This window comes from Quercus lobata, chromosome 6 (assembly GCF_001633185.2).
Source record: "Quercus lobata isolate SW786 chromosome 6, ValleyOak3.0 Primary Assembly, whole genome shotgun sequence".
NCBI lineage: Eukaryota > Viridiplantae > Streptophyta > Magnoliopsida > Fagales > Fagaceae > Quercus > Quercus lobata.
In genome coordinates this window covers 15618229-15732929 of record NC_044909.1, presented here as the reverse complement: position 1 = coordinate 15732929, position 114701 = coordinate 15618229, and the positions used below count along the sequence as shown (strand labels likewise).

Sequence of the window (114701 nt, the reverse complement as noted above, 5' to 3'; positions counted from 1 at the left end):
TGTGTTTTACAGGAATTTCCACCAACTGTTTCAATGTTTCCTTCTGACTTTCAGGTTAGTGAAGGCAATATTCAGTGTTCCCACCCCCACCCCTGAACTTTGTAGTCTATATATTTGCAAATTTGGGGAAATGAAGTTTTCTCACTCAAGTTAGTGCTCAGCCTCAATTTTTCTCTGTTGTCATTATATATATATATATATATATATGCAAATTTGGGGATTTTTTTTTCCTTTTTATTTTTCTGATAGGTGTAAATTACAGTTCATATTATCAAATTGGGAGAAATGGTGAATAGCATACAGAATTCTTTGGAGACTGCAGCTAACTAGAATTATTTGATAATACGAACTGTAATTTACACCTATAAGGTCCTGCTATTTTTTTTTTTGTAAATCCACATTCCTCATTGCTAGACTGAACAGTTCTTTCTCAAAAAAAAAAAAAAGAAAAAAAAAAAGGAAAAGAACAGTTAAGTGTTGTGGGTACATTATGTGTTTGGGTTTGGGTTTGGGATTGGGTTTGTCAGTGTTAGTGAAGAATAGTGTGGCCCAAACTATCTCAGCCCAACGCACTGACACCATAAAAGTAGACTGCATGGGATCAGCTAAGACCAACCCACTGGTGCAGTTGGGGAATTGACCATAGTGACCCATGAGGTTCGGTGCAAAACTGGCCAGTTCTACTGATCACACCAAACTGTGTACACATCTACACAAACTGATTGGAGTTTTGTCGTTTAGCAGTATTTTTTGGTGCCACTTTTCCTGGGCAAATATGAGTTGTTGCAAGTTATATGTGAAATGCCAATTGCACATATAGATTAAGAAAAATGCAGAATTTGTGTCATACGTTGTTGTCAACTTCAATATTTCTTGTTTTTATTTTTTTTATTCTAGCCAATAAAACCTACAAGTAATTGACCCCAACTACAAAAACTAGTTGCCGAGTACTCCAGAGACATTTACTCCTAACGGGCTAAGCAATTTATGCTTATGTCCAATCAATTTCAATTGTGTTGAGTAACAATGGCTTTTCTTCCCATAGATTCTAACACAGTTTTTATGCCTCATTAGCTACTTCAGCTTAACCTCAACTATCAAGTATGATTCATATGTGCTAAAGCAATTTAAATCGTGCCTATTTTTTTTATTTGGTACACGATAGAATTTATCAGGGTTGTCCCTAGACCATAGATCGTACATACATTGATCAGCACGTACATTGATCACCACATGTCTTCGGTCATGCTCCATAACATGAAGTAAATGAGTAAATATTGTGGGTCCAATTCCTCCATCTACTATAGCTAATTTTAGACATAATTTTTTTTTTTTTTTTTTTTTTTTTTTTTTTTTTTGAGAAGCACTAATTTTAATTTTGATGAATGTAAGCACTATGCCTTAATTTTTTGGGTAATACATGCTATTGGAACTTAAGTTTCACATGCAATAATAAAAGCAAATTAATTTAAGGGAAATGTTAACTAGTATCCTTAGGGTATTGGTTTAATTAGGAGCTATTTTTAGAAATATTTTATTGGGAGAATAATAAATATTGTTGATAGCTTTTTATATTTCTCATGAAAGTGGTATTAAAACTTTCCTATTATGATTTATTAACAATTGCTCTAAAAGCATCTGTTAACATGACTCTTATTTTAATTGGAAAGTGGACTTGTATATGAGATTAATTTATGGTGTTATTGAGAATTAATATTTTGTAATTACATTATGATTGTGCACCCCAAAGCATTATGTGATTATCTTGTCACGTGTATTTACCTTGAAATGCATGATGATTGTATGCTAATAGCACTAACATCAGGTGTGTTAAATGTTAAATTTTTAGTATTTAACACAAAACACTAAAAAAATCACGTCAAATGCCAAAATAATTTGGCACAAGCTACAGTACAATTCTATACTAGCACGGTACGATGAGAAATGGTATAAATATTTGAATATTTTTTTATTCCAACTTTCTTACTCTTCATGATTGTTGGAATTAATTTATATTATTTTATCTATTTCTTACTCTTCATGATTATCTTGTCACGTGTGTTTACTTTGAAGTGCTTGATGATTGTACGCTAATGGCACTAGTATCAGGTGTGTTAAATTTTTAGTATTTAACACACCAAACACTAAAAAATCACCTACATGAGATGTGTCAAATGCCAGAATAATTTGGCACAAGCTACCGTGCAATTCTATACTAGCACGGTATGGTGAGAAATTGTATAAATATTTGGATATTTTTTTATTCCAACTTTCTTACTCTTCTTGATTGTTGCAATTAATTTTTTTTATTCCTTTGAAGGCGTAAAATTAAATTATTTCTTTGTGACTATAGAACACTAGAATGGTACTACTTAAATATGAGACTCCCTCTAGACTATCGTAATGTGATAACAATATTTCATATCTAAGAGCATTGGCACACCAAATTCCAAAATCTTTGCATCATGAGCTGTTTCAGATTGTAAAATTTTTTCCAACATGCTACAGTGTAAAATCTCAAAAGTTTTATTACTTTTTTATTCACTTTGATGGGCCCAGACAGATGTGGTAGAATTTTTTTAATGTTAATTTAATTATTGTATATATTATTTTAATGTATAGAACTAAAAAATATAAAATGTGATGTACGGTGAATTGTAAAATAATGTGTTAAGATGACATATTTTTAGAACATCTGATATTGATGCTCTAATAAATATTCCACCAAGTATTGCATAATGTAGTAGGTTTTATAAGAACAAAGTTTAACTACAAAATTAATTATAGTTTAAGGTTACAACCTTACTCAATAAAATAAATATTACTGTATATTTTGAAAATCTAACTCTTTTTTTTTAGATAGAAAATCTAATCATTGAATTGTATGTTCTTTATGCATTTAATACACATGTCAAATTTTGTATCAATTAGATATTATTTACTATATTATCTATAAGCTTATATCTTATACATGATTTTAAACTACAAAAACTTGCAATTTAAACAATTTATTAATAATATAGTTATTGATTTTTAATTTTTTAGAAATTTTGCAAGCATGGAGGATATATGAAGAAAATGTAATCCAATAATAGATTTTTCAAAATTTATCTCTAATAAAAATATATTGAGTAAGATTATACCCTTAGTTTACAACTAATTTTGTAACTAAATTTTATCCGTTTAATAATTACTTTTGGTTTGCATACCTGAGTGTAAATTGGTAGCTACGAAATTTGCTCCCAAATTGGTTTGGTTGAGCATTTAAGTAATGCGTCAGGGTCAGTAGTAGCTACATCTAGGAATACTTACTTGGTAGGAGCTTGTTAGGTTTATCATGATATGCACGTAATTGTTACATTATTTTGAGCCTATGCTAAGTGCTTGGTAGCCCCAACAGTGATTGTTCATTTTTAGTATACATGGGACATTATTTGGTCCAATCATGGGAACCAGTTTTGAACACTCCAATTAGCATCCATGATAATATGATATAGTGTGCTAAATTACACAAAAGCATATTGGAATATGATATATATGATTTCTCGCTAGAAATAAGTTCCCTTCTTGAGTTTAGGACTTGTATGGAGTTCTTTGTGATGCACTAGTTGAACATTCACACATTTGATAATTTTATGCATTATCTTAAATTAGTGTGTAACCTCATGCATAAACACGGGTACATTTAAAAATAATCACAATTATATATATATATATATATGTATGTGTGTGTGTGTGTGTGTGTGTGTGTGTATGTGTGTGATTTAGAATCTAATTGGATCTAGGCTCTTCGGTTTTTGTATCCAATAATTCACTTGCCACAAAAATTAAAAAATTATATAGGACATATGACGCAAAATTAAACTCCAATTTAGAATTTAATTGGAATTTCTCTCAGTTTTGGTTATATATATATATATATATATATAGCGGGGATGAGGATCCAAATCAGTTAATAAAATAGGTAAGGGCATTTCCGAGGAGGGGAGCTTCGCTAAGTATTCTTAGAAAGAACTTATTTACTTAATAAGGAGTTCGGAATGTTGCAATTGATAGGGGCGCTGAGGGCTCTTACTTCACCTCCAAAGGCCAAGAATCGGGAATGAAGGGAGCATGGTGCAATCCTAGGAGGGACAAAAGATAACTTGGTATTGAACAAGGAAGAGAAGAAAAAGGAAGGACAAGGCAGTCATCCCCTCCATATTAAATGCACTGCAACCACTTAGTTGGCCGCATTAATGAGAAAATGATCATGAACAGTGTTCCCATAGCTAATATTCTGGTGTAAAAACCTTTTAGTAAGGTCTTGATAGGACAAGTATCAAGAAAGTCTGATCATGACCCTCTAAATGTAAGATCCAGATGCATCTTTACTAAGTTATATACAGTGAAGAATCACCTGGATCAAGAGAGGGTGGAGTTTTGAGAGAGAAAGAAATCATCCAGTTGTAATACCATCCCCGGATTAAACCCGAGGACGAACACTTAACCATATCAAAGCTATTTTCAGTTGAATATTAATCACTATACATGTAGTTTTGGTCTAACTTTCATCTTTTGTCTTATAACGAGTACCTAAACATCGACCTTGCATTCCATCTTTATAAATTCATTATGTGAGCGAATAGTAGCTGGATTACAATACAATCATAAATCCTCTGTTTGCCCGCCCACAATATATATATATATATATATATATTTGAGATAAAGTGTCCTTGAGGAGGCATGTAGCACTATGTTCCTCAGAGGAAAGCATAGTGATTTTAGGATAAATTTTGGAGAACTAAATAGATGTAGTTAGTAGTCTTAAGTGGTTCGATATCCTTAAACCTCAAGGGAGTGTTTGGTACATACACTTAAACAACAGTTTTCTGTTTTTAAACAACATTATACATATTTCTACACATTTTTTCACCCACATGTATTTTCAAAAAATACAAACAATATTACTAGGACAACATTACCAAACGGGCCCTAAATCTAGTGCCATTTGGGGGTTGGATTGGTGGAAAAGTCACCATCTTTTTTTACTTTTTAGTATTTATTTCTTAAATCAATAAATCATGAGATGACTTTTGATATATCATACAACAATAATGAAGAAAGTCAAGAAAACGTGAATACAAAGTGAACTAATTAGTTAATGGTGGGGGCAATAGATTTGGACGTTGGAAGATGTTTTTCATAAATTTAGCTTTAGACATGTAAAAAGGGAGTGCAGCCAGCTTGCTCATTTTCTTGCTAGAATGGTAGTTTTATTTGTAGATCTTGATATATGGGTAGAAGACTTACCGTCTAAGTTGGATGTTGTATTCCAAACCGATTTAATTCATTTATAAAATCTTTCTTATCGGTTCCTTAAAAGAAAAAAAAAAAAAAGGTTAATGGTGGGGGCACCACCTGACATCATTTGATTATTATAATTCCACTCAATGTTTATCATTTGTTTTGTTGCAAACTAGGAAGAATGCTATTAGTAAAGTTCCAATAAGTTTATCCATAATATATTTAATTTAATTTATATTATTTGATTTCACTGATATCTATAATATTTTCTTTATCTTTATCTATGATTTGCATGAGTATACTGTTGGTGGAAAATTAATTTTCACAAATTGTAAGACCTCAAGGTGTGTATACTGCTACCCCCTGCAGCAGTGGAGAACAATGAAGGAACAATTTATCATGCTTGGAGTTGCAAACTACCAACAAGTTCTCCTACGTTGAAGCCTGTAGTCATTTTCTTCCTTTATAACATCGTAGACTCGTGTCATAGCAATTGTGAAAGTCAACTAGTCCGAGGGGTTAAAAAGAAAAAAAGAAAAAAAGAAGAAGTAGTGGGATCCCATTACTCTTGCAAAATGGGCCTTGAATCTTGTTATGCCACTACTAGCCCATACATAAACTTCAAAGTCAAAGTCCAAATGATAGCAATACATAATGATGAGTAACTTGTATCCTTTCAGCTGGCAAGTGCATGAACCCCAACTCTTATGCTATGTTTGGATGTTGGGGGAAGGAGGGAGAGTAGAGTAGAGGGAGGGAGAGTAATTTATTTACCTTGTTTGGATATTTTTTAAGGGATGAGGGGAAGGGATTTGGAGGGGTTTGAACTACTTCTAACATTTCATTTTTAATTCCCTCAAATTAGAGAGATTTGGAGGGAGAGTGAAGCATAAAAATGCTTGAACAAATGAATTATCAAATTTACCCTTACTATATTAACAAAATTACAAATGAAAGGACAAATTATTCCCCTTCTCCTTATTTAATTTTAAAAACATTCAAATAAGGTAGAGGATAACCATTCTTCTCTATTCTTCTCTCCACTACTCTCTTTCCCTTTACTCCCCTCTACTCGCCTCTCTCTTAAAACTTCCAAACATAGCATTATAGTCTGGCTTCACCACTGTCTGCAAGGATTGTGATTTTCCCAAATCCCAAAGATAGCCTTAAAACGTGTATAGTGTCTCAAGAAAGGATCCATGGGTAGGTGAGATTAGAGGGAGAGGGAGAGAGTAGGGTGATTGAACTGTGGGTTTGTAAGATTCACGGTATTTTTCATGAGCTTTTTGGGTTATGGTTGTGTTGATCCTTGTTGAGTAATTGGGCCTCCTTTCATAGCCAAAAATTAAGGACTGTTTCCCCCTAATACACACTTGCTCGAGAAAGTATATAGTATTTCAAAAACTCCAACTCAGCACACATGTGGTGTTTCTAAGGCCAATAAGAAATTGACATCTAGCCTAAAAAAAGACATATAGTGTATTGAGGTATTTAAAATAGAATGACTAAATTGGCCCTGAAAAATTTCAAACACCCGCCATTTACAATCTTTGCAAAACCAAAAACCAATTACTTTTCCTCTTTTCAAAATCAAATCTCTCTCTCTTCCCAGTCCCCACGCCACCATAGCCCCTGCTCTCTATCAACCCCAAACCTTGATAGCCACTCCCCAGTTGCAGTGTCTCCGGTGGCACAACACTGCTGAACATTGCAAGTTCCAACGAGACCGGCCTTTGTCACGTCAAAAAACCTCCAAAACTTCTTTTTCTAGCAAAACCATCTTATGCTGGAAGCTTTCTTGCTCCCCTCACGTATAATATTTTGTTCCTCTCCTTCTCTCGCTTACTCTGTCCTAGATAGTTTCTAGCCTCAGTCCCAGAGCTAGTCCCAAAAAACCCTAAGACTAAAATTACCCCAAATTGAAAACATTGAATTCGGTCTCTCCCTCAATTCCAGATTGTGTGGAGAAAGGATTTTGTGTTTTCTCAGGTAATTTTCTTCCTAAATTTTTTCACAGGTTTCTCTCTTCACATCCCTTAGTCTTCACTGATAAGCAACCACATGAGCTCCAACCTCTCCGTCTCTCTTTATTTTTCTTATCTTATTTTCTTCTCTCTCTTTTTCTGCTCAAAGGTCCCTCCTCTTTTTATTTTTTTTATTATTATTATTATTATTATTATTTTTTTTTTTTATATGTGGGTTTGGAGATTGAAAAATGGGATTTCATATTTGGGTCCAAGTGTGGAGATTTGAAAATAAGGGATTTTTGGGATTGGTATTTTGGCCGTGGGTTCGGTGTTTGGTTGTTTCTGTGGGGATTTTCTGATGTGGGTTTGGTGTTTGTTATGGCTATGTGTTGTGTATTGTGCTGATGTTGGTGTATGCATGTGAATCTCTATTCATGTGATGGTTTTGCTATGGATGCGTGTGCTTGTTTAATGTAATGCTTGTGAACTCACAAAAAAAATGGTAGCTTGTGTGCTGTCTTGTGAACATGTACAGAGAGATATGAAAATGCACTATGTATGTAAAGCTTAAGCAGAACTAGCAACACTTTTTTTTTTTTTTTTTGATACTGAAAAGGGAGAAAGCAACCCAATAGATTACACAACAGCTGGATTAAACCAGCTATAGTTCAGAGGCATTTGACATGCCAAGTTAGCAACTGACCAAACAGAATTAACAACAAGCTTAGGCAGTAAGTACACATCACAGCAAAGTCCATTTTGGTTCCAAAAATCTAAATCAGCTAGTCTGATCTGTTGCAGCTAGTTTGTGGTCTTCCTATGCTGAAATAGATGGACTAAATGCCTGCTAGTACCTAGAAACAAAATATACTGGAAACCATGATTTTTAGCTTTAAAAGCAGCTTCTACCACAGCATCCAACAACGCCCCACATGTTGTATCTACTACACTACTATTTACACCATAAAACAAGCTATCTCCCTGCCTAGTAATAGCTTTATAAGTAGAAGCCCATTGGTTGGCTTCCTACTCCTAGCTCCAGCAAGTTTAACAATCAGTTGCCACTGCCCTGAGGATGAGTGGTGGTCTGGTTGAGGTCTGCTTGGCTGACTGGTGTGGCTTGGTTGAGGCACAAACAGTGACCTGACCATATTTCAAATATTTTTACTTTTAATTCCTTACCAGATTTGCTAGATAATTATACTTTCTTACATATTAGTTTGCTATTTTTATGGTTCTTAGCACATTGCCTGCTTTGTCTTTTTCTTGGTACTTTTTCATCATAATTGCAGTGGAGTTTTATTTACCTACCCCCAAAAAAAAAAAAAAAATCTAGTATTGTTGTTGGCTATACTAATTATTAAATTTTTGTTTCTTGTTGGATTATTGTAGGGGTCGTCAACTATGTAAGATTTTTCATTAAAGCGATGAAGATGTCAAATATGAAGCAGTGTGATAAATTAAAGCTCTGAAGTATCAATCAATGATGGATAAATACAAAATAGTTGTGAAGAAGTTGAAGTAGGCATCAATACGGTCATAGCTATTTTTTGTAGTTTGTTTTGGTGTGTTTATGTATGATGGCAAAACAAAAGCAGCTTATGTGTTACCTTGATGTAACTTTTTGAATAATGATGCCAATAATAGTGATGTATCAAAAAAATTTATCTTTATGTTAGCTTTTGGTTTAGTAGACAATTGTAGACTAATGTTACCTTTTGTTGAATTTATGAAGTTCAATGAAATTTAGCTTTATGTTAACTTTGATAATCATTGGGTGCCAAAGACAAACAACACCACTGATTACAGCAAGTAAACAACACTGTTGTATTTTATATAATCTAAATTATAGGTATTTTGTATTTTATATAATCTAGATTATAGGTATTACAACAAACAACAACGACACAATATATATAATCTAAATTCCAGAACTGTGTCCAAAGAAAAAAAAATCATACTCACAGAATAGGTATTTCATTTTGCAATGACATATTTTCAAGTTTGACAAAATAGGTATTCCCATAATAGTTTCCATGCTATTGATGTAACAACATAGTCATGTATATCACCTAAACATGCAATTTGTAAAAATGCAACTTTATTCAAGATAATAGATGAGAATTATCACCTAAAGTTATAGAATTATATTAAGAACAAAAAAGAATTCCAGAATTATTTGTGGGTACATAATTTATATCACCTAAAGCTCCAAAATCATCACCACCAATTGTATGTGGATTACATAAAATAGATTATTGTTAATGCCTAGTTATATGTTCTCAAATCCTCCAAGGTTTGTTCTTCTTCTTGGCCTGCATCCTTTGAATTTGAATCTTTAGCACTTGCAACAGCAGCTATTGAATCTCTAGCACTTGTAGCAGCAACCCTTGCTTCTCCAGCCCTTGTAATAGTTTCAGTTACAAAAAAAAGCACTTGTAGTAGCAACAATTCCATCTCCAACACTTGCTATACTTGTAGGTGTCTTCTAACCATTGGTAGACAATGTATCCTACATTATAAGTTTATAACATACAAAAAAATATATAAATAACCATCAAAATATTAATCCCCCTAAAAATAACATAGAGCACAAAGCTAACCTAGCCTCATTAAGATTCCTGAACCTTCCCCCATGGTGAATCTCAAAATTTAAATCAGTAAACTCAACAAAAGCAATACAAAGTATGGGATTGGTGTCAACAACCTTCACACACAAAGTGAACTTGCCATGCTTCTAAAAGTCTTCTTATAAACACACTTGTACAATTCTCCTCTGGAAAAACAAAAAAACAAATCCCCTTCCCCCCACCTATAAGCAAACTTAAAAAATAAAAATAAAAAATAAAAAAATAAAAAATAAAAAACAAATAAACAAACAAACAAACAAAACAAAAAACAAGAATGTCCAGCACCTGCTGGTCCTCAGCCATAAACACATACACACTCATGTAGGCTTTATACCAATTATCAAAATGTCATAATTTACCATAATAAATCAACCAAAGACTTAAAACTAATAAAATGACAAAAAGATAGATTGAATACTCATGGAGACTCTTAAGAAGACACTATTTATTAAAATCAATTCCTTTAGCAAAAACAATGGAACAAAAGCATCACATCCATCCCTGCACCATGAAAAAAAAAAGTATTACAAGGAATGAAACAAATTGTGAAAATTCCAAGTAAGCCAACACATAATGCAAACTTAAATGTATCTAAAAGAAACCATCTTTAACATGAATAGCTGAAAAAGAAAGAAAAAATCTAACAAATAAATAATACTTGAAAATCAAGCACAACCATCAAATACATTAAATCATCAAATACAACATGTGGGGCGCTGTTGGATGCTATGGTAGAAGCTACTCTTAAAGCTAAAAATCATGGTTTCCGGTATATTTTGTTTTTAGGTACTAGGAGGCATTTAGTCCGTCTATTTCAGCACAGGAAGACCACAAACTGGCTGCAACAGATCAGACTAGCTGATTTAGATTTTTTGAACCAAAATGGACTCTGCTGTGATGTGTACTTAGTGCCTAAGCTTGTTGTTAATTCTGTTTGGTCAGTTGCTAACTTGGCATGTCAAATACCTCTGAATTGTAGCTGGTTTAATCCAGCTATTGTGTAATCTGTTGGGTTGCTTTCTCCCTTTTTGGTATCAAAAAAAAAAAAAAAAGTGTTGCTATGATGTGTACTTAAGCTTTACATACCTAGTGCATTTTCATATCTCTCTGTACATGTTCACAAGACAGCACACAAGCTACCATTTTTTTTGTGAGTTCACAAGCATTACATTAAACAAGCACATGCATCCATAGCAAAACCATCACATGAACAGAGATTCACATGCATACACCAACATCAGCACAATACACAACACACAGCCATAACAAACACCAAACCCACATCAGAAAATCCCCACAGAAACAACCAAACACCAAACCCACGGCCAAAATACCAATCCCAAAAATCCCTTATTTTCAAATCTCCACACTTGGACCCAAATATAAAATCCCATTTTTCAATCTCCAAACCCACAGATAAAAAAAAAAAAAATAAAAACGAGGGACCTTTGAGTAGAAAAAAAGAGAGAAGAAAATAAGATAAGAAAAATAAAGAGAGACGGAGAGGTTGGAGCTCGTGTGGCGACTTATCAATGAAGACTAAGGGATGTGAAGAGACAAACTTGAGAAAAAATTTAGGAAGAAAATTACCTGAGAAAACACAAAATCCTTTCTCCACACTATCTGGAATTGAGGGAGAGACCGAATTCAATGTTTTCAATTTGGGGTAATTTTAGTCTTGGGGTTTTTTGGGACTAGCTTTGGGACTAAGGCTAGAAACTAATCTAGGATAAAGTAAGCGAGAGAAGGAGAGGAACAAAATATTATACGTGAGGGGAGTAAGAAAGCTTCCAGTAGCTTCTAGCATAAGATGGTTTTGCTAGAAAAAGAAGATTTAGAGGTTTTCTGACAATACAAAGGCCAGTCTTGTTGGAACTTGCAATGTTCGGCAGTGTTGTGCCGCCAGAGACACTGCAGCTGGGAAGTGGCTATCAGGGTTTGGGGTTGAGAGAGAGCAAGGGCTATGGTGGCGTGGGGACTGGGAAGAGAGAGAGAGATTTGATTTTGAAAAGAGGAAAAGTACTTGGTTTTTGGTTTTGCAAAGAGAGTAAATGACGGGTGTTTGAAATTTTTTCAGGGCCAATTTAGTCATTCTATTTTAAATACCTCAATACACTATGTGTCTTTTTTTAGGCTAGGTGTCAATTTCTTATTGGCCTTAGAAACACCACATGTGTGCTGAGTTGGAGTTTCTAAAACACTATATACTTTCTCCACTTGCTCGTGATGAAATCAAAATCCTTTGGATAATGAGCTTCTAATTAGTCTTTGTAGGTGTAGGCTTTATTATCGAAGTTGGTCATTAACAAAGGGAAAGTGTTTAAAGGGAAAGTGTTTATGTTATTTTTACTTCAAATAAAAGATTCTTTTACTAGAAACAATGGAAGGCAAATTATGGCAAAACTCACAAGTGGGTTGACTTTAACAAGGACAATAGGAGTTGTTGAGGACAATAAATTTCAATAAAGGTCAACTCAATGTGCAAACGGTTCAAGGATGTGTAAATGGACTTGACATGCGCAATGTGGTTGACTTGCTCTTATCCCTTTTGATGTATCATTGTCTTTATTATTGGGGTCTTGCTATCAAATATTTTGATATGAGCTTCATCCTACTCAGGGGCCCACATGATTCGGCCTTCTCTTTTATTTGGGCTTCTTGTAACCCACAAAAAATGGGGTCAAAACAAAACCTAAGTTGATTTTTTTTTTGCTATCTCTCTAAAAGACTAGAACCAAAAAGCTTAGTTACAAGTATCAAGTATGTAAGGTTTGAAGGTGGCTCTTGCCTTGTCACTGTCACAATTCTAAAGCAAGACTCTTCTACTAGTTGGGAAATTGTAAATTCTTGTTAGTGATATTAAATCCTTGCTAAGATTTTTTGTTTGTGAGAAGTACTACGTTTACAATATTTTAACAACAAATCATATATGGTAAATTATTATTGATTTTAATTTGAATCCACAAATTAAATTATTTTTTTGTCCATCTATTACAACCAATAACAACACACTACTTAAAATTTTTTGTAAAAATATCGTAAATATAGCATTTCTCTTTTTTTTTATAGGAAGACAAAATCTTTTATTAAGCATGGGAAAAAGATACAATATCATGAGCACACACGTGCTCAATAAGACTAGGACACTCATTATGCCATGCAATGTAGCCCTCTACACTTCTTGCTTGTTGGGCCAACAGGTGTATAGGGATATTTCCCTACCTCTTGGTATGGGAAAAAGCATAGGTTCTAAAAGCTTTTACACGATGGGACATTCCAACTACAATATTTTGCACAGACGTAGACATAACACCCACTCTTCTAAGTACATTGCATATACTCAGAGCATCACCCTCGAAAGTTACGTCTCTAACCCCCACATCCAAGGCAAACTGGATCCCCACCTCCATTGCTTTAGCTTCAGTCTCCAACGCACCTAAGGGTTGAGCAAGCTTCTGGCTTAGAGCAGTAATCACTTTCCCTACCGAGTTGCATATTACCACTCCAATACCAAGCTACTTCTATCTGGTGAAAACTGCGCCAACTACATTGACTTTGTAGCTACCCAGTGTTGGAGGACACTAGTTAATCTCCTTTGTGGTTGACTCTCTCGTGGTCTGTGGCTTCTCATTTGCTACTTGAAACTCGTCCAAAATCCTTAGAAAGCTTCTCACAATAGTTAAGCCATCTCGGCGCACTCCACCATGTCAGACTTCATTTCGTTGTTTCCATATTCCCCAGCATACCATAATAGTATGCTTCGCCAACCCAAGGCACTCATCCGACCACTCCTGTAATTTCCACATCACATCGATGAATTTCCACGATGGGTTGATCTCAAAAGGAAAAATCAATTTACTTGACAACCACACCTCCTTTGCTCTATCACAGAACCAAAAGATATGACATGCAAATTCCGGAGCTTTCCCACGTGACTCACAAAGATTATCCTTTGTGATGTTCCTCTTCCGTAAATTCTCCTTTGTGGCTAAAATGTCTCGGCATGCTTTCCATGCAAAGTGCTTGATCTTATTCAGCACCTGCATATTCCAACGGTCCCTCCACACCTTTTTCAGGGCAACATGGTTTGAACTCTCAAGCGAATATCCCTCAATGTACACTTCTTGGGCTAGCCTATAAGCACCCCGCACCATAAACTTCCCATTTTTACTTGCCACCTATATCAGACGATCCCTAGCATCATGTGTACTTAAGGGAATGCTTAAGATTGCATCCACATCTTCAGGGAGGAAACATTGGCGTATCAGTTGCTCCTTCCATTCCATCTGGTCACCATCAAGTAAGTCACAAACTTGTGTCACTTACAGACTAGGCCTCTCAGGTGTGACTACCCTATATGTGCTCGGGTTATGAAGCCATTTGTCCTTCCATATCTGAATCTGTTCCCCATCACCTACTTGCCATCTTACTCCTCGTTTGACCACTGCCTAAGCTGACAATATACTTCTCCAAGCAAAAGGTGGCTAGCTGCCCAACGTGGCCTCTAGGAAGTCACACCTTGGGAAATACTTTGCTTTGTAAACTCTGTAGAACAGTAATGATGAGTTTGTTTGCAAATGCCATCCCTGTTTCGCCAACAGAGCCATGTTGAAAAGCTTTAGGTCCTTAAAACCCATTCCCTTTTTTTCTTTTGGCAAACACATTTTCTCCCAGCTCATCCATGCTAGCTTCTTCTCCTCTCTCACTTGTCCCCACCAAAATTGTCTAACCATCCTAGTCAACTCATCACATAGGGTATTAGGGAGCTTAAAGCAGCTCATTGTGTATGATGGTATTGTTTGGGCAACTGCCTTTATCAGAATCTCCTTTCCAGCACTCGAAAGTAATTTTTTCTTCCACCTCGCTAGTTTATTTGATGCCCTCTGCTTCAACTGGGCAAATGTATTCCTCTTTGACATGCCTACCAAGGAAGGGAGGCCCAGGTAAGATTCATGTGGTTTTATGACCTGCACATCAAACATCATCTTGATCGTCTCTCTTACTCGGTTGGTTGTATTATGGCTGAAGAATAACGATGTCTTATTCCTATTCAATTGTTGCCCCGAGGATGCTTCATACACCTGCAGTACCCGTTGGATTTCCTCACATTCCTTTACTGTGGCCCTCCTAAATATAAGGTTGTCATCGCCGAAAAAGAGGTGTGAAATTCTAGCTCCCTTACCAAAGCCATTACGCCTTTTAACTCCTTTCTTTGGAAAGCCTTGTGTAGTAGTGAAGATAAAACTTCGGCACAGATAAGGAATAGGTAAGGCGACAATGGGTCCCCCTGACACAAACCTCGTGTTCGAATAATTTGACCACAAGGCTTCCCATTGATGCGGATCGCATGAGTAACAAATGAAACACACCTCATGATTAGAGTCCAGTTCTTATGGAATCCCAGTTTGGCCATTATTTGTTGTAGACAGCCCCATTCCACCCAATCATAGACCTTGCTTATATCTAGCTTCAACGCCTTCTTTGCACACTTACCCTTCTTCTTCCTGTTGATGTGGTGCATTAACTCATGGGCCACTAACACATTATCAGTGATGAGCCTTTTTGATACAAAGGCACTTTGGTTCTCACACACTATATTCGGCAGAACCATCTTCAACCTGTTCGCCATTGCTTTAAATGCTAGCTTGTAGGCCACATTGCACAGACTAATTGGTCAGTAGTTCGTCACTCTTTCAGGGTTCTTAGTTTTTGGAATAAGAACAATGTGGGTTTTATGAAACTTAGGGGGAGCTGCACCATGGTTAAGAAAATCCAAAACAGTCTGTATATCAATAGAGTGTACAGTAGGACAAAAATGCTGGTAAAATAAGGGGGGCATACCATCAGGTCCTGGTGCCTTCATGGGGTGCATTTGCTTCAAAGCTTGCTCTACCTTAGAAGCTTGGAATTCTTGTAGGAGTCTGGAGTTCATCTTGTTAGTCACTTTGGACTTAATGGCATAAATAAGTTCGGCATTAACATTCAGTTGAGAGGTTGTAAAGAGTTGCTTGAAATACTCCACAAAAGTCCTACCAATCACCTTTTCCTCTTCCTGCCAAGTATCTTCAGAATCCCTAATCCGGTGGATGGTATTTCGTTGGCATCTGTTGGAAGCCTTGGCATGAAAGAAGGAAGTATTACGATCCCCAGACCTTAACCAGCAATTCCTCGATCTTTGATGCCAAATATCTTCTTCCTTCACCATCAATCGGTTCAGCTCCATCTTCGTGGCATGAATCTCCTCCATCTGTGCAATACCATCCTGTCTCCCTTCCAATGCTTGAAGTTTTTTCTGTAATGCTGCGATCTTCTAACCTAAATGACCAAAAGTAGTTTTGTTCCAGGTGGAAAGTGACCTTCTGCATTCATCCAGGCACTGTGTGAACTGGTGTTGAGTACCTATACTCCTTCCCCTCTCCCATGCTTCATTTACCACATCCTTGCATTGTTCATCTCTTAGCCACATAGCTTCGAACCTGAACACTTTTTGTCTTCGAGCCTCTCTCTGTCCAGTCTGGGGTGTTTTGAGGACCAACATACTATGATCTGACATCAAGGTAGTGACGTGATATAACCGAACATTTGGGAATAAGGTCAACCAATCCAAGCATACCAGAGTCCTGTCCAGATGTTCCCTGACCTAACCTCGTACCCCCATTTTTCTACTCCAAGTATAATCCACTCCAATATAACCCAGGTCTCAGAGTTTGCAACGATTTATCGTTGCCTTGAAATTGTTCATCTACCATTCCGGTCGTAACTTCTCCCCTAGGTGTAGTATTTCATTGAAGTCCCCCATGCAAATCCATAAGAGAGTATATCTTCTCTCCAACTCCTCCAACAGTTGCCATGATACCTCCCTTTTACTCGTTTCTGAGTGACCATAAAAACCGGTAAACCTCCACTTCCTGTTATCATGATCGTCAGTAACTATAACATCAATATGGTGAGGAGAAAAAGTTTGAACGTCCACCTTCGTTGAATTTCTCCATAGCAAAGCCAAACCCCCTCCCCGCCTCACACTAGGCACTACTAGACCCTGTTGCCGATCCAATTTGCTCTTTATTCCTTCTATTTCTGATACTACAAGCTTGGTTTCAATAAGAAAGACCAAAATGGGATCTTCCTCCAAAACCACTTTCTGGAGAGCTTTCACTGTGCAGGGGTTCTCAAGCCCCTGATAGTTCTAGCATACGACACTCATTGCTCCTGGCGGGGCTATCCTGTAGCCACCATCAATCCCAGTTGTTGAGCCATGAGTTTACTAAGCAACAAAACCTCCCCTTCTACCTTCTGTTTCTTCCCCATGTCTTCTTCCATAGCTATTTCTGTTAATGGTGAACGTAGTTTTCTCTTTGGCCCTACCTAATTTTCTTCTGTCACCTTCCTTATATCATGAATTTCCTTCACCTCATTTACGTGACCACGTTCTTCTTGCATGAAATTTTCCTTCCTCGCTCCTTTACGTCCTTGTTTATTCTTTTTATGAATAGTGCTTGTCACCTCTCTTTTCCTGGTCCCACTTGATGACTTCATGGTATATGACCCTATAGAAAAAAGGCTATTAGTTGGACTTAATTCTTGGCCCACGGTATTGCAATGAGAAAAGGATGGCTCGAAGGCCAAGCTCGTACTACCAAAGCCCATTTCGGATGTGAACCCAACAGTTGAGCCCATTACCTTGTCCTCCTCTGCACCATATCTTTTTTAATTTAAAAAGTCCACCATCTTCGTCATATTATACATAAAATCTAAGACTGAATCTATTGATGGAAGGACTACTAGATTCGGAATACCAGCTGAGATAGTGGCGTCAATCTCCCTTAAATGTTCCTTGAAATTCACGGGATTCAAATTGTGAGAGATTTTCGCTCCCACACGTGGACGTTGCTGCTTTGTGCTTGCAATGTCAGGCTTGGTGGATTCCACGTCATCAGGCACGTGCTTCTGTCCTTGTGCATTCCCTCTCATCTTTGACCCGCAGTTCGTCGAACCCACCCCTTGCCAGCTTCACCCAGCCGTTATGGACAAATGGTGCTTCTGTTTGACACAAGGACTAGTTGCAGCTTTTAGAGACGATCTTAAGTAGCATGCAGCCACGGCTTGTATTGTTTTTCCTCCGGTCTAATCGTTTCCTTGCTGTGCATCCACTGTAGGCAGTTGCGCTCGTCATGATCCACCTTCCCACACCAGTAGTAGAATATGGGTAATCTTTCATATTTGAAATCAACCCACGTCGCCGCCGATTCTCCAATGCGAACCCGTCGCCCACGACATAGCGACTAAGTTATGTCCATTGCCACATGTATTCTAAGATATCCCCCCAGGCAATATCCATGCTCATCCACGTCGACCTTCACCACTTCCCCCAATATTCCCCCAATCCGTAAACCGGCTTCCTTTGTTTGGTTCATAGTGGGAAGCCCGTGGGTTTGCACCCAGAATAAACCCCTGTTAAACTTCAGCTTATTTACTGCTTCCCCCACCCCCAGTTTATGGAGAATCACCAAGTATTTATCAAATGACCAGGGGCTGAGGCATAGGACTTTATCGAGATCTTACGCCTCCTCAAACTAGAACAAAACCTTGTTATCGTACATGTCGCTGACCTCAAAATTCTTCTCGGTTTACCATACAGACTTCAACACCCTTGCCACCGACTCTAGACTCACCCTTCTTTTCGTGTAAAATTTCCCAGCCAACACGTGCCCTATTTCTGTCATTGGTGTTGTCAGATCCACCTCACTTTCTTCCATATCCGATAATTGTAGCCCAGCACACCAGTTTGCAATGTCATCCATGGTAACAGCGTTGTATATAGACTAGATCCACTCTTTTCTACCATCGAAACAGAGAGATATGTTTGCCTTGTGGCAAGCTTTGCTTTTCACCTCTAGGGTCTAAGATGACCTAGAGAGAAAACTTCACCCTAACTATGCATTTCTCTTTGGTTTATGGTCTTTTTCTTTCACTCCTAGACCAATTAATGCACTAGCCCATAACTTGGCCTCTTTGAGTCTTGGCTTGTTTTTGAATTATGTTATAGTGATCTGCCCCCACGTGTGTGTGTGCACGCTGGTCATTTAATATATCATTAGTATTTTTTTTATACATATCCTAATTATAATTTTATTTTTTATACATATTCCATAACCATCTTCTAAACACACTTTTCCCTCAAAAAAAAAAAAAAAAAAAAAAAAATCTTCTAAACACACTTACGTTTTTCTCTCTGCACTCTTTCTCATTTTTTATACCATCACTATTTAATTAGTGACACAGCCACCTAATTGAAGATGACAAAATGCATTCATCTTGCACCTCCTAACTCACTCTTATCCTATGTAGGTTTTCCCCATAGATGGTACACCCATGATTTGATCCTACCCTAACTCATTCACATATCTACGTGTGGGGAATCATGAGGAGTTATTTGATACACTCAATGCATTATATATACCTTTTTCTCACATAGATATAGACATCATAAGACTTATACATTTTTTTAATTTTTTTGCATAAGAGTTATATTGTATACATAGGGTGGGATCTGTCTGGTGGTGGAGTTAGGATTTTAGTTCAGGGGGGGCAAAATTGAAAGACTAGATTGAAAGAAAAATTAATCTAAATATTACTAATCAATATAAATAACAAAATAGATAAACAATTATATATGAATGCAATTGTCATACAAGATCAAATATGATATAAACTTTAATTTATATTTGCATAGCTAGTTTAACTTACTCAATTGGAAGATTTGCAAAATATACCTCGATACAAGTTCATTTAGAATTTGATTTGAAAATCATTATTGTGATTAGGCTTCGTCATAGTCTCAATTGCTTACAAGTACACATTTTATATAATTAAAATAAATAAAATCGCTTCATAGTTAATAGCAATCGAATTAAGAGATTAATTTAAAGACATAGAAGTTAAACATTTGATTTGATTCCTAAAATCAATCAATGTAAAAGTGTTAAGAATATAGAAATACACTTGCAAAGTTGTACTTTCTTGGCCTTGAATACTCTTAAAAAGTTATATAGAATTCAACATTTCTTTCTCCATTATTTTAAGTGGTAAGAACTAAGAAGTTAAAATTTTGGTGTATGGCAAAAATAAAGTCTTTGAAACTGTGAAAAAGTTAAGATAAAAGAGAAAACAATCAGGAGGATAGGGTTTTAGTTTGATACAAAAGGTCTTAAATATTATTTTTTATTATTATGATGATGTGGATACCCTAATTCAAAGGAAATAATTGTGTAACAAAGGCACCACCAAAAAAAAAAAATGCCAGTCGCCTAACAACATGCAGTAGGAAAAAAAAGGAATATGGTTTTTAAGTGGAACCCAAAAAACATTGTTTTGTTTAAAAAGACAAATAAACTTATGGAACGTTTGTGTTATTTCTTATGGAACCTATATATGGAAAAAGACAAAACAGTGTTATTTGTTCTCTAAGTATGGAACTCAAAATGGCAGGTATTATAAATTGCAATACTGTATAGGATTTTTTTTGTTGGGAGGTCAGGAGGGAGGGGCAACTGCCCCCGGATCCCCCCCTGTCTCCGCCCCTAGATCTATCTACATATGAGGGAGAGAGATCGAGGAACGTGTAAATTGTAATATACTACTATACTAGTGCACTCAATAATTTAACTTTGAACCAGGGATTTCATTTCCAGTAGTTTATACTTTATATAGATATTATTATTATTTTTCTTTAAAATATTGACATGATTGGAGATGGCTTAGGCAAATAGTAAATTAATAATGCAAAAGAAAGTCAAGAAGACGTGACTACTTTATTAGTTTATGGCGGCGTGCCTACCAACCACCCCCCATATCCTTCTCAAAAAAAAAAACCATATGAGATTGGGACTCTGATCTAAATCCCATACGTTGGATTATATATTCATTTTTGATGAACGTTGGATTATATATTCATATCATATGGCTTTGGATCCTTCTTTATTAAAATCTTCACTGGTTTATCCCAACAAAAAATAAAATCACCTAAATTGGACTTCGGTGCAGATTACGAAGTGTGCTCATTAACGAGATAATTGTGAAATTTGTTACTATATTATTAGATAATTAAATTTGGTTAATTATAGGTTTACATTGTACTAATAATATAAATTAATAATTTTTCATTAAATAAGCAATCATAACCATATTTGTATAATTTATTAATTTCAAGACCAAAAAAAAAGAGGATTTATTTTACGGCCAAAAAACTATGTTCTTATATCTTACTGACGTTTTATAATGAAATGATGAGTCAGTAAATTTTTTTAATAATGTAAGAGAAATATACCTTATAATTTATAATATTTAAAAAGATCTATTTTATAGATTCATTTAAAGTGGAAATGATCATTTTAAAAGAGAAAGAGGTAGTTGCTCTCACTCAATCCAACATTCTTGAGGAAAATTTAATTGGAAATTCCCTACTCATATATTCTTTTCTTGACCTGTTTAATCCACTAGACCTTATGATCATTAAGATAGTCAAACGACCCTGAAAGCTATGAACTTGAATTAGCTCGAGAGTTAGAAGGAAGAGAAAATAATAATAATAATCTATATATATATAAAACCGAAACCTTTGCTGGCACCATAATTTTCCACGTCAGCATAACACAATATTTAAAAAATAAAAAATAAAATTAAAAACACTATACTTATCTTCTTTTTTTATTTTTCTTTTTTTGGATAAAATCTGATATTTTAAGCTAAGTTTAATCTAAAGATTTTTTTTTTTTTTTTTTTTTTTTAAATCTGCTATAAAAGGATAAGTATCTGCCCTATATTAGAATTTACAACCCTAATCCCCCTTCAGCCTTCACGTCACCTCCTTCTTCTTCTTCTTCTTCTTTTTTTTTTAATGATTTATTATTAAATTCTAATGATTTATTATATTAGAATTTATTAATTTAGAACCCCACCCCAATCAACTCCCCTTCAACCTTCACGTTACCTTCTTCTTCTTTTTTTTCTTTTTTTCTTTTTTTAATTCTTTAATTTTAATTTATTATTATATTAGAATTTATTAATTTGCAACCCTAATACAAGTATACAACTCCCTTCAGTCTTCACGTCTAAAACAACCTCTCTGTTTCCTGTCAGCCTTCACGTCTAAAACAACCTCTCTGTTTTCTAATATACGCTGGCACCCCAAAACTCAGATCCTCCCATTGCCGCCGCCACCATGGATCACCGCCACTACATTGATTTCTTTTTGCCTCTCCATCGCCGCTCAATCCAGCCCATCATATTCTAGGTCGGCAAATTATTTTGAGGTAATTAAAACATGTTTTTTACTTTGTATAATTTCTATATATTGCTCTCTCTCTCTATCCGCTTCAATTGTTCATGGAATTTTGTTAGTTTGTGGCTGTGGGTTGCTTTGGATTTAAGTTTTTTTTTTTTTTTGGTTTGTTTTTGTTTTTCATGGAATTTTGTTGGTTTGTGGCTGTGGGTTGCTTTGGATTTAAGTTTTTTTGTTTTTGTTTTTTTTTTCTTTGCAGATTTCCACGTTTTCTTCTTCTTCCTTTGTTGTCAAATCTATGGCAAAGAAGAATCATGAAATTTTTGTTATTAGATTTTTTTTTTCCTTTTTTTTTTTGTATGCGATTTTTATTGGATTTTTGGTTTTTTGGGATTCTTCTATTTGGTTTTAATTCTGGGTTTGTTTTAGTTGATATATAGTGTTTTTCTCATCTTCATTTTACATTGGTTTGGATTTTCTTTTTCTCTTTTTTTTTTGGTCATGCAATTTTTATTGGATTTTTGGTTTCCTAGGATTCTTCTATTTGATTTCAATTTTGGGTTTGTTTTGGTTTGATATATAGTGTTATTGTCATCTTCATTTACATTGGTTTTGCCTTTTTATAAATTATTATAATCTTTGGGTCTTCATATATGATAGCCTGTGGAATGTTATGTTGGGGTTGCCGCTATTTTGGATTCCATGGGAATTTTTTTTAAAGGTTGTGGTTGGTTAGTATAAGTGCTTGAGATTGCTGAACATGTGTTTGATAGAATGCTCAGGTGTTTGTTCTCAGATTCATTTGTAATATGCCTTTTGTTCTCTGTTTAAAAGAATTCAACTACAAGAAATTACAAAAAGGTTATGGTTTGATATATAGAGTTATTGTCGTCTTCAATCTAATAAGACCGTGCCAATTGCATGCTATTACCCCGGTCCATTAAAAATCACTACTCATGTTTTAGTTTTAAAGTTGTAATATCTATTGGACAATATAGTATTTTGTGTTTCAATGTATTAATATTGTTCTTTTTTTAAAACAACAAAAAAAATTGTTATATTTGAATGATATCTTGAATAATCACTAAATATATATAGTATATTATTAATGTCAACTCTTATTCATAAGCATTTCATTTAATTATATATGTTATTCCAACTAAAATAAAATGAAATGAAGATTTGAAATAATATTTTAAACTACCATAAATAAATATTCAATATAAACTAAAATTAATAAAGTTTTCTTTTTTAAAATCTAATTTTCAATAGTTTCCCGTGCATCGCACGGGTTAGCGACTAGTAATAATAATAATAAAAGACTAGTAAATTCTAGGTTGAGTCTTCTTATAGACTTATAAGTTATACATACACTCAGCAGCACTAATGAATACTTACATTTACAAAGGAATTTTTCTGTCACTCTACACTGAACGCTAACTCACCAACTTGGAGTGATAAACCCCTTAGGTAAGTTAGGTTTGGTAGCTCGATTGGTCTGATCACATAAAAGTTGGAGGGCTGAACTCTCACCTAGTCAATATACATGCATGGATCGGTTGGGTTGGGTTGTGGGGTTGGGGTCATTTTCTTAGGTTTAATACAAAATTATATTTTTATTCAATTATTTAAGTTTCAAATTAACAAACTTAAATAAATCAAAATCCAAAATAATTCAAACTAAATTTAAAATAAATAAAAATTTATAAGTATTAATAATATGGGTTAGGTTGTGTTGGTTTAGCAAAAATTTCAACCTAAAGTAACCCAAATCAACTCAAGATATATATATATATATATATATATATATATAAAAGAACCCAACAGTTTTGTGTAATCATTAATGATTTCTTAGTTAGTAGTTACATGTAACATACGTATAGTAATATTTAACAAAACCTGATGGAGAGATCATAATTGAAAAAACTTAAAATTTAGAAAATTAAAATGAATGATAACAAAATTAAAAAACTAAAATAAATTTTAATGAAACTTAAAAGAATATATTTTGCATTTTAGCCAAAAACAAAACAAACAAACAACATCAAAAGAACGGGTGTGCCGTGCGGTACAACACATTGAAAGAACGGATGTGGTACAAGTGTACAACTTTTTCTGGGTAAGGATGATATCGTGAGTTTTAAACTTTAATTGCCTTTTGTCTCTTTTTTTTGGCTGAATAAAGGGGGACGGAGGCGACCATTTGTGACTAACTCCCTAGGGCGTGACCTAATAGGGGCACCCTCGCTAGGGAATGTTGGATTGAGCCATAGTTACTGTGACCGGCACACCACAGACCTTACCCTAGCACCTCAAAGAGAGCCAGCAGGAGAGGCACAATACAAGTTAGGAAACCCTCCTCCCACACGGTACCCGCCACGACTCGAACAAGGGACCTTGTGCTTGCATGTGGGATCTCTCCCAACTGGGCCACCCCTCCTGGGCACCTTTTGTCCATGACAACATATGTCAGCCATGCATTTCAACTTTGTAATTAGAATCTATTTCTGCTGTTGCCAAAGCCGTGGCTATATGTACTTTATTAGTCCTTTTTCTTTGATATACTTTATTACAGTATTGAGGTAGTATAACATCAAGGACCACCTTTTAGAATGACTTAATTCTTATTCAAATAAAAAATCTTATGATCAAAACTTTTTCACATGCTTTGTTATAACTTCCTTATATGATTGTGAATAGTGGAAAAAGAGAGTGAATTTATGTGAAAGTAATATATATATATATATATATAAATATTTTGAAAACAAAGAATTCATTCATTTATTAATATGTAAATAATCCTGGTACAAAACATCTACAGTATGTAGTGGTGAATCTTCTAATCAATACATTTCATCAATAATATTTCTAGCATATCAAACTAGAGTATGTGCTACCATATTCCCCCCCTCTTTTTAATGCAGCTGATTGATGCAAATTGCAGCCCACGGAGATATCAGTGGACATCCTCAAAGATGTGTCCCAGAAAGGAGTGATTAACTGATGAACAAGAGATTGTCATCATCACATTAACGTTGTCTCCTTCTATGACTAACTCTGAGAAACCAGCTTCAATGGAAAACTCTATAGCTTTTTTACAAGCTAAAACTTCTGCTTCTGCATAGTTATTAACATAGGGTCCTTTGATAGACATTACAATCATCACCTCTTCTTTTGCATTGTGTGAAAGTAACAAATAGTTAATTATAATCTGCGGCATTGAACAATTATAGCAAAGCGTTAAAAATATGTTTGTGGTTTAAAATTATTGTCTACCTTAAGTTTTACCCAAACTTTTGGAGGCATCTCTCACCAAAGCACTGTACTTAGCGGATTTTCAAAAGGCGTTTTATTTTATATTTTGAATATTCTACTCACACGAAGGCATCTTGCACTGAACCAGAGACTTCCGTAGGTTCAACTTTTGCTTTAATTAATGGTGGACTGGTTGTTACAAACCCATTAATTAATTCATCTGAAGGGTCCACAACTAATTTGATTTTCCCCAAGATTGGAGACCATCACTCTATAGACCCCAATGTATCCCAGACATGACCCAGAACTTTGTGAAAAGATATAAGAAAAACGTGAACTTCTGGATAAGCATTGCAAAATGAAAAATGTGTTACATGGTATATTGTAAAAGAAGTTACATCAAACAAACAGTCAAACACAAAAAATAATTTTTTTTTAGTGATTCAACTAAAGACTCTTTGCAGAACTGGATGGGAACACTCTCAAGTTCTCAGCTCATATCTACCAACTTGTGTTTAAGGAGATAATAATTAAAAAAAATTAAGAAAAATTAATATTTTAATAAAATGTAGTTTAAAAATAAATAAAAATATCACACATAATAACCACTATTCATACAACTGTGTAAAATTAAAATTAATAACTGTCATTCACTCTTTTTTGTGCCAATATAAATTTACATGGTTACTGTATCAACCAAGTATTTTTATACAATTTTACACATGAACTGATGTAGGTGAATTTTGAATTTTTTAATAAATATGTGAATTTTGGATTTAATTGACTAAAATGTGATACTTTTTCTGTTATAGAAGAACGGATACGAGTGCTCTTAAAGCATTCCTATATACTTTTGTGTCTGCATTCATAATAATACTTTAAAAATTTTCCTCAATAACCAAATGAAGAGCCCATACAATAGCAGTTGCTTCTGTTGTCAAAGGATAACACAACAGATGGGCTTTTGGTCCAAACTTTAAGAATATCACCATTTTCATTCTTAGCAACCACAACGAGGGAGGTGAACTCCTTTGTAACAGCTGCATCGACTATAAGTTTAATGGTACCTGGGGGAAGTCATAGCCACTGAACTTGAATGATGTGCTTCTCATCCTCTGCCAACTTTTTTAACACAACATTCTTCATGACTCTAAATTCTAGAGTGTTTATGATTTTTGCTATGTTCACTTCTTGAACTCTATCGTGGGCCAATTGATTTCTCAAATTCCATATGGTATCCAAGGTTAGTGCCATTTGCAAGGTCAACTATTGTCATGGAGTTGAGGTTAAAGACATCCCATAGAAGAACACACTAGTCTATCAACATCGAATACTTCACTGAAATTTTTGCATCCCCCCGTGTATTTTTATGTTGTAATGGGCCAAATCGAGTGAATTAACAATATTATATGAAAAGGGATGGGAAAAAAATTGATGAAAAAATTGATATCCCTATCATATTTCTAAGTTTTAGGGTACTATGTAATTTTCGATAACTTATTTGTTTGGATTTTATAAAAATATATAGTTTTTTTTTTTTTATCTTTTATGAAATGACAAAAAAATTAAAAAATAATTTATTTTCAAAAAAGTTAAAAATTAAATTATTTGTAAAAAAATCCGAGACAAAAAAAAAAAAAGAAAAAAAAAAAAATTAAAAATTGATTTTACCCAAACATCCTTGAATAGAAGAATCAATCTTCATATAGGTTAATGTAAAAAAGTTCATTTAAAAAAAATAATAATAAGAAGAACTGTTTGAGCATAAACCAATTTTAAGGTCACTGAAGGTGATTAAAGATCACTCGAGCATGATGATTTGAATTCGCTAGAGCATTCACATCAACTCATCTAAAAGATTCCGTCTATTTTACACCGAAAACCTACTTTTTCTATTTTACACCATCACTTTTACAAAACATCCACATCAGTTCATCTATTCTATCACCTCTCTTATTTAAATAATCAATTTTCTTAATTATTTTATTATTTCTCTCACCTAACTCTTACCTGTTTTTATACGCGCTCTCTCTCTCTCTCTCATTCATATTTTCTGATTTCTTTCTCTCTCTCTTCTATCTCTCCATACCCAGTCTCTCCCTCTTGGTCTATCTCTCTATACTCATCTCTCTCCCTCTCGGTCACAAACCAATCCACATCATCACAGCTCCGATCACAAGCATCGATCCACAACTCCGATCACCGATCCACAGCTCTGATCACAAGCATCGATCCACAGCAGCACCGATCCACATTTCTGATCCACAGCACCGATCCACAGCTCCGATCACAACTCCGATCACAAGCATTGATCCACAGCTGCATCGATCCATAGCTCCGATCACAAGCACCGATCCACAGCTCAGTTCTCCCTAGCTCCGATCCACAAACACCGATCTCCCTAGCTCCGATCAGGCAAGACCCATACCCACGAGCTCCGATCAAGCGAGACCTACGAGCTCCGATCGTTCCGATAAGCACCGATCTGTCTCTTTTTTGTTTTTCCGTTTGGGTTTGTTTGTGTGTGGGTGTGTTTGTGTATCTCTTTTTTTTTTTTTTTTTTTTTTAGCGAGTATATCTCTATGTTGATTTTTCTGTGAGGATGTGTTCGTGTGCATTTGAGGAAAAGAAGATGAGGAGTTGAGGTCGTTGTACACGGAGAAGAGAGAGAAAAATTGGTGCGAACGGAAATTAATAAAAAACTAAATACACATGCTACAGTGCCCGTGTAAATTTACACGGGTATTGTAGCTCGTTGAAAATTTTAGATGATTATACACGATTTTAAATGGACTGATGTAGTGTGTTTTTTGGTTCAAAATGTGTAAAAGTGGCCAAAATGTGTATTTTACACATTTATACAAGAGCTGATGTGAATGCTCTAAAGGAAGCTCCAATGAAGGGTTTTGGGTTGGGTGTATTGTCAATGCAGTGGACTCCGCCACCTCCTTTTTATTTATTTATTTATTTTTTATGAACAGAAAATTTTATTAAGACAAAAAAAAAAAAAAAAAAAAATTATACAGGCAAAGAAAGAGCCTTATCTGTAATTATAGAAACAAAACAAGGAGGCCCTAACCCCACATCAGAAGAGCCAAAAGAGTTGTTCAACAAAGACCACTTGGCTAGGATGTGGGTAGTAACATTTGCTTTTGTAGCCACTAAGAGAAAACAACAATTTGAGAAATTCTCCAATTGCATTTTAAGGCTAAAACATCATAGCATATGGTTCTAATTCTTCAAGGGACATCCAAGTTAGGAAATCTCAACGCATCAATATAGGACTTTGAGTCACTCTCAATGACAATGGAATCAACATCCAAGTTTGATGCCAAGTTGAGGGCCCATTTTATAGCTTCAACCTCTGCTTGAAAAGGGAGCATGGTGTTCACTCTTTCAAAGCAAGCAAACACCACTTCCCCTCTCCAATCTCTAGCTACAACTGTAATGGATGAACTCTCAAGGTTGCAAGCAGCATCTACATAGATCTTGACAGAGTCCCTATTCAGTTTTGACCAAGCTGACTAGACTTGATTGCTTGTTGGCCCCATCGTGAGATCCAAGACCTTTCTAAACTTTGCAACAAATTTGGATATCTTTAACATAATCCCATCCAACTTTGGAGATAATCCCTCAAATTGAACTTGGTTCCTTATTTTCCAAGCCACATCACATATCACTGCACCATACAGTAAAAATTCTGCCTTATTATTTGAATTCAACCCAAGTACATCCAAAGAGGAGATTAAGGTTTGAATGAATTGGGAGGAAGAAGAGAAACCCAAACCATCAAACCTGAACCCCCAATGGGGGTTAAACCAAATAGCTTTTGTCAATGAGCACAAAACAAATAGATAAAGTTCTAGTGTCGTAGTATTGAGTTGAGAGTTTGAGATGGAAATTTTATTTATTTATTTATTTTTAGGCCAAAATGCAAAATCAACCCTCTAAGTTTCACATTTTTTCATTTCAGTCTTTTAAGTTTCAGTTTTGTTATTTCAGTTTTTTAAATTTCAAATTTTGTCAATTCAGTCCCCTATTAGGCTTTTGTTAATTGCTGCCGTCTACTACCCTAAAATAATGCTGATTTGGAATTTTTTTTTAAAAAAAATTTCTTAATTAAAAAAAAAAACTAAAAAACATTAATTACCAAAAAAAAAAAAAGAAGAAGAAAGTAAGGGGAACTACATTGTTCCTTTGCAACTAAAAAAGAAAACAAAAAACCCCACCCCCACCCACTAATCTCACAGTCTTTCTCCCTTAACCCCTTTATTGAAATGTTTTATTGCAGTGAAAATCAAGGTTTATTATTGATTTGTCCTGGGCAAATTTTGTTTCTCTCTCATCTTAGAATATTAAAATACAAATTATGAGCATCTGAACTACATCATAATATCATATATTTTAAGTTAGATGGACCTTAAAAGATGCGAATGAAAGACTGATTTACTTTATGGATGTATGACTTGCTTTTGATTCTTAAGTCTGCCATTCTATGAGGAAGAAAAAGGGGAAAAGAGAAAGAGTGAGAGATCGATATAGGGAGAGGGAGAAACACTGTGAGAGATCGGTGGGGTGGAGGTGGGGTTTTTTGTTTTCTTTTTCAGTTGCAGGGGAACGACATCATTCCCCTTGCTTTCTTTCTTTCTTTCTTTTTTCTTCTTCTTCTTCTTCTTCCTCTTTTTTTTTTTTTTTTTTTTTTTTGTAATTAAAGTTTTTTAGTTTTTTTAATTAAGAATTTTTTTTTTTATAGTCCAAAATAGCATTGTTTTGGTTAGTAGTTGGCATCAGTTGACAGAAATCTAACAAAGGATTGAATTGACAAAATTTGAAATTTAGAGCATTGAAATGACAAAACTAAAACTTAGTAAACTGAAATAATAAAAAGTGAAACTTATAATGTTAGTTTTGCATTTTGACCTTATTTTTATTATTATTCATTTAATTAGACCAAAAAACTTGACAGTGTTACATTAAAAAATTAACGTTGTTTATGCTTACGTGTATTAAGTGATCACATAGAATGATTTAATTGGAAAATATAAGGAAGAACACCTAAAATTTGTATTTAAATTTTGCTCCAACACAATTTCCCCAAATTAAGAAGAGAATATGAGAGAAAAGTGAGCACATGTTTTGGACGCAAATGCCCTCTTCTATAATGCTCTCATTCATGTCTTTTTCTTCAATCCGTGCAGTAACGTGTTGCCTTTTCTTTTCTTTTATTTATGCTAAATGGACGTGTAGCCGTGTATACCATTCGGTATCAGTATGCATTTTTTTTTGGTTGTTTACCTTTAAAATTTTTTTTTATTTATTTCCTTTTTTTTACTGGCCATGATTGGTGTTTTTTTTTTTTTTTTTTTTGGTTTGTTTCTTTGCTTTTATTTACTTTTAATTGGGCGTGATATTTGTTTTAATGAACTTAGTGTGGATTTTTTTTTATTGATTTTTTAAGCAGACACAATTTTTTTATTTTAATAAAAGCTTATAAATCCATTTATACCAACTACATTTTCTATCTCCTCATTTTTATTCTCAACAAAACAAAAGAGTATTATCTCTCACTTTTCAACTCTCCCAACCAAACAACATAAGGGAAAAATTAAAATATCTTTTATTCCTTTACTTTTCTTTCGTTTCAACCAAACAAAACTTTAAGTGAAATGTACAAGTTAACGACTAGAATGAGAATAAAAGCCCATATAATCAAGTCTAAATTACATTACCTACACTATAAAAAATTGGGTCTATAGTGGCGTTTAACAAACGCCACTAGAAGTCCTAAAAACACCACTACAGGTCCCTTTGGGAGTGGCGTTTTCTATAGTGGCATTTAAAAACCCTACTATAGGTCCATACCTTATAATGGCATTTATAAAACGCTACTATAGCCTATAGGTCGAATTTGAATTTTTTAAAAATAGGCTATAGCAATGTTTTCAAATGCTACTATAGGTCCATACCTTATAGTGGTATTTTTTGAACGCCACTATAGACCCTTATATGTTTTTTTTATATATAAAAATTGGCTATAGCAGCGTTTCAAAATGCCACCATAGCCAACAATTATTTTTTTAAAATAATTTATGAAACATAAAAATAAATGCTTTCAAATTTTAAAAATTTTAATTTTAATTTTAATTAAATTAATAAATACAAAACAGAAAATAAAAAAAATAAAACAAAAACAAAATTTAAACACAAATCCAAAAAATTCAAAATCAAACACAACTAGCTCTAAAATATAAGATTACAAACTCATAAAATCTAATCTCCTTCAACGAATCCAACCCAAATCCAACACCAAATCCATTTAAGGAACACAAAAGCACAAGCTCAAAAACACAAAAGCCCAAGCTCAAGAACATAAACCCAAAATAAGCACAAGATCATATACACAATGGTACAAATCCAAAAACACAAACCCAAATTTAAACATAGGCACAAGATCAGATACACAATAGCACAAATCCAAGAACACAAACCCATATTTCAACATAAGCACAAGATCAGAAACATGAACATAGACAAACATTGCTAGAATATTTGCTTCATTCAAAACGCTCCTCCATTTTCTTACTACCCAAACAGAAAAGAATAAGAAAAAAGAAGTTAGATCTATTGTCAACAAAAACACAAATAAACAAAGAGAGAGAGAGAGAGAGAGAGAGAGAGAGAGAGAGAGAGAGATAAGGGGAGGGGAAGGAAAAGGGTCTCATCGGGTCAGCGGCGGTGTGGGCAGGGAGGCGTGGGTTAGTGGTGTGGTGGGCTTCATGGCGGCAAAATCGGCATGGAGTGAGAGAGATGAGTGTCCGAGAGTTAGAGAGTGAGAGACTTAGAGACTTAGACACGCGAAAAGATAGAGATATTTTGAAACCCATGAATATTGAATAGCATAAGTTGTTTTTTGGTTTGTGTGCTAGAGGTATAGTGGTGTTTATAAATGCCACTATAGCACCTCAGTTTTTTTTTTTTTTTTTTTTTTTTTTAGGGTTGGATTTTTTTTTAGGTGCTGGAGCTATAGTGGCGTTTATAAATGATAGTATAGCTCCTCAATATTTATTTATTTGGGTTGGTTTTTTTTTTTTTTTTTTTTGTGCTAGAGCTATAGTAGCGTTTATAAATGCCACTATAGGTCCTAGGAAGACTCAGGGCTTATAGTGGTGTTTATAAACGCCACTATAGCTCCTTGCAAACGCTGTTATAAGCCTAATGTTTTAAAATGCCAATATAGATCCTTCAAAATGCAGTTATAAATAATCTATAGCAGCGTTTTTAAAAAACACCACGTAAGGACTCAATTTGTGTCAATCTCAAACTCGTATTGGGTTCTAACGCTAAAGGCCCAAACAATAAATTTGTAGAGCGTGGATATAAAAGAACTAGATTAATTTCAAAAGAAAAACGATTAAACTTAACGTTTTTAGATGGATTAATACAGATATTACGATCAATTTATCCTTGAAACAAGCTAAGTTCTTATTTCGTAAGATTTTCTTCTAAGCATCAATTGTTCAGAAGCTCCGATCCTTTCTCTCAATGCATTCTTCCATGTTATATACTGCTCTCTTGGTGTCATCTTCACCACACACGTGTAGGTTGGATTCGGGAGATCCCTTCCTGTCCCATCTAACACTTCCTGGAGAAGGCTGCTTCATCACTGTTCAGGCATCACCTCCACATTAATGCGGTCAGAGAGTTGGTTGAGAGGCAATTAATGCGGAGGCAGTAGTTGTTAAAGATATTTGTTTATCTTTTCTTTCTTACCCTTGGCCCCATGTCTCACCTTTAGTGGTAATGTAACTTCAAAGTATGTTTGTGACAATACGGCGTTCAGGTCGTCCTCGGACGAATACTGGACCCATCTCATGTAATATTTACTCCTCTTTTCATTTGGTTCCCCTTATAACCTTATGTGGGCCTTCTCGGATAGTTTAACGTTCTTGGATGGGCCACAGGCTCAGTTAACATGGTTTTAATAATTATTGATTAACTGAACGTTCCCCTTATCCCTAATGACGCTTTATTTCAATTCAATGATTTTGCAGATAGACGTTCTACCAAGCTCAGACTTAGTTTAGTCAACAAAGCAAGTTTGGACAGGGTATTGAAAGCCGAGATATACGTGAACGAAGTCGACGGCCAACTCCGAGCAGCCTATTTAATCCTCGGCTACACCCCCCTCTCGTTTGCTTTCCAAGCACCGAAGTGCGTGATCAAAGCCCGCGATCCTCGATTTCACCGTATTAACGTTGCCTACAAGGGGTTCATCATTCCAGAAGGTGTTCCACTTCCTAAGGATACCTCCCGCACTAAGCCCCTTTTTGTTGCCGCTATCTCAACAGGAGCCTCTTCATCCCAGATTGCCCTCAGGGAAGAGGAAGTAGAAGAGAAAGAAGAAGAAGAAGAAAAAGAGGAAGAAGAAGAAGAAAGTCCAGAGGAAGTTGTAGAACTATCAGACCCCTTGGACGACTTTGGGATTTTTGATTAACCTATACGCTCCGAGGAAGATCTTGACGAGATGGGAATACAAAGGAAGCCCCAAAAAAGTCTAATGGAGCTGATAGAGAATCAGCCTGGGAAGAGTGCGTCGGGAAAATCAACGCAATCCCAGATTCCTCCTTTTCCCACCAGGTCTCCTCCTCCTGCTCCTTATCAACCTTTTCATCAACCTCCCCAGCTAGTCAGAGCTGATGCTACCGAATTGAAAAGGCATAGGGAGCAGAAAGGGAAAGATGTGGTAGATACAAGAAAGTCCCGTCCGACCCGCGAAGAAGATGCCCAATGAGCTGCAAAGCAGCAGAAGATCAGCCATACTCTTCAGCGAGGCCAGGAAAGGTTTGACACTCAACCTCCTGAGCCTCAAGCCTGGCTGCCAGCACCCATGTATGGTGGGGAGCCCCTACGAGATGATGCATCTATTAGGGACTTCAACGGTGGCATTGGGTGTCACATAGTCTCGGCTATAGAGGAGGCTTTGTTACTCTTAAAGGACATAGCCGAAATAAAAAACGCAAGGAAGAATGAACTCATCCTCAACAATAAAAGATATTTGGGAATGGTATAGTGCTAACTCTCTTCTTTTTCTTTTTTGTGATCATTACTCACTGATGTGTACTCTTTGCTGACTATAGTGTTAATTTCTTCCTTTTAGGTTATCCAAAACACTTTTAGACTAGGTGAGATGCTCAATAACTGCTACAATAAGTTAGAAGATGAAAGGAAAAGACGGGCGTCGGCTGTACAAACTTTAACAATATCCGAGCAAGACTTGGCAGACGCGAAGAAGAAATTAATTGCTGAGGAGCAAGCTCGCAAAAGCGCTGACTCAGCCTTAGAAGGCTTCCAAAAGCAAGTTGAGGACCAGAGAAAGCGATTGCACGAAGCAAATGAGGAATTGAAGGCTGTCCGAGAGCAAGTGGCAGTTCTTAAAAAGTACTTGGAGGAAACCCAAAAATTAAGGGAGTAAGCTGAAAAATCCAAGGAGGAAGCCGAGAGGGCAAAGGCTGAGGCTGAACATGCAACGAATGAGGCCGAACAGAAAGGTTACGAAATTGGGGTGGCTGAGACGGAGGAGACCCTAAGGGCAGAGGTGCCAATGGTGTGCCACATTTACTGTGCCCAAACCTGGAATGAAGCCCTTAACCAAGCTGGGGTTGAGGCTTCATTCGAGTTAAGGAAGGCAGAGAATGTGTTCTACCCTACAGCAATCCGCACCTCGGATCCTCCATCCAGTTAACCTGAAGACACTCCCTCAACCACTAATCCTAATTAGGAGGTTTTGCCTCAAAATCTTCCTCCCCCTAGCCAACCAGAACCAGCTAAAGAGACTAATGCCCCTTTAGAAGCGTCCTTGGACAAGACCGCAGCAGCTTCTGAGGCAGAGGTAGCCTTTCAAGGCTTTTAACAGGATTTGGCTTCCACAGTCATGCCAGCTGGGAGAGCTACTAAGGACAAAGAGGGAGTCACTACCTCGGAGGCAGATAAATCAGCCAACCAAGCTCCCAAACTCCAAAATAAGTTGAAAAAATAGGACTTATTTTACAATTTTATTAGGACTTTTGTAAGGATTTTATGTCTATTTGCTTATTATTGTTGCCATTTTATCTTATTTTCGTATTTGTTTGCTCTGTTATCTTAGTTTGAATGGATTCATCTTGACTATCTTTCGTTTGCAAGAGAAAAAATAACTTATACACATTAATAGTCGGCGGTTAAAATGGGTGATAAACATTAATACTATGAGATTTCAGGGAGACATTTTGGATACATATGCATTCCTTCTAATAAATTGAAACTTAAGGGAATGTTCAAAAGTTGGATAAAGTTGGGTCTAAAGTACTTCAGTTACACATTAGATGATGTTCATAGGCTTATTAGGGTTTATATCTTCAATAGGTAATTAAAAACCCTGTGATCTTAGGACGATATTTGAGAATTTGTTATTCTGGATTGCATAAGCCCAAGTGGCACTAGCATTTTAATATTGAGAGGCTATATTAGTTTCTGTGGAACCCACTTAGTGACCCAATAGATTTCACAGGGTATTGATTTCTACTAAGTTTGTGGTCCGATGACTTGACATAACTTAGTTTCTATTTAATACTTCATAAAATGTCATAGGGTATTAATTTCCACTAAACTTGTGGTCCGAGGACCTGACATAACTTAGTTTCTGTTTAATACTTCATAAAATGCCATAGGGTATTAATTTCCACTGAACTTGTGGTCCGAGGACCTAACATAACTTTGTTTCTATTTAATACTTCAATAGATGTCATAGGATATTAATTTCCACTAAGCTTGTGGTCTGAGGATCTGACATAACTTAGTTTCTGTTTAATACTTCAATAGAATGCCATTAGATGAGGAAACACAAGATGCATGATCAGCATAAATTAAAGGAAACCCAAACTAGACTACTTTTATTAATAATAATATCTCTTGAGATTATTTACATTCCAAGGATGGAGTACAGCTTTTTCATCTAGGTCTTCCAGATAATAGGCTCATATTCCGGCTACTGAAGTAATCCGATAAGGCCTTTCCCAATTAGGCCCCAATTTTCCCCAAGTTGGATTCTTGGTGGTTCCCAAAACTTTCCTCAGCACCAGATCTCCTACCGCTAACGGTCTCAACTTTACATTAGTATCATAGCCTTTCTTGAGTTTATGCTGGTAGTAAGCCAATTGGACCATTGCATTCTCCCTTCGCTCTTCGATCAAGTCTAAACTTTTTCCCAACATCCCATCGTTATTGTCCGAGGAAAATGTACTAGTCCTTAACGTTGGGAATCCAGTTTCTAGAGGGATAACAGCCTCGGCTCCATAGGTCATGGAAAAAGGAGTCTTTCCTGTTGATCGTCGAGGCGTTATTCGATAGGTCCAAAGAACATGCAGCAATTCCTCCACCCATTTTCTTTTTGCATCATCCAGTCTCTTCTTAAGTCCATTGACTATTACTTTGTTAACAGCTTCAACTTGTCCATTCCCTTGAGAATGAGCCGGAGTGGAATATCTATTCTTTATACCTAAGTCTGAACAGTATTGCCTGAACGCTTTACTATCAAATTGGAGGCCATTATCCGAGACAAGAGTGCGCGGAGTTCCAAATCGCGTAATAATATTCTTCCAGATAAACCTCTTAACATCTACGTCTCTGATGTTAGCTAAAGGTTCAGCTTCGACCCATTTAGTAAAATAATCTGTACCGACCAGTAGATACTTTTTGTTTCCTAAGGCTTTAGGAAAAGGGCCGACAATATCTAGCCCCCATTGAGCAAAAGGCTAAGGCCTGGACAGAGGGTTAAGAATTCCTTCAAGTTGGTGGATGTTTGGAGCGAACCTTTGACACTGGTCACATTTTCTAACATACTCCAGCGCTTCTTTCTGCATATTTGGCCACCAATATCCTTGAGTAATGGCCTGGTGTGATAGGAACCTTCCCCCTGTATGACTTCCACAAATGCCTTCATGCAGCTCCTCTAGGAGTGACTCTAACATTTCGGGATGCATAGAAAGTAGGTACGGCCCAGAAAATGACCATTTGTATAACTTTTTGTCCTCGGATAACCAAAACCGAGGAGCTTTCTTCTGTATTTTCTCAGCTTCTATTTTCTCTTCGGGCAAGATGTCACTTTCGATGAATTTTAGTATGGGATCCATCTAGCTCGGCACTAGATTGACTTGATGAACCTGACGTACGTCCTTTCCTGGTGGGGTGGGGGTATACAAATCTTCGACGATTATCACCCGAGGAAAACTCCGTGTTGAAGAGGTGCCAAGGGTTGCCAGGGAATTGGCATGGGTATTTTCACCTCGGGAGATATGCGACAAGTCAAAAGGTTCAAATTTCGTTTACATACGCTTAACTTGACTCAAATATCCCTCCATTCTTGGATCTCAGGCTTCCAGTTCTCCTTTCACTTGGCCGACTACCAATCTTGAATCCGAGAATAATTCTGCTACCTTTCCACCCATTTTCTGGACCATACTCATTCCCATCAACAAAACTTCGTATTCTGCTTCGTTGTTAGTAGCCGAGAATCCCAACCTCAAGGATTTCTCAATGATGATCTCCTCAGGAGAAATCAAAACTAGCCTTAATCCTGCCCCCCATTGGTTTGCTGCTCCGTCCACATATACTCTCCAGGAGGAACCGCCTTGTGTGGAGATCAGTCCAACCAACTTTTCATCCATGTCTCTTTGCTTCATGTTAGCTTCTTCTGGACACTCGGCGAACTCAACTACCAAATCGGCAAGGACTTGGCCTTTCACTGAGGTGCGAGGCATATACTTGATATCGAAAGCACCTAAGATTGTGCCCCACTTAGCAATTCTTCCAATATAATCTGCACTTCTAAGTATGGACTTGAGAGGTAGCTGAGTTAAAATAACCACAGTATGGGCCTGAAAGTAATGTGGAAGTTTGCGTGTTACATGGACCACCGCTAAGATGGCCTTCTCCAATGATAAGTATCTCACCTCGGCTTCATAAAAGGACTTACTTACGTAATAAACTGGTCTTTGGATGCCGTTGTCCTCTCGTATTAAGACAAAACTAACTGCATGAGGGGCAACTGCCAGATAAGCAAACAATATCTCATCCACCTCAGGACTAGACATGATAGGCGGCCTGGACAGGTACTCCTTCAACTGCTGAAACGCCACAGCACACTCCTCGGTCCATTAAAATCATTTCCACTTATGCAGTAGAAGGAAAAAGGGACGACACCTCTCGGCCGACCTGGTGATAAATCGGTTCAAAGCAGTAGTCATTCCAGTCAGTTTCTGCACCTCTTTTGGATTCCGAGGTGATTGTAAATCATTGATGGCCTTAATCTGATTTGGGTTCACTTCAATTCCTCTATGAGTCACCATGTATCCCAAGAACCTCCTAGAGCCTACACCAAAGGAACACTTTGAAGCATTCAGACTTAGCTTATGCTTTCTCAGTATTCCAAAGATGTTCATAAGATCTTCCACATGCTCGGACACCACTTTACTCTTCACTACCATATCATCGATATAGACTTCAATGTTTCTGCCCAGTTGTTGTTCGAACATTTTAGTCATCATCCGTTGATAGGTAGATCCTGCATTTTTCAAACCAAATGGTATCACTTTATAATGATAGTTTCCAATAGGGGTGACAAAAGCCGTCTTCTCTTAATCATCCAATGCTAGCGGTATTTGGTGGTATCCTTGAAAGGCATCCAAAAAACTCATCCGAGGATGAACAACGGTTGCATCCACCAACTGGTCTATCTTCGGCATGGGAAAAGGATCCTTGGGACAAGCCTTATTGAGGTCCGTGAAGTCCACGCACACTCGTCACTTTCCTGTCTTCTTCTTTACCACCACCATATTGGCTAACCATTGAGGGTAAAAAACTTCTTTGATAGCCCCAGCCTGCTTAAACTTGGCCGCCTCATTTCTGATAGCTTCGGCGTGCTCTTTTGATGGTCGTCGAGGTAGCTGTCTTTTTGGAATAACGGAAGGATTCACGTTGAGTCGATGACAAATAAAATTCGGATCTACACCTGGGGCTTCATATGGGCTCCATGCGAACACATCTACATGTTTTCTGAGGAATTCCAACAATCGCTCCTTCTCTTGTAAAGGCAGTTTAGCCCCAACTTGAAAAAATCTTTCCGGATCATCAACAACAATTACCCTCTCCAAATCTTCACACTTTACCTCGTCGGCTGGTCCATCTAAGGGTAATGCTGGGGGTTTTAATTGCTATAATCCATTATCGGTGGTAGCCAAGGTCTTTGCCTTCGGCCGATGTTGTATAGCCGCTACCAGGCACTGCCGAGCTGCAACCGACTTCCTACTATCTCCAATACTTGGCCCCCAGATGGGTACTTCACTTTTTGATGTAGAGTAGATGAGACTGCTCCCAGGGTATGAAGCCAAGGTCTACCCATAATAGCCGTGTATGGAGAGAAAACATCTACAACAATAAAATCCACCTCCACCACATCCATACCAGTTTGCACAAGTAGTCTGATCTGTCCTTTTGGAACGACCATCCTTCCTTCAAAACTCACCAAAGGGGAACTGTAGGCTGCCAAGTCCTCAGGCTTCAAACCTAGCCCTTTATACAAATCTGGGTACATTATATCAACAACACTACCTTGATCAATCATCACCCTTTTTACATCATACTCACCAATTCTCAACATGACCATTAGAGCATCATTATGGGGCTGTATGGTTCCAACCTTGTTCTCATCTGAAAAGCCTAAAATCAGGAGGATGTCCACCCTGACTCTTTTTGACGCTTGGCAATGCTCCTTAGTCGGAGGTCGGAACACTGACAGTACCCTGGAAGAGCAAGATCCAGTCCTCCTCGAGGCGGCAAAAATAACATTTATTGTGCCAAGGGGGAGTCTTGAAGAAGCGTCCCCACGCATCTCTGAGCCTGCCTGGCCTACCCTACCACTGGAATGATGCAAGAGTTGCTTCAATTTCCCCTCTCGGACCAGCTACTCCAAATGGTCTTATAAATTCCTGCAATCCTCCGTCGTGTGCCCATGATCCTGATGATAGTGGCAATAAGGGTTCGGGTTGCGTCTCTTAGGCTCCTCTGCCATCTTATTTAGCCATTTAAAAAATGACTCATTCTTTATCTTCTCCAATACCTGCTGCACTGGCTCCCGAAACACTGCATTAACCACTTGGGTGTCAGCAGAACCTGATTGCCCAACGAAGTCTTTCCGAGGTCGGTTACTATTGTAACGGTCCGATCTGAAATCCCTCCTCTCCTGAGGGATTACCTTAGCCTTTCCTTTTCCCTGAAGTTGGTCTTCTTCTACTCTTCTATACTTGTCAATCCTATCCATCAATTGGTGTACACTAGTAACAGGTTTACCAGTTAGAGATTTCCTTAAATCATGCTCGACTGGAAGACCAGCCTTGAAAGTACTTATAGCCACATCATCATGCTCTCCCTCTATTTCATTAAACATTTCCCAGTATCTATCTGAATAAGTTTTGAGAGTCTCGCCCTCTTTCATGGACATAGATAGTAAGGATCCCAAAGGCCGAGGAACCCTACTGCAAGTGATAAAGCGAGCGCCAAAAGCCCGGCTAAGCTTTTTGAAGGATTCAATAGAGTTGGCCCTTAAACCGTTAAACCATCTCATCGCCACCGGACCCAAATTTGATGGAAAGACCTTGCACATCAAGGCCTCATCTCTTGAGTAGATAGCCATCTTTTGGCTAAAATGGCTAACGTGTTCTATTGGGTCTGTCCGACCATCATATAGGGTGAATGTAGGCTGATGGAATCGCTGAGGAAGAATCGCGTCTTCTATATTCCTTGTGAAGGGTGATTTGGAGACTCGGCTTAACGCTTTGTTCATAGCATTGTTCCCCAAGCCCCTACGAGGCGAGCTTTTGTACCTATGTCGATGGCTGTGCTCCTCTTCATAGGAAAAAGTCTCACTAGGCGGAGTTCTGGATCTCCGCCTATAACTAGCTTCATCCGTCTCCTCGGATGATGGTTCGAAGCAAGGTGGGGAACGTTCTCGTCGGGCATGGTGCAACTCTCTTTTCAACTCGTCAATTTCACATTGCAGGTTCCTGTCATTTTTTGCATGGGAAACATGACTCTTCCCAAGAGAGTGATTTTTGGTGGTATGAGTTGTGTGCACACTCCCCTCACGGCCTTCTCTCCGTTCAAGACTTTGGTGCGAATTACCATGCTGAGAACCTCTTGACTCTGCTTGGTGTGGGTTGGCATCTACCTGGTGTGGTCCTGCTACGTAGTGATGTGGACCTGCTTCCTCCATCATGAACGTTGAACCAGATTTCTTTTAATTTAAATTAAGCTCTCCCCACAGACGGGTCCAATTGTAAGGACTTAATTTGTGTCGATCTCAAACTCGTATTGGGTTCTAACGCTAAAGACCCAAATAATAAATTTGTAGAGCGTAGATATAAAAGAACTAGATTAATTTCAAAAGAAAAACGATTAAATTTAACGTTTTTAGATGGATTAATACAGATATTACGATCAATTTATCCTTGAAACAAGCTAAGTTCTTATTTCGTAAGATTTTCTTCTAAATATCAATTGTTCAGAAGTTTTGATCCTTTCTCTCAATGCATTCTTCCATGTTATATACTGCCCTCTTGGTGTCATCTTCACCACACACGTGTAGGTTGGATTCGGGGGATCCCTTCCTGTCCCATCTAACACTTCCTGGAACCTTCAACTAGCAGCTGTAAAGCTGCTTCATCACTGTTCAGGCATCACCTCCACATTAATGCGGCCAGAGAGTTGGTTGAGAGGCAATTAATGCGGAGGTAGCAGTTGTTAAAGATATTTGTTTATCTTTTCTTTCTTACCCTTGGTCCCATGTCCCACCTTTAGTGGTAATGCAACTTCAAAGTGTGTTTGTGACAATACGGCGTTCAGGTCGTCCTCGGACACATATTGCCGAGAAAAATTTTGTCCTCAGATGAATACTGGACCCATCTCATGTGATATCTACTCATCTTTTCATTTGGTTTCCCTTATAACCTTATGTGGGCCTCCTCGAATAGTGGCCCAGTTAACACGGTTTGAATAATTATTGATTAACTGACCCCCACACACCATTATAGAGTACTTCCAGTGGCTTTCTTTTTATAAACGTCATTAAAAAATGCCACTTTAGGCAGCGTTTTTCATAGTGCTAAGCTAAGTTACAAAGCTTACTCAAAATGTAATGACGCATTTACAAGCATAAAATTACAAGCCTAGTGATCATTTTGATACAAAGAGAGTCATTGTTTTAAGGTTTTGATGTGCATATGCCTTATAGCACTTGCAACAGTGGTGCTAAAAATTAGCACCACTAAAAATCTATTTGGAGCTACAATAGTGGAGCTATAGGCAAAAAATTTGGCTTCTCAGTTACACTACACAGCTAAAGATAGCTGTGCACTGTAGCTCAAAGATTAAAAAAAAAAAAAATTATTTTATTTTGTGTTCACATTGCTGGTTAGAATATTTGTGGGTTTTTTTTTTTTTTTTTGGTAGTGAGATGTATTATTTTATTGTGTTAAAAGTTAAAATAAATCTATTACTAGAGCATGTGAATAGGTAAAATAAATAAAATAACTTTTTGTAGTGTAAATAACTAAAAATATAGCTATACTGATGTGGATGCCCTTAAGTTGAAACGTCTCTTTTTATTTGTACTTGGAGGCTCTGTCTTTTCATCCAAGCATCATGTCTTTATTGTATTTGCCTCCAAGAGGCTTGGCCGAAAATCCTTTGGTAATTACCTTAAGGTAAGTAAATGTAATTGCCCACGTGTTTCATACATCCATCATGTCTTTATTGTATTTGCTTCCAAGAGGCTTGGCTGAAAATCCTTTGGTAATAATTACCTCAAGGTAAATGTAATTGCCCACGTGTTTCTCAAATACTTTTTTTTTGGTAAACTTTTCTCAAATACTTTCTCTTTAGCAAAACCGCTTAAAATGATTTCATTCCTCGAAGTAACTGCCATAATTTAGTCTTCATAATATAATGTCACTTGTTTCTCCAAAGGGTTTCATAAACTTGTTAACTAATTAGTGACATGGCAACAGACAGTTGTACAATTAAATTAAATACAATATAACTTAATACACGTACTTCCGATATTGCCACGTGAGCCGTAATTAAAATTGAATGAATTCGGTTTTACCATTAAAAAAAAGCTCAAAATTTAAGAAGTGTTTGATAGAGCAATTTGATAATTATTGTTGGGAGTTTTTTTAAATATATGTAAATAAAAAAATATGTAAAAATATATACAATGTTATTTAAAATGTAAAAATATAAATTTGAATTCACATCGACTTGATTTCTTCATATCATGATATCTTTACTTATTACAGGTCCTAAAAGACAATAATAATAAAAAATAACAACTGGCGCTCAAAGTCACCAGCATAAATTCTCCATAACCATTGATGGAATTGGAACTCAACCAATTTTCTTTTAATAAAGTCCAATAATCTTGAGCCATAGATGAAGAAGTCAAGCAAAAGTTAAAACTTCAGCTAGTGCAATACTCCTGTGTATTTCCTCTTATTTTGGATGTGAAATCGTCCTTTGAGTTTCAACAAGATGAAGCAAGGTAAGCCACATCTCTCTCTCTCTCTCTCTCAAATTGTTGTTACAAAGTCTCACTCAAAACTCTCTTCAGGTGATGCTCATGGTAAATTCATTATCACACACATCCTTTTTGCCTTCTTGCTCGGATTCGTAGCAGCTGCAGCCACATGTTATTACCAACAGAGGAAGTCTAAGGCTGTAACTGTGACTGTAACTGCAGTGAGAGACCAAACTAACATTCCACGGCTAGAGAGGACAGAATCCGGCCGTGTTGGAAAGCTTGAAAGATTCTCCCACTATGTTGGTAATTATGCCTTCCAATTTTCTTTGTCAAAAACACTCATCTAAAAAACCCAACATTTTAATGCCAACTTATACTTATGGTTTGGGAAGAAAAAATACTGTTGACTTTAAGATCTGGAAAGCTAAATTTTTATTTTATTTTATTTTTTAAATGGTGCAGCTAGGCAAATGGGGTTTTCAGATGCAAGTGAATGTCCCCAACTTTGCAAGTTAGCTTACGATTATTTGAGGAAATCCGAAGGTTGTGAAAATTCCATCTATGATTATTTTTCTAATGAACCAGATGCAAAATCTCTCTACAGGAAGTTGATTGGAGAGTTTGAAACATGTATCCTCAGTTATTTTGCTTTTCATTGGGGTCATGCTTCTCTTATGATTAGTCAGGTACAGTTTCAAATTAAACTAGAAGCTTAATGCTAAACCAAAAATTCAAAAAAAAAAAAAAAAATTGAGAAACAAAGATTGGGTCTTTTCTCTTTTCCATGTTTGAAGTTTTGTAGTTTATTAATGTCCTCCTTTTTTTTCATCTATATATTTTCTTAGTTGAAGTTCTTCATATTTTTCCTTTGAATGGCAGGTTTTGAATGAGGAGTCTGCAGACAGTGAGCGAAAAGCAAAGCTCAAGGACTTGGTGTTGGCAGCTACAAGGTGACATTAAGTTTAAGATAATGATCATTTTCTTGTTTCCTGTGGATTTGTTTTTTAATAAGGTTCAGAACTGCCGAAGTGGTCTTGTCATCTCAATGCTGATATTTATGCGATGTGACATCATTTGTGATTTTTTTTTTTTCTAATGTTGATTAAAAAGTTGAGTCAGTTAATGTGTGACCAAGGAAAAAATTAAGTCACCTATTTTTAGAAATAATTTTTTGAAAATTAAAAAAATATTGATAATTTTTTTAATTTTTAAAAAAATATTTTTAAAAATAGTTGATTATTGTGTATCCTAAAGACCCACGTTATCAAACTCCTAAAAATTTAGGCACATTTATGTAAATAACAGCGTTTCATCGACCAGGAGCTACTTGTCCTTAAAAAGCTGTGAACACTCATCAGCTTTGGTTTTGGTGGAAATTGGAACCCATGTCACCCTTACTATTCATACCCTTTTCTTTTTTCTTTTTTTGTGTTGAGAACCAGACAGATAAGCCTGGGAATTTATTCAGCAAAACAAACTTCGTGACCATCTCGAAAAACTAACACTGTTTGGAAAAGGGGGAAGGAAAGAGAAGAGAAAAGAAGGGAAACAAGGAAGGTAGATAAGGGGAAGTGATGCTTTTTCATGTACCTCACACTTTTAGGCTGTGTTTGTTTTAGTGTAAAATATTTTTCGGGTATAAAATATTTTCAGGTGAAAATATTTTTAGAAAATGAAAATATTTTCAAGTGTTTGGTTGCATTTCAAAAAATGCTTTGAAAAATATTTTCTGGTATTTGGTTGTATTCTTGAAAATACTATAAAAAACACATTTTTTACTTGTTGCTCACATTTTCTCAGCTTCCAAACAAATATATAATATCATTTTTCAATAGATAAACACAAAAGAAACAAAACCCAACAAAAAAAATTCATTAAATCCAGCGGTCGAGGGAAAGAGAGATAGATCGGCGGTTGAGAACGATGGCGAGAACGGCGACGCCGATGAGCTTTGGGTCGAGAACGAGATTGGTTTTGGGTGGATCGGTCTTGGGTGCGACGATCTCGCCGGTGCTGGGGTGCGACTCGCCGGTGCTTGGATGTGTGAATGGAGCTCTCATTTGTGCTTGGATGTGCAATCAGAGCTCTTGCTGTTTTTCTCTCTCTTCTATTTTCCTGGGGTGGAAATCAATTGAAGGTAAAATACAAGTGTAAAATATTTTACAGGGTTTTGGGGCATGATTTACAGTCAACGAAAATCATTTTCCGTTTGACTGAATTTTCTGGGACAACCCAAACACGCCCAGTGATGTAAAATATTTTTCGGAAACTTTTTACTGCCGAAACAAATGCACCCTTAGTATCAACCCAATTTGGGCGGAAATAGCAGGAAAGGATAGGAATATATTTTCTGGATCCACCACTTTAAAAGCATGCATTTTTCAAATTCTCTTTCCTATGCAACCCAAACAAATAAAAGATAGAATTTTCACACTTTTTTCTAGCATTTCTTTCCAATATCCAAACACATCAGAACTAAATATTTTCTTCTCTCTTTTCCTTTCTTTCCCCTTTTCATTTCTCTTCCCTTTCCCTAGTTACAAGTTACAACCAAACATGGTGTAAAGGGGCAATGTCCACAGGAAGGTCTTCCAACCACATCTGGAACCCATATTTGCTAAATAGTAAATATTTCCTTAAAAAACCTATATTTTTTATGTTCAAAAGGGAAAACAAAAATATTTTGATGATGTATAATATACCATAACAACATATACGTTATTCTATCAATCAAATATATATATATATATATATATATATACATGTTATTCCAAAAAACAAAAAATTATAAACGTTGTACATGAAATAATTTACAGTCATATACCATCTAAACTTCAAACAGACCAAGCATGAAGCTAGTTATTTGGCCTTTAATTATCTGCATTCGGTAGGTGTTATCAAATGCAAATATTAGCATGAGACGCAAAATTTTATTTAGCCTCTTTAAGTGTTAGAAATAATTGTATGTACAAAATTCAATATTGAATGGAATTACTTTACATACTACTACTATAAATTATTATTTCTGAAAGTTTTGTAAAAGAAAATATATCTTGTGTATCTAGCATATGTATTATTTTACAACATATAGTATCAAACGATAACTTAATTAATAATTGTAAAGATTGTACAATTGTATTTAAAATTTCTTAATTAAAAACATCGATGCCCACAACTCATGGGCCTAACATATACAATACAATTTCATTTCCTAAGACATCTTCCACATTGCCTTTTTACTCATTATTAGTTTTATTTCATCTTAATTGGTCTGATATAGGAAACAGAGATTTGAGAGGGTGACAAAGAATTTGAAGGTGGCAAGGGTGTTCACTACATTGGTGGAGGAGATGAAAGCAATAAACGGCAGTGCACCTAAGGGTGGTGACTCAGTAATTACCGAGGTAATGGCGCCGATGGCTCACAGTAAGAGGAGTCCGGTGCTGCTTCTCATGGGTGGTGGCATGGGAGCTGGCAAGAGCACAGTCCTAAAAGAGATTCTTGAAGAGTAAAATCCTGCACTCTCTTATGCCATTATCTTCACATACACTTATAATCATTATTGTTGGGAATACTATTGCTAGAAAGTTTTGCTAAAACCTCACTCAAATGCTACATTGTTATGTATATCGCACAACATGTGATCCCAACCTTTCTAAACACATACCGAAATAAAATATTCGCTAAATTATAAATTATACTCTTTGACTTGGGAAAAATTATTAGATTCTCTTATAATAATGACATATGTTTCTTTCTCTTACATAAATGATGGATCTCACCATGAATTATAAAAATAGGATCTACTATTATGTGAGAGAATGAGGTATTACGTTGTTATACTTCCTTGATATTAAATAATTATTCCCAACTTTGACACATTTTCAATTTAATCATTGAAATTTCATTTTCTTCATTTCAGTACTTTAATTTTAATTTATTTTCAATTTAGTCTTTTTGTCTAATTTTGTCTAAAATCTTGTTGTTAGTATTAGTATTTTTTCCCTTTTCAAACCAATGCTGTTTTAATGGATTAATATATATATAAATATATATATATATATATATATATTTTTTTTTTGAATAGAAGTGGATGGAAGGACTACACTAAAAATGAATGGAAAATAAAGTATGGTATAATTTATAATTTGCCTAAAAATATTTATGTGACCTTTTATGATGGGGAAACAAACATTAAATATCTTGGGAAACAAATCGTTTCAAAAAAAGATCAGTAAGAACAAAGCAATGAAGTGGTGGATTAGCGGTAATTGATGCAAAGAGGACAAACGTAAGATCAATTGCTCTAATACCATAATAATTAAATTAGTATAGTTTGTCCAAAAGTTTAAGTTTAGAAACAATAAAATTTAATCTTTTAATCATAATAATTCTGACAAGGCTGCATATGCATTTGGCAGACCATTCTGGTCCGAAGCAAAAGCAAATGCCGTGTTAGTAGAGGCAGATGCTTTCAAAGAGTCTGACGTTATTTCCAGAGCTCTAAGTCGTTCTAGAGGTCATCACCAGCAAATGCTTCATACTGCTGAACTTGTACATCTCCTTGTCTCTTGAAACTCTATAAAAAGAGTACCTTTTGAATTGAACAATATTTAACCATTTTTGTTGTATTATGTGAATCAACTAACTATGCCAGCAATCCCAGTCTACAACTATCCCAGTCTACAACTATAAAGGTTAGGCCCTTTTATAGTTGTATTCTGGTTATATAATATATTATAAACCCGATTTAAAACACTATTATTACTATTTTTGTATGTAATCTAATAAGTATTAGTACTATTTACTCAAAAAAAAAAAAAAAAAAATGCTAACTATGTCAGCCAAAAAATTGAGCTTCAAATTGAATCAGGTGCACCAATCTTCCACTGATGCTGCATCATCGCTACTAGTAACTGCACTTAACGAAGGACGGGATGTGATCATGGATGGCACTCTATCATGGGAGCCCTTTGTTGAGCAAACAATTGATATGGCTCGTGCCATTCACAAATGTCGTTACCGAATGGGGGTAGGTTACAAGGTTGCAGAGGATGGCACCATTACTGAAAACTACTGGGAGATGGTAAAAGAAGGAGACGAAGAAGAGCAACCAAAAGAAAATGGAGAAGCCCCCAAGAGAAAACCTTATAGAATCGAGTTGGTTGGGATGATTTGTGATCCTTATTTAGCTGTTGTTAGGGGCATCAGGTAAAATAAAAACTCTTTTAACATTATTTTGTTATTATTGAAAACATTATTGTACTATGATAAATTCAAATAGCATAGCTTCTTAGATCTCAAGGGAATTTTTTTTCTTCTTCTTCATTTTGGGAAACTTGTACAGGAGAGCTATACTAATGGGAAGGGCAGTGAGAGTTAATTCTCAGTTGAATTCCCACAAGAGATTTGCTAGTGCTTTTCTAAGATACAGCCAACTCGTTGATAATGCGAGGCTCTTTTGCACCAATTCTACGGGTGGTGCACCTAAGGTAAAATGATCATTCAACTTCATTTTAAAACAAAAGTTCTAATTTTCTACAACGTGATTCAGTTTCAAATGATCATTCAAGTGTATGTAAACTCATTTACCAGTTACTACATGACTTGTTTAAAAGACTTTGAATGAACAGCGTGATTAAAAATCCAAATAGATTTGTTGTCTTGGTTACCATTGCATGAAAATTAATGAAATCTACATGCTTATGCATCATATCAAAGCTTGAGTTCATACTTATTCTTATAGTCAACTAATTTGATAAATGTGCAGTTGATAGCATGGAAAGATGGGGACAACAAGCCGCTAATTGATCCTGAGAAAATTAACTGTTTGACAGCAGCAAGCAATTTGAATGCTGAAGCCCAATCCATATACGAGCTTTACGCAGACTCAAGCCAAATATCCGGGCCCGGATCAATTTGGAAAGACATCGTTTTGTCACCTTCAAGGGCAAGCCTTCAACAGGAGCTAAGGGCTTGTATTCAAAGAATTGAAAATCCAGAGCCCGTTTAATAAAAGATTTCTAGTAACGTTGTTTATATTTTTTAGAAATACATGTGAGTGAAAAAATATGTGAAAATACGTATAATGTTGTTTAAACAATGGTAACAAACGAAACTTGTAAAGAAAATCAACTAAATGAATGTGGAACTTTATTTGTGAATGCATCCAAGCTGGAATATTATATGTTAATCCAAGAATGCCCATGCAATTTCATTCTTTTTGTTTTGTGAAAAATGGAAATGAATGGTGCAATTCAAATTTTCATTTTTATTTTTTAATCTGAGCAAGGGGACCTCTATTTTTTTTTTTTTTGGTCAACTAGATACAACAAAAGAAAAACACTACGGAATAACAAAGTTTCCAAGACACTGCCTGGCAAGACTAACCCCACTGAGGTTAGCCTCCACAAGCTCACTTAAATCCACAGGTGGATTTTCATACAAAATAAGATTCAAAGTGATGATGCCGAAAATAGTACCACCAGTGAGTCACACGTTCCTCGTACGATCGCAAATGGCACCTGCACAACGAAAATGAGTAACCTAGCAGAGAGTACCGGTGTGGTACCGGCCAAACACCCTTCGAAGGTCAAGTTAGAACTATTCTCACTGCTCTAGAGTGTTAGAGAGGGTAAATTATGCGTACCTTAGTTTGTGAGGGTGCTTGAGTTTTTATACTAGTAGAAGGTTGACCTCTTTACCTTGGAGTAGAAGTCCTTTCCTTATAGGAGTCCTTTTGAGCGTATTTTACGGGATCTTTTCCTTATGGGGATCCTTTGAATATTATCTAGCGTGGGAAGCAAGTAAACTTGTGCCCGGTCCGTCAGCTTCAATTTACCTCCCTCACTTTTGTTATGCCGTCAGCCTTGGAGCCGTCAACCATGGAGTCAGCCGACACTATGACCGTTAGCTTGTTATGTCGTCAGCCTTGGAGCCGTCAACCATGGAGTCAGCCGACCCTATGACCGTTAGCATGAGCACCGTCTGTTACGCCCAAAGGAAATGTATTAAAACGTCGGTTTTACGTCCGTGTGGTTAGGCTCACCTTTTATCCTCATCACAAAGTTTGGCTGGCACCCTTCCTTGCAAGTTTATCTGCACATCTGTTGGACTCGTGATAACAATGTTTTATTCTCACTTGGGGAATCTGCGAAATGGGGTACCTGCAGTCCTCTATCAGAGGAGCAATAGCGATATTTGAATATTAGGAGTTAGTTAACATGTCCACAACTGCCTTTGCATCCAGCTCCACTTCAACCATAGCCAAGCTTCGATCAAAACAGAGCATCAACCTGTCCCGAATGGCCCATAGCTTCGCCAGTAAGTTCGTAGCTATGCCAATCTTCCTAGAGAATCCAACAATCCATTTCCCAGACTAGTCCCGAATAACACCACCTCCATCCGCAGCTCCTGGGTTTCCCAACGACAATCCATCAGTATTTAATTTCACCCACCCAATCTCCGGTCTACCCCATTTAACTAAACTTGTCACCCGGATTCGAGGACCTCTGGATGGGCCAGCGCAAAAAAGGAACTCCAAAGCATGGTCAACAATAAGCTTTGCTTACCTTGGATTCTGAGACCGCCCCCGAAAAACAAACTGGTTCCTATCCTTCCAAATCATCCACACAGCAAATGAGAACATGATATTCCAAGGAGGAGAGTTTTGGTTGTGAACAGTATCCGAAGTCCCATTAAGCGCCATCTAGTCTTCAAGGTTAGAGGAAAAGAAATCTCTGTCGAAACCCACTGCTCCCAGCTTGTTCCAAACAGCCTTGACCTTCTCGCAATTCTGAAGGGCATGGATTATAGTTTCAGGCTCCTGACGGCAGATAGGACAGAGCGGGTCAGTGTTCACTCCCCTGGCAGCAAGACACACATTGACTCCAATACTATTATAGGTGCATTTCCACAAGAAGAATTGAATCTTAGGGAGAACATGGAGCTTCCACAGCCAACCTCCCTTAAATTCCGGTAACTGATCCACCCCAGCAGCCATATTATAAGCACTTCTCATGTTAAAATCACCCCTCGGCGAACCTTTCCACATTAAACTATCCTCGCTCCTAGCAGCAAGAGCATAAGGAATGGCTTGAATCTCCATTTTTATGTCCTGAGGAATGACAAATGGAACAATATCCCACTTCCACCCCTTGAAAGAGGCAATGTCCTTAACTTTCCACTCAGCCACCCGCATAGGCAGAGGGCCTTGAATCAACTGCCTTAGGGGACCCTTGTGAGTCCAATTATCATCCCAAAAGCTCAACAAACTTTCTCTTCCAATCACCCACCTAGATCCATGCCGGAATAACTCTGAACCTTTCGAAATACCTTTCCAAGTAGGAGAGCAAGGGAGGCAGCTCAGGTTCCTGGCATTAATTCTTCGGTTAGAGCAGTATTTCGCCTTAATCACACGAGCCCAAAGACTTTCTTTTTCAGTATGAAACATCTAGTTTAGTTTAGTAAGCAATGCCATATTTCTAACTTTTGCACTTTGCAAGCCAAGACCACCCACTTTCTTCAGTTTTGTTACCTTATTCCACCCCACCCAATGGATTTTTCTAGCTGTTTCAGACGACCCCCAGAGAAAATTCCGGTTAATCCGATCAATACCCTCCAGAATTTTGTTAGGGAGGAGAGCACATTGCATGACATAGGCGGGGATTACAGAAGACGAAGCTTGGATGAGAACAATACGGCCAGTTAGAGATAAAAGATTTGATTTCCATCCCGCCAATTTTTGCTTAACTCTATCTAGAATAAAGTTGACATCCAGCGGAGAACCTGGGTGTTTAATGGGAATTCCAAGGTATTTACCAAGATTTGTGGTTGAGGTGAAACCCAGAACATCGCAAAGCGACTCCCTACTATCTCTATCCACATTTGGAGAGAAGAAAACCCAAGACTTCGCTTCACTAATAGTTTGACCAGTGTTGCTACAAAATGTATCAAGAGCATCCTTGATGGCCACACAATTGCCAAGATTTGCTTTGGCAAATAACACCACATCATCTGCAAACATAAGGTGGGAAAAAGGTAGCCCTCCCTATGAAGTTTTCACTGGGCTCCACATCTTTTGGTTGCACTTCCCCTCAATAAGATGGCCAAGGTATTCCATGCATAAAATAAAGAGGTATGGAGACAATGGGTCCGCAAGTGGACCTCTCCATCTCTTACAGTTTCATCCAACACCAATGAGTGACCGTTGAAGAGATGTAATCGACCCCAGATTGACAAGTGGATGCCTATCTAGCAACAGTTTACACTTTTTTTTTTCTTTTTTTTCTTTTTTTCTTTTTGAGAAAGAGCAACAGTTTACTTAGCTTATTGTTGAATTTTTTTTTTTTTTTTTTTTTTTTGCAGAAATAAAATAAGTAAGATATTCACATGAGACCTGCAAATAGTAGAAAAAATATAAGCTGATTTATAATTACGATCCAAACACGCTTTAAGGGGGTGTTTGGTTTGTGTTTTCAAACAATAATTTTCAGTTTTTAAACAATATTACACGTATTTTCATGCTCTTTTTTACCTACACTTATTTCTACAAATATTTTCAAACAACAATTTTCAGTTTTTAAACACATATACAAATGGGCAATATCCTTTAGCAATAGTTGTTTGGTTCTCAACTCAATTCTGATGGTGAACCGGAAATCATGAGTTTGGGTCTACTTTTTTATGTCCTAAAACAGAAAAGTTGAAGAAAATAGATTTGATGTATCATGGCCCAAAAACTATTAAAGGCCCAATCCCTCATGACCAGATGAAATGGGTTTTGCATAGGGTGTCCACGTATTATTGTATGATATTTGTGCGGGTTTTTGTTCCAACCTCATTTGATTTGCCACTTCTGAGTTGGAAAAGCAATAAAGTTACCACATCAAGTTTGAGCTCGAAATTGTTTTCATCATGTGGTTCAAGTGCGCATGAAAAATCCAAACAAAAATGAGAAAAAAAGTGTAGGAGTTGTGCTTGGAAGGCATAAAATGAAAAGGGGCCTTTCTTGCCCTTATTTTGGGCCCTATGATTGCAAAATGAGCTTATTGTTCTTGCAACCACATGAGAGCCGATGATGGGTCTACTATGCTGATTGCTGAGGATTTTTTTTTTTTTTTTTGAGATAATTATAATATGTTGCTAATCCTGTAACTTGTACTATTTGTACATGGGTGGTATCAATTAAGCTACAAGTCAATGAGTTTTTTTTTTTTTGAGAAACAGGACCAAGCCCGAAAATATTATTAAAAAACTGAAGAATCAATAGAAACAAAAACGTCTATATCTGACGGAACAGATTCCATCCAAACTAATAAAGGAAAAGAAAGTTTTGTTTTCTGGATTAAAGTATGTGCACAGCATTGCCTTGCCTAACAATATGAGATAATTAAAAAAAAAAAAAAAAAACTCTGGAGTGAGGTTACAAGAATTAAGATATCCCTGACTAAATGGCTAAAGGATGAGGAAAACATATCACCCATTTGAAGAGCCTTGATACCAATTTCTGAATCACCTTCAAATTGGCACTGTTGTAGGCCAATTTTCGAAGAAAAAATCACTGCACGTCTGGTTGCTATCATCGCTCCGTCGAAGTTTGCTTTTATAATCACCCGGTTTTGGTGGCAACACTTGCATTGTTGAATTTGTCTTCCCTTGTTGTGTTCCTCTTGGCATGACTAAAATTGTTGTAGAAAATTTTTTGCAGCTTTTGCAATGCTTCCTAGAGGTAAAGTCTTTTCCATCAACTTGGTTTTGTTTCGGTATGTCCAAATGAACCATACCGTAGTTGCAAACAACTTGATAACTCTTGCTTTTGATATGAACGGATCAACTAAATCTAGAAATGTTGAGAATGCAACTGAGAAAGAAGACATAAAGGAAAGCAATACAGAAAAGAAGAAAGAAGAAGAGTACAGATGCAGTGATGTAAAACCAGATCAAAACGACAGAGTTTACAAGCAAAAGAAGAAAGGAAAGTTAAAGGCAAACGGTGGCATTTTACTTAAGTGATTGGCACATGTGATAGTTGGCACGTGAGAGTGTTTAAATGGTGTATAGCTGTAATATTAGGATTGATTAGTTTGATAAAAGTTAGTTAGAGCAATTTAGTTTCCCTCTTTGCTCTGTGAACGTGTATATAAGGCAGAGCCTTAGTCAAACTTAATTACTTCTTCATTCTAATCAATTGAAGCAAATAGTTTTAACAGCTCCTCATTTTACACTAACACAATCAATTGATTAATTCACAGTTCATAAACATAAGGTTATTATTAAACAATTGTTCCTTACTCATACCAACAATAACTATCTCAAATTAAAAATTAAAAAAAAAAAACTCATCCTACAATTTTTTTTTCCTTTCTGATGTGTATTTTTTTTATTCATAAATGTTAGAGATATATTAAACATTTTAGCCTAATGTAATAGGCTCAAGTCCATTCCTGCTTATACTAGTGGTCAATTTCAAGAAGTTTTCTTTAATAAGAAATGTGACATGAATTGCCTCAAATTGATTTACCCAGCTAAAATCTTTACACCACACACTTTTCACTGCTTCACAATCCCACAAGGCATGTTTATTATCCTTAGGAATTCTACCACAAAGATGACATAGAGGGTCTGCTAGAATTTTTAGTTTCATCAAGTTAACTTTGGTTGGTAAACTATTTGCGCATGCCTTTCACAAAAAATGTTTAATCTTACCAGGCACCTTGAGTTTCCAAATCCCATACCACAAGCTCGAAACTCCATTTTTGGTTGAACCTGAGGCTTCTTCACTTCTTGAATCTTCACATATAAGCTTATAACCCGATTTCATCGAGTAAACTCCATTTTTTTCCCATGACCAGTAGAGAAAATCAAGTTGAGCTGCATAGAGGGATAGCTTTTATCTGTTGAGCTACAAGGAGTTGCATGAATACATAGAAGAACTTTTTGTGTGTTTGGATAAACATATGTTCTTAAAACTCAAATATGCACTTAATGTATATTGAATTACTTAATAGTTACTGTCATGGACTTCCAAATTCAACAACTCCAAAAACGATCATTCTCCTTACTGAAAATAAACCAGATCAATGAACATGCCTTGCCTAATGATCAAATCATACAAAAGATCATTATTTCAAGCAAGTTTTAGTCTTTATGTGAAAGGATCATACGAAACCTTCATGCTATTATAAAAAGTAGGAACTAGCAAATGTCTTTTGTATTACCTTCTCTTCACCAAGTGTTAATTAATTTCAAAAAATCGACACTTTCAATAGGTCCAAAATAGAGATGTCCACATTCTGGTAAGTGATAAAAATTACAAAATCACATTTTCCTCCTTCGCCTAACTCTTGCTTACATTCAATTTACTCACCCCTTTTTCTCTTTAATTACACTAACATGGCAAGAATAGGAATGCACTAGTAATCTAGTAGTCATCATCAACACTTCTGTTGACAAAAGTATCAAACTTGACTCCTCAGACCTAAGTTCAAGAACATACGAAATCAAAATTTGATGCATGGCAGAACATAAAAAAAAAAAAAAAAAAAAAAAAAAAAAAAAAAAAAAAAAAAAAAAAAAACACACATAGCCAAGAAGAGTGCATCATTTTCAAAAGATGCGAACTCATGCCCACATTTCTCTCCATTCAAAAATAGCTGGCTTTGCAACTTTAGCGCTCACCCATATTGATTTTCTTATTTATTTTTAAATTTGTGCACCCATATATATATATATATATATATATATATATGTTGATGTTTTTTTGAGAAAGTAATTCATCCACCTATCTATAGGATGTTACACCATCCATAAAATTTATATTATAAAGTATTTGGAAATCTCATCATTAGTCTACAATTTTTTGTCATTCTTAATATACACACTAAAATTTTTGATCAGTTATTATTAATTATATAATTTATTAACTTATGTGTGTAAAATTTCAATATTGAAAAAATTGGGATTTAATATTTTAAACATTTTACCATATTTATTGATCTCTACTGACCTTAATAATTTGGAATTTGTTTTAACCCAAATTATTTCTAACCCAAACACCCGGTATGATTCATATCGGCAGATTTAAACCCGAATCCATAAATACCACCATCACTACCACCGCTAGCGGTGTTTCTTGATCTCACTCTCAGTACCCCTTGGCCAAAGCTCCCATCGTTCCTCTCCTTTGTTCACTGCCACCACCACAACTTGGTAAGATCCTCCTAGCATAGTTGTCAAATTGTGAATTGTATCGTAAATCGATTTTTGATTTTTTTTGTATCGTGTATCATATCGAATTGTGCATCGTAAGATACACAAACACCTAGTGAAATTATAAAATAATTATAGATATACATATATAAAAGGTATATTCATTATAAATTCAAAATATATTTAACTAATGACCAATTTAATCATTACTTATGTAATAAAATTTAACAAAACTAACCAAATAAATCAAATTAACTTTTCTTTAGAACATGCACATTCAAATTGATTAAACTCAGAAGTAATACATGATATATGAACCAAAATAATAATATCTTTTCTTCATCTTGGCTAATTAACTCCATCTAAGTCAATGTTATCATTATGTTCAGCATCTTGCAAAATTATTTTTTCATAGACATTTTCTTTATTATTATCAGCATTTACTTTTTTTTTTTGGTTTTTTTATTCTAATAATTTTTTCTTTATATTTTTTCTTGGCATTCTAGCTTTTTAGACTCAAAATAATAATAACAAAATAAAAAAAATAATTATATTTTCATTTAATACATTATTAATAGCATAGAAAATAAATTTGCACATATGAAAGTGAGTGTTATGAGTATAGTCTAAATTTTGTAGGAGAAGGAGAAGGGAGGAAAAAAACTCATGGACTTGCTATTTCATTAGACTTAATTAAGTTTCCCAATAATTTTGTGTTAACAAAGTCTAACAACTTGTTTAAATCAAATAAAATCACAAATTTGAATAAAAACTCATTTTAAACCCACATGTCTATGTATCGTACAATTCACTGATACGATACAATTCATACGATACACACCTATGTATCGGACAACTCATGAGTACTTACAATACGCCCTTATGATACAAAACTTTTTGTACATGATACTACGTATCGTGTATTGTACGATACTGACAACTATGCCTCCTAGTCAATGGGTTCCACAAGTCAGCCCTGCAGTCTCACTTTGTGAGGAGGAAGAATGTGTTACAGGTGGTGGGATCAGCAAGGTTCACAGGTGGTGGGTTAGTTTTTTGGTTGACTATGGTGGGTCAATTTTCCTCTCCTCCTCACTTTCTCATCTCACTCTCTCTATATCTTGTGATTGAATTTGAAGAGGATCTAAAGCTGGTCTTGGGTTTGCTCTATTTGTTTTGGATTTTTGACAAATTTGAAAAACTCATTTGCCGTATGTGTTGAGAAGGGATAATTTGGGTTTGTGGGTTTGTGAAAGGACTGTTTGCTGTGTGTGTTAGGAAGGGATACTCTAGGTTTGTGAATGGGAGTTTTTTGGGTTTATGAATGAGAATTTGTTGGGTTTGTGAAAAATGGATTTTATGGATTACCAATTAGGAGAGAAAAATGTTCAGATCATAAGATTGATGTTGCCAAGAAATGCTTAGTTAAATGTTATTTTATTTAACTGTTATTGATTGGAGTTTTGATATGTTTGGCTTCAGAGAAAGTACAAGAAAGACAGAGAAATGAAAAGAAACTAAGAATTAATTCGCTAAGAACATGAATATGAATAGTCATGTGTTGGGAAGAACACAAAAAACATATATGAATGTGTTCTTCTGAAGAAAATGATGGAATTTGATTTTATTTTAAAAATCATTAGTTTAGAATTTTGTTTTAATTGTTTTCTAACGTAGCTTTTTTTAATATTTAAAATGCTGATGTGGCATTATTTAAATGTTAATTAAAAAGTTTTATTATTGTTTTATTGGCCACGTTACCATTTAGTGTGCCAACACAGCAATCTGTTTGCCACATAGGATATTTCCTTTATTGAGATAACAGTAAGGATCAAAATGGAACGTGTTTTTTAAAATAGGGACTAAAAGTGGTAAAAATAAAAAGTATGGACCAAAGTAGAAATATGGTGAAAATGTAAAAACGAAAATAGTATTTCTGCATTTTCTAAATTTCAAATTTTATCAATTCAGTCCCCCGTTAGGCTTCTGTTAATTGCTGCTGTCTACTACCCAAAACAACATCGTTTTGTAATTTTTTTTAAAAAATTCTTAATTAAAAAAAAAACTAAAAAACGTTAATTAAAAAAAGAAGAAGAGCAAGGGGGATGACGTTGTTCCCCTGCAACTAAAAAAGAAAACAAAAATCCACCCCCACCCACTGATCTCACAGTCTTTCTCCCTCAACCCCTTTATTGAAATTTATTGAAATGTTTTACTGAAGTGAAAATCAAGGTTTATTAATGATTTTTCTATTGGAAAAATAGCATGGAGTGAATAAGAAATTGATGTTTTCTATATTCACTTAAAGATGTTATTAAATGTGATAAAAATCCTGAGTCCCACATAGGAAAAAAAATAGATAACATATGAGTTTATATGCTCATGAGTTAGACATTGGGTTGGGCATTTGGCATATGTGGATTGGGCCTACTTGTCCAAATAATAATATTTTATTATTTTAATTTTTGAGTCTGTGCACAGTAGTTATTACTGAAACAGAGTTTTTGTACATAGTCCCTCATTCATAAAAAAAACAACTTTTCAAAAAAAACTCTCTTAGTGAGAATATTCTTGTGCATTCATTTTGTGTCAAATAGAGAGAGAGACATTGAGTAATTCACAGAGCACGACTTTGTGTGCTTCGTTTTCGTGTTGTAGATCATTTTATCTTGAAAAGCAGACGTCCATGAGTCTTATAGCATCACAGTGATTGTGTGAGGGGTGAAATCTGCTTTAAGGAGATTATATCAAACACAAGACTTGATCTGAATCATTCATTCTTCACGCATTTGTTCTGTGAGTTTTTAATTATTTGTAGATTTCTTCTTATATATATTCAATATTTGTTTATTGCTTTTGTTTATCACATCTATTTATGTTATTGCTTATTCTTAAATCTGTGTATTGTTCATTTTACTTTATCACAAAAGTAAATTGTTAAAATATATCCTACCATCTTAAAGCAGATTTTATATATTTTAATTTATTTTTGTGATTTATGGTGAAAGGAATTCTGTGTTTGTTGAAACACGTTAATCGGCAATTGTTTATATACTGGGCAAAAACTTGAAAAAACTGGGTTTGTGTTTATCGGCGTGAATATCTACTTGTTTATATTATATATATTAATTTGAGATCTTCTAAAGTTGATTATGTGTTTGACTGTGCTGGTGATATTGCTTTTTCAAGGCTATCCATCTTCTTTTAATATTATAATATTAAGGTGATCTTTGCTTTTTGATAAAATTGATTTGTGTCTGACAGTTGGAGGTTTTGACTATTCAATGTCTACCATCTTCTTTAATTATATTATATTAGGATATTTGTCTCTTTTGGATTTGTGGTTGTGCGTCAATGCCTCTATGGTTATACTCTTCTTTTTGCTCAGATATGGGTATGTCTATTATTCATTAACTCTGTTGACTTTGCATGATTTACGAATTGTGCTTGTTTATTTTGGAATTTGGATGCCATGATTGTTTATTTGGTTTAATACTTGAACTTTAGAATTCATCGGCGATTAACGAAACAGTTAATTATTATTATTATTATTTTTTTTTTGAAAAGAGAAACAGTTAATTATTAAAACTTGGCCAATGAGTTAAGTTCAAGATTGAACTTTGGCATGGATAACTTCAATTTTTCCATGGATCTTGCAGTTTTGATCTATTTGATCTTTGGCCGATTGATATATGTATATTATTTGAAGATAAATAGTGCTAGTAACGCATCATCAAACATGACTTTAAGCTTGGAATTTCATGTTTAATAATTGATTTGAGAATTATTTGAATTTGTGTAAATCGTATAATTCATTGTGTGAATATCCTTAGTGATATACATGATGCTTGACTGGTTTATAATTCATAGTAACTGAATATGCTGTGAATGTCAATCATGTGTCCTCGGCCTTTTATGTGCAATGGTGTATGGGCTAGATGAATAAAGGAAATTGGAAATTTTGATGGAGGTAAATTTTTTTTTTTTTTGAATCCATTTAAATGCATTCAATTTTGGGTGTGGCTGCCATTTTTTAGTTTTTGGTTAGCCTTTACTAATTCATCAAGTGATCCTCTATTTGATAATTAAAATAGCATTATGAAAACTATTATTAATAATTTCAAATGTGTGGATATAAGCCCAAGAATGAGACCAATTGCACACTCATGAGACTGTAATTATGGGGTCACTATGAGTTAGAGAGTGTACAGTTCACCCATTGGCCAGAGGTGTTATTTATTTATAAAGTTTTAGGCACAATTTTTTGTATTGGTATGGAGGACACATGATTGATGTATTTGAGCACATAAAGCCTTATTTAATTACATACATGTATATATATTTTTTGAGCATGTATGAACTTGATTGGATAGTAATGTGTTTAATCCAAATATATGTTTTGTAATATTTCTTTGGATGAAATATATGTTACATGCCTTAGTTGACAAACTTGAGTTGTCTAAAATGTTGTATGCACAAGAGTCTATTATGAGTGCTTATTAAGTAAGCAAGGATGAGACATTAGAGATGTCCATTTATTATAAGAATGAAGTTGAGAAATAACTCAATGAATGCAATAAGTTCTTGATTACCATAGAACTTGTGGGGGGAAACTATTATTTCCACCAATTATTTGTTCATTGAGATGCCTTAAAAGAAACTACTAAGATACCTTGTGAATTATGGAAAGAGTGATCGCCTTTCCATAAATTCTTTAAATGTGGGGGTGTTTGATGAATGTGGTGATTCCTATTCCTAAATGATAAAAAACCATTGATTGTGTTTTCATTGGTTATGGTCATAACAATAGTACATAGTACTTTCTAATCAATGAATCTATTATTTTTATATGCATGACAATTAATTAGAATATATTTCAAGTGTTAAACTTTCTTAAAGAAAGTTTGAGTCTACGTTTACTATCTCTCATGAACAAGAGTTGATGGAAGAGAGATTGAGCCTAAGCTTAGTAAAAGGACAAACGTCATGATTGTTTGGTCCAAATTTTCTAATTTATATATTAGAAGATGAACTTAAATTTTCAAAGAAGCAAAATCCTAAAGTGCCTTCTTGGAAAAGAGATTGTCAATAGTGCAATAAATCCATCTTTGAAATCTATGCATAGTAATTAGTGGATCTACCACCTAAGAGTTTGAGAGTTGATGGAATTATTGACTATTACAAGGAAAGACTAGTTGCAGAAGGCTACAAATAAAAGGAAGATGTGAGTTTTCTTGATGCACAATATACCAAAGGGGTTTAGAGTTGTTGTACAAGGAAACAAATTACTTAAACTTGTTAAATCTTTGTATAAATTGAAGCAAGTTTCAATCCAATGACATAAAATTTTTGATAATGAGATGATGTCAAATGAGTTTAGATTTAATGAGACTAGTGTGTGATTTGAAATATATCACATGAGGCTATGTTGTTATGGGATATGCTCGTGTAAGTGTTGTAGATGTGATACAAGAAATGAAAATTTCTAATACATCTAATGGACTTGTCTTGTCTCAATCACATGAGAAATGTGACAACAGTCTAGTGAGAACACCTTATGCAAAGAGCATATGTATTTTTAGGAAGTCAATAAATCTAAACAGACATGCATTGTTGGATACTTGTGCCTCCTATTTGTATATATTGGTAGGGCATAGAGTTATGGTAGGTCTCAACATATTTGTTAGAAACATAATACCATGAGATAGTTGTCTCAAATGGAAATAATTCCAGATTATAAAACGGATCCGAAATCAATTTTTTGAGTAAAGAGCAAATAAACTGCTCATCGAGGGGAATAGGGTTAAACCTATGACCTAAAGTTTCCATGACAGTAACCCCAACTAGTTGACTAGAGATCCCAAGATCTAGGTTTTCAAAGGGACAACAAAGTTGTGGAGACTAGTTTTTATCACTATGGAGATTACATCTCTCACCCATTCCTATGATAAAATAGTGATGCCTGTAAGCGATGTTCAGAGTAAGTTTTGCTTTTAATGATTCTTATATTTTAGAATTCTAAGTGGGGTATAGCAGGATACTCTTAATAGAGTCACCTATATGAGTGTGAAGTGGGTCGCTTTCATGAGAGTTTCTATGGCTGAATTCTCTAAAGTACTTCATGAATTTACTAGGATATGTTCAAGGCCGAAATGAACACAACTATAAGAACGAAATATGTTTAAAAAGGAGCTGTGTGAATTCTATTGTCTTGGTATACACAAACGGCTGAACAGTTCAAGACATCATGTTCACTGGTTAGCTAGTATATTCGATAGTCTTTCACAAAGGAAAGTTCAAAGCCACAAGCTACTTCTCCCGATACAGTAACTTTTCTTCTACTCTCTGTGTGTTTGCATCATCGTTTGCATTGTGTTTATCAATTTCTATTCATATGGGGGATTGTTGGAAAAATAGTATGGAGTGAATAAGAAATTGATGTTTTCTATATTCACTTGAAGATGTTATTAAATGTGGTAAAAATACTGAGTTCCACATAGGAAAGGAAAGAGATAATATATGAGTTTATATGCTTATGAGTTGAGCATTGGGTTGTGTAAGGTTGAATTTAATCAACCATTTGTTGGCTTTATTCCGTGACAAATTTGCTTGTAATACAGTACTTAGAAACCCTGTATTTAGGTGGGAATCATGTAAGGGTAGTGTGTGAGAGAGTGTGAAGAAATGCTCAAGACTGTGTAGTGAAACAGGGACTCGCAGCTGGATCTCGCAGGAGGCTCACGGCTTGCAAGCCGCCAAAAGTTGCACACGCGCAGAGCATACAGGGGAGCTGAGCTGGAGCACTACAGGACAAAAATCCAGACTGGCCATTCAGTTAGCTCGCGGCTTGAACTCGCGACTCAGTCAAGTCGCCAGCCAACCCTGTTTTGGAAAAACTGACTCTTCGCATTTCATTCTCACACCAGTATAAATACCCCTCATTCCCACAAAATATGTGTGGCTATTCAGAAAGAAAAACCCTAAGAGAGGTTTCTTCAAAACACCCATCCAATTAGAGAGAGCTACTCATTCTTAGAGAGAATGTAGTCTCTTCTCATTCCCTCTCTCATTATCATACCTATTGAGAGGAGATTTCTATCCAAACACTACCTACACCTATTTAGAGTGCTGAGTGTTTTTGGAGCTTTGGGAAGTATTGGAAGATGCCAAGGATGGCGGATGCTATGGATTATAGCGGAATCTGGTAAGTTAGAAAAGAAAAAGGTTCGGCGCAACCTCGTTGGAGTAAGAAGTTTGGAGGGCTTAGATACATCGAGTAGATTAGGCTTGGAGGGTCTATTGCTGTTCATGTATCCCAACTACATTTTCTAGTGGATTATTGACCGCTTGGAGGGCGGCGGAAAGGTTTTACGCCGAGGACTTCGGTTTCCTCTTCGATAACATATCGTGTGTTGTCCTTGTATTTGCATCTCTCTTCCTTTTATCTTTGCCTTTTATTATCTACTGTGGGTTGTGATTTTAATTTGGCTTAGATTGTTTTCCAATTCTGTTTTATAACTTTTGTTCATTTTCCACACACTAATTGTTTGACATAAAACTTGAATTGGTTAATTTGTAAATTGGAGGTCTAAACGTTCAAGGGTGTTTTTATACACATATTTGAACTTTCAGGTTGGGCCTTTGGCATATGTGGACTGGGCTTACTTGTCCAAATAATAATATTTTATTATTTTAAATTTTGAGTCAGTTAATTTGTGCATAGCAATTATTACTGAAATAGAGTTCTTGTTCAATAACGTATATTTTTTACATAGTCCCTCATTCATAAAAAAATAAAATAAATAAAAACTTTTTAGAAAAAACTCTCTTAGTGATAATATTTTTGTGCATTCATTTTGTGTCAAAAAGAGAGAAAGAGACATTGAGTAGTTCGCAGAGCACGACCTTGTGCGCTTCGTTTTCATGCTGTAAATCATTTTATCCTGGGAAGTAGACGTCCATGAGTCTCAAAGCACCACATTGATTGTGTGAGGAGCGAAATCTACTTTAAGGAGATTGTGTTAAACATAAGACTTGATCTGAATCATTCATTCTTTACGAATTTGGTCTGTGAGTTTTTAATTATTTGCAAATTTCCTCTTATATATATTAAATATCTGTTTATTACTTTTACCTATCACATCTATTTGTGTTATTGCTTATTCTTAGATCTGTGTATTATTCATTTTATTTTATCACAAAAGTAAATTGTTGAAATATATCCAACATTTTCCTAAGCAAATTATGTTTCTCTCTCATCTTAGAATATTAAAATACAAATTATGAGCATCTGAACTACATCATATATTTTAAGTTAGATGGACCTTAAAAGATGCGAATGAAAGACTAATTTACTTTATGAATGTATGACTTGCTTTTGATTCTTAAGTTTGCCATTCTATGAGGGAGAAAGAGGGGAAAAGAGAAAGAGTGAGAGATCAATATAGGGAGAGGGAGAAAGACTTTGAGAGATCGGTGGGGTGGAGGTGGGGTTTTTTGTTTTCTTTTTCAGTTGCAGGGGAATGACATCATTCCCCTTACTTTCTTTTTTCTTTTTCTTTTTTGTAATTAACGTTTTTTATTTTTTTTAATTAAGATTTTTTTTTTAAAAAAAAAGTCCAAAATGACATCGTTTTGAATAGTAGACGACAGCAGTTAATAGAAATCTAACAGATAATTGAATTGACAAAATTTAAAATTTTATAGGATTGAAATGACAAAACTGAAATTTAGATATCTGAAATGACAAAAGGTGAAAACTTAGAAGGTCAGTTTTGCATTTTAACCTTATTTTTATTATTATTCATTTAATTGGACCAAAAAACTTGATAGTGTTAACATTAAAAAATTAACGCTGTTTATGCTTACTTGTATTAAGTGATCACATAGAATGATTTAATTGGAAAATATAGGGCGTAAATGCACTTTTAGTCCCTATATTTTGCATTTTTCCCATTTTGATCCCTACATTTTCATTTCACCACTTTTAATCCCTAAATCAATTAATACGTTCCATTTTGGTCATTACCGTTACTCACTTAACAGAAATTGTTGATGTGGCAAACGGAGTGCACTGTTGGCACATTCAGGCTCTGTTTGGTTTGCGTTTGCGTCAAATGCATCATGTGAATAGTAATCGGAAATTATTTTTTTATTGTTTTCAATTTTCTATAAAATAAGCGGTATTCAAACGCACACTAAATACTGACGTGGCCAATAAAATAATATATAAAAAATGTCACGTCAGCATAATAATAATTAAAAAAGACACGTAAGCATCCACATCAACTTTTGATTTTGAAAATTAATTTATCTATTTTAACAAAATAAAAAATGAAAAAAAACAAAATTATTTGTTGCAATTAACAAATCCGATAGTCTAACTTTGACTATTGGTTTGAAACAAAGAGACTTGAATTAGCTTATTAGACCTAAGTAGCTCAACCCAACTACTATCACCTTTAAAACCACCACCATTACCAAAACCATAGCCTTTGCCTTTTCCACTACTAGACCTAAAGAAGAACCACCACCAAATCACAAACCCTATAAACAAAGACACGGCGGCGCCAACAACATTGGCGGTGACAATAATGGCGAGGCTTTTGCTACTCAAACCACCGCACTTTGAACCCAAAGGCTTCCCGCAGAGTTTATTGTTGTGGCCAAAGTCCGAACCGTCGAAGCTCATCGAATCGACTGGTACCGAATTGAAGAGATTGTTGTTCGCGATTGAGAATATCTTCAACCGGTTCAACCGGCCGAGACCATACGGAATCGAACTGGAGAGGCATTTATTACTCAAAATCAAGTTGTTCAATAACTTATAGTCTACGATCTCTGGCGGGATCAATCTAGCGAGAGCGTTGCTAGATAGATCTAGGGAAACGAGATAAGGCAATCAGTTACAGATTTGAGATGGGAAATTTATGTTTTTGTCGGTAAATTTATTTTTTCTGGGTTTGTGTTCATGTGATTGAATATTTTGGTTTTGTGTTCTTTCTTGTTCATGTTTAAGATGAGACCAGATCTGCATTCATGTGTATTGTAGGTTCTAATTTTGTTTTTTTCATTTTTTATTTTGTTAAAATAGATAAATTAATTTTCAAAATCAAAAGTTGATGTGGATGCTTATGTGTCTTTTTTAATCATTATTTTATGCTGATGTGGCATTTTTAAATATTATTTTATTGGCCACATTAGCATTTAATGTACCAACAGTGCACTCTATTTGCCACATCAACAATTTCTGTTAAGTAACAGTAATGATCAAAATAAAACGCGTTAATTGGTTTAAGGACTAAAAGTGGTGAAATGAAAATATAGGGACCAAAATAGAAAAGATGCAAAATATAAGGATTAAAAGTACATTTAAGCCAAAATATAAAGAACAACACCTAAAAACTGTATTTAAATTTTGCTCCAACATACTTTCCCCAAATTAAGAAGAGAATATGAGAGAAATGTGAGCACATATTTTGGATGCAAATGCCCTCTTCTATAATGCTCTCATTCAAGTCTTTTTCTTCATTTGTTTTTGTCTTTAGCTTTTATCTCTATACAATCCGTGCAGTAATGTGTTGCCTTTTCTTTTCTTTTATTTATTTTTGCTAAATGGACGTGTAGCCGAGTATACCATACGGTATCAGTATGTTTTTTTTTTTTTTGGTTGTTTACCTTTTAAAAAAAAAATTTATTTATTTCCTTTTTTTTACTGGGCAGGATTGGCTTTTTTTTTTTTTTTGGTTTGGTTCTTTTCTTTTATTTATTTTTAATTGGGCGTGATTTTTGTTTTAATGAACTTAGTGTGGATTTTTTTATTGATTTTGTAATCAGACACAATTTTTTTAATAAAAGCTTATAAATTCATTTATACAAACTACATTTTCTATCTTTTCATTTTTATTCTCAACAAAACAAAAGAGTATTATCTTTCTCACTTTTCAACTCTCCCAATCAAACAACATATGGGAAAAATTAAAATATCTTTTATTCCTTTAGTTTTCTTTTGTTTCAACCAAACAAAACTTTAAGTGAAATGTACAAGTTAATGACTAGAATGAGAATAAAAGCCCATATCTACACTACAAAAAATTGGGTCTATAGTGGTGTTTGACAAACGCCACTAGAAGTCCTAAAAACACCACTATAGGTCCCTTTGGGAGTGGCATTTTCTATAGTGGTGTTTAAAAACCCTACTATAGGTCCATACCCTATAATGGCGTTTATAAAATGCTGCTATAGCCTATAGGCTGAATTTGATTTTTTTTTTTAAAAAAAATGCTATAGCAATGTTTTCAATTGCTACTATAGGTCCATATCTTATAGTGGCATTTTTTAAATACCGCTATAGACCCTTATATGTTTTATATAAATATATATATATATATATATATATATATATATAAATTGGCTATAGTAGCGTTTCAAAACGCCACTATAGCCAACAAATATTTTTTAAAAATAATTTATGAAACATAAAAATAAATGCTTTCAAATTTTAAAAATTAAAACTACAATTTTAATTAAATTAATAAATAAAAAACTGAATTAAAACAGGAAAAAAAAAAAACAAAATTTAAACACAAATCCAGAAAATTCAAAATCAAATACAACATGCTCACAATACAAACACAACATGATCCAAAATATAAGAACACAAACTCATAAAATCTCATCTCCTTCAACGAACCCAACACCAAATCCATTTAAGGAACACAAAAGCACAAACTCAGAAGCACAAAAGCCCAAGCTCAATAACACAAACCCAAATTTAGAAATAAGCACAAGATCAAATACACAATAGTACAAATCCAAGAATATAAACCCAGATTTAAACATAAGCATAAGATCAGATACACAATAGCACAAATCCAAGAACACAAACTCATATTTCAACATAAGCACAAGATCAAAAACACGAACATAGACACAAACATTGCTAGAATATTTGCTTCATTCAAAATGTTCCTCGATTTTCTTACTACCCAAACAGAAAAGAGCAAAAAAAAAAAAAAGAAAAAAAAAGCTAGATCTACTGTCAACAAAAACACAAAAAAACAAAGAGAGAGAGAGAGAGAGAGATAAAGGGAGGGGAAGGAAAAGGGTCTCACCGGGTCAGCGGTAGCGCGGGCAGGAAGGGTTGGGTTGGTGGCTGCGTGGGTAAGGAGGCGTGGGTCAGTGGTGTGGTGGGCTTCATGGCGGCAAAATCGACATGGAGTAAGAGAGATGAGAGTGCGAGAGTTAGAGAGTGAGAGAATTAGAGATGAGAGAGTTAGATACTTAGAGACTTGGAGATGAGAAAAGTTAGAGATATTTTGAAACCCATGAATATTGAATAGCATAAATTGTTTTTTTATTTGTGTACTAGAGCTATAGTGGTGTTTATAAATGCCACTATAGCTCCTAAATCTTTTTTTTTTTTGGTGCTGGAGCTATAGTGGCATATATAAATGTTAGTATAGCTCCTCAATTTATTTATTTGGGTTGGGCTTTTTGTTTGTTTGTTTGTTTGTGCTAAAGTTATAGTGCTGTTTATAAATGCCACTATAGGTCTTAGGAAGACTCAAGACATATAGTGTTGTTTATAAACACCACTAGAGCTGCTTGCAAATGCTATTATAGACCTAGTGTTTTAAAATGCCAATATAGATCCTTCAAAATGCAGTTATAAATAATCTATAGCAGCATTTTTTAAAAAAAAAACGCCATTATAGAGTACTTATAGTGGGCCTTTTTTTTTTTTTTTTTTTTTATATGCCATTAAAAAAATGCCACTTTAGACAGCGTTTTTCATAATGCTAAGCTAAGTCACAAAGCTTACTCGAAATGTAATGACGCATTTACAAGCATAAGGTTACAAGCCTACTGATCATTTTGATACAAAGAGTCATTGTTTTAAGGTTTTGATGTGTATGTGCTTTATGTTGAAATGTCTCTTTTTTTTTGTACTTGGAGGCTTTGACGGTTAATTCTGTCTTTTCATCCAATCATGTCTTTATTGTATTTGCTTCCAAGATGATTGGCCGAAAATCCTTTGGTACTTACCTTGAGGTAAATAAATGTAATTGTCCACGTGTTTCATACTTTCATCATGTCTTTATTGTATTTGCTTCCAGGAGGCTTGGCTGAAAATCCTTTGGTGATAATTACCTCAAGGTAAATGTAATTGCCCACGTGTTTCTCAAATACCTTCTCTTTAGGAAAGCCGCTTAAAATGATTTCATTCCTCAAAGTAACTGCCATAATTTAGTCTTCAATAATATAATGTCACTTGTTTCTCCAAAGGGTTTCATAAACTTGTTAACTAATTAGTGACATAAACCCCTAAATATTCTTTTTACAAAAACTTTTCTCTCCTTGACTCTCTAGAGTCTTGGGAAGTAAAAGAAACCAACTTACATTGTCTAACGTAAGATTCAAACCTCTCCATTTTGCTTTGCTGATTGTATTAGAGGATTTTTCTTTTCTTTTTATCTTTTTTCATCCCCTTCTTTTATTTTCCATCTTTTCTTTCTTTGATACACTTTTCATTATCAATGGATGCGGTGATGGAGGAGATGTGGAGGAAATTTAGTACCCATTTGGGTACAGCTGAAACGCAATGCGTCTGCGTTTCAATGTGTTTTTTTTTTTTTCATTGAGAAGCACGTTTCGGTGCTTTCCAGTGGGTCTTGTATACTATTCACGGGACCCACAAATCTATTTTTTCAACAAAATTTTCATTAAAAATGGGTTCCATTACATTATTCACACATTTAAAAATTATTTTGTTACATTGTTTTCAATTTTCAACAAAATAAGCGGTATCCAAACGGACCCTTAATCTCTCAAAAGAGAAAAAATGCGTTTTGGCCATAAGGATGTGTCAAACTCAAAACAACATGCAAAATTCAGTATCCTGTCCAAGTTACAAACTAGCAAGGAATTTAACAAAGAGGCATTTAAATCCACAATTCAAAAACTTTGGCATGGGTTGCATGGTGTTACTATTAAAGAGGTTGGAAACAATCTCTTTTTGGCTATCTTTATAAGTGAGGAGGACATGGTGGAGGTTCTAGATAGAAGTCCTTGGTTCTTTTATAGGAGATTGATTTTACTGAAGCGACTTATAGGTGATCTCAGTCCAGGTAATGTTTTCTTCAAATACTCTCCTTTTTGGATTTGGGTTTTCAACATTCCCTTTAAAAGTATGAATTCATCTGTTGGTTACCGGATTGCCAATGAGATTGGTGTTCCGATTTTGGTTGATGCCCCGAAGAGTGGATTTGCTTGGGGTTCCTTCCTTAGGATTCGGGTTGATATTGATGTCACCAAACCCCTTATGAGAGGAAAAATTATTCATATTGAAGGGGCGAAAGAAGGTTGGGTGTTCTTTAGGTATGAAAGGCTGCCTACCTTCTGTTATAGGTGTGGTATACTTGGTCATTAGGATCAGGAGTGTGGAAAGGTACATAAGGGTTGTCTGTCAACAGATGAGTGTGAATTTCAATTTGGTCTATGGATGCATGCAGTTGCTCCAAAAACCAAACAGTGAAAAGAAAGCCCCAGCCGGTCCAGATTCAATGATGATGATGAAGAGGAAATTCGAGTTACCGATGGGGATGAGGATGGAGTTGTACAACCCCGTATCCACCACCAGCCACCAACTATTCCGATGACTAGTGAAGCTAACAAGGAAACAGCCAAGCAACAACCAGAGAATCCAAGGCAGTTGACTGGTTTGAGTTTTCCGAAATCTTCTAATCCCACTCAAAGTAGTCTTGTAACCGAATCCACCTCTTCTAAAAATTCAGATTTTTCCTCACTTTTGAAATTAAAATCACCGAGGAACCCACAGGTAAGCGTTTTGGAGGTTTTGAATGATTTGAAAGAAAATAATCTGGATACACTTGATCCTATTTCTAAGGAATGTACTTCATCAATGACTTCCAAATTACTGAAAAGTTAGATAAGTCTCCAACTTTGGCTAATAGGCAACAACTGGCAGATTATAAGGAAAACAGTGGGACTACTGATATTAAGGGGAAAACATTGACAGATATGGATAACAACAATTCAAATGAGGATAATTCAAATAAGGATATTGAGATGGAGAATGTTTCCAATTATACTGAGGAGTTGCCGGGCCAAAAAGAAACTTCTTTGAGATCATGGAAACGTATTCTTCAGAGTCCCAATTTTCAAATTTTTGTCGAGAATTTTCCTAAGCTTCAACTCACGGATTAAAGAAGAAATTGGAATTGACAACTGGCTTTGCAGATTAAAGAAGAAATTGGTTTTGATAACTGGTTTTTACAGTCCCTAGAATTGGTTTAAGAATAAAGTTCCCTCCTCCAAGGATCTTCAGTATCGGGCTAACAGTTATAGACTGAAGTATGTGGAAGTTCATCAGCTTCGGAGATGAGATTGGCTTTACTATTATATCAGAGCATTAGTTTTTTCAAGGTGACAGTGGAATGCAATTTTGCAGAACTTGCAGATCTCTTGAATTCGGATAGAGTTTTAATTAGAGATAGTTTTGTTTTTGTTTTTTGTTTTTAGTTTTTAATTTTTTTTAGCCCTATACATTTTCGACGTAATTAGGGGTGTGCATGGGTCGGGTTGAGGGGATTTTTTGACCCAACCCACCATGGTGGGTCAAAAAAAATTCAACCCGACCCAACCCATCATATAAGTTCAACCCAACCCAACCCAACCCACATGGGTCGGGTTGGGTCGGGTTGAACCCATGGGTTTGACAAATTTTTTTAGTATTATTATTAAATTGAGTAGAAATAAAATATATATTAATATATTAAAAAAACCTAAATATTAGTATCAATGTAACTCTTTAAAGGCAAACAATACTAATAACAAAACAACAATAGTAATTTATTAGGATTTGTGTGAACTAATTGACTTTTATATAAGATAGGAAGAACTGGCTATTTGAAAAAATTTATTAATTATATAATATATTTTTTATATATATTAAATTAGTATTAGTAGGAGGAATTGAGGAAATGCTGCTCTACAGCTGTTTTTTTTTTTAATTATTAAATATAATATATATATATAAGTGCCCTACAATTGATTTAAAAAAAATTATTAAATATAAAATATATTTTAAATATATATTAAATATGGGTGGGTCGGTGGGTCGGGTCGGGTTTAGCGGGTTTGTAATTTTATGACCCAAACCCAACCCGACCCGCCATAAAAAAAAATTTTGTAACCCAACCCAACCCACCAAGCCTTAAAAACCGACCCAACCCGACGGGTTGGGTCGGGTTTGGCGGGTCGGTGGGTTTTCTGCACACCCCTAGACGTAATCATGTCTTATCTTTGGCTAGTATTGTCAAAAAAAAAAAAAAAAAAAAAGGAGAGAAGGACATTGTTTGATTAGAATTTCTCTACCCATTGTACATCTTGATTTTTAATAAAGTACTACTGTCCTGCTTAAAAAAAAAAAAAAAAAAAAACTAATTAGTAATGTGGCAACAGTTGTACAAATAAAGAAAATACAATATAACTTTTTTTCTTTTTTTGAGAAACAAAATACAATATAACTTAATACTCGTACGTCCGATATTGCCATGTGAGCCGTAATTAAAATTGAATGAATTCGGTTTTACCATTAAAAAAAAGCTCAAAATTAAAGCACGCCTAGAATTTCCAATGCAGTTTGTCTTTTTTTTTTTTTTTTTTTTTTGAAATGTCCAATGCAGTTTGTCAGGCATACATCGAATTTTTTTTTTTGAGAAACCAGACCCGAAGGTCAAAATGCATTAAAAAGGAAAAAAGAAAAAACAGGGGATTACCAAGAGTCCCTCGTTACAAGGGGAGCTATGTCTTCAGGAATGGCCTCACGCCAAACCTGTAGCTCATTGCCAAACTTAGCATGTCTAGCAAGAAAATGGGCAACCGAGTTACCTACACGTTTAATGTGAGCAAAATTACAAGCTCGAAAACTATCTGCTAATACAAGGGCGTCCTGCAACACATGTCCGAATTCGGGATGAACCACTTCCTTAGCCAGTAAAGCTCTGACGATAACTTCCACGTCACCTTCACAAACGAGCTCGCTGATACCGAACTCTTTCGCAAAGTGAAGGGCACGACGACACGCTAGAGCTTCCACCGTAGCAGCAGACATTGGAATTGGGATGCGTTCAGCCAATGCTCCCACCACCAGCCCGCGCGAGTCACGAATCACCACGCCTAAGCCAGCAGCCCGTAAGTCACTGAAGAGCGCTCCATCAAAATTAATTTTGAAGAGTGGGGAGTTGGGGGGCCTCCACCTAACTGCACTAGTGCAAGCAGTTGGCAACCGATGCATAGGCCCCTGGGCCGATTGAAAGTCCAGCAAGAACATCTCTGCCTTAGCCCGAATGTGATGGAGCTCCACCACTGAGTCCTCGACTCTAACCGAGTTTCTTCTGTTCCAGACTAACCACATAATTATGCATAATAGCTTTACATCAATTCGGTCCCCTAGAGAGAAAAACAACTCCAGCAAATCAGCAAAAACAGAGCACTTAAATTTTGAACACTTCATTAGCTCCGCATCCTTCTCCCAAACCACCACCAGCCTGTGGCAGCCCCATAATGCGTGTACTGTATCCTCACAAGCAGCCTTACAGTTTTGACAGCAAGCGGTTTGGACCACCCTCCTTTTCTGCAGATTGTACAAGGTTGGAAGAGATTCATTTGCTGCTCTCCAAATGAAGTGACGAACCTTGTACGGAACCTGCAAACTCCAGATGCCCTGCCAAAAATTACTGGATCTTCTGTTTGTAGAGCATGTTGGGATATTATTCCTATCCGCCAAAGCCAGCAACTTGTAAGCAGACCGAGTTGTATAGACTCCATGCGTTGAGGCATGCCACACCTGTTTATCTGGGATATTTCGGTCACTTAGGGGGATGCCTTTTATAATGTCAGCTTCATGGGGTAAAAATTCACGAGCTATCAAATCAGATTTCCACTGATGCTCGTCTTGGTTAATGAGGTCGCAAACCATTGACCCGGGAGGCAAGACAGAGATTGGGGACACAATTTTTGGGGCTGTATTTTGGGGGAGCCACCTATCCCCCCTGATCTTAACTGATTTTCCGTCTCCTATTCTCCACACCGAGCCCAAATCCATAACGTGCCTGGCCTGTACAATGCTTTTCCAAGCATAAGAACCCTTCGTAGAAACCTCACTATCAAAGACCGAACCGTTGGGAAAGAACTTGGCCTTAAACACTCTATGGAAAAGACACTCCTCATTATTCCCGAGTCTCCAAATCTGTTTTGCAAGCATAGAATCATTGAACTTGATTAGCTCTTTGAACCCCATCCCACCCTCCTTCTTGGGTTGGCATAATTTTTCCCAACTAATCCAATGTATCTTCTTTTGCTCCCCTCTATAACCCCACCAGAATTTTCTTATTAGGGTCTCAATATCACTGATCAGGCCTTTTGGCAACCTAAAACAGGACATAGTGTAGATAGGGATCGCTTGGATAACGGCCTTGACAAGAATTTCGCGGCCAGCCTGCGATAGGAGCCTCTCTTTCCACCCCTTCAACTTCTTCCAGATCCTTTCTTTAATGAGGCTAAAGGACTTCTTCTTTGATCTGCCCACCAAGGACGGCAATCCCAAATATTGTTCAAATCTTGAAGTTACCGTTAAACCCAGAAAAGCTTTTATGGCTGCTTGAACCTCCGGATGAGTATTTGAACTGAAAAAAAGATTTGTCTTGCCTCTGTTAATGCACTGTCCAGACGCATGCTCATATCTGTAGAGAATGGATTGGATCTTTACACTTTCTGCAACTGTGGCTCTACAAAAGACTAAACTATCGTCCGCAAACAGTAGATGAGAAATCCGCGGACCCATCGGGCATAGAGAGACACCCCTAATATCTCCACTGTCCTTTGCTTCTTCAAACAGAGCATGTAAACCCTCCGTCACTAGCAGGAAAAGGTAAGGCGATAATGGATCGCCTTGACGCAGCCCCCTGGTTGGAGTAATCAAGCCGTGGGGTTGACCGTTAAGCATAATTGAATATGTCACAGACCGGATACACATAGCAATTAGGTTGATCCATTTGCAGTTAAATCCCATTCTCTCCATTATTTTTTCTAAATAGGTCCATTCAACTCGGTCGTAAGCTTTGGACATGTCAAGCTTCATGGACATAAAACCCATCTTACCCGTTCTTTTAATCTTCAAGAAATGCAGAGTCTCATGAGCTATGAGAATATTGTCTGTAATAAGCCTCTCGGACATAAAGGCGCTTTGAGATTCAGAGATCAGAATAGGCAGCATGGGTTTTAACCGATTTGCCAAAACTTTTGCAATTAATTTATATAGCACATTACACAAGCTGATCGGCCGGAATTCAGTGACTTTCCTGGGGCTTTTGGTTTTTGGAATCAAAGAAATGAAAGTGTGGTTTAGATGAGGAGGAAGGTTACCTGAGTTTAGCACTGAAAGGACTGCTTCCGACACCTCTGCACCCACCTTCTCCCAGAAATTCTTATAGAATAAAGGCGGGAAACCGTCTGGACCAGGGGCAGTATCCGGTTTCATTTGCTTGAGAGCAATGTGAACCTCCTCCATTCTGAAAGGTTTTAGCAGTTCCGAATTCATTGCTTCGGACACCCTTGGTTGCACTCCTCTGAGGACTGACTCCAACTCAGTTGGGTTAACTGTGGAAAAAAGATTAGAGTAGTAGCAAGTCAACAACTCCCCAATCTGCTCCTCCCCCTCAATCCACTCCCCATGAGCATTTTCCAGCCCCGAGATAAAATTCTTTTTATTTCTCTCAGTTGCTCTACAGTGGAAGTACTTTGTATTTTGGTCTCCGTATCTTAGCCACTCTGTTTTGGACCTCTGGCTCCACATTCTTTCTTCACAATCCATTAGCCTAGATATTTCCTCAGAGAGGAGTTTTACCCGAGCATGGTTCTTGCCCGCCATGGAATCACCTTCTGCTATAACCAGGAGCTTTCTATTTCTAGCCAAAGCCTTACGAACATTCCCAAAAACGTTTTTGTCCCAAAGTTTAAGTTGGGTTTGACACTCTTCAACCTTACTCATTATCTTACTCACTGGGTCACCGCCTATATTCCTATCCCAAACCGAGTGAACCACTCCCTCGCAACGCTCGTCATTGAGCCACATGGCCTCAAACCTAAACGGTTTTTTGGCACGAGCAAACCGGGTTTGGAGATCATCAGAAACCAGCCATAAAGGTTTGTGATCCGAGGACGAACCTGGTAAATGATGGAGGCGAGCCGTGGGGAATTTGAGAATCCAATCAGCCGTAGCCACCGCTCTATCTAGGCGAACCCAAACTAAAGCTTCATTGTATCTTCTATTACACCAAGTAAAAGGCAGGCCCGAAAAACCCAGGTCCTTAAGACCACAAACATCCAAACAATCTCTGAAGTCTTGCATCTGTTTCTCTGGACGTATAGCCCCTCCCGATTTCTCGTCCACTCTTGTGATTTCATTAAAATCCCCGATACACACCCACGGCAAGACAAGCTGGGAGCCGAGGTGACGCAACACTGACCAAGAATCTTCCCGGTTGGCCGCTTCAGGAGCTCCGTAGAACCCCGTAAAGCGCCAGGCGTCATCAATTCCTGGATTTACTACAGCATCGATATGTCGCGGCGAAAACGTCCTAATATGCAAGTTAAGGTCATTATTCCAAAGCAAAGCCAGCCCACCCCCTAAATTCCTCCTTGGGACGATGAACATGTTGTCAAACTTCAACCGACATCGCAATCTCTCCAAATATGACTTTTTCTTCCTGGTCTCCATCAAGAAGATCACCCTGGGACCTTTCGCCTCCACTAAATCTGAAAGCTCGCGAACTCGCCGGTGGTTCCCAAGCCCCCGGCAGTTCCAGCTTAAGCAATTCATGGCTGACGGCGGGGCTGAGAGACAGCCACCACCGATGGGATTTGATCGACTTCATAAATACTTACTGCTCTGCGTTTTTGTGCATGGGAGTCTGAAGGGTCAGTCGCTGGACGTTCTCTTAACTTATCAACAGTAGCTTCCTTAAGTTTTGGCTCGTTGGTTGGGCGAACCAGCCTAGTCCACTTGCTCCCAAGACTGCTTTGTTGAGTTTTTAACGGCCCAGTTTCGTTGGTTAAGTCCTTAAGGGGCGATCTGGGCCTCTTCACATCTAAGCCCGCGCCAGGAGAGATGTTGGTGTTTACTTTGGGCCCAACAGCATTCGGCCCAACAATGTTTTCCTTGCCCGATTCAGTTCCCAAACCCCCCTCTCCTTTTTTAATCTGAGCATTACCACTTAATGGAACTTGATTTGACCTTTCTAACACCTCTGTAGAGCCTCCATGCCTCTTGCCCTCACCTTTCTTGATATCACCGTAGTTAGTCAGATGGGCAGCCAGAGCAATGCCATCATACTGACACTGATCCGACTTTTCCATGGCTAGACAGCCATGAGAAGCGGCTTGCTCCACCCTGTCAAAACAATATATATCTCTGTCTATCTCAGCAATCACTTGTTCAAAAGAAGTAGGTTGGGTAGGTTGCAGCGGGGGAACCAAAAAGGAGGTCTCAGAGAAGTTCAGATTTTGGGTTGTCACATCTTCAGATTTGTCAGGAGCGTGATTTGCGTTTTCCTCCATGAGTTTTGGCGGCAAATTTTGTGGAGGTTCACACGTCATTGCTGATGGGGTATTCCGGTCATGGTGCTGTGCTCCGGTCTGGTTTGGAATGGCTTTTCCAGCTTTTTTGTGAGCGTAAAAGCCCGGGACCGATAGAAATCCTTTTCTAGAGGCCGTGAAAGGAGCAGCTCTTAACCAAGGACCGAAATGTTGGTCCTCCTTCCTGAGTGTTCCCTCACTTTCGATCCATTTTTCGCAGTCTTTGTCAGGGTGAGTGAGACACCCACACCAGTAACACACGTTGGGGAGGCGTTCAAACCTAAATGAGACCCAATGAGCCTCGTCATTCTCAAGGGTGAGGAGCCTACCATGGCACAGAGGGAGCGTGATGTTTAAGGCCACTCGTACTCGAATAAAACTACCACCGTCGCTGTCGTTTGGGTTTTCCGGTTTGACCACAGTGCCCATAGCCTCACATATCTGCTCAGCCACTTCTCTGTTTCTGAATCGTAGTGGAATATCGTGTACCTGCACCCAAAACGGCACAGTGGTCATGTCCTTGCTACTAACGACTGTCGTATTTTCATATCTTGATACAACCATGATATGTTTATCAAAGCTCCATGGCGCTGCTGCCAGGATTCTGTTTACATCTTCCTCGGAGTCAAAAGAAAAAAGAATAAGGTGATCGCCAATAAATTTCATTCTAAACCCCGTCTTTGTTCTCCACAAGGGGTTGAAAGTTTGTGCTATGGCGTCCAGGTTGAGGGGGCGCTTTGTTAGGAATCGTGCCACCAACGAAACTTCCGTGGTGGCTTGGTCGGATTTCAGAACCAAACCAGAGCCTTCCTTCTCCGATAGGGAGAGAGATTTCCACCGATTCGACAGATCTTCCATAATGAGTTCGTAATAAGAAAGAAAGTATTAGGGGAGGAGAAGAAAGTGTTTCCCTGTAACCCGTAAAAAAAACCCAGCTAGCCTGTGAATAACAGTGTTATTCGCAGGGACGGTAACTCCTCTGAGAAGGAAACGGCAGTGCTACGAGGCAGGGAAAGGTTTTCAGAGAAAAACTTTCACTGTCAGGAGCAAAAAAAGCATACATCGAATTGATTTCATCATATCATGATATCATCACTTATTACAGGTCCTAAAAGGCAATAATAATAAATAATAAAAAGCAACAACTGGCGCGCAAAGTCACCTCACCAACATGTATTCTCCATAACCATTGATGGAACTCAACCAATTTTCTTTTAATAAAGTCCAATAATCTTGAGCCATAGATGAAGAAGCCAAGCAAAAGTTAAAACATCAGCTAGTGCAATCCTCCTGTGTATTTCCTCTTTTTTTGGATGTGAAATCGTCCTTTGAGTTTCAACAAGATGAAGCAAGGTAAGCCACATCTCTCTCTCTCTCTCTCTCAATTTGTTGTTACAAAGTCTCACTCAAAACTCTCTTCAGGTGATGCTTATGGTAAATTCATTATCACACACATCCTTTTTGCCTTCTTCCTCGGATTTGTAGCAGCTGCAGCCACACGTTATTACCAACAGAGGAAGTCCAAGGCTGTAACTGCAGTGAGAGACCAAACTAACATTCCACGGCTAGAAAGGACAGAATCCGGCCGTGTTGGAAAACTTGAAAGATTCTCCCACTATGTTGGTAATTATGCCTTCCAATTTTCTTTGTCAAAAACACCCATCTAAAAAAACCCAACATTTTAATGTCAACTTATACTTATGGTTTGGGAAGAAAAATTACTCTTGACTTTTAAGATCTGGAAAGCTAATTAGTTTTTTTTTAATAATTTTTTAAATGGTGCAGCTAGGCAAATGGGGTTTTCAGATGCAAGTGAATGTCCCCAACTTTGCAAGTTAGCTTACGATTATTTGAGGAAATCCGAAGGTTGTGAAAATTCCATCTATGATTATTTTTCTAATGAACCAGAAGCAAAATCTCTCTACAGGAAGTTGATTGGAGAGTTTGAAACATGTATCCTCAGTTATTTTGCTTTTCATTGGGGTCATGCTTCTCTTATGATTAGTCAGGTACAGTTTACAATTAAACTAGTAGCTTAATGCTAATCCAAAAATTCAAAAAAAATAAAAAAAGAATTGAGAAACAAAGATCGGGTCTTTTCTCTTTTCCATGTTTGAAGTTTAGTAGTTTATTAATGTCCTCCTTTTTTTTCATCTATATATTTTCTTAGTTTAACTTCTTCATATTTTTCCTTTGAACGGCAGGTTTTGAATGAGGAGTCTGCAGACTGTGAGCGAAAAGCAAAGCTCAAGGATTTGGTGTTGGCAGCTACAAGGTGACGACTTTAAGTTTAAGATAATGATCATTTTTTTTTTCCTGTAAGATCCACACTGCTGAAGGGTCTTTTTGACCTTCCCCATCAATAAAATATTATTATTTATGCCATTTGATATTATTTATTGATTTTTTTATTCTTTTAATGATTAAGAAATTAATTTATACATTTATTTAAATAATATCTGTTTCATGATTAGGAAGACCCAATAATTTCTCCAAAATTTAATGAGGTGGAGTGATGCCTTTTTCATGGGCTCACCATTTTAGTATCAGCCCAATTTAGGCGGAAATGGCAAGAAAGGATAGAAATATTTTTTCTGGGGTCCACTACTTTATACTTTCAATGACCACTAAAAGCATGGATTTTTCCTTTCGCTTCAAACCAAACAATAAAAAAGAGAATTTTCACACTTTTTTCTACCATTTCTTTTTTATATCCAAACATATCAAAAGGAAATATTTTCTTGTCTCTTTCCCTTCCCTTCCTCCTTTCCTTTCTCTTCCCTTTCCCTAGTTACAACCAACATATGCAGGAAGGTCTTCCAACCACATCTGGAACCCAATATTAGCTAAATAGTAAATATTTCCTATAAAAAAAAACCTATATTTATGTTCGAAAGGGAAAACAAAATTATTTTGATGATATATAATATAACATAATAACCTATACGTTATTCTATCAATCAAATATATATATACACACATACATGTTATTCCAAAAAACAAAAAATTATAAACGTTGTACATGAAATAATTTACAGTCATATACCATCTAAACTTCAAACAGACCAAGCATGAAGCTAGGTATTTGGCCTTTAATTATCTGCATTCGGTAGGTGTTTTCAAATGCAAATATTAGCATGAGACGCAAAATTTTATTTAGTCTCTTTAAGTGTTAGAAATAATTGTATGTACAAAATTCAATATTGAATGGAATTACTTTAGATACTACTATAAATTATTATTTCTGAAAGTTTTGTAAAAGAAAATATATCTTGGGTATCTAGCATATGTATTATTTTACACCATATAGTATCAAACGATAACTTAAGTAATAATTGTAAAGATTGTACAATTGTATTTAAAATTTCTTAATTAAAAACATTGATGCCCACACCTCATGGGCCTAACATATACAATACAATTTCATTTCCTAAGACATCTTCAACATTGCCTTTCTACTCATTATTAGTTTTATTTCATCTTAATTGGTCTGATATAGGAAACAGAGATTTGAGAGGGTGACAAAGAATTTGAAGGTGGCAAGGGTGTTCACTACATTGGTGGAGGAGATGAAAGCAATAAACGGCAGTGCACCTAAGGGTGGTGACTCAGAAATTACCGAGGTTATGGCACCGATGGCTCACAGTAAGAGGAGTCCGGTGCTGCTTCTCATGGGTGGTGGCATGGGAGCTGGCAAGAGCACAGTCCTAAAAGAGATTCTTGAAGAGTAAAATCCTGCACTCTCTTATACCATTATCTTCACATAAACTCATAATCATTATTGTTGCGAATACTATTGCTAGAAAGTTTTGCTATCACTCAAATGCTACATTGTTATGTATATCGCACAACATGCAATCCCGCCCTTTCTAAACAGAGACCGAAATAAAATATTCACTAAATTATAAATTATACTCTTCAATTTGGGAAAAATTATTAGATTCTCTTTATAATAATGACATGTGTTTCTTTCTCTCACATAAATAGTAGATCTCACCATGAATTATAAAAATGGGTTCTACTATTATGTGAGAGAATGAGGTATCGCGTTGTTATACTCCCTTGATACTAAATAATTACTCCCAACTTTGACACGTTTTCAATTTAATCATTGAAATTTCATTTTCTTCATTTTAGTACTTTAATTTTAATTTATTTTCAATTTAGTCTTTTTGTCTAGTTTTGTCTAAAATCTTGTTGTTAGTATTAGTATTTTTTCCCTTTTCAAACCAATGCTGTTTTAATGGATTAATAGTTTTTTTTTTTTTTTTTTGAATAGAAGTGGATGGAAGGACTACACTAAAAAAATAAAGTATGGTATAATTTATAATTTAGCCTAAAAATATTTATGTGACCTTTTATGAGGGGGAAACAAACATTAAATATCTTGGGAAACAAATCGTTTCAAAAAAAATTAGTAAGAACAAAGCAATGAAGTGGTGGATTAGCGGTAATTGATGCAAAGAGGACAAACGTAAGATCAATTGCTCTAATACCATAATAATTAAATTAGTATAGTTTGTCCAAAAGTTTAAGTTTAGAAATAATCAAATTTAATCTTTTAATCATAATAATTCTGACAAGGCTGCATATGCATTTGGCAGACCATTCTGGTCCGAAGCAAAAGCAAATGCCGTGTTAGTAGAGGCAGATGCTTTCAAAGAGTCTGACGTTATTTACAGAGCTCTAAGTCGTTCTAGAGGTCATCACCAGGAAATGCTTCATACTGCAGAACTTGTACATCTCCTTGTCTCTTGAATCTCTATAAAAAGAGTACCTTCTGAATTGAACAATATTTAACCATTTTTGTTGTATTATGTGAATCAACTAACTATGTCAGCCAAAAAATTGAGCTTAAAATTGAATCAGGTGCACCAATCTTCCACTGATGCTGCATCATCTCTACTAGTGACGGCACTTAACGAAGGACGGGATGTGATCATGGATGGCACTCTATCGTGGGAGCCCTTTGTTGAGCAAACAATTGATATGGCTCGTGCCATTCACAAATGTCGTTACCGAATGGGGGTAGGTTACAAGGTTGCAGAGGATGGCACCATTACTGAAAACTACTGGGAGATGGTAAAAGAAGGAGAAGAAGAAGAGCAACCAAAAGAAAATGGAGAAGCCCCCAAGAGAAAACCTTATAGAATAGAGTTGGTTGGGATGATTTGTGATCCTTATTTAGCTGTTGTTAGAGGCATCAGGTAAAATAAAAACTCTTAACATTATTTTGTTATTGTTGAAAACATTATTGTACTATGATAAATTCAAATACCATAGCTTCTTAGATCTCAAGGGATTTTTTTTTTCTTCTTCATTTTGGGAAACTTGGACAGGAGAGCTATACTAATGGGAAGGGCAGTGAGAGTTAATTCTCAGTTGAATTCCCACAAGAGATTTGCTAGTGCTTTTCTAAGATACAGCCAACTCGTTGATAATGCGAGGCTCTTTTGCACCAATTCTACGGGTGGTGCACCTAAGGTAAAATGATCATTCAACTTCATTTTAAAACAAAAGTGTTCTAATTTTCTACAACATGATTAAGTTTCAAATGATCATTCAAGTGTATGTAAACTCATTTACCAGTTATAACATGACTTGTTTAAAAGACTTTGAATGAACAACGTGATTAAAAATCCAAATAGATTTGTTGTCTTGGTTACCATTGCATGAAAATTAATGAAATCTACATGCTAATGCATTATATCAAAGCTTGAGTTCATACTTACTCTTATAGTCAACTAATTTGATAAATGTGCAGTTGATAGCATGGAAAGATGGGGACAACAAGCCGCTAATTGATCCTGAGAAAATTAACTGTTTGACAGCAGCAAGCAATTTGAATGCTGAAGCCCAATCCATATACGAGCTTTACACAGACTCAAGCCTAATATCCGGGCCCGGATCAATTTGGAAAGACGTCGTTTTGTCACCTTCAAGGGCAAGCCTTCAACAGGAGCTAAGGGCTTGTATTCAAAGAATTGAAAATCCAGAGCCCGTTTGATAAAAAATTTCTAGTAATGTTGTTTATATTTTTTGAAAATACGTGTGGATAAAAAAGTATGTGAAAATACGTATAATGTTGTTTAAACAATGGTAACAAACGAAACTTGTAAAGAAAATCAACTAAATGAATGTGGAACTTTATTTGTGAATGCATCCAAGCTGGAATATTATATGTTAATCCAAGAATGCCCATGCAATTTCATTCTTTTTGTTTTGTGAAAAATGGAAATGGAATGGTGCAATTCAAATTTTCATTTTTATTTTTTAATCTGAGCAAGGGGACCTCTCTTTTTTTTTTTTTTTTGGTCAACTGGATACAACAAAAGAAAAACACTACGGAATAACAAAGTTTCCAGGACACTGCCTGGCACGACTAACCCCACTAAGGTTAGCCTCCACAAGCTCACTTAAATCCACAGGTGGATTTTCATACAAAATAAGATTCAAAGTCTGGCTGGCACCCTTCCTTGCAAGTTTATCTGCACATCTATTGGACTCGCGATAACAATGTTTAATTCTCACTTGGGGAATCTGCGAAATGAGGTACCTGCAGTCCTCTATCAGAGGAGCAATAGCGATATTTGAATATTTGAGTTACTTAGCTAATTGTTGAAATATTTTTTTGCAGAAATAAAATAAGTTAGATATTTACATGAGCCCTACAAATAGTAGAAAAAATATAAGCTAGTTTATAAGTACGATCCAAACACACTTTAAGTATCTTTTAGCAATAGTTGTTTGGTTCTCAAGTCAATTCTAATGGTGAACCGGAAATCATGAGTTTGGGTCTACTTTTTTATGTCCTAAAACAGAAAAGTCGAAAAAAATAGATTTGATGTATCATGGCCCAAAAACTATTAAAGGCCCAATCACTCATGACAAGATGAATTGGGTTTTGGATAGTGTGTCCATGTATTATTGTATGATATTTGTGCGGGTTTTTGTTCCAACCTCATTTGATTTGCCACTTCTGAGTTGGAAAAGCAATAAAGTTACCAAATGAAGTTTGAGCTCGAAATTGTTTTCATCATGTGGTTCAAGTGCGCATGAAAAATCCAAACAAAAATGAGAAAAAAAAGTGTAGGAGTTGTGCTTGGAAGGCATAAAATGAAAATGGGCCTTTCTTACCCTTATTTTGGGCCCTATGATTGCAAAATGAGCTTATTGTTCTTGCAACCACATGAGAGCCTATGATGGGTGTACTATGCTGATTGTTGAGGATTTTTTTTTTTTTAAAAAGATAATTATAATATGTTGCTAACCCTGTAACTTGTACTATTTGTACATGGGTGGTATTAATTAAGCTACAAGTCAAGAAGGTTTTTTTTTTTTTTTTGAGAAATAGGACCAAGCCCGAAAATATTATTAAGAAACTGAAGAATCCATAGAAACAAAAGCGTCCATATCTAACGGAACAGATTCCATCTAAACTAATAAAGGAAAAAAAAGTTTTGCTTTCTGGATTAAAGCATGTGCAACAACATTGTCTTGCCTAACAATATGAGATAAATAAAAACTTTGGAGTGAGGTTATAAGAATTAAGGTATCCCTGACTAAATGGCTAAAGGATGAGGAAAACATATTACCCGTTTGAAGAGCCTTTATACCAATTTATGAATCACCTTCAAATTGGCACTATTGTAGGCCAATTTTCGAAGAAAAAATCATTGCACATCTGGCTGCTATCATCGCTCCGTTGAAGTTTGCTTTTATAATCACCCAATTTTGGTGGCAGCACTTGCATCGTTGAATTTGTCTGCCCTTGTTGTGTTCCTATTGGCATGACCAAAATTGTTTTAGAAAATTTTTTGCAGCTTCTGCAATGCTTCCTAGAGGTAAAGTCTTTTCCATCAACTTGGTTTTGTTTCGGTGTGTCCAAATGAACCATGCCATAGTTGCAAACAGCTCGATAACTCTTGGTTTTGATATGAGCCGATCAACTAAATCTAGAAATGTTGAGAATGCAACTGAGAAAGAAGATATAAAGGAAAGCAATATAGAAAAGAAGAAAGAAGAAGAGTACAGATGCAGTGATGTAAAACTAGATCAAAACGACAGAGTTTACAAGCAAAGAAGAAAGGAAAGTTAAAGGCAAACGGTGGTGTTTTACTTAAGTGACTAGCACGTGAGATAGTTGGCACGTGAGAGTGTTTAAGTGGTGTACAACTGTAATATTAGGATTGATTAGTTTGTTAAAAGTTAGTTAGAGCAGTTTAGTTTCCCTCTTTGCTCTGTGAACGTGTATAAAAGGCAGAGCCTTAGTGTAACTTAATTACTTCTTCATTCTAATCAATTGAAGCAAATAGTTTTCTCTCAAAGCAATTTCTAGAAGTTTTCTTTAATAAGAAATGTGACATAAGTTGCCTCGAATTGATTTACCCAGCTGAAATCTTTACATCTCACACTTTTCACCGCTTCACAATCCCACAAGGCATGTTTATCCTCAGGAATTCTGCCACAAAGATGACATAGAGGGTCTGCTAGAATTTTTAGTTTCGTCAAGTTAACTTTGGTTGGTAAACTTACTAGGCACCTTGAGTTTCCAAATCCCATACCATAAGCCCGAGACTCCATTTTTGGTTGAACCTGAGGCTCCTTCACTTCTTGAATCTTCACATATAAGCTTATAACCCAATTTAATCGAGTAAACTCCATTTTTTTCCCATGACCAGTAGAGAAAATTAGGTTGAGCTGATGCACATAGAGGGATAGCTTTTATCTGCTGAGCTACAATGAGTTGCATGAATACATAGAGGAACTTTTTGTGTGTTTGGATAAACATATGTTCTTAAATCTCAAATATGCACTTAATGTATATTGAATTACTTAATAGTTACTGTCATGGACTTCCAAATTCAACAACTCCAAAAACGATCATTCTCCTTACTGAAAATAAACCAGATCAATGAACATGCCTTGCCTTAATGATCAAATCATACAAAAGATCATTATTTCAAGCAAGTTTTAGTCTTTATGTGAAAGGATCATACGAAACCTTCATGCTATCATAAAAAGTAGGAACTAGCAAATGTCTTTTGTATTACCTTCTCTTCACCAAGTGTTAATTAATTTAAAAAAATCGACACTTTCAATAGGTCCAAAATAGAGATGTCCACATTCTAGTAAGTGATAAAAATTACAAAATCACATTTTCCTCCTTCGCCTAACTCTTGCTTACATTCAATTTACTCAACCCTTTTTCTCTTTAATTACACTAACATGGCAAGAATAGGAATGCACTAGTAATCTAGTAGTCATCATCAACACTTCTGTTGACAAAAGTATTAGACTTGACTCCTCAAACCTAAGTTCAAGAACATACGAATCAAAATTTGATGCATGACAGAACATTAAAAAAAAAAAACACACACACACACAGCCAAGATGAGTGCATCATTTTCAAAAAGTGCGAACTCATGCCCACATTTCTCTCCATTCAAAAATAGTTGGCTTTGCAACTTTAGCGCTTACCCATATTGATTTTCTTATTTATTTTTAAATTTGTCCACCCATATATATATATATATATAAATATATATATATATATATATGTATATGTTTTTTTGAGAAGGTAATTCGTCCACCTATCTATAGGATGTTACACCATCCATAGAATTTATATTATAAAGTATTTGGAAATCTCATCATTAGTCTACAATTTTTTGTCATTCTTAATATACACACTAAAATTTGTGATCAGATATTAATAATTATATGATTTATTAACTTATGTGTGTAAAATTTCAATATTGAAAAAATTGGGATTTAAAATTTTAAAAATTTTACCATATTTATTGATCTCTACTGATCTTAATAATTTGGGATTTGTTTTAACCCAAACTATTTCTAACCCAAACACCTGGTATGATTCATATCGGCAGAGTTAAACCCGAATCCAACTGACTCAATCAGTTTGCGGTTAGCACAGGATAGCATAACTCTACAAGCAAACATCACCACTAGGTGGACTAGGGGAATCTCGCTGAACATTGCGTCCCATTATATAATTTTTCAAAGTATCATACTTTAAACAAACTTAAACAAATATACAGGTCCTTATCTGCAAACATTACTCAAATCTAGGGCTAAACTCCCACACCACCCTATATATATATATATATAAAATATATTTTTACCATTTGCAAAATCCTCCAATCCCTCGAAAAACCCTAGCGGCCACAGATCCAAGCCGAAGAAGCATCACCTCCAACTAGGGTTTCTCTGATTCAACAATGGTGAGCCCCCCCAGAAATCTCTCTCTCGCTCTCTCTGTGTGACTCGCTTTCTTACTCTGTGTATGTGTGGGTGTTTCAGGCGGACGTTGAGACCGATGTGGCGGCGGCGGGACTGCCGAAGAAGAGGACGTTCAAGAAGTTCAGCTTCAGAGGAGTCGATTTGGATGCTCTTCTCGACATGTCTACCGATGAGCTCGTCAAGCTCTTCCAAGCCCGTGCTCGTAGAAGGTACGGTTGGTTTGTACTTGTTGTTTGCATTTTTTAGGCTTTGTATGAGAATGTTAAGCAATCAAATGGGTCTGATTTTTTTTTATTTTTTATTTTTTTTTTTTTATTAATGGTGTGGTGTTGATAATGCCAGGTTTCAGAGGGGTTTGAAGCGTAAGCCTATGGCTCTCATCAAGAAGCTTCGCAAGGCGGTAATTGCGTCTTAACCATTTGAATGATTTTTTATTTGATAATGAATGTGCTGTTTGTGATTGATTTTTTTTTCTTTGCTAAAACTTAGGAATTGGAAAATGGTCTTGTGGTTTTTATTTTGTGTTGTTAGTTGATTGATTTGATGTGGAATGGTGAGAGGGTTTTGATACTCTCAGTTTGGAATGTGGAAATGACTACACTGTTGTCTAGTTTTGTTTGTAACTTGAAGTGGTATTCGTCTTTTTATGGATTATAGTAGCAGGATGGAGTTTTATCTGGGGATAGTAATAGTTGCAGTGACTTGTATTTGATGAATAGGGATCACCTTGATATATTTATATAGATGTGGTTATGAGATTGTAGAGTTACACCATGGGATGAGATGTTGGAGTTTGTTTTAATATACTTGTATGGAGAGCAAGAAAGTCAATTGGACTTCCGAAAAGGGAGTGTGGTGCAGGGAGAAACTTTGTTGCTGATCAGAGGATATTGGCCCATGTATGTTTTCTGGTTGCTTGCGATGATCTGTTTTCTTGTACAGTATGTTGTCGCTTTAAGGACTTAAAATTTAGTATGTTGGTCCATATGATATGGTTATACCCACCTTTGTGGGTTGTGATTTAGTGTGCATTTGATTTTGCGAGTTCTCTTGGAAGGAAAAAATAGCTGTTTGAGGTTTGACAGAAGTAATTTCCATAATTGCAAGTGAATATTAGCCTATAGCTGTCTGTGTAAAGTGCAAGGCATTGGGAATGATTGGTCTTTTCAACTTGGACAAAATTCAATTACAAGTTATTGAGTTTGTGAATGTAACACCGTTGAATTAGTGGCTGTAAATCTTAGTTCTCATTAACTCATTATCAGTGACTAGCAACCTGGTAGTTGAACGAAGATGAGTTTTTATTGTACTATTTATAAATTCTGACTTGGCTTTTTTCTCAAGAAAATTTGGTTGCTCTCTATTACAATTTTATATTCATATTATTAGTATATCTTACTTGGACTATTGCCTGTTCTCATTTTCTACATGTTCCTTACCATAAGAAATTGAATTTCAGTGCCCTTTTAAAGAATACAAATCTTTTGTCCTACTTTTTTGTGTTCCACTTCATGCTCCACTAATCATAGTATCCCATGTGGTTAATTAATTATTATTATTATTAATTTTTTCATTTTAAACTTAGGTTATTTTATAAGGTAAGTAAAATGAAAACATGACAAGTTGTGATTGATAGAGTATGTAGTGGAACACAGAAAGTGGGTATTCCCTTTTGAAAAAGTTGATGGGGAGGACTGAATTATGGTGTGGGCTTTTTATGTTTTACAATACAATATATGATTTCAAATGTTGCTCTCTATATCAGGAATGTTACATAGATTTAGTCTAAAAACATTATAAAATAGGGCACTAAACTCTATTTTTACTGCTGTATTTTATGTAATATATCTGTAATCTACCAGTCCATTTTAGTCAAAGGTGAGCTGGGCACTCACCTAGGCGCCACTGAGGTGGTTGCCTTAGAGTCTAGGCTAGCAAGGCGATCACCTTAAGCCATGAAAAAGGCGCTCAGCTGAGAGACTCTGGGGTTTTTTTATTTACTTATATTATATATTTATTTATTTTGTTATAAAATTTTAATTAAAGGTTTTTGTAAAAACCTATTATTAAATTATTAATCTAATAGGCATGTTTTAAAACGTATTGTTAGATAAATTAATTTACAAAATATTGTTGTAAAAACTTATTGTTAGATTAATTAATTTATAGTAGAAGCTTGTTTAAAACCTATTGTTGGAATAATGAATAGAGCCTAAACCACGTTAATCCTATTTTGAATTCATTTGATAGACCTAATTTCTTTGCGCATGTCGCTAGTTACATATGATTTAAGTTCTATATGTATAAAAAATATATATTTAGAATTTGGAGCCTTGCTATATGTGGACATGCCTTTTTGTTGACTCACGTTGTTGGAAATACATGGCCTTGGTGCCTAAAGGTCGCCTTTCACTTTGAATACCTTGGACCGGTCACTTCATTATATCTTGGTTTTTTAAGCTTATCTTTTATTGGTTGGTGCTTATCTGTTTCTCAGTTGCTTTGATTTAATTTCAGACTTGGGTTTCAGAATTGGGTCAGTTAAGATTTAAATTGGCTACAGATTCAGCTATGCTTGTTATGCCTTTTGAAATGTGTTAGCATATCATCTTTCACTTGAATTTAAATAAATGGCTATATCATCTTCCTAACCTGCTTCTTTTTTTTATAAAATTTTCTTCCTAAAATATTCCTTGCACCACACTGTTGACAAGTTGGTGGAATTTATTTGGACTGTGTTTCTGCTTTTTGTGAAATTTTAATGGTTTGGAGCCTTGGACAATTTCAATTCATATTAAAGTGATATATTTCATGGTGCTTTGGATCAGAAAAGGGAGGCTCCACCTGGTGAGAAGCCAGAACCAGTCCGTACCCACCTCCGAAATATGATCATTGTGCCTGAAATGATTGGAAGCATTATTGGGGTTTACAATGGTAAGACCTTCAATCAAGTTGAAATCAAGCCTGAAATGATTGGGCATTACCTTGCTGAGTTCTCAATCTCCTACAAGCCTGTCAAGCATGGTAGACCTGGTATTGGTGCCACCCATTCGTCAAGGTTCATTCCTCTCAAGTGATTGTTATATGCCCTATATATTTAGTCTGTGTTATTTTCTAAGAATCCTATGTCGATCAAATTTTTGTTTGCTACTCCAGCTACATTTTAATCTTTCTATGTTGTTGAACCCTTTAGATGGAACTTCAGCTTATAGTGTGAAAGTTGGTGCATTTGATGTTTGGGAATAGTTTTTATATTTGGCTTAATCTTTTCGAGTGCTTTCAATGCTCCATCTCTAGTGTGTGCTTTAAATGATCCAGATTTTGCATGTTGCTGCTTTGAAATCTAGTTTCTTGTTTCCCTGCCACTTATATAATTTCCCTACTTATTCCTTTATTATACGCCCTAAGCATATGTAGAACCCATCAGGGTAAGCATTGAAATCCGTATTGGCAGCCTTTGTATTGGTAGATGGATGATTCTATATGGACACAAATACGCAATTCTGCTGAACAATGACAAATACAAAATTAACCTTGAAGTGTGTTTGGAATGGCGTGGGCTTTTCTGAAAAGCAGATAAACAAAATTTGATTGTAAAAGGTTTGATTGTGAAAGGGTCATATCAGTAATTATAGAATACTCTCAAAGTTACTATAAATGTTTACTTCCTCTTTCACATAATTGTGGGTTTGGCTAATTAAATTTATAGTGAGACTCACAATTGTGACATTTCATGTGAGAGGAGTATGCATTTATAGTATTTCGGGAGCATTTAACAATTCTTCCTCATAAATTGTGGTGACAATGAATGTGATTAGTGTTACAACCTACCAAATAAATGTTTACTTATGTTTAATGTGGTTGGTCATACAATAGGTTTAAAAGGTTTTTCTCTTTGTTCAATTTTTAGTGTCAAGGGTCTTGTAGTTGAATTGATATAGTCTATACACAAAGTACTTAGGGTATGGGAGGGAAGGATTTGAGCCACAGTTAGTTACGCATTGTAGCTATTTCAAAAAAAAAAAAATTTTTTTTAAAGTTCATATAGTAACTACTAACATTACTAAAAAAAAAAAAAAAAAAAAAATTAGCATTAACATTACTAAAAAAAAAAAATTTAGCTTTGGAATTCTCTTTATTAGCAAGTTCAAAGTATTCCTAACATTGATTCTCAAAAAAAAAAAAAAGAAAAGAAAAAGTATTCCTTACATTACTAAAAAAGTATTTTATTTTAGAATACTCTTTATCAGCAAGTTGAAAATACGTTATTTGCTGAAAATATGATATTTGGTCCACAGCATAAAAAATGGAAGTAAGAAAAAGTTGAGCATAAAAAATGGCATAAGAAAAACTTGAAATACTAATACGTACGAGTATCTTATGAATTTGAATGAAAAAAAAGGGGATTAAAAAGAATGATTGTTGTAAGGACACGATTTTTACGACCTGAGGATAGCGTTGGGCTCGTGTGTAAAGGGTCCAAACAATATGATTTGTAGAGAGTGGGATTGGAAAGGTATGACATTGGGTGCTGGGCGGTGGTTTGATTCGGATTTTTATGAAGACCCATGCGTAGGTGAATTTGGCCTGAAGGATCCTATCTTACATGGATGGGGTTTGAAAGGTTCGTCTCCTCGGACTTAGTCCGAGTAGCTTCTCCTCCTTCCCCGTGGGTAGCAGTGTTTGCCAGCCCCCCTCCTTTTGGGCCTCCCCCCCCCCTTTTATACCGGTATTTTCTCTCGTTCCTCAGATACGTGTCAGTTTCTCCTTATTTGGGGTGGATACTTGTCTTATCAACCCTCACGTTGGAGTGGTTGGGGAAGAGCTGGATAGCATGGTACGAGTATGGGTTTGTCAGGCAATGGGCTCCACATTAAGGTGTTGGCAGCCTTTTCCCCTGCGCTGCTCCTGTGCTGGATCTGTCCTTTTCTTTGGGTGTTTTGCGAGATGTCGAGCATAGAGTCGTCCTCGGCCACATCCTTGGGCCTTTCAAGGAGCTTTTACTGTGTGTCCCTGAAGATAGGGCTCCTCGGCCTGGGTTTTGGGCCCTTAATGTGAAGTGGGCCGGGATTCCAATTTTCAGACCCCACAATTGTGTTAAAACATTCCTTTTTTATAATCTTTAGATTTTGTAGTGTCATTATGTTATTTTCTTATTATAATTTTATGAGATAAATTTAATACACTTAGAGATAAACTTTTGAAAATTAAATCTCTTTTCAAATATCAAAATTTTTTCAATTGGTGGGTTTTAGTTAGCTCAACTAGTAAAGTTTTTGATGATTGTATAAGAAATTTGAAGTTCAATTTTCGTTTGTTAAAAAAAAAAAAATCCTTTCAATTTTGTTTTTCAATGCTAAAACAATCATTCGATTTATGAATTAATCTTACTCTCCAATATAATTTTAGATCTATAAATTTAATCCAATGACAATACATGACATGAATTTTGGAAATACTTGCCATGATCAATTTTGATTTTGATGCAACATTAATGTGTGTATGCAATTGGTCACTACTAGTCTAAAAGATTGGTTTTTATTGGGCGAAATGGGTGTCTAACTTCTTTGCACCTTGTAACTTAATCCTTGAATCTAGATCTAGGGTTTTAGATTAGTGCTTTATTCAATGTAATTCTTACTTTGATAGAATTTGACTAGGACTCAAAGTCTTATATTTCGATTAAAATGTAACTAGGACCTAAAACCTTATCCTTTTTATAGCATGTAATTTTACCTTCAATCATTAATTCTTCAATTCAATTTTCGTATTTTTTATTCTTTTATTTGTAAATAAAAGAAGCGGTGACTTCATTATACAACTCTTACTTTAGGGGGAAAGACATTACAAGTGGGCCTCTCCCTATTATAGAGGCGTTTTCGCGATTTCTCACAGTTAGACATGAATATTACATTCAATTTATTTAAAACAGAAGGTTGTCAATTTGCTTGATAGTATCCAATATCAAAACCTATAGAATACATAAAATAACCAAGTAAGAGACAAACCACTATAATCCAATATAAAATTCAACTCTCACGCGAAATCAATTTTGGTCTTGAATGCCCCAGACAACATAGCCTTAAATCTCAATTATACCACCCTATAAAATTGTATGATTCAAAATCCCTAAACAATAATATTGTTAAATAACTCAAACAAAACAGTTTAGTGTGAAAGACATTTGATATAGCAAGTCTTGTTACAGCAGGTTTGATATTCCTCCAATTAAATCTGAAATCATAGCACGAAAAAAAGTGAAAAATTACTCAATAAAATGAAAAACATTATATATATATAGACAAAAATTATGTACAGTACTTTAGGTGTTGTTTTTTAAATTAAAAAAATACACTTCCATCTATGTGAAAAAAGTTATATGACAGAATCTTAAAAGAGAAACCTACTATATCTAACTCTCTCTCTCTATATATATATAAAAAAATAAAGCATGATAAGAAAGTAATTAAATATAAAAGTTTTGGCTAATTTAAAAGTTACAGCCTAACTGTAAATTTGGCATGTTTTTAGTTTCATTCCTATTTTTTATTTTTTTATTTTTTATTTCAATCCTTCACTTTATATTTGTTTTTAATTTAGACCTTTTTGTCTAGTTCTTTATACATTGTGTAGTTACTAGTTAGGTACCTACAAACTATATTTTGCCATTTTTCATATTTTTTAACCAAAAATAAATTACAAAATTACTTAATAATAAACATTGCCCAAAAAGAAAATTATCCTTTTTTAGTTTTTCTAATCCCCTTCCCCCTCCTTATCTCTCTTTATATAAGCTGGTGGAGTCACTACTGATGTTGCCATGGGTCCCAAAGATTGTGGTGGTTGATTTGTCAGTTGGAGTAGTTTGTTTTGGTGGTGTGGTGCCTGGTGTTGGTGTTGGTGTTGGTGTGGGAGTGGAAGGTTGGGATGGTGACACATGGATCATGGGTTTGAGTGGGCATTTCATTAGAGAAAGTATTTGATATCAAATGATACCACATAAATTGTGTCAAAATTCATTAAATAAAAGACCTATCAGCAAAAAATACTACTCCATTAGCAAATGAAAAAAATGTAAGTGGGTGGTTATTTTTACACAAATATTTCTTGTTTATTGGATTTTGATATGGTATCATTTAATATAAAATACTTTTTCATTTAATATAGAATACAGAAGTTTATAACTTCAATTGGCAAGCACATCGTCGATTCACATGATGAAATAGTTCATACATAATGAAAATAAAAAACATTGTTCATACACAATTAAAAATAAAAACCCTAAAAACCATGTGTGGGAAACTTAAGAAACAACTTTAGCACGTCTAAGCAATCATAGAAGGACATGTGTTAAGACGAGACCTAAAACGTCCTTCACAATAAATACGACGGGCATAGAAATCGAAGCAATTTGACTTATAAATGAGTTCCTCATAAATGACATGAGTAATGGTTAACATGCTAGACAAGCAAAAGTGAAACCGATGAACCAATCATAGAAGGACATGTGTTAAGACGAGACCCGAAACGTCCTTCACAATAAATACGACGGGCATAGAAATCGAAGCAATTTGACCTATAAATGAGTTCCTCATAAATGACTTGAGTAATGGTTAACATGCAAGACAAGTAAAAGTGAAACCGACGAACCAACGGGTAAAAGATCATTGAATTCTATAATGCCCCATCATTCATTACCAACGAATCCATAATCATAAAGAGAGGCATTTACTCCCATCCTAAGGGGAGACCTATAAAAAGGTATAAACAATTAGGGTAAAAGTATGTAACATATGTACAACAACTTTCTAGCCAAATAGCAATTTCTCTGTACAATTGAGCTTTGATCTTACTGACTAGTTCGTTGGAGGCTCTTTGGCACACACCACACTAGTGTATCCCAAGTCTACTTATTCCTTTTGCAGGATTTTACGACCACTAACTTGATGTTGTCCATCTGTATTGACGAGGAGTTCAACTGACGATTTTCTGCATCATCAATAATCATAAAAATGATTGGCAAGACAATTCAAAAGATAAGAGTGACAACTATATTCACCTTATGTATACTTATCTATATTTTCTTGATAGGGACAGAAATCTTCGTTATTCATCTCATCGGTGGAAGTCTTGAAAGAATTCTTGTTAGTGAGGATGTAGGCGGCCTTGAGAAGACTTAAATAGAAGATGAACTTTTATTTCCATCTCTTGAAGTGGGCTTTGTAGAAGTGAAAGGGTGAGATCTCCAATAGTTACACAATAATAATGGAAATAGCACAAGATAAATTGAATAAAAATACATAAATTATTTATTTTAAAGAGATATACAATACTATTTGTTCTGAGGTGCGACACTTGCTATCTTTAAAAGATTCAAGTTGCTCAATGAGCCTCACAAAATTGATGATCCAGATTAATCTACTATTTGGTAGAAGGATTCAAGAGACTGATTTGATTGACACCTCCTCCCTTCACCTCCCCTCTTAGCACATATTTCACCCATTATCTGCTTCAATACATTAATCACCACACTTAAAAATAATAAAAGAGTCTCTTTCATTTTCAATGTAAGATTAAACATTTTGATCAATTCCTTATCTTTCATATTAACTCTTACATCTTTATATTTAAGTTGCTTTTTTATCCATTTTAATCATATAACATTAAAATGACAACACTTCTTATGTTCATTTGATTTAAAAAGTGAAGTTTCAAGCATAATCCTTTGTTGTTTTAATGTTTCACATATTAAGAGATGAGGTAATTCTATAATTTCCTCTTCAACATCATATAGCCTTTTCCCCTAGCTGCGATCTTTTACAGCAATAGAATTTTTTTTTTTTTTTTTTAAGAAGAATAGAAATCTAAAATTAGTATTCCCAATATTTTATTAGGTAGTAGACCTCTGCACATTCATACACACGTACTTTCAATTTTAAGTTTGAAAAAAAGATGAGACTATTCCTCTTACTATAGCAATTGCATCAGTTCGGCCAAATTTTTCTGTCTATTTTACACTAAGAACCTACTTTTATCATTTTACACTGCCACTTTTCCAAAGCAACCACATTAGTTCATCTATTTTACAATCCTCTCTATTTAAATAATAATATTTTTTTAAATTTTTTTATTTTTATTTTTTCCCTATCTTTTTATCTTTTCTTTTGTACTTATCTTTTCTTCTTTGTCCTTATCTCATTTTTCAGACCAATCTTTTGTCCCTCTTCTACTTCTTTTTCTTCCTTTCACGGTAACTTCTCCTTCTTCCTTTCAAGGTCACGGTCAGATCACCTCCCTCCACAAGCATTTTCTTCTTTTTCCTCTCATGGTCAAATCACTTATCCATCACAAGCACCAATCTCCACCACAAGAACCACAAGAATCAAAACCCATAAGCAACGACGGCAGATCTAACTAATTTTCGTTGGGTTTTTCATGTGGGATTTTTGTTGGATTTTTCATATGGGTTTTCTGTTGGGTTGGATTCAATTTTTGTTGATTTTGGTTTTAGTTTGGGATGAGTTTTTCTTTGGGTTTGGGTTGATTATGAGTTGGGTTTTCTAGTGGGTTTAGCTTTCTTTTTGTTTGGCTTGGTTTGCATTGAAATGGGTTGTGGTGGTGATGGTTGGGTGGTGCTAAGTTGGTGATTGGATGTTTGTCATCTTCTTCTTTGTTGGGTTGTTGTGGCCATTGGGAAAGAGAGGGTTGTTGTGGCCGTTGGGAAAGAGAAGGAGAGCCTAAAAGGTGAGAGAGAAAAAAAGAATAAATTATTGATATACACAGCTGCAGTAACCGTGAATGGTATGTAAAATGCAATTTTCATTGTTTGGTTGGAGGATATAAGGAGAGAAAAGAAAATGGTTGGATAGAGTTTTTCATCTAGTCCTATAATTTGTTTTGTTTTGTTTGTTTGTTTGTTTTGTTTGTTTGTTTTTTTGTTTGTTTGTTTTTTGTTTTTTTAAGATCTAAATTGTGGAGAAAAGATGAAAAAATATGATAATGAGAAGGAAAGTAATTGTCCCTACTATCCTATCCTTCTACTTTTTAATAAAAATATTAATAACATAATAGTTATTTAGAGCATCTGCACTAGTGCCTATAGAATAGCAAAAGTGTCAAAATTGTGCAAAATTTACATAATTAAAACTACCCACATCAGTGAGTGTAAAAATGTGTATATATACACACTTGCCACATCAATAATTTATTCTTTTTTTTCCTCTCACCTTTCAGGTTCTCCCTCTCTTTCCCAACGGCCACAGCAACCTAGCAACCCTCTCTTTCCCAACAGCCACAGCAACCCAGCAAAGAAGAAGAAGATGACAAACATCCAACCACCAACTCAGCACCACCCAACCATCACCACTGCAACCCATTTCAAACCAAGCCAAACAAAAATCAAGCCAAGCCCACTAGAAAACCCAACTCATAATCAACAAAAACCTGAAGAAAGACTCACCCCAAACCCAAACCATTTGAAAACGGGATTTTTTAGAAAATAACTACAAAACCCAAACAATATAATTAGTTAGGAAACGTTTCAAACTAATTTGGTATCTAGCAATTCGAGTTCAGAGGACTCGATTTCTAGGTTTGTTATTTTATTATTTTGCCAGTAGCTGAGGTGGTTAGACTGGCCACGTAGGCGAGAAATCGAGTTCATTGGACTCGGTTTCTAAGCCTAGAAAACGAGTTCAAAGGACTCGGTTTCAAAGCCTGGAAACCGAGTTCATTGAACTCAATTTCTATGCCTAAAAACCGAGTCCATTGGACTTGGTTTCTAGGCTTTGAAACCGAGACCAATGAACTCGTTTTCTAGGCTTAGAAACCAAGTCCTTTGAACTCGGTTTCTTTGTATGAAAAACGAGTCCAAGGAGCATCGTTCCATCAGTTCCTAGTCTCTCACTCCCATCCCACAGCAGCATCAGTTCCCCATAGGCAAAGCAGAATTTGTACAACAACAGAACTCAGATATAGGCATTCAATTGCTTGCAAACGAGATTGACAACAATGTCAATGAAGCTGTTCTAAAACATCCATCTCCAGTTCTGGCTATTACGCCTATTTTGGTTGTAAACTTGGGACTGTTTTGAAAATTAGAATATTAACAAATTTGTTCTTTATTCTTAATGAGTTGTATAATGTTGATTGTGATTTTTCTGTTGTAGAATGATGAACAGGAACTGAAAAGGAAAGAAGACATTGTTTTGGGAACCACTGAGAGTAGGGAAGAAGCCTAAGAATTGCATGATCAATGACAAAAGAGTTGGGAAGAAGAAAATCTCATTGCAAGATCAGGTTGCTCTGAAGGTTTAAATTTCATTTTGTGAGGAGATAAAGAGTTTATAATTTATTGTCAATGTGATAAAAAATTATTATTTAATCTCTTTTACATATAGGTCTCCTTTCATTCCCTTAAATTCTATGTGAACTGTAGAGTATATTTGATAATTGCCCATGTAGTTGGGATTAAGACCGAAAGTATAGATGAAAACTGTGGAACACCCTTTGATAAGATCAATATAATTGTCTTTATTTCCAACTTCTTATCTTATGCATGTATATTATTTAATTGCCAAGACCTGGAATGTCATGAAGAATTTAAGTTTTTTGTCTTTTATTCTTTCTCTCCTATGATTTCTTAGCAATTAAAAAAAAAAATTCTTAATGGTCCAATTGTATTCTTGATTATGGGTTTGTAACATAATGTTATCATCATTAATGATGTCAACTCGTCATGCAATCTCATGTTTGATTTACTTTGTTATCATTGTTTCCTGGGGAGGGACTGCATAAGCAACAAAGTTTGATAGACAACTTTCTTTCCATTACAAAGTATTAAAATTTTAAAATAACAAAGTTCGAAAATACAAAAAATCAAAGTCATCAACTTCTATACTGTTCTATATATATATGACATGGAGAAGCATGGCACTAAGAGGATTCAAAACAAAACAATCGGGAGCATACCCTTCTCTGAGACCCTACAGAGAGGTGGGCTCAACTAGTATCGTGAAAGCTTAGACAAAAAGTCTATTTTCCTTTGTTACATCAAGTATAGTTATTGGCTTAACAAATGGAGCTACCTTAGGCCCATAAACTTTTACTAGTGCTCTTAGTCAAGACTAGAAGTTTGACATGTAAAAAGAAGTCAAATTGCAAAGTATATTGCAGAAACTTCTACAACAAATAAAATTCCAAACCAGTTTTCTATTTCTAATGCAACAAATGAATTTAGAGATACATGATAAATCATAACAACAAGCCTAAGAATACTAGCTGATAAGAAAATTCCATAAACTTGATGAACTCATTCTTTATAAATGCAATACTATCTGAAGTATGTACTATTCATATAGAACTTTTGAATGAATTCACATCAAAATTTCATTTGAGACATACCTAATTTGTTGACTATATAGAATACATGTGCTATGAGTATCCAACACTCAATAAGAACAAGAAAAAATGAATCTCAATATGTGATTGCAATTGTAAAATAAATCTACTCCTAAGTTGATCAGAAGGTGCAGGGAAAAATTGACAAAAACCAAAGAAGCAAGATTAGAGGGAAGAATTCAACCTCGCACAAGGATGAAAATCTTTGCATACGATTATCATGTATGTATAGTGATTCAAAGCCTAGAAACTGAGTTCATTGGACTCGGTTTCTAGGCTTTGAAATCGAGTTCAATGAACTCGTTTTTTAGGCTTAGAAACCGAGTCCATTGGACTCGATTTCTTTGTATAAAAAACTGGCAACATCAGTTCCATCAGTTCCTGTCTCATCACTCCCATCCCACAACAGCATCAGTTCCCTACAGCAGCAACATCACGTGGGCATAACAGTCCCCCCATAGCAGCATTAGTCCCCAGCCCTCCACGTGTCTGTGGGTCCCAGCTGGACCTGTCCCTCCTTGCCGTGGGGTCTCATAGCTTCTCTGTATTGTGAATATGTTCTCTATATTCAGAAACTCAGCTATCCTCTTCAGAAACCTCTATGAAACAACTTTCCTAAACTCACTTGCACTCACAGAACACTCATCTCACACAACACTTTCAGGTAATGTTTTTACAATATTGTGATTATTTGCTAGGTTTTTTTAAGAAAAATTTAGAACATATTAGGAAAAGTTTTGTTTTTCTTATTTGTTAGTGTAAATATTGTGATTAATTTATTTGTTAGTATATTGTGATTATTTGCTAGGTTTTTTTTTTAAAGAAAAATTTAGAACATATTAGGAAAAGTTTTGTTTTTCTTATTTGTTAGTGTAAATATTGTGATTAATTTATTTGTTAGTATATTGTGATTATTTGCTACGTTTTTTTTTAAAGAAAAATTTAGAACATATTAGGAAAAGTTTTGTTTTTCTTATTTGTTAGTGTAAATAGTGTGATTAATTTATTTGTTAGTATATTGTGATTATTTGCTAGTTTTTTTTTTTTTTTAATTAATATTAGGACACATTTATATAAGATCATGAAAAAAGAGAGTCCTTACTTTTGTGAGGTAGTTCACCAACCACTGAGGGAGAAAGACTAAGCGAGGCGGAGACAGAGCGACAGAAGTGAGAGGCAGCGACAGTGACGGGAGCGAGAGGCGACGACGGCGACGGAGCGACGGCGCCCATGACGGAGCGACAGGTGAGAGGGAATGAGAGTGTGAGAGTGAGAGAGAGAGAGAGACTTCTCGTGAGAGAGAGAGACTGAGAGTGAGAGGGAGGGAATGAGAGTTCTCTGTGTGTTTGAACTTAGTTTTTTTTTTGTGCTTTTGAATTGTTTTTGTGTGTTTTTTACTTGGTTTTTTTGTGTGCCTGAAGTGCTTTTTTTGAGTGCTGCGATGGTTGACACGTACCTAAAAGGATGGTGGATTCCTTTAAATTAAACCAAGTTCAATGAACTCGGTTTCTGTTCTTGCAAACCGAGTTCATTGAACTCGATTTATATGTATGAAAATTGAGTTCAATGAACTCGGTTTGCAACAATAGAAACCGAGTTCATTGAACTCGATTTATACGTATAAAAATTGAGTTCAATGAACTCGGTTTGCAACAATAGAAACCGAGTTCATTGAACTCGTTTTCTAGTCTTACAAAACGAGTCCAATGAACTCGATTTCTGGCCTATTGGACCCACCTCAACTGCTGGCAAAATAAGAAACTCGAGTAAAACATACTCGATTTTATAACCCAAAAATCGTCTCCTCTGAACTTGAATTGTTAAAAACCAAATTAGTTTGAAACGTTTCCTAACTAATGATATTGTTTGAATTTTATAGTTATTTTCTAAAAAAATCCTTTGAAAACCCAACTCAAATCAAGCAAAACAAAAAATCAAGCTATACCCACCGGAAAACCCAACTTATAATCAACCCAAACTCGGAGAAAAACTCATCCCAAACCCAAACCAAAATCAATAAAAAATGAATCCAACCCAATGGAAAACCTGTATGAAAAATCCAACAAAAATCTCACATGAAAAACCCAACAAAAATCAGTTGGATTTGTCACCGTCACTGCCACCAAAGCTACTGCCGCTCTGTCTTGCTATTGTCGTCGGATTTGCCTTGCTGCCGCTGCCAGATTTTCTGCATGTATAAATTTTGGGTTTGAGATATGAGTGAGGAAAAGAGTTTAGGGAAAAATAGAGGTAGAGAAGAATTGATAGAGAGATAGTTGGGATGGGAAATAAATATATATTAATGAAAGAGATAGGTATAAATCAAATAATAATAAAAAATATTATTTAAATAAATTAGAGTGTATAATAGATATTCTGATGTGAGTGTTTTGTAAAAGTGGTTGTAGGATTAAGGGCCCAAATTATATATTGGGCCTTGGGCCTTGTCCGAGAGCGGGGTGGTCCGAGGAGGAACGAATGGTGAAGAATGGTTCAGGCTCAGGATTTAATGAGCAAGATGCAAATAGGAAGATTATTTGAGGAGGAATATCTCATCGGATACGATAAGTGTAGTTCAAATATGTCTTCCAATGATCAGAGTGACCTTCCATAAAACTCCAGTGATAAAGACGTGCATCATGAACATACGAGAAGGAGGGGAATCCAAAATATTTAAGGAAAAACTGCTACCACCGCATCGAATGCGCTGTAGCTACTTTTCTGGCTGCATTTATGTGGAAAAGATCTTTGAACAGTGTTGCCTTGGCTACCACAACTCACAAAAAGCCAAAGAGGGTGTTCGATGGGATAGGTACTCAAATAGGGGCTCAGATGATCAACAAGTGTAAGATCAAGATGGTCTAAAGGGAGTTATATAATGTAAGAGACCCTCCATGATGAAGGGATTGGAAAAATAGAGAAAGAATACTGTCGCAATCAAAATTATACTTGTACCCAACTGTTATTGATTTGTATGACAAAATACCTCCTCGAACAATGAATTCATTCAGTTCTATTTTCCTTGTTCTTGCTTGATCATCTTTTAAATCTATATTAGCCGTTGTCAAATTCATTAGGGCCTAATTCTTCGACCCACTCTCTACAAATTTATTATACTTGGCTCACTAGGCCTAGATTCCATACATCTTGGGCTTGGGCTGCAAAACGTGTCTCTACAGTGGTCTTGTGAAATAGAAAAAGTAGGTTGTTGGTGTAAAATAGACGGAAAAATTTGGCCGGATTGATGCAATTGCTCACTCTTTATATTGCACTTTTCCATCCTCTTACCAAACATGCATTAAAAAAAATATAAATATATTTTTTTTATCTTCTCACTTTTTCATTATTCTAAGTTCTAACCAAACAAAAAAGGTCATATAACGAAAAGTAGGAAAAGTTTGGCTCCAAATATGTTTGCACCCAAACCTTTTCCCTAAAAGGATACATAAATTGTTTTTTTCAATAGTGGGTAGAAAGAATTTTATCCCAAATCAATTTGGAGGTAAATATTTTTCTTTGTGAAATATGTTTTCTCAGGTCAAGCAATAAGGGGGCTTTTGGAATATCAAATTTCTTTTTTCCCAAGATGGAAGCATTTTACAAGAGATTCGGTTTTGTTTTTTTTGTTCATATTCGTTTTAGAAACATCTAGCTGTTACTTCAAAATTTTAGCAAGTTGCAAAATGCCAAAATATAAGGGGGTGTTTGGTATATGCACTTAAAAACATGTGTTTTGTAATTTGAAAACATGTGTAAAAATACGTGTGAGGGAAAAAAATATATGAAAATACGTGTAATATTATTTAAAAATTGAAAACATGTGTTTGAGTTGCCATACCAAATGGGACCTAAATGGTTATTTGTTGGTTTTCTAGGGCAGTATTTCCTCAAGACTGTAGCATCAAAAGCCCATGTTAGTTTTGAATGATGGTGCTGGGCTTACAGGTCAAATTGACCAATTCCTAGTTAGGTAACTGTGTTCAAATTCTTTTATAATTTTGTTGTCTATGTCACATGGCTCAGCTTATAATAATCCACATTAATTAGTACTAGCTAAGCAAGTGTAATCTTTACTCTAATTTCCTCGTGCTCGTTTAACAACCTAAAAAAACAAGAAAAAGGAAAAGAAGAAGAAGTTTCCTCCTGCTCAAATAGATAGACTAGTGGGTAAACTTTAGGTGTTAAAAAAGTCGTCTAAACTAGTCAATTGAAATTCAGAAAATCAACAAAGAAGTTAAAATTTTCAAACCAATAAGAAACCTATTGACCGTCAATCTGTCACGTTGCTAATAGATGATTATAACAAAAAAAAAAAACATATAATAATATATACAACATAAATTTAATAGTTAAAGTGTTCCTATCCTATGATTGAGGGCAAAACTTTTGCCGCAACAGTAAAGTGCTTGGGCGCCCCCACTTTTCTTTAGATTCCACCTTCGTCGAACTTGCGAAGAAGTTTCCCCTCAACTTCATATAGTGCTCTTTGTATGGCTTTTTCCACTTTGGCAGCTTCGATCTTTCAAAATGATAGAAAGAGACAATTATTAGTATTTAAAAAACTCTGGTTAGATAAACCTCACGTGTGCTTATTTCTCCTTCTTATTATTATTATTTATTTTTATTTTTTTTAAACTTTTGTGTCAGGACAAAGATAGAACGAGACAATTTTCCTTTCTAGTCAGGAAACTTTTCAATGTCGGCATAACTGTAGCAATAGCTTTCATTAAAACATAGGAATCAATTGGCCTCCAAAAGTGACAAAAAGAAGAAACAAACACATAGCTATTATTTTTTTAAGGTTGAGATAAAAGAACATTCGAAGAGAGTTTTTAGGTTGATCTACGAAGCCTTAAAAGTTAAGCAGTCACTTGATTCTCAAAAAAAGAAAAAGAAAAAAAAAGAGTTGAGTAGTCACTTGCTTCCACATACATGAATAAGATTAGAGACCATATTTTTCATAATTGTTCACAAATATTATTGAAATTGAAATAACATCACTCTAAGTTAGTTCAATGATTAACTCCACTTTTATAATGATTTTATCTGAATAATAGTGAAATATTTTGGAATTGGTTTGAAAAACAACAAATTTTGGTCACTTGGATCCTTTATGTCGTCGTCCCATAAAAAAAAAGCATGGGAGAGAGAGAGCTACCTCTGTTTCAATCTCCAGTTCAGCTGAGAACTCCTGAGCAGTGAAATTTGATCGGATGGTTCTGGCCTTCAGTCCCAAGTGTTTCAAGCATTTAAGAACTTCCACCATGGAATCAACCCCAGATGTTGGATTAGCCACCTTTAGTTTAATCTTAGCTCCTCCTACTCTTTCCCCTTCCACCGCAGCCAAATTTTTCTCAGCCTCTGAGTTTCGCCTTTGCAACTCTTCCCTCCACTTCTGCAGTACTTGAATTTTTGTCGCTGCCGTTTGAATAATGGAATTCTTATCACTCTGCATACAAAAATCCCATAACAAGTGTCATAATTAAACAACATGACCATATTTTGATTTAAGAGTAGATCCTGATCCTCTACGTTTGAAATGGATTTATTTCATGATTCAAGATTAAATGAAAAAAATGAATTCTAGCTCTTTATTTCACTGGAGAAATGAAAAAAGAAATCCAAAAACACACCTTGGTTCCAAAGGGCAACATGGAATGCAGGGTCATGTAATTTTGCTTCTGCCTCTCTCTCCTCATTCGCTCGTTCATCATGTGCCGAAAACCCCTCTCTTTCTCGTACTCTTGGATTTCATTCCTCGGATGCCAACTCCTCCTCAAGAACTCCACCATTCTCTTCTTCATATTTACACAATTTTTCATATTACCTGAATTCTCTGCCCCAAATTCATTTCTGGGTGTGTCTCTGTAAGGCACAAAAGCGCTTTGATTCACCTGGGGCTGGAGAGCCTCAAAAGCCTTGTAAGCCTCATACCAGAAGATGTCATTGTCACACTGCAATTCCTTTGGGAAAAACAAATCCATCATTCTTCTTCTTCTTCTTCTTTTTCTCTGGGTTTTTGTTTTCCCGGGTAGTTCAAATTTCAGTTTCTGGCAGTTGTAGGTTGCAACGGTCCTGTTTAGTTGGTATTTGTATTTGTAGAGACCGCGTTGATGCACAATTAACACGTGGTCAATTACGTTGTTTTGGACTTCTGCCACTGGTCCAGGCGAATTTAGAGATGGTCAATAAATAGAGGTGGGTTTTAGTTTATTGGTCTTTTTGTACACGCTTGACAAAACGAAAATACTAAGAATAGTCTATCGAATTGGACCCACATTTGCATATTAGCAAGCAAATATTGTCCACATGATTTCAAATCGACGCTTCTATTGAAAGGCCTCATCATTTGGATCCTCCAATTGGCGGACCCTACTCCCATAGAATTTTTGTTTTTTCCTTGAAAATAAAATAATAAATACTAGTGACTTCGACTAGTGGGTGACCCTCTTTGATACTCATATTACATAAGCTTCTTATTAGTTCTTACACAGATGAGTGGCAGGTGTGTTGACACCTCATGTTACGGGTAATATTCATCAAGGTTCTGGTCAATTTAATATTTGTTGAATTCAAAACTAACCATGCTTTGTATCATTACTATGTTAATTACTATTATATGAAAAATTGGAAATAGTATACAAAAGAAAAACGTTTGAAATAACAGCATTCCAATAAGGGTGAGTTTGGTTTAGCTTTTTGTAAAAGTGCATAATGAAAAAATGGAGTTTCAAAAAGCTGAGTGTTTGGTAAAAACTGTTAAAAAGTGCATAATGAAAAAGCTGAGTGTCTGGCTAGCACTTATAAAAGTGGCAGTTTGAGGGATAAATTACCAAAAATGACAATGTATATATAAGGGAATTTATTTCATACTTTTTTTTTTTTAATGTGAATTTGTTTCATACTTAAATTAATTACTTCATCATACTTGAATCAATTTTTCTCTTTCTAAAAAAATTATTTTTTTCTCACCAATATTAGCTAATAATAACCTACCACTTAAGATTTATTATGAAAGTATTGTGAAAATATTGTGATAAAAATTGATACTAATTTTAATTTTAATATACTATTAAAATTATTTTTTTCTCACCAATATTAGCTAATAATAACCTACCTTAAGATTTATTGTGAAAATATTGTGATATAATTTCTTTTTTTTTCTCTCTTTTTTTCTCTCCACACACGTGGGCTCTCCTTCCTTTTTTTTTCCCTCTTTTTTTCTCCTCCACACACGTACCCACACACTTTTTTTTTTTTTCCTACCATACCTTCCTCAATCCAGAACATTCCACAGACAGCTCTCCTTCTTTTTTTTTTTTTTCCTCTTAGCACTTCAAAACGAACGAAGGAATTTTTTTTTCCTCAGTCCTTTTCTTTCCAGAATTTTTTTTTTTCCTTCGTTCGTTCCACAGTGAGCTGAACCAAACTCACCAAACTCATCCAACTCCAAAACGTACCCTTAAGTGCTTGGATCAGGAAGATTGGATGATCGGAACCAACTCCAGAACTCATCCTTCTTCTTTTTCTATTTTTTTTTCTTGTTCTTGATTAGTTGTTGTTTCTGATTTTAGTCAGATCGGCTTCTATTTTTTTTTCTTGATCTTTTGAAGCGAAGGCATTATTGAACGAAAGAGATGCCGGGTCGGTAAATCTGTATCCCATTCTTCAGGTATAGTCTTGTTTGATCACAGATCGGCAGGTGATCCGTCCTTTCCCCCCCCCCCCCCTTTTTTTCGTCAATCTTCTTGATTTGCCAGAGGGTCTTGATCTGCTGTTGTTCTAATTTTCTTGTTGTTGTTGTTGATTTGCTGTTGATCCGAAAGAGTTGTTGTTCTATTTTTTTTTTCTGTTCTTATTCTGCTGTTGTTGTTGTTTTGATTTTAGATTTGTTGTTTAATAGAGGGTAATTTGGTAATTTCATGTGAACCCAACGGATATATCAAAACGCCCAATTCACGTTTTGATTTATGGACCTCAGGAGGTCCATAAATTTTGCGTGTTTTGGACGCTATTTTTGCCTGAGTCCAAAACGCAGCTTTTATCAAAAAGTTGCATTTTGGGCTGAGCCAAACGCAATTTTTCTTCAGCTTTTTCTAATATGCGCATTTTTCAGCTCCTAAAAGTGCAAACAAACGCACACTAAATGCTAAATAAATGATAATTTTTTTTTTTTTTTTTTTTTAATCACTTGTACAGTGTACTATTGTAATTTTGGAATAAGGTCATTTTGATGTCTACTTTTCCAATGTTTAAAAAAAAAAATTATTAGGGTAAGGTTACACGTACAAATTATTTTATAATATTTTTACAGACAATTGTTGTGGCACATTTTTACTAGCGACATACTCCATGATAACATTCAAAAGGGCTGGACTTCACTTGCTTTCTAATTTCTGCTAGTAGCGAGATCTGGCTATTATTTCTCCACAAAACAGCAGCTGAAGGTGAATTGATTCCTTCAATTTAGCTTCAACTTGGACAGAAAGGTTGGTATCAACCTTAGAAAAGTAGCCGAACACCCAAGCACCCTTTCCAATCTTTTGCAAACACCGCGGTGACTTGAGTAATTTGTCCCAATTTTCCCCTTACAATTGATCTTAACTCTCATACTTTTCAGTCTCTTCCATTCCAATGGATAGAATAATAGTAGTTCGAATTCGAATGTGCCATTCAATATTGACGCAATTCAACCATATATTCCTTACCTGGCGACAACTTGATAAGGCACAAGGCACTTGATGTTTGGACTATGCACTAGAGCAGGCCCTCACCCTAAGGCACTTGATGTTTGGACTTTGCACTGGATGGAATAATAGTAGTTCGAATTCGAATGTATCATTCAATATTGACGCAATTCAACCGTATATTCCTTACCTGGCGACAACTTGACAAGGCACAAGGCACTTGATGTTTGGACTTTGCACTAGAGCAGACCCTCACCCCTGTTTTTTTTTTGCTATTTTCATGGTCAAACAATCACCACAGTGTGCTATGTGCCCAAAATTAGAAAGGAGTTTAATTACTATTTTCTAAAATAAAATAAACAAACAAAAACAAAATTGAAGGATAAAACAGGGTTAATCGATGGTCACTCCACAAGTATAAGTACTTGTGGAGTGTGGAGGGCAAGGGTCGGGGTTCAAGTCTCCAGGAGGGAGTTTCACACACATTTACACTTAGATTAGGTTATAGTAGAATTCTATCTTGTAGTTAAAAAAAAAAAAAAAAAAAAAAAAATTGACCCCAAATTACTTAAATTACGTGCAAAAAAAAATAAAAGCACAATCAAACCACCAAACTAAATAAAGTGAATTGAAAAATAGGTTTGACATAAATATTTGATAACAAGGGAAAAACCTTTAAGCAAAACCCCACCGAGTGAGTTTTAGATCATCATTCCTGAAGACTCCACTTAACAATAATAGAGGTTATAAGTATAAGAAATCTTATCCTATCTCGAAATACCTACCTATGGTAGAATTTGTTGATCTATAAAGAAGCTCCCCAATTGGACTACTTATTGCATATGACCTTTTTTTTTTCTTTTTTTTTTTTTTTTGGTGCACGAATCTCTTAATTGTAACTGTGGGTTCCTGTTTTGGACAGTGCCCAAGCCCAAACGTAATGAAGGATCCTGGGCCTCCCAAAAGATGGTGGTAGATGGTTGGATGGACTGGGCTTGACCCATCGTGGCCTTGTTAGGCCATTTATGAGCCAATCTGTGCACAAGACATGAAATCCACAACATACACACGGGGAGAGACGAGAAGTTTTTTTAAAAAAAATTTAAAGTAGTGTATATTCACAATATATATATATATATATATATATATATATATAGTTTGGTTGGATGAATAGCTAAGGAAAAGCAAATAAATTGGCCTCCAAAAGTAGGAATCAATTGGCCTCCAAAAGTGACAAAAAGAAGAAACAAAGATAGCTACTATTTTAAGGTTGAGATAAGAGAACATTCAAAGAGAGTTTTTAGGTTGATCTAGGAAGCCTTAAAAGTTTAGAGGCTGTTTGGATGTAAAAATTTCATCACTCAATTTTCATCACTCAATTTTCATCACCCGTTACTTATTAACTTGCTTCCATATTAATAAATAAGATTAGAGACGGTATTTTTCATAATTATTGACAATTCATGTTGAAATTAAAATAACACTACTTTTAGTTAAGTTTTATAATGATTTTATCTCAATAATAGTGAAATATTTTAAAATTGGTTTGAAAAGCAACAAATTTTGGTCACTTGATCCTCTATGTCGTTTTGTCCCATAAAAAACAAAAGCATGAGAGAGAGAGCTACCTCTGTTTCAATCTCCAATTCAGCTGAGAACTCCTGAGCAGTGAAATTTGATCGGATGGTTCTGGCCTTCAGTCCCAAGTGTTTCAAGCATTTAAGACCTTCCACCACGGAATCAACCCCAGATGTTGGATTAGCCACCTTTAGTTTAATCTTAGCTCTTCCAACTCTTTCCCCTTCCACCGCAGCCAAATTTTTCTCAGCCTCTGAGTTTCGCCTTTGCAACTCTTCCCTACACTTCTGCAGTACTTGAATTTTTGTCGCTGCCGTTTGAATAATGGAATTCTTATCACTCTGCATACAAAAATCCCATAACAAGTGTCATAATTAAACAACATGACCATATTTTGATTTAAGAGTAGATCCTGATCCTCTACGTTTGAAATGGATTTATTTCATGATTCAAGATTAAATGAAAAAAAATGAATTCTAGCTCTTTATTTCACTGGAGAAATGAAAAAAGAAATCCAAAAACACACCTTGGTTCCAAAGGGCAACATGGAATGCAGGGTCATGTAATTTTGCTTCTGCCTCTCTCTCCTCATTCGCTCGTTCATCATGTGCCGAAAACCCCTCTCTTTCTCGTACTCTTGGATTTCATTCCTCGGATGCCAACTCCTCCTCAAGAACTCCACCATTCTCTTCTTCATATTTACACAATTTTTCATATTACCTGAATTCTCTGCCCCAAATTCATTTCTGGGTGTGTCTCTGTAAGGCACAAAAGCGCTTTGATTCACCTGGGGCTGGAGAGCCTCAAAAGCCTTGTAAGCCTCATACCAGAAGATGTCATTGTCACACTGCAATTCCTTTGGGAAAAACAAATCCATCATTCTTCTTCTTCTTCTTCTTTTTCTCTGGGTTTTTGTTTTCCCGGGTAGTTCAAATTTCAGTTTCTGGCAGTTGTAGGTTGCAACGGTCCTGTTTAGTTGGTATTTATATTTGTAGAGACCGCGTTGATGCACAATTAACACGTGGTCAATTACGTTGTTTTGGACTTCTGCCACTGGTCCAGGCGAATTTAGAGATGGTCAAAATATAGAGGTGGGTTTTAGTTTATTGGTCTTTTTGTACACGCTTGACAAAACGAAAACACTAAGAATAGTCTATCGAATTGGACACACATTTGCATATTAGCAAGCAAATATTGTCCACATGATTTCAAATCGACGCTTCTATTGAAAGGCCTCATCATTTGGATCCTCAAATTGGCGGACCCTACTCCCATAGAATTTTTGTTTTTTCCTTGAAAATAAAATAATAAATACTAGTAACTTCGACTAGTGGGTGACCCTCTTTGATACTCATATTACATAAGCTTCTTATTAGTTCTTACACAGATGAGTGGCAGGTGTGTTGACACCTCATGTTACGGGTAATATTCATCAAGGTTCTGGTCAATTTAATATTTGTTGAATTCAAAACTAACCATGTTTTGTATCATTACTATGTTAATTACTATTATATGAAAAATTGGAAATAGTATACAAAAGAAAAACGTTTGAAATAACAGCATTCCAATAAGAGTGAGTTTGGTTCAGCTTTTTGTAAAAGTGCATAATGAAAAAGTAGAGTTTCAAAAAGCTGAGTGTTTGGTAAAAGCTGTTAAAAAGTTCATAATGAAAAAGCTGAGTGTTTGGCTAGCACTAATAAAAGTGGCAGTTTGAGAGATAAATTACCAAAAAGGACAATGTATATATAAGGGAATTTATTTCATACTTTTTTTTTTTTATGTGAATTTGTTTCATACTTAAATCAATTACTTCATCATACTTGAATCAATTTTTCTCTTTCTAAAAAAATTATTTTTTTCTCACCAATATTAGCTAATAATAACCTACCACTTAAGATTTATTATGAAAGTATTGTGAAAATATTGTGATAAAAATTGATACTAATTTTAATTTTAACATACTATTAAAATTATTTTTTTCTCACCAATATTAGCTAATAATAACCTACCTTAAGATTTATTGTGAAAATATTGTGATATAATTTCTTTTTTTTTCTCTCCACACACGTGGGCTCTCCTTCCTTTTTTTTCTTTTTTTTTTCCCTCTTTTTTTCTCCTCCACACACGTACCCACACACTTTTTTTTTTTTTTTTTTTCCCTACCATACCTTCCTCAATCCAGAACATTCCACAGACAGCTCTCCTTCTTTTTTTTTTTTTTTTTTTCCTCTTAGCACTTCAAAATGAACGAAGGAATTTTTTTTTCCTCAGTCCTTTTTCTATCCAGAAATTTTTTTTTTCCTTCGTTCGTTCCACAGTGAGCTGAACCAAACTCACCCAACTCATCCAACTCCAGAACGTACCCTTAAGTGCTTGGATCAGGAAGATTGGATGATCGGAACCAACTCTAGAACTCATCCTTCTTCTTTTTCTATTTTTTTTTTCTTGTTCTTGATTAGTTGTTGTTTCTGATTTTAGTCAGATCGGCTTCTATTTTTTTTTCTTGATCTTTTGAAGCGAAGGCATTATTGAACGAAAGAGATGCTGGGTCGATAAATCTGTATCCCATTCTTCAGGTATAGTCTTGTTTGATCACAGATCGGCAGGTGATCCGTCCTTTCTCCCCCCTCCCCTTTTTTTCGTCAGTCTTCTTGATTTGCCAGAGGGTCTTGATCTGCTGTTGTTCTAATTTTCTTGTTGTTGTTGTTGATCTGCTGTTGATCCGAAAGAGTTGTTGTTCTATTTTTTTTTTCTGTTCTTGATCTGCTGTTGTTGTTGTTTTGATTTTAGATTTGTTGTTTAATAGAGGGTAACTTGGTAATTTCTTGTGAGCCCAACGGATATATCAAAACGCCCAATTCACGTTTTGATTTATGGACC

At 35.6% G+C, this 114701-nt stretch overlaps 5 protein-coding genes across 8 annotated transcripts; 3 read left to right on the top strand and 2 right to left on the bottom strand.

Moving 5' to 3' along the window:
• Positions 1-43845: 43845 nt before the first annotated feature.
• Positions 43846-50218, top strand: LOC115994120. The gene is made up of 9 exons (XM_031118150.1): positions 43846-44046; positions 44116-44328; positions 44488-44711; positions 44905-44975; positions 47306-47533; positions 48447-48579; positions 48899-49236; positions 49373-49517; positions 49796-50218. Exons 1-9 carry the CDS (start codon positions 44037-44039, stop codon positions 50036-50038), a joined length of 1605 nt encoding a protein of 534 aa, XP_030974010.1. The 5' UTR covers positions 43846-44036; the 3' UTR covers positions 50039-50218.
• A 23814-nt stretch (positions 50219-74032) lies between these two features.
• LOC115949892 lies at positions 74033-78139 on the bottom strand. Its single transcript, XM_031067157.1, has one exon. It carries the CDS (start codon positions 78137-78139, stop codon positions 74033-74035), a length of 4107 nt encoding a protein of 1368 aa, XP_030923017.1.
• A 1936-nt stretch (positions 78140-80075) lies between these two features.
• On the top strand, positions 80076-85081 carry LOC115994151. 2 transcript variants are annotated; one of them, XM_031118209.1, is made up of 10 exons: positions 80076-80247; positions 80317-80517; positions 80680-80728; positions 80822-80903; positions 81099-81169; positions 82394-82621; positions 83499-83631; positions 83764-84101; positions 84234-84378; positions 84659-85081. In XM_031118209.1, exons 1-10 carry the CDS (start codon positions 80238-80240, stop codon positions 84899-84901), a joined length of 1500 nt encoding a protein of 499 aa, XP_030974069.1. In that variant the 5' UTR covers positions 80076-80237; the 3' UTR covers positions 84902-85081. The 2 variants fall into 2 exon arrangements, with proteins under 2 accessions (XP_030974069.1, XP_030974068.1); XM_031118208.1 differs by having other exon boundaries at positions 80680-80903.
• Positions 85082-89026: 3945 nt separating this feature from the next.
• LOC115994939 (40S ribosomal protein S15-4) lies at positions 89027-92447 on the top strand. Its single transcript, XM_031119283.1, has 4 exons — positions 89027-89138; positions 89218-89366; positions 89500-89557; positions 91986-92447. The coding sequence occupies exons 1-4, from the start codon at positions 89136-89138 to the stop codon at positions 92232-92234; spliced, it is 459 nt and encodes a 152-aa protein (XP_030975143.1). The 5' UTR covers positions 89027-89135; the 3' UTR covers positions 92235-92447.
• Positions 92448-105708: 13261 nt separating this feature from the next.
• On the bottom strand, positions 105709-112802 carry LOC115950683 (transcription factor bHLH92). Of its 3 annotated transcripts, none has more exons than XM_031067909.1 (3): positions 112348-112802; positions 111872-112162; positions 105709-106075 (listed from the first exon to the last, which is right to left on the bottom strand). In XM_031067909.1, the coding sequence occupies exons 1-3, from the start codon at positions 112699-112701 to the stop codon at positions 105983-105985; spliced, it is 738 nt and encodes a 245-aa protein (XP_030923769.1). In that variant the 5' UTR covers positions 112702-112802; the 3' UTR covers positions 105709-105982. The 3 variants fall into 3 exon arrangements, with proteins under 3 accessions (XP_030923769.1, XP_030923768.1, XP_030923770.1); XM_031067908.1 differs by lacking the exons at positions 111872-112162; positions 112348-112802 and adding exons at positions 106715-107005; positions 107190-107642 and having other exon boundaries at positions 105725-106075; XM_031067910.1 differs by lacking the exon at positions 105709-106075 and adding an exon at positions 109786-110501.
• Positions 112803-114701: the final 1899 nt, after the last annotated feature.

Excerpts from the sequence above, each read along its gene's own strand:
- LOC115994120 (XM_031118150.1), top strand. Across the intron at positions 44,329-44,487 it reads AAGATTCTCCCACTATGTTG|CTAGGCAAATGGGGTTTTCA; the intron begins GTAATTATGCCT and ends TAAATGGTGCAG. Across the intron at positions 47,534-48,446 it reads CTAAAAGAGATTCTTGAAGA|ACCATTCTGGTCCGAAGCAA; the intron begins GTAAAATCCTGC and ends TGCATTTGGCAG.
- LOC115949892 (XM_031067157.1), bottom strand. The coding sequence starts at position 78,139 with ATGAATTGCTTAAGCTGGAACTGCCGGGGGCTTGGGAACCACCGGCGA.
- LOC115994151 (XM_031118208.1), top strand. Across the intron at positions 80,518-80,679 it reads AAGATTCTCCCACTATGTTG|CTAGGCAAATGGGGTTTTCA; the intron begins GTAATTATGCCT and ends TAAATGGTGCAG. Across the intron at positions 84,379-84,658 it reads CTACGGGTGGTGCACCTAAG|TTGATAGCATGGAAAGATGG; the intron begins GTAAAATGATCA and ends ATAAATGTGCAG.
- LOC115994939 (XM_031119283.1), top strand. Across the intron at positions 89,367-89,499 it reads CAAGCCCGTGCTCGTAGAAG|GTTTCAGAGGGGTTTGAAGC; the intron begins GTACGGTTGGTT and ends TGATAATGCCAG. Across the intron at positions 89,558-91,985 it reads TCAAGAAGCTTCGCAAGGCG|AAAAGGGAGGCTCCACCTGG; the intron begins GTAATTGCGTCT and ends GCTTTGGATCAG.
- LOC115950683 (XM_031067909.1), bottom strand. The coding sequence starts at position 112,701 with ATGATGGATTTGTTTTTCCCAAAGGAATTGCAGTGTGACAATGACATC. Across the intron at positions 112,163-112,347 it reads TGTTGCCCTTTGGAACCAAG|AGTGATAAGAATTCCATTAT; the intron begins GTGTGTTTTTGG and ends TTTTGTATGCAG. Across the intron at positions 106,076-111,871 it reads AATTGGAGATTGAAACAGAG|ATCGAAGCTGCCAAAGTGGA; the intron begins GTAGCTCTCTCT and ends TCATTTTGAAAG.